Source organism: Coenobita brevimanus, chromosome 18 (genome assembly GCF_032717465.1).
Source record: "Coenobita brevimanus isolate Jiangsu-jjx chromosome 18, ASM3271746v2, whole genome shotgun sequence".
NCBI classification, from domain to species: Eukaryota; Metazoa; Arthropoda; class Malacostraca; order Decapoda; family Coenobitidae; genus Coenobita; species Coenobita brevimanus.
The window spans coordinates 9,470,001-9,600,000 of record NC_136971.1 but is presented as its reverse complement, the minus strand read 5'-3'; the positions used below and the strand labels follow the sequence as shown (position 1 = coordinate 9,600,000).

General features: G+C 42.6%; 1 protein-coding gene across 1 annotated transcript; it reads left to right on the top strand.

Annotated features, from left to right (window-relative positions):
* Positions 1-26,614: 26,614 nt before the first annotated feature.
* On the top strand, positions 26,615-125,463 carry LOC145391360 (CD109 antigen-like). The gene is made up of 36 exons (XM_080265958.1): positions 26,615-26,726; positions 33,916-34,067; positions 46,667-46,728; positions 50,867-51,071; positions 57,143-57,311; positions 61,269-61,339; positions 66,396-66,447; positions 69,808-69,938; positions 71,167-71,349; positions 72,877-73,019; positions 75,056-75,143; positions 78,328-78,444; positions 80,763-80,926; positions 86,576-86,804; positions 87,487-87,687; positions 92,171-92,358; positions 93,324-93,484; positions 95,071-95,184; positions 99,739-99,804; positions 100,317-100,415; positions 102,302-102,483; positions 103,455-103,623; positions 104,467-104,594; positions 105,878-105,973; positions 106,587-106,659; positions 107,345-107,609; positions 110,101-110,290; positions 111,947-112,101; positions 113,645-113,781; positions 115,175-115,413; positions 116,473-116,634; positions 116,810-117,006; positions 118,232-118,415; positions 118,796-118,904; positions 119,300-119,451; positions 125,425-125,463. Exons 1-36 carry the CDS (start codon positions 26,615-26,617, stop codon positions 125,461-125,463), a joined length of 5,184 nt encoding a protein of 1,727 aa, XP_080122084.1.
* Positions 125,464-130,000: the final 4,537 nt, after the last annotated feature.

Sequence of the window (130,000 nt, the reverse complement as noted above, 5' to 3'; positions counted from 1 at the left end):
AAAGAATGAAGAAAGACAAAGTAAAAAGGAAAAAGTCTAAAGTTACATGTTTCTGCTACTAGTACACCTAGAAATTATATTTAAGCTAACACCACACCATTATGTTAACCGAGAGATATCTTAGCAGTGAAAAAGTTTTGAAGACTTTAACACCTCTTTCTTACAAGTTTATCTATGCATCTGGGGTTTAAATAAATCTATACGTTATTTATTGCGTCTATTTTTTTTTAAATTACAAAGAACGTGCAAGAGAGGGATTAGGTGTAGGAAGAAAAATGCATAATTCTAGTCACGTTTATTTTTTCATATATTGTTGTCTATCTATCTATCTATTTCCAGACGCCTTAATCCCGTAAGCGGTGGCCACACACAAATAGCCTCCATTTGTTTCTTTACTATTTTTTCCTTGTCACCAGGTAATTGTAGTCCGCTTTGGAGAGAATTAGCAGATGGATTAAGAGAGAGTTTTCGAGTGGGAGGGATTTTATATATAACCTTCATTAGCACCTGCACTATTAGAGGTCTGTCCTAAGCTGACTATTACCATCTGGAAGTGACAAGAATCTTATTTATATTATTGAAAGTGTGTGTGTGTTTGTCCGCAGTGGAAATTGAGGGGACACTATCTACAGAGCTCCAAAAGGGTCTAACAGGAATAACTAATTACCAGGAAGGTATTAGTGTGGTTTAAAATTGCTAAAGTTGCTCCCCTGGTGGTTCAAATTACAAATGATCAGAACAAATTGTCAACATGGAAGAAGCATAATGGCCAATTACCACGGAGTTTTTAATTTCTACAACCATATCAGTATTAGCTATAGTGGGTCGGTTGGGTTGGCAGAGTATTGGGGATAGGCCGAGGAAGGAGGTGGAGGCAGAGTGGGTGGGGTGGTAGAGTATGGGGGTGGTAGAGTATGGGGGTGGGCCGAGGAACGAGATGGGTAGGCAGAGTGGGTGGGTGGGTGGGTTTGTTGGTAGAGTATGGGGGTGGGCAGAGGAAAGAGGTGGGAAGGCAGAATGAGTGGGGTGGGTGGGTTGGTAGAGTATAGGGGTGGGCAGAGGAACAAGGTGGGAAGGCAGAATGAGTGGGGTGGGTGGGTAGGCAGAGTGGGTGGGGTGGGTGGGTGGGCAGGTAGGTGGGTGTGGTGAGGCAGGGTGGGGCAGCATGAGTGGGAGTGTGGGTGAGGAGGATGTGTACAGTAGGTGGGTAGTGGGCAAATAGGTCCATGGGGACTAGGTCCATGGCAGGAATAGATAAACTGGGAAAATATCCCTAGGTCCACTGGATAAAATGGGGCTCCCAGGGGTTGTCTCCCACAGCGAGATGGTCCCCCAGGGGTTGTCTCCCACAGCGAGATGGTCCCCCAGGGGTTGTCTCCCACAGCGAGATGGCCCCCCAGGGGTTGTCTCCCACAGCGAGATGGCCCCCCAGGGTCCAAGGCAATGTTGGTTGCACGGTCGTATTTTTTATCCGGCCTATGCCGGGTTCCCCCGCCACTAAACCATAGAACTAGGTCACTGAATCGACCAACTAAAATAAGAGTTTAAAACACCGGCCAGCGCCAGAGCACTCTTGTTATTGGACACTGCCGGGGTAGGTTGTTTCCAGTGCGTTGGGGATGCTGTTCAGTTCTTTAAAGGGCTTTGACGTCATTTGGGGCCTTTTTTCCTTGCTATCTCTTCGAAACAGTATTTTTTCGATGGAAAGATTTTTCGAACTTGGGAGGATAGATATTGCCGCGTTACAGCCATTTCTTTACGAGAGGCCTTTCCTAAATTAAATAAAACCGTCTGAAGAGAGTAAGAATGAAATTCAAAAATGTCAGTTTAGTAGAGGCTTCAAGATGCAGCACCGTGGCGTCCTCTTGCAGTTTATTCTTGCCATCTTACGACTATTTTCCTCAGCAATTCGAACTGGAGGGATTCGATACAGGCCTCATTACCTCCTCTACAACCGTAGGGATTTCCTCAAATGTAAAAAAAGAAAAATCGCCTGCTCAACAAGAATTAAAAAAAAAAAAGAGCACCGTACTGCAGAGATCAGTGATCCTCTAGGGTTCTCTCTCTCTCTCTCTCTCTCTCTCTCTCTCTCTCTCTCTCTCTCTCTCTCTCTCTCTCTCTCTCTCTATCTATCTATCTATCTATCTATCTATCTATACAGTATATCTTTGTCGCTAGTCGTATATCAGAAGTGGCACAACACCAATACACCTGCATCATGAAGCATTTTTAACTCTAAACCCACAATTCAAAAATAATAAAAATCTTTGGTGAATATTTTGGTCACATGGAAGCTGCCGACTTTTACTATCCTATTTATTTATTTTTTTTTTTTTCGAGTAGGTATTACAGTATTTGCATTAACAAAATTTAAGGGGCTTGCCTCGTTCTCAGAAATACTTGTTAATATCATCTTTGGATGTGTTCTGCCCTGTCTAGGAGAATTCCATTTGGTGATTATTTTCTGCTTCAGGGTAATAAATTTAACTTTTGATCTCCCTTAATGAAACTGTTATGACACGAATGGGTGGATGTGTATTCGGTGCTTAAAAGAGATGTGGATGTGTTAAGTAGCTTGCACTGGGATGCGCAGGGTTTAACTGGATTTAGTTAGGTTTGGTTTGTTTAGGTCTGGTTGGGTCTGGCTGGTTAGGTTAGGTTAGGCTGGGTCAGGTTAGGCTTGGTTTGGTAGGGGAAGAAGGGCTCGTAAGACGGAATGACATCTGAAGGTAACTTTGCAATGCTGAGGATAACTTTGCCATGATTGGGTTCAGGTACTAATGCATTATCATCGTAAAAGGGAGAGAGAGAGAGAGAGAGAGAGAGAGAGAGAGAGAGATAGGGTGGGGGGAGGGAGGACTAGAACATCATTAAATTGCAATCTGATGCACCCCCTCACCACCACACCAGCTCACACTAGAGTAAGCCGCATTAAGTTGCCAGATTACGGTCATGTTGCTAGTTTGATTCAGCTGGGTGAGAACAGAAAGAATTACTTTTATCTAAGGTCTATCAGAATAAGTTATTTAGTTTCTGTGAGATCAGCTTCACTCAGGTTAGGCAGGGACTGGTTTGAGAGATGTTGGAACCAAGGTTAGAGAGGAATAGGTTTACACTGACTTAGATCGGACTAGGAGAGGTGATGCAGGTTTCAGAAGGGTATTGGTAGATTAGGTTAACTAAAGATAGGCTACGGAGAGTTAGAATTGGTTAAGGTAAACTAGAATAGGTGATGAATTATTAAGACAGGCTACACTGTTCCCAACGTGCTGAGGCAGGTCAAAGTACTCATCTAGTGCTTCATGAGTCCCCGTCGAGGGTTCGAGGCCACAAGGCAGGGGAAAATTTAAATGAGTGTTGGCAGGCTGTCCTTTCATGTGCTGATATTAGTTGACACCCTGTCGGTTCATTTACACACACTGACCAACTCGAGGCCAATACAGTACTTTGATTTTCACATGCATCACTCTTCCTACGGACACCCATTACCCATTCGTACTTCTCCAGCACGGGCAAAGGTAAATTCTGGCTACAGTATTACCCTCCTACCAAGAAGATTCGGTCCTGCAGTTGACTCCATATTGACTGGTACAGCTGCAGACACCATTCATCAGATCTCCTAGTGCTCCACATTTCAACCTGTGACTAACTTTATGTTCCGTGACTTAAGACTTGTGACATGTTATGTAACGTATGACCTATGACTTATGTAAGACTTGTCACCTACAGCCTGCAATTTGACATATATGAAATATAGGACTACATAATAGATAGATAGATAAATAGATAGATAGAGAGACAGATAGAAGCAGGAAGTCAAATGATGAGAAGGTGTTGTGTTTGCGAGAAGCGAGCAGCGCTAAACATGCTTACACGGAGGAAAGCTGACGACAGCGGCCAGTAAGGAGATGATGCAGTTAGCTGTCAGCAGTCCTCTCGTGAGAAAGTTCTGTTGCCATGAGGAACATACGTGACACACACACCCTACTACACCAGATTTTAGGAAAGAGAGTTTAGAAGGAGACAAGCGACCCTAGAGAGAGGTCGAGACGGAGATTAGCCTTAGAACAGAGAGAGAGAGAGAGATAGCGAGACAGGGAGGTAGCTACCCAGGACTTATACTATTATACCTGTTTAATATTTCCAAGACAAATAAAAAATAGTCCCATACTATTCTTTACCTCTCCCGTCACTACATGACATCTGGTGGGGAAACTACTACAAGATATAAAAGCCGCTTGACCACAAGTCTAAAATATACGCCTCTACAAGCAAATACAAAGTCGCTGCTTTATGATACAAAGTCTTTATGACATTTGGTAGCAGCGAACGTATACGAACCTCGTCTACGAATCAACATTAAATTCCTACAAAATATCAAGATTGACAACAACCAACAATATCAGCTCCTGCCCCCTCCGTCTCCCAGATCATTACGCTGATGCAGAGGTCAAGAGATCACTCGCCCTTGCAAGTAGCTTAACGACAAACCAGCAAATCTGCGGACATCGTCTCCGAATTAAAAGCAAATTTCTACAAAAGCAACCGAGACTACAAGGTTAGCTTCAGTTCTACAAAGTCTACAGCCATCTACAATCAACTACAGCCATCTACAATCAACTACAATTAACAACTCTACGTCGTCTGTATAATCTTCTACACGCACCTACAAGTAGCGGCAGTCTTCATCCCACAACGAATAAATCACTAGAGAAAAGGACAGAGAAAACTTCCACATAGAATAAAGGGAACAAACAAACGAAGAGTGAGACACGACTCACAACTCATCTTCACTCAAGTTACTCATCGCTACTCATTCACTCACCACAGCTACCAGTGTGGGAAGCCGACGTCACCATGTGCTGAGATGACATCACAACGCGAGTCTGCCATGCCAAGCAACGTGTGACTGACACCAGGCACTTCTCACCCACTACTCATTACTCATTATTCACATAGCTCCTACTCATATTCACTTATTTTCACAGTTAAGTTGGAAATTCGACGTTCTATGTTGAGGTTTGCCTGGGACAGCCGTTAACCACTACAAATACCAGGCCATGGAGTTTCCTGAGTAATATCGTCCATCAACACACCACTAGAATTATCAAGAGATCTTCAATCAAACCTGTATTTTCTTCCGAGATCGACTTTTGTATCGACACACCTCTACGATCTGTATCAAGTGGGTAAAATTATACTTGCTCATTTCTTCTCAGTGCTAAAATTAGCTATATTCAACTTATTTAATCATCTAGTTTGCTAGGACATAAATAAACAAGAGGCGTATTTCATAACATCATATCTTAATGACAGGAATATTTTCGCAACCACCCACGTTAATACCAGATGACACACAAATTGCCACAACATCAGACTCACAATTAAGAGACAGCCCACCCATTGTACAACCCACACCACACGTTATAGATAAGGAAACAAATACGGAGTTTCGGATGATGAGTGGGAAACCCCTTCAGACGTTGAGAGTATCGACTTCGCAGCTGCCTTAAATACGTATGCCAATATACTTAACAGGGTTCACCGGTCCGGTCATACATATTCTACCATTCCCTCACATAACGATAAACTCGTACAAGTTGAATTAACAGGGCAATCATTAAATATGAATCAAGAAACAAATACTGCTGATCTAAAAACCACACCTCACGTTTTTGTGTAGCACGAGGATAAGACTGCCCCAAAATTCTCTGGCACAGACAAGGATCGCATTGATGTCATTTCATTAATCAGTCAGTGCGAACAAATGTTCATCAAGCGCCACATACTAGATGAACAAGAGAAAATTGCTATTTTTTCATCTTGCATAAGCTATGAAAGATGTCCAGCAAGCAATTTATTGCGTCCGATAAGCTACATCGTGCTAGGACATATGATGAATTTAAAACTGAATTTCTGAAGAAATTTTCTGGAGGTATGAACTTCTTGCCAGGTATAATTCCAGAATTACATAAAATTGTAGATCTTGTAAGGGAGCACACTACAAACCATGTGCTCAGTGAAATAACTGCTGATGTCTCCACAATCAAGAGAACCCTATTAGCTACTCTGGAGAATTCTAAGTGGATAACAGATGATGGAAAGATGTCCCCAGACCTCGTCGTGGACATCATTGGTTATGTAGCTGCCTTGTGTAAATTACCTGATAGAACCCTGAAGATCGCCAAAACAATTGCGACACCCGGGAATGTGCTTACTAGACTTAATGAACGAGGTAGAGATGCAGTGCAGTAAAGCAGGTGTGGTCGACACACATGCACATTCTGGTAGAATCAGGGTACCTGAGACAGTATCAGCTGTGAAAACATCAACACCGACCCCAAACAGAGAACAAAATCGATCGCGACCTGAAATGAGGCAGCCCAAACAAACAAAGACGCCTAGACCTCGTTCCCACACGCCTTCCTACAGGCAGTTTCATAAGTTTTCGCGCAGCCCGAGCAGGTCTCGCGCTATAAACAACACTTTTTATGGGAAATCACCTCGTAGGTCACAGTCAAGGGATAGGTCCATTCTGTGTCATTACTGTGCAAAACCAGGACACACAAGGTATGAATGCTTTATCAAGGCAAAAGAGGATAATCAAAAGACACAAGGGTTTGGTCCTTACTGTAGGCATCATAGATACCAAGGGCACTGGACTAGTGATTGCAAAACAGTAGAAAAAATTGTGTCTATGTTCAAATCGGGGGAAGACCAAGTCATGACAAAAAACGAACAAACGTAAAGAAGAACAAGGTTAAACTTCACATAGGAGGCATGTTGGGAAATGAGTGTATCTTGATACCAGCTGTATGTGAGGATCAAAACGTTTCCTTATTTTTAGATACAGGCTCTCCAGTGAACTTAATAACACATGAAGAACTAAATAGAATTCTTAAAAATAAAAAGAAAGTAACTTTTCTGGATGAAGCTGATTTAGAATTAAACACAGTAGATGGTCAAGAGATTACGATAAAAGGTATGATAAGATTAAATCTCAGTTTCGCAGAAACTACAAGACCATTCTCTGCATTGTTCTATATCGTTGAAAACTTAGCAATTAAAGCTCATATGTTACTGGGCTTAAGATCCATGAGAACTGAGAACATAACTATACTCCCACAAATGAATGGAATAGACTTTGATAATGAATTTATAGAGGAAATACTTTCAGAGCCCTCACCGAATGGTAGAAGAGAGCCAAAAAGAATTGGTAATATTAAAGGCTTTAACAAACATACACAAACAGATGAGTGTATAGATCCACTTACACCAGCAACCCCATCCTCCAGAATTAGTGACCCAGATAACAGTACTGATTTATCAATTTTTCCAGCCCATCTCACTAATGATTTGGTTATACCACCTAATTCATACATGAAGGTTACCATAAAGAGCAAATTACGGAATAGTACTGTTCTTGTCTTAGAAGAATTATGTAAAGTAAAGGGATTGTCAGTAGAAAACGCATTATGTCATACGAACGACGAAGGGCTAACTCAGATATTCATTATTAATCACATGAATGGGGAAGTTCAGTTGAAGAAGGGAACTTGCATAGTTAATATTGAAAAATGTTTAGCCCTGTGAAGGAAATAAATATTGGTGGAGTAACAAGTGAGATAAAATCTACGGATAGAGAAAGAATAAAAGAGAATTTAATTCACTCAGGTGAATTTGACGAAGAAAATGATTTGTTAACCCTGCTGGAAACACACAGGGACACCGTAGCCTTGCCCGGAGAACAATTAGGGTGTACTAACTTGATTAATCACATGATTAATGTGCACCCAGAAACACCACCAATTTTCGTACCAGCTTATCGCATACCACACTCCCAACGTACACTTGCAAATCAGTATGTCGATGAAATGTTAAAGCTTGGAATTATTGAGCCTTCAGTTTTTCCGTGGAGCGCTCCCCTTTTCTTTGTGCCCAAGAGAAATGGAGAAATGCGTGCGGTAGTAGATTACCGTAAACTAAATAATCACACAATCCCTGACAGATTTCCCATGCCATTGCTAAGTGATGTTCTACAGAATATTGGTCCTGAGAATAATATATTCTCGACCATCGATCTCCTAAACGGATACTATCAGATTCCGGTATCTCAGGAGTCACGTAAATACACTGCTTTTTCAACAAACAGAGGCCATTATCAATATACAAGAATGCCAATGGGACTGAGGACAGCCCCCGGTACGTTCCAGCGTCTTATGAATTACGTATTGTCCGGAATTTTAGGACAAGGAATATTTGTTTATCTTGACGATATTATTATCGCAACGAAGAATATTAAGGATCATCTCAGGAAATTAGACTTACTCTTACAAAAGCTTAGTGATGCTGGATTAAAAATTAAACTTTCTAAATGTAAATTTTGCTTTAAGGAAATAAATTTCTTAGGCCACAAATTAAGCTCTGATGGTATTCACACCACTGATGACAAAATACAGGCAGTGAGAGATTTTCCTGAACCCACTACGACTGACGAAGTTAGACAATTTTAGGTCTGGCTGGGTACTATAGGTCCTTCGTACCACAGTTCTCTTCATATAGCCTTCCCTCTATTCCAACTACTCAAAAAGATGCTGTATTCCAATGGGAAGAAGAACAAAAAAGGGCATTTAACAATCTAAAAATTAAACTAACGAATGCACCTTGTTTAGCATATCCAGATTACACGAAATCATTTCTTATTTGTACAGACGCATCAGTTAAAGGATTAGGCTGTACTGATGCAGGAAGATAAAAGAGGAAAGAATCAACCAATTGCATTTGCCAGCAGACAGACAAGAGGTGCGGAGAAAATTATAGCACTACAGACTTAGAGGCACTTGCAGTGATTTTTGCATTACAAAAGTTTCGAGATTTGGTATATGGTTACGAAATCCACTTATTCACCGACCATAAACCACTGGTGGGTATGTTTAAAGAAAAACTCCTTTCTGGGAGGAGAGCCAGATGGAAATGTACAGTTGAAAACTACAATGTACAAATACATTATATACAAGGTAAAATGAATATAGTAGCTGACGCATTATCTAGGAACCCGAACACAATTCAGGTCGCGGCGTTAGATCTCAAAGGAAATATCCCAAACCACGAGGATATCGCAAAGGCACAAAGACTTGACCCAGTATGGTCAAAAGTAACATACAAGTTAGAAAGTGGAGATGACATACAATTACCCAAACTGCATGTCCCACTTGAACAATTCACAATGGTCAATAATACATTATACAAAATTAACTCTAAACAACCAAAACGCCAAAGAAATACTAACCAGTTGGTAGTACCTAATGACATGATACCCCAAGTATTACGAATGATACACGACAGCCCACATGCAGGACACCCCTGGAAAGGATAAGATATTCAACCAAGCCCAGCTATTATATTACTGGCCTTCATTACGAAGAGATATACACAATCATATAGACAGATGCGAATCATGTGCGAAACACAAAGGATACCCAATCACACCTGCACCGATGGGTAATTACCCAGTACCACATCAACCATGGGACGTTGTCGCTGTTGATTTACTCAAGATGCCATTATCATACAATAATAACTCATACTTATTCGTAGCAACGGATCATTTTTCCCGTTATGTCATTTTAGCTCCAATTAAAGATAAGACAGCAGAGACAGTAGCAAAGGCAATAACAGATAATGTAATATGTCGCTTTACTACCCCTAAGGTACTAATAAGTGATAATGGAGGAGAATTTAATTCTGAGATCTTACAAGAAATATGTAAACAATACAACATCAAAAAGGTTAACGTTTTGGCCTATCACCCAGCATCGAATGGGTTGGTAGAGAGACAAAATAAAAAGGTATTAGATGTGCTACGACACATTCTCAGTGAAAATTATGCAAGCTGGGATGATTGGATTCCCAGAGTAGAGGCCTCCATTAATGGGTCTATAAATAAATCCATTGGTGACACACCACATTTCATTATATATGGCACAGATAAAAAATTACCATATGAGCTCCTAGAAGGTGACAGCATGCCTATATACAATTACGATGATTACTCTAAACTCCGTTTACGTGAATTCCAGGACATTCACAAAAGAGTGCAAAAAACAATTAACGATGTCCAAGGAAGAAATGACGGAGGCATTTAACAAAAAGGCAAAAGATTCACCTATCAGCTTAGGAGACATTGTTTACGGAGTCATTCATACGAGAGACAATAAATTATCCCCTAAATTTGAGGGCCCATACAGAGTAATTAACATAAAGGCAAACAAAGTTTTAATTAAGTCACTTTCAAGTGGCGAGGAAAACAAGTTCATATTGACCATTTAAAACGAGTTTCAAGGGAATTATCACATAATTATTCAGCCTCGATACAACCGAACAGGTGAACGTACCTCAAGAAACCAAGCAAGAACACAACAATGATTACAAAAAGAAATTAAGGTCATATACCAAACAATCGAACATAGGTGCAACTATTCCAATGAAATCTACAGTACATCATTTACGAGAATTAAATATCGATTTAAACTCCTTCTATAAATGAAATAACAGCCAACCGTAACGCACATCATCACTATCATCAACCACAGCTTTATAGGAAATTAATAGATTTTTTTTTTCGGTAGGTTACGATGAAGGGACTTATGCTATGGATTCTCCTATACATAGTAAGGGTATATGCGCACCTAGACCCCAAGCATATAGTACGACAAGGATGCCTCATAGCTCCAACGGCCACGACTACAATCGTCAAGGACGTCATGAGTACTGAAATAAGTCTAGATTACTTGTATGACTTACCTACTTATATAGAAAGACTTGCGACGCCGATGCGAACTCTGGACTTCAAGATAGGGAATTATGTTTCACAATCACATATCACCAAGGAAGTGGATGAAATGGTGAAGTTAGCGAAATGGAAACTAGAACAGGCGAAGTCAACTATGCTCGTCATGATCCAAGATCTCCCATCTTATGGAACAGAGGTGCTTGAGCGACAGGAACAACATCACACGTACTCGCCAAAAGCGCGGTTTGTTCGATCTGGGCGGCGCAATTCTTGGGAACATCTTTGGATTGGCTACAGAGGATGACCTTAAAGAAATAAACAAAAAATTTAATAAGATAGCTCAGGTACTAACATACCAAGATAAATTCATCACAGGACAGAACTCGGCAATGAAAACAATTGTGAAAAATCTGAAACAAGCAGAAAACGTAGCTCTGGAGAGTATAGATAAAATAAATGACTTGGAGGGTAACGTTACCCTTTTCCAGCACTTCTCCATCATCACAGAACATATTGACACGATTCTACTACAATTAGAGAACACTAGAGATCATTTCAGGGCACTTATGCAAGGAATTTCGAATGCTGGTGATGGCAAGATCACAAATGACTTACTCCCAGTTCATGAGCTACGTCAGATAGTTAGTCAAGGCATACATAAACATAAATTGAAGCCATTGTTCCGCAGTAGGGAATTTATGCAATATTACCCGTACTTGGAAGCAACACTAACACCAACATCAGTGATAGTTCATGTACCATTCATCACGGAAGACCTGTTCACAGTATACCAAATACACCCCTTCCCCTATAGAAACAACAACACTTTAGTCATCATCAACATCAACACAGACACCGAACTCATCATGGTCTCAAAAGAGACGAGACACTGTCACTTTCGCAAGTGAGTCAACGATTGAGCGAAAGTGCCGCACATCCTTACATGCTGTTCATCTTTGTCCTGCGTACATTTTCACGTTTCAGCCTACTGATACGGTCCCTTGTGAAATGGCTATCATCAGCAATAACAATATTCATCATCATTGCAACTTCACTTTTGCTCCAGATAAACTTGTACACCATCAACGCATTGGACACTCGCAGTTTTTTTATTTCCCTCATAACACATCAGTTTACATAGTCTGTCCAGATATACCACCATCTCATACATCAGCCTCAGGATTATACATAGCACCAGACTACTGTGCGGTATTTACACCATCCATGTCTACTTTTTCCACCATCAATCACTACCCCATTATCAACCATACACACAAACATTTCCACCCACTGCCTGATATGGACTTAAACATGAGCACAAGTATTAAGCTGACTTCACCTAAGTTTGAAACTATGCAGCTGATCAATGAAACAATGAAGCCCTGGGAAGATTTGAGTTTGAGTATGTTCAACCCATATTATGTGTATAGCCAAGCACCTTCTGTCTTTATAATTATCTGCATTGTGGTTGCAGTATTGCTGTTGGCCATGCACAGAATGCATGCAAGAATTGCTAATTTGGAGTCATTGTTTAGTGGGGGAGAGTTAACATCACAGTTAACCACCCTGAATGAAGTGTATATATTTTGTATATAGTATTAATTATATATAAAAAAAAAATAATAATAATAATAATAATAATAATAACACAAAGAAGAATGACCCATATATGGCAGACCAGTACCATTATCTTTAAATGAAATATTAATAACTCTTACAATAATCTTAATTTTAAACTATTTTTATTCTTGCATGTATGCATTTCACTATAATAACTAAGTACATACTGTATTACAGTTAAATAATTTACTTTAATGCATTTATTCCAATATGTATTCAACTTATTTAAAATGTAATATTACTGAATAATCACTATTTACTATGAATAATATATGTATACAATATTCATACAATTATGTTACTTTACAATATTATGTATTTCACTTAATTAGCTTATAAGTTCATTATAATGTGTATGTAGTATGTATTAATATATTATAACTATTAAATGTCGATGGTACGCCATTTTCGCGCGGCTGAGCAAATATAGGACTACATAATAGATAGATAGATAAATAGATAGATAGAGAGACAGATAGAAGCAGGAAGTCAAATGATGAGAAGGTGTTGTGTTTGCGAGAAGCGAGCAGCGCTAAACATGCTTACACGGAGGAAAGCTGACGACAGCGGCCAGTAAGGAGATGATGCAGTTAGCTGTCAGCAGTCCTCTCGTGAGAAAGTTCTGTTGCCATGAGGAACATACGTGACACACACACCCTACTACACCAGATTTTAGGAAAGAGAGTTTAGAAGGAGACAAGCGACCCTAGAGAGAGGTCGAGACGGAGATTAGCCTTAGAACAGAGAGAGAGAGAGAGATAGCGAGACAGGGAGGTAGCTACCCAGGACTTATACTATTATACCTGTTTAATATTTCCAAGACAAATAAAAATAGTCCCATACTATTCTTTACCTCTCCCGTCACTACATGACATCTGGTGGGGAAACTACTACAAGATATAAAAGCCGCTCGACCACAAGTCTAAAATATACTTCTCTACAAGTAACTACAAAGTCTTTATGACAGAAGTGTAACCAGCGACCTGTGACTTATAATGTGTAACTTATGAACTGTGAATGACCTTTGACTTATCTGTGACCCATGGATTATGAGCTGTGACCTATGACTTACGACCTGTGACTTAAGCTCTATGACTTACGATCTGAACCCTAAGCCTTCGACCACCAATATCCTCTTCTTCCCTGGAATGCAATCAATCTCTCTCCCTCCCACAGTCTTGTCTAACTTTGGTCGTTGAGGCTGCAAGATATTCTCTCTCTCTCTCTCTCTCTCTCTCTCTCTCTCTCTCTCTCCATCGCGGACGGCTTGACAAAGCTTTGCCTATGAATATATGAGCGTCACAGGAAAATGCTACAGTTGTTTAGAAGCCTCATGTCCATAGGAGGACACTCATGTTCTTGTCATGAAAGAGAGAGAGAGAGTGCCTGACTATACAAGGTACTAACAATGTTTACTTACGTTCTCTCTTTTCTCTCTCTTTTATGAATGAATTTTACAAGCACAGAAATTTAATACGAGATTGGCCATCCAACTCAGAAAGGTTATTATGTCTGTAAAGAAAGAAACGTAATGACCCAAGAAAAAAGTACTGGTTAGCTGAGGGGAAGGTAACCCAAAAGAAGATGGCATAGCCCTGAAAAAATTAACTTAGTGGGTTAGGTTAGGCAGGCAGACGCGTGACTCCCATGAGACGAGGGAAACTGGATGTCCTGCCTTGAACTTTTTATCCACTACTCCGTGGCCACACACACACACACACTCACACACACACACACACACACACACACACACACACACACACACACACACACACACAGGCAAAAACATTATCCCTCTGCCTTCTAAAAGCGTGCGATGACAACAACAACTACTACTGCTGCTGCTACTATTAATACTACTACATCTAATATTAATATTACTGTTAAAACTACTACTACTACTGCAGCTGCTGCTGCTAATAATAATAATAATTATTATTATTATTATTATTATTATTATTATTATTATACAATAACAATAACGATAATTTATCAAAAAATATAACCAAGACTTCTTTTATCACCATCTTACAGACTACTACCACTACTACCACCATCATCACCATCCTCACCACAGCCAGCCAAGGCCATATCGCAAGTAATGAGCGGTAGGCAAATGTCACCACCATCAACATACACCTGCCCAGATCACCTTACCTGTGTGTGTGTGGGGGGGGGGGACGAAGTGAAGGGGAGTACTAAGCCACATCCTCTACAAGGTCTTCGTATACGAGCCATGTTTCTCATTTGTAATACTGTACCAGAGAGAGAGAGAGAAGGGGGGAGGGATTTCGACTGGATAAAAGAAAAAGTGGGTAAAATATTTTTACTCTCACAGGTAAAAATCTCTCTCTCTCTCTCTCTCTCTCTCTCTCTCTCTCTCTCTCTCTCTCTCTCTCTCTCTCTCTCTAACCTAACTCCTAACTGAACCCAATATATCAGCCTAACTAACAAAACAACCCTGATATTAAGAAAACAAACCTAACCTAACCTACATTTTCCTGGATAACAAAAAATGTTCAAATGGTACACAAGGAAAACTAGAAAACACTCACAAAGCGCATTCCTCCGACAATGCCATTACTATTAAAAGGAATGCGGATCCGCATCTGTGGAGATACTGTGTGGAATACATAGGATCCGGATCCGCCCCAAAATTTAATTCATTGTTCCCATGGCCCACTCGTCCACAATATTTTACTGAAATTCAGTGAGAACTTTTGGAGATATTGTGCGGGATACAAAGGATCCGGATCCGGACCTAGATCCGCCCCAAATTTTAATCAGTTCTTTCTTGGCCCACGGCCCACCCTTTCACAAAATTTCATTGAGATGAAACTTTTGAGACATCGTGTGGACAAACGAAGAGACAAACATAGGTGAATACATAACCTCCTCCAACTTCGTTGGCGGAGGTAATCAGTGACTTGGAGTGGGATATGAATGAAATGAAAACGTTAACAAATAAACACGTGACTGAAAGAAAACGGGAAGGTTGTAAATGAAAGAAAATGAGAAAGCCGTCGAACTGTGAAGGGTGACTAAAATACGGTACAGACGGTGCCACCATGTATTTGCCGGTGAATCTTTCCTTGATATATTATTCTCAGTCTTGTTTGGTCTTCGGTGACAACGTCACCTTGACCACTGGTACTCGCACTATATAGTAAAGATTCTAAAATATGAGTCTGAGAGATTATTGTCACCCCCTCCCCTGATTTCACATCTCTCTTGCACTTATTTTAGCTTTTACTGTCATTTGTACTGTTTTGTGTATTTTTGAGATCGAATTCTCGACCAAGTTTTCGATCAACACCCTACCGTCATTCACAGTTTGATTTATAGGAGGAATTTGAAACGTGTCAAGTTTCTGCCATTTTTTCCTTGTCGTCCATTACAAAAATAACAATAATAATAATAAATAAATAAAGACGGCTTTCCTTCTTGTAACTTAGATTTGTCTTTGCGGAACGAACAAGAGACTCCCCTCGTCCTTCAAAATGTTTTATTCAGCTTGGACAAAGGCCTCTATTCGTGAATCCCACCATTGTGTTTGAGTTTTTATTCTGTTCCGCATTATTCTGTTATTCTGCTCCTATCCCGGTGTGGTCTCCAGAGGCATCGTTCCCGGGGGTGGTGGGCATTGTGTTCATTACTAAATAAGAATTCACAAACAAAGTGCTTAGAAAGTTGGTATGATGAGCTATGGATCACAAATTCGATCCCAAGCTTGGTCAGGAAACAATCTGATAACGTGAATTTCGTTTAAACAGAGTTTGCTGCTCTTCCGCAAGACTTACCAGACAAGTTATAAAACCAGCCCCAGTAATACTGTTACACCAGTCATGAATGAGATTGCCTTGACATATATTTATACGTATGCTGATGTTTAGCACCGAAGTGGAGATATGTGAAGGTGAGTGGCAGATACGAGTGTACTTCTGGCCTGGAATCTGGAGCCGGCCTCCCCCCCAAAAAAGCTTAAGTCTAATTACACATCTGAGACTGATATCTGTCTCGTGGTGGCAAGAATAAAATACTGACAACGTCATCATATTGTACGGGTAATTTACTGAGAGGGGGAAAATGTATGAAAAAAACTTGATATCTGCCAGCAGTTCGTGAAACAAACAGCTACCTTGTATGCCACATTACAGAGCATATTCAACAGAGCAGTACTAAGCCATGCGCGCTTTACTCCCTGCATGGGGTTCAAAATGAGTCTGAAATTGTGGGCTTGTCACCATCGTTAACTTAGCGCTGACTCTATACAGGCGGCATTTACTGCATGTGAGATGTTGCAGGGATGGTATTTAGCTTACCGTTTTTCGCCCATTGGCTTAAGGTTGCGAAGCCATAACTCCAAATTTTAAGGCTCCCTCTTGACTATAGTTTGAACATACCCCCGAGAGAGGTTAAATCGTCCCCTTGGCGCCAAAGAGTTAGGAACAAGACTGCTGATGCATGGATGACATGTTGACGCCTGTCATCTGGTAGTCTTGGATTCGATCCTGATCCCCGGCACAGCACACGTGGATTATAAAGTAGTGGCACCATGACGACCCTCGGCCCCCATACCCTGAGACTTGCCCGACTGACGCTCATGACGACGATGATGATGATGTAAGTGAAGAGGGAGAGAGGGGGTTGAGGAGGGAGATATGATAGGGACGGGAGGAAGGGCTGGAGAGTGGGGATGAGCAGGGGAAGGGGGGAGGAGGGTGTGGGAGGGAGGAAGTGAGGAGAGGGGAGAGAGGAGGAAAACGAGTAACAGCAGGGAGCGGGAGGGGAAAGGAGAGTGTGGGGAGGGGGATAAGGTGCGAGGGGAGAGGAGAGGGGAGTGAGAGCAAGAGGTGGGGTGGAGAGATGGAGGAAAAGCAAGAAGGTAGGGAGGAGAGGGGGTGATGGAAGGGGAGGAGGAAGAGGAGCGAGATGAGCCTGGGCACAGGGGAATGGAAGCGAGAAGAGGGGAAGGGAAGGGGAGGAGAAAAATAAGGCAAGAGATGCAAGGGGTGGGGGAAAGGGGGTGAGATGAAGATAGAAGAGAAGGCAGAGGAGGGGAGGGGTAGGGAGTGGGGACACAAGGTGAGGTCCGGAGGGAGGGGGGGAGAGTCGAGGCTAGGTGAGGGCTGGATGTGGAGGTAAGGGCAGCTGACCAAGGATAGGCTACTCAGTCTCTCAAAGGTCCTCACACACAACACAAGAAACCCAAGTACTGCTTCATTGTGCCGTGTGTTTATTGCACAGCCCGGACGAGAGTGCTGCAAGCTGTGTTCAGTTGCCAAGGTGTATCAGTATTCAAAAATAATTAATAGCAACGAATATATGTTGATTTCTTATGGACTGGATCTGATAATGGTATTTATTCTATGAAAGCAAAGGATGTAAAGAAGAAAGTTCCCCTCTTCCCACCAGTCCCTTCAGTCACGGCCGGCAGGAAAAAGTGAGAAAACCCAAGAAGCTGTACAGTATGATAACATGTTGTCGTGATTTATAACAATGAAGGAGTGGAAAATATTTTCTCAGTATTTCATTTGGAATATTTAATATAGGAGGGAATATTATTATTTTTCTTGCTTAGTGTGTGTGTGTGTGTGTGTGTGTGTGTGTGTGTGTGTGTGTGTGTGTGTGTGTGTGTGTGTGTGTGTGTGTGTGTGTGTGTGTGTGTGTGTGTGAGTGTGTGTATTCCTGAGAGATAAATAAACTATACAAGACCTAAATTCATGGCCAAAAATCAGTAAGTATTGAAGTTATTATTTTAACTTTCAGCGAAACTGAGCAGATTGGACTGCTCACTGAGAATTCGGAGCTAGACATTTGGTCAGGAGAGCCTTCAAAGTCAAAACTTTCTCGCACCTCACAAATTTTAGAGGGAAATGATTACACGGCGCCTCGCTGCGGCGAGGCGCTGTCTGCCGCAGGGGAGCATGGGTTCATCGCACGGATGGCCCTGCGGGGGAGGATGCTTGCTTGTGCTTAACGGGTCTGCTTGGCCAGAGAGACCGGGGTTACTCAGCAACAACAACTACTACTTGACCAGAAAAGAAACCATGCACAAATTCAGACGACTGAATGCGCCTACCTACTTTCGTAGTCATTACCCTCAGAACATGCTAAGCAGATGTCATGCTACTTTGTGCACAGTCTTTGTCTGTTATTACTACTGTGTTAGGTAGTGCTATGTGGTGTATGGAGACATTTTCAATGCATTTATTTTTTTTATGTAGTGGGGGAAGGGGTATCATACTTATAAATAAAAGAATGCAATGGATCTTATGTTGATACAATAAACTGTGTGCCTCTCATATTCAGGAAGTCCTTGATTGGGAGTACAATCGTTTCCTGGTGTGGGTAACTTATATATGTGGTGTTTGTACATTCTGTTAATAGCCTTAGAACCTTATCGTGTGCTTAATGGAGTTTTACCATGTTTGTGTCTGATGTAAGAGGAACACACTTTGAGCTAGTACAATTTTATCACGAGAAGATTAAAGAACTACTTTGAACTGTTGGGCAAAAATGGTGCTTGTAAGTTTCTCCAGTGCATCCAGCTAACCAGTGATCTATTAAATGATGCAGACAAAATCATGGCGTGTTGCGGACAGTATTGTCACGTTGCAAAAAGGCATGTTATTATGTAAACCACTGGTGTGTCGCATACAAAGCTGTTATGTTGCACAAAGGGATGTTATTGATAAGACTGTTTTGGTGTTTTAGAAGCAATAGCCTACTGTTGTATCGTAGACTGTACAGACATGCCAAAAATAATGTTATGTGTTGTAAGCAGCACTGGTCTGTATGTATTAGCCTTCTTGTGGCTGCCACAAATATCACTTGACTCTGCAAGTACAAGTAGTGGTACACACTTCTTGGCAACCTGCCTTGATATACAGTACTAAGAGGAAGCTAGCTCATGCGAGGTGTGTGAGCTGAAGACAGGAAGGTGAGGTGTGAGGAGAGGACAAGCATGTGAGAAGTGAGAATAGAGGACATATGAGTTGTGAGGAAAGAACAGGTCAACTATATGAAGTGTGGATATGTTTAGTGTGAGACAAGGTGTCAGGTGCACCAAGTGAGGTGTTAAGTGTCAGGTGAGGTGTCAGATGGTGTCAGTTGAATTAAGGTGTCATTTGAAGTGTCAACTATTAGCTGAGATTTCAGGTGTAAGTTGGTGTCAGCTGAGATGTCAAGTATCAGTTGAGGTGTCATGTGTTAGATAAAGTGTCATGTAAGGTGTCAGGTGAACTGTCAAGTGAAATGTTCGGTGTCAACTGTGGTGTCATGTGTCAGCTGGGATGTCAGGTGTCAGCTGAGGTGTCAGTATGGTTACAAGTATCATTAGAGGGCTAAGACGTTACGTGATATGTCAGCTTAGGTTTCAGGTGTCTAGTGAGGCGCCAGGTGTCATATTAGGTGTTGGAGTTTTTTTTTTTTTTTTTTTTTTTTATGTGTCCGACTCTGGACAAAGGCTTCAGGGCCTATATCTCGGGGGCAGTAGCCTATCCCAAGGCCCAGTAGTCCTCCTACACCTCCACATGTCACCACTTCGGCGCTAACACCCACCGTCCATATTGAATACAATGCTAGGGCTGTCTCATACAGGACTGGTGTATTGGTATTAGCGGGGGTACTTTTATGACATGTCGGCGGGTCATCTGGTAGATCAGGAAACTGTGCTTTTATGAAATTCAAATCCTTAAACTGTTCCCTGCACCAGCCGGGATTCGAACCTGGGTCCATCAGGACTGCAGGCCGCCTCTCTACCGATTCAGCCACCGCTGAAATATTAATAAACAATATCAGAAATGCAAGGGCACACACACACACACACACACACACACACACACACACACACACACACACACACACACCGCTTGCCAACTGGTGGACGGGAGTTCGCGCCTCGCTCAGGTTGCGAAAAGTTTCACTGATGAAGTGGGTGGTTACTGTCCCCCTTGAGCAAGGGGACGGGTGTGTGTGTGTGAAGGTCACAGCCTTGCCCTTAGATCGGACTATATGAGCTCTCAGCTCCCTTCCGAGAGGGTAAAAAGCTGACGATCACGACCATCAAGTGATCCTGACCGACCCGGTGAATTACACACACACACACACACACACACACACACACATACACACACACAAACAAGACGGCTGCCGAGACTGAAGATAATACGCGTAGAGCCACCATGACTGATAAATATAAGTAAGAAGGAAGGAAAGAAAGAGCTAGACAGTAGGAAAGTTAATAAGAACTAACGTCGTAAAAGCATGAAATAAAGAAGAAATTGAAGAAGGGAAGTAAGAAAGAATTCAACTCACAATACTATCTTCTTAATGCGTGCACACAGCACCCGTTTGTCTACTCGTTCTCACTCCCCCTCCACTGCATGATTTAACCGATACTCTCATTCTCTCATGTACTCAACCGTCTGCCTAATATGATTTTCGGTCTTCCTATGCTCTCCAGTCTTTTAGACTCACTGTGCTCTGGCATCTCACACTGAACAGACCTTGATTCTGGCATTCTTAAAAATATAAAAAATAGAAAAAAACGTATAAAAAGTACAGCTGTGTTTGCAAAAAGGATACCTTTTATATTAACATCCAATTCAGTAATTAGTCTCCAGTGATTTTGATGGTGAGAAATATTATGATGATGATGATGATGATGATGAAACAAGCGGGGAATATGAAACATCAGGATGGACTCTGAACAAGTAAACTTTTTTAATTTCACAACTGAAACCTTCGACCAGGTAAAAAGCCAATTTCCAATCATATAATATTAAGTTCACTCGCTCTACCTGCTCCAGGCAGTGTATTGCTGGGGCTTTTAATAAAGGAGGAATTATATGTGAAGTTGCTGTTGTTTTGTTTATTTGCCGCTTATGCTTAATGGCTGCGGCGCTCTTGTTTGATTTAGGGCGCCGTTGACTTAATGTAATGAGTGCCATGATAAACTATTACCCTTACAGTTCCAGATTTTTACCGTTTTAGTGTGAAATATTCATATTTTTCACTGCTCACATATTACCCTTTCACTGCATAATTTTTCACTGTCTAGACGTTACTGATTCACTATCAGATTATAAATTACCTTTTCATTCCCTTCTCACTGCCACAAAATCACTCTTTCACCGTTATAATATTGCCATATTCACTGTAGCTATGTAACCCTTTTCCTACAAAGATAATTTCTGATAAAATTCAGCGCTTCTATTATAAATTCACGAATCTACAATCTACGATCGCTGAGGGTGTGAACAAGGTCTCTCTCTCTCTCTCTCTCTCTCTCTCTCTCTCTCTCTCTCTCTCTCTCTCTCTCTCTCTCTCTCTCTCTCTCTCTCTCTCTCTCTCTCTCTCTATTTATCTATCTATCTATCTATCTATCACTCTCTCTCTCTCCATCAGTTCTGAAGCATTCTTGGCGATAGAACATTACTGACCTTTGCATGCATCATTGCTGACCACACTGCAATGTGGGATGCAGGTTGACTCCATCTAACAATAAAAGCCAATGCATTTGCCCACGAATGTGAATCACCCTCCATCGCTAAAATACTAGATCAATACTCCTCTGGCAATTGGAGGCATATCACCGCAGCTTCGCGAAAATACAGGTCTTAGGATTTCGTCCGCAGCGTTTCAGTGTCTCTTTGCGTTCCAGTCAAAGAAAAAAATAGATCAATAATCTTCTGGCAATCATCGCAGCCTCGCCAAAATTATTAACCAACAAACTAGATATCCCAGGATACTGCCCACAAAGTTTGGATATAATTTGCCCACTTGATTTTGAAATATTTTGGCAACAGACAGACACATACACACAGATACAGACACGCAGACGCAATCGATATCATCATCACCTCGCTAGGCGGGCGATATTTACGGAGGGCCTATTAATGACCGTAGAAAAAAAAATCATGGGTTTCCTTTCATATCCGAGCACTCATTTTGTTTTCTAATACTGTCCAGTAAGACGACAATATTACTCCCTCGCCATCACAAATTTTACTATTGTCATTTATATGGGAATACCGTGGCGACGAATACAGGGTTGAGTTAGTGTCATTTCCCTCTGAACCCTTTCAGTCCGATGACGTGTATTGTGGTCTGTTATGGCAGTCACCAGACGATTCTCCTCAGCTACGGAGAGATTTTTAGAACTAGAGGAATTAGACATAGCTCTTGTTAAACCCTTCACAATCGCAGCTTTGACCCATGTTGAATAAGATCGCCTCGTGGTTGCAGGAATAAACTATATTAATATGTCATCGAACTGATGTGTACGATGACGCCCATTTTCTTTAGTTCTGACTTGCAAACAAAAAGACGATTTTTGTGCAGCCTGGGGTGAAAAATGATGTCAACGGGTTAATGAAGACTACACGTAACTACTACCCTTAGGTAAGCCTCTCCCAAACTGAAAGAAATTATCTGATGGTGAACTGCACTTTAACTTGACCTAAATCTATCATCTCACCATCTTGAATGTTGAGCTGAAGCAAAAGAACAGCACTAGAACACGGTGCTAGTGACGAGGAAATGCCATGGAAACGATGTGCTGCCGTAACAATCCCTCTATTTTTTCTCTTCTTTTTTTTGTCAATAAGTTACATGAAAGAAGCTGCGAAGGAATGAAAAAATGGGCCTGATTAAACTGGAACAACTACAGAAAAGCCGGTGTCGTAGTGAAGAGGTTTAGAACCAATTCAGACAGGATACACTTTTTCCCCCTAGAGTCAAACAATTTTACATAAGTTCGGTCAAGCGTCCCAGGGCTGTAGTGGTTAAAGTTTGGTAGTTTCATTATCACAATTCTCTGTGTGTTTTACCTCTTCAAGCCGATTGCGTATTCCTTTTGGCTACCTCCACATGCTTTTATTTTCCGAACAGATGGGGACAGACATAAGCCTCACTAACTTCTCTACTAGCGGCTCTCCTAACTTGAATACAATCGTCCGTAGGCAACGAGAATACAATACAAAAATGCGTCATTGTATTGAAGAGGTCAAAGTATCAGTATCAGAATAGCTACCCGGTCCTTTTGCCAGGACATCACCCCTTTAGTCCCAGAAACAAATAAATAAATAAATAAACAGTGTCAGAATACACCAATTGATGGAGAGTGCTACAGTTATGACAGTGACCTACAGCAGTGCCCCAGTATAATACCAGTGAACTACAGTGCCTAAGTGAAGCCCATATGATAGTGCTGCAATGGTAAAACAATACCACAAGGAAGGTATGCAAAGACAACAGTGCCACAGCAAAAGAATATGTTCAAAGAAAGATATATAACAAAAGATCAATGTTATGAGAATGATGCCTAATACGAAAAACAGTGTCACAGTGGTAGAACAGTGCTAGACGAAAGTAGCCTACACAGCGGGGGAAAAGTGCAACAGGAACAACTTGTAACAAGAGAACAGTGTGCCACAGTAACAGAATGGTACTAAAGGTATGTAAGAACAGAAAGTGACAGTGACAGTGCCAGAGAGGAGACTTACACAAGAACAATACCAGAGACAGAACAATGCCAAGGGAAAGATTTAAAACAAGAGAAACAGTACCACAGCTGGAAAAGGGGGGAGTGGCACATGGATAAAGGGAGATGAAAGTGAGCTGAGTGAGTGAGCTGAGTGAGTTTAGTGAGAGGATGAAGTGCAGAAGGAAGTGGCAATGGTTTGCTTGGAGGTCACCGAGTACTCCAAACTGTTTACTGGCGCCGTCACACCTCACTGTCATGGTGAGATGTGTGCAGTGAGTGATAAGGGGTGAGGCGAGGAGTGTGCAGGGTGAGGTGGAGTGGTGTGAGAGATGTAGTGTGAGTGGGGATTGTGAAGTGAGTGAAACATGAAGGATAATATGGCGATAAAAGCCGTGAGTGTCTGTGGTAAGATGATTTGTGAGAATGATTAGTGAGATGGTCTGTGAGCGTGAGTGGTGAGATAATCTGCCAGAGTGAGTGGTGTTTAGATAATTCGTGGGAGTGAATGGTGAGAGGATCTGTGAGTGAGTGCTGAGGTTATCTGTGAGAGCGAAGTGAGGTGAGGCGAGGCGAAGTGAGGTTAGGTGAGATGAGATGAGTTGAGTTGAGGAGAGGTGAGTTGAGGTTAGTCAGAAGCGAGATAAGGAGTTATAAAATAGTGGTGATATGATGTGAAGAATAAAGTGGCATTACATGATATACAGTAAACATTCAGCCACTTCTTGGACACTCTTGATTATTTTCTCCCTTCTGCGGGTCATTTCATAGTGCCTCTTACATAGCAATATATTTGCCATCTTACATCATTCTTAGCTTATTCTTAGATCATTCCTTCTCGTATATGTCATGGATATCTACCTAATATCGACACGGTTTTCATGAGTACAGGAGGATAATTAAGGTGCAGTGTACAAAAATAAATCGCTTAGGGAGATGTGTTAGAAAATATTCGAAGCTAATAGATATGTGGTCCTCGATCCTGTGCGAAACAAATTGCTCACGAACCTGTGCGATATAAATGGATGAGGAAAATGCGTTACGGCATCCCCGAAACGAGCAGGAATAAGACCCTTAAAGCGATCCACCTGAATATACAAAGGAATTATTAAGGTGCAATGTGCAAAATAAATCTGTGATCTAAAAGCGTTAAGAAATCCAAGAAGCAAAGACCCAGGAACCGATGTGCAGGGGGCCTAACCTTCACACCGACTAGCGCCTCAGACCACTTGACCATCACCGTCCTTTAACATTTTCAGTTCTTTTTATTCTCTCCGACAAGGAAAATATGTTTTCACCAATGTTTGTTTGTTTGCTTGTCTGTTTCTTAGCAGGAATACTCAAGAACTAAAAGAGAAATTTAAACCAAATTTGGTGGCTAGATAGCCCATGTCCCAGGGAACAACCAATAAAATTTCGGACAGATGTTTGTTAGTTTATTTCTCTGTTAGCAGGATGACTAAAAAACTTAAAGATAGATTTGGACCAAATTTGGTGGGTAGTTAGCCCATGTCCCAGGAAACAATCGATTAACTTTTGAGACCAATTCGGATCGTATTACAGATTCTGGATCCGGAAAACACTTTTTGCGAAACCCTAATCAGTGATGAGAAAACCTAACCCATTTTGAAGAGTGGTTTGGAAATTATGTTGCTCTTCTCGGAGAGATGCGATCCATTGAGTGCCCCTCTAGTTTTTATTCTAATTATCGCTCTGCAGTTATTATATTAAACTTGGATGAGATATTAAGTGCCATGAATCTTTAAGTGCATTCAGTTGCTTTTATTTCTACTCTGATTATTGTAAAAAAAGATGATGTTTACCTTGGAAAAGATATTAAGTACCACAAGCCTGTGCATTCAGTTATTTTATTATGATTATCTTGGGAAAATTATAAAAAACTTGAGATAGACTTTACCTTCAACGAGCCATTTAATATATAAACTCATTTTTTTTTTTTACTGTTACATTCAACGAGTCTTTTAATATACTAAGTTGTTTTTACCTTTATTAATTATCGTCCAAAAATTATTTTAACCTTGGGTAAGATTTCCACATGCCAAGGGGCATACCATTTCACCACGGTAACTTCTTTTTTAATTCATTTTTGCAACCTTCGGATAATTATTTCATCTCGGGAAAGCCTTTCAAACTGGCTGGATCTGGTGCAAACTGGACGAGTCGGGTTCACTGGACGAGTTATGTGCAGTCTTCATTAATCCCTGCAGCACGAGAAGTCTCTCTGATGTCGAATAAAAGCGTCTGGAGATAGCAGGGGAATATTTTTGGTACTTTAAAAAGTTATAAATGATCTGAAGGACTGAGATAGTTTCCTACCATACCATGAAACTGATCGCATTTGTATATGAATCTCTCCGTCTTGTGTTCATAATGTTAAACTCTCTCTCTCTCTCTCTCTCTCTTTGATCGTACGCAGAGGTGAGGTGCGAAATCAGCTACGGCACAAAATTGACTGCAGTTGTTTATCATTCTCGTCCTTGCCCTACGTTTATAATTTTCAGATACTTTCTCCTCCCCCTTTCTGTCTCTCCCTCGTTTTCCGTCTCTTCCCCCTCCCTTCCCTCTGTGACTGCACGCAGAAGAGAGATAAGAAATCAGTTGCAACATAGAATTCACCGTATTTGTCATGAAGATCTCCCTGACGCCACTCACAATATTCATAATTTTTTCCCTCTGTCTGGGTGTACGCAGAGATGAGGTATGAATCACTACAGGTCCTGCCTGCTGACCTCCTCCTTGACCACTCTCAAAAGGTCATTCGACAAGGCTGGCCCAGAGCGGTCCAACTGCGAGCACTGGGTCAAGGTGGGTCGGAGGGTGTAAGGTGGTTGGCTGCACGCCAGGTGTAGGAGGGTGGATATTTTCATGCAATCATGTACAATATACGCCAGGGTGTCTCGTGGGTTAATGCACTGCAACTGCATGTGGTCCTAAAGGGTTTACGTCTGATGTGTAAAGTTAACGCCTGGTGTCTTAGTGAGTTAAGGCACTCCAACCCCATGCCCGGTAAGAGTTTACGTCTAAAAAAAGGATTTTTTTTTTTGTTCATATGCCTAAACATCGCTCAGGGAGGAACATCACATGCGACATACATATGTACAGCACACACACACACACACACACACACACACACACACACACACACACACACACACACAGCTATTCTCTAAAGGCAGTTACATCTACACAGTAAAGGCCAGTGTACAGTCTCACACGACCCACCTCCAGGAGCCTGGGCCCGAGGGTAGGCTCCTGTAATCCGGAACAATTAAGGATGGGAGTTCGACCTACGCCCCTGGCAGGAATTTGCATGAGAGATAGATAGATAAATAGATAGATAGAGAGAGAGAGAGAAAGAGAGAGTAGAGAGGGTTCATTCTACACCGCGATCGTCAAAACTGGTCCATAATTGTGGTCCTTAAAATGCGAACGAATGAACAGACGGACGGACGAATAAACTGATTTTGCCTCAGCCGCCCTAAAGCCATTGACTTCGCTTACAGAAACAGGAAAAGTAGTACACACACACACACACACACACACACACACACACACACACACACACACACACACACACACACACACACACACACACACACACACACACACACACACAATCTTGGCAAGAATGTGATATTAGTTACTGTACACCCCGGAACCTGTGTTGGCATATTGTTCTACTGTATAAATGTCAACCACCTTATCCCCACCTTCTCTCTCTCTCTCTCTCTCTCTCTCTCTCTCTCTCTCTCTCTCTCTCTCTCTCTCTCTCTCTCTCTCATACACACACACACACACACACACACACACACACACACACACACACACACACCTGTTTACCTTTGGAGGTCGTGTTTACTGGTGTGATTTTCCTGAAGTGTGTGTGTGTGTGTGTGTGTGTGTGTAGGTGCAGAAGGCAGGTTGGCACATATGTCTGAATTTACAGCATTACTTTAAATTTTAAAGTAATGCTGTAATTAAGGCGCCGTCACACCTCGCCGTAATTTTACATGTTTTACATATTTTAAAATTTTAAAATATGTAAGTGAGAGAGAGAGAGAGAGAGAGAGAGAGAGAGAGAAACGTTACCGTACTGTACAATATTTTTATCAAGCCTTGCGTTGAATCTGGAAAAGCCTCACCCGAGCCGAGTAAAATCGTCCGATAGTAGCAAAAATTAATAAGACGTAAAAAGACGACACCGCAATGTAGCGGTTAAATGGTTTATGCTGACGTTTGCATAAAAACTGACTCTGATCATTATGGTGTCGGGCAGAAACGCTAACCCCACAGACACGCTTACCTTATTACGCTTTCTGCCTACGGTTCCCTGGGTTCTGTTTACGGATTCCTGTTTTGTCTAATTAGGAGGTGTCTATGGACTCCTGGATTCTGTTTACGTATTTGTCTACGTATTTCTCTGGCAGATGTGTATTAGTGTCATAAGAGGAGACGTAATCAATCCCTTGCTTCACCCACATGACATTGCCTGACACTCGCAAAATAAACACACGTTCAAACGGACGGTCCATTATTACCCCCCGTCAAGGTACACGCGTCCGAGGCTAGGTGACAAGGTAAAAGTAGTTCTATGCACTTCAAAGTAGGTAACTAGATAAGCCAACTCTCACTGTGGACACCATGAAACAGAACAACCTCCAGTCACCTCTGGCGGATCGAACAGATGCGTACAAGCCAAGGTGATCACTCCGACTTTTTGCTTTCTGACTCCTACATCACCAGACACTCGAGCGACAGAATTGCAAAGGATGATTTTAGTTACCATTATTGTAAGTATTATAATCGGCCCGCTATCAAGAGGTCCCGAGTTCGATTCCCGGTCCTACCATGGGATTTTTAGCAAGGTCTCTTTACCCCAGACCTGTTTGCATCTAGAACTGAAATGGGGAGTTGAAGTCATGTTTACAGTCTTTACTAAGTTTAAACTGTGTGTAAGACTGTTTGCATTGCATGTTTATCTCCTTTTATTCAGTTAACATACACTTTACAGCCAAGCGGGACTGTCTATTCATATGCTTGTCTCTCTCTCATGGAACTACCAGTCATATAACCAAAATTAGAGTGGATATTGAGGCGAAATGTACAGTACGAGATGATATGTAACTGCCATGAAGATTTACCCATCGCCAAGATTCGCTGAAGTCATCTCTAAACACTGTACGATCCTGGCTTGCATATAGGACGGCCTCGTCTTGTAGCACCAGTTGCAGTCTCGGGCTCATCTGAACGTGAACCCAGTGAGCTGCAGGCTAAAGTTGCCCGTCTGCCTCAGTCCACTATCCTCTTTTTGTGGGGATAGGGAGGGGACTGAGGAGCGTTTGTATAAATAGACAGCTCATGCTCGTGCAAAAAAGCAAAGATGTCCCACTTCATTACCATGGCCACGTCTTGCTGTTCTGGGGTATATCTGACCGGTTTTCACTCATCTGCAGGGTAGAATAAAAGGTAGGCATACTATTCCCTGCAAAGGCGAAGAGGCTCGAGTGGGTTGGTGCTCGTTCGACGGCCACGGGTGAATGTGCGTGATAAAAAAAATAAAATAAAATAAATCGAAAGAAAAACCATTAGGCGCTTCTCTGTGATTCGAACCGTCACACCAGGCACATGATCTGCACCTCCACCTCTCCCAGTGGATCCCTCGTCCCACCCATGCTCAGCCACCCAGGGCCTTGCCATTCCCCTTTCCTTCATTCCTTTCATTTTCCTACTTCTTCTTCTTTTTTTTTTTTCAATCCCCTGGCCTTTCCTATCGTGGCCTTTCCTCTCTTTCCTTGATTCTTTTTATCGCTTCTTTCACTCCGTTTTTATTCCTCCTTGCTCTTCTTTCCTCCCCCCCCCCATCCCCTCCTTTCATCCCCTCATTCCATTCACTTTTCCTCTCTCTCTCTCTCTCTCTCTCTCTCTCTCTCTCTCTCTCTCTCTCTCTCTCTCTCTCTCTCTCTCTCTCTCTCTCTCTCTCTCTCTCTCTCTCTCTCTCTCTCTTAAAATCTTTAAATCCGACATCAGTCTTAATAAATCCTCACTCCAATCACCAAAATTTACACAACCAGCCGTGAGGAGAGGCTTTTCAAACACATAATGCAGGACTGGAGATTAAATGACCTGCTTGCTTTCTCTCGGCGTTAATTAATCCACCACTCCGAGGCTTCTGCAGATCTGGTAGTGACTCACCAAGGCTACTCGTCTTTCCTCTGGGCTTTTACAGATCGAGACTCTTCTTTTAATTATTTCATTTTTGTTTTTATTGGGCGACTTTATCCAGGTGTCTTTTCCGGATCTGAATAAAATCTTGTACGTGCTCAAGACGGGTGCTGCTCTTTCGTTTGACGCTACGGCATTAATATCTTTTTATTATTATTATTATTATTATTATTATTATTATTATTATTATTTTATTATTATTATTATTATTATTATTATTATTATTATTACGCCTGCTCTCGTGATGCGAAAGCGGATGTAATGTTTTGACCTGTGCGCGAGCGTGTGCATGAATCTGTCTTCATGTATTTCCGTATGTTCTTCTATCAACATATTAAAAGAATAGCTCAATCAGCTTGCATCCGATTTTAACCAAACTTGGTGGAAGAGCTGAGGGCAAGGCAGATTAACTTATCGTTACTGAGAATAATATATTAAATGTCAATATTAAAGGGCTAGGTCAGGATGTGATTTAGCAAAATAAACTAAAACGGTTTTTATCCTATATAAAACAAACTTAGAACAAGGGATGAGAGTAAGACAAGAATGAAGTGAAAAAATTTTGAGAACAGTCAAAGGGGAGGGTCACAGGCCAAGGACATAAATCGACCCGTGTGTATAATTGTCAAAATAACCCCAACAGTTTTTATCCGAGTTTAGCCAGACTTAGAGGAAAAGTTGAGCGCCAACCGATATATGAATTTATTTTTTTTACAACAATGAGTCAAAGGTCAAGGGCACAGAGTAAGATCAGCTTAAACAGTTTTTATCAGATTTAAATGAGACTTTGCGGAAAAGTTGGGGACAATGCACGAATAAAAGGACTCCATTTTTAAAACAAACATAGGTCAAGGTCACAGGGTAAGATCATTCAGTACTGATCTAATCTGAACCAAACTCGGAAGTGTTACGGGTCAAGCAAGAACAAAGGGACTCAGTTTCAAGTACAGTCGGTCAAATGTCAAGATCAGGGGGCAAGGCGAAATTTTTATCCTTTCTGCTGTCAGAAGAATTTATTGTTTAGGATGGATTATTTGATCGACGGTGGTTAAATGTAACCCCTTCATTGATACAGGTCCTTCCTAAGCAGAATGAATTTGTCGTCTGGAGGCATCAGAGGTCATCGTTATGGAAAGATAAATGTTGCAGATCTCATCATCCTCGTCTTTCCATTTGCCACAATCCTCCTAAAGAGTGCATAAATTACTCTTACATTTGCGAAATCTGTAAACTGGGGTGATACAACAGTTTCAGCCCTCCTTGGACTCTCTTCCTGTATGACATAAGCGCTTATAAACAGTGGGGTGAGTAAGATAAAAAAAAGAAGGGTAATGTAGGGAGGCGGCAGGGAGGTAGGGAGAGCGAAATGAAGCAGGGAATGGGAAGAGGGGTAGAAAGGGGAAAGGGAGGTAGGGAAGACGGAAGGAAAGCAGCAAAAGGGAAGGGAGGGAGGAAGAGAGGGAAGACTAAACCACTCATCGCCTTGGCTTCAGGAACATTCGTCTCAATCGTTCACCTTGTCTCCGGAGTCCTGTTCCACGTCATCTGTCTTTGCATTCACAACATCACTCTCTTCCGCGGAATTAGCTTCTTAGAGGTTGAGTGTTCTGTATATATGATCAGATTAGCCTATGTGGGGTTTGGGTAGTGTAGGGTCAACAGGATTAAAGTAAAACTCATCATGTATGCCGTGATAGCTCCGAGGTATCTAGACTTTCACTTGACTTCCACTTGACTTTGATAATGACCTCCAGTTTACAGGAAAAAGATAAGGCTTGAGGTGTTTTATGTGCGCGTTACTTTGCATTGTCTGTTGATGTTCTTTTGACGCTGTGACTACCAAAAAAAAAAAAAAAAAGAGCAATTCACAATTATTATATCATAGCAAAGATACTACCCGAAACTCAAATGAGCCAAATGAAAGTAAAAATGAACTTGATCTATTAAAACTCCCTTAGAAGCACATCACTACAGATCGATCACCATAACTTGCCGGAGATTTGTCCTTCTCTTGTTTCTCTCACGTCTTTGTCATAACTTACAGCTCTTGATTCTTTCCCCAGCTCTTCTTCGTGACTAGTGCTGAGTTTTAGTTTTAATCACTTGCAACAGACACGCATTCAAGATGAAGAGATGGAAACGTTAAGCGAAAAGGATAGAATGTAGTGGAATATTGGCACAGATGTAAATATAAGTACATGTCAGATTCAAGAGAAATCAAGGGTCCTGACTAAGTATTCACGGCCAGAGTCGAATTACACACACACAAACACACACACACACACACACACACAAACACACACACACACACACACACACACACACACACACACACACACACTCACGCACCCGGAGACCTTGATCAAAAACTGGCTTCGTCCATGTGAGATGTGATAGGTAAATTCCTGGTGTAAATAAAAATGAATTTCAAAAATGATAATTTTTTCAGTTGAGGTGACAGAGAGAGAGAGAGAGAGAAAGAGAGAGAGAGAGAGAGAGAGAGAGAGAGAGAGAGTTTTCATAATACAGGCGTTTTCTCCTTTTTCTTTCTCTGTATCCCCGGCAATTTTTTCATCGTGTCATGGCCTTGTTAAAAAGGTGGCTCATCCAAAGGTCATTAGGTAGAACAAACTCTGACTACCTCATCTCAATTCACTCTAAGCTGTGTGTGTGTGTGTGTGTGTGTGTGTGTGTGTGTGTGTGTGTGTGTGTGTGTGTGTGATTATTTTTGCTTGTTTTAGTGATACTTGTTTACTTATTTAAGGGCTTCCAAGCTCTCTCTCTCTCTCTCTCTCTCTCTCTCTCTCTCTCTCTCTCTCTCTCTCTCTCTCTCTCTCTCTCTCTCTCTCTCTCTCATTTAGGAGATGGAAGATACTATTTATCCTTGTTGTTATTTCTACCCCCTACCGATTCTCATTGCAATTCCTGTCAAATCATGCACTCCTGCCACACTTTAAGTTCCGGCACGTCTCAGGTGTGGACGTAATATTCGTTTGAGTCGTGGCGTCTCATTGCGATTTTATTCATCTCCGTGGGGACTGTCTGAACTGGAGGGCTTATATAGGGCGGTCCATATATAGCGCTCTATGGACACTAGCCAAGTGGTATCCTGTGAGTTGCGAGGAAGGCCCTGTCTGCTGGTGTTGCCGTGGGTGTTGCATTGGGGGTAGGAAACGAATATATAATGCCGACTAGACACTGGTAACATTACGTCGTACCCGCAACACACAAGGAATCTCCCGGCGGGATGGGAGAGGAGTGTTTACATTTGAGTAAGAAAGACCTCTAATTTAAACATTATCGTTTGGTTGTAGCTAGAATTAAAATGATACCATGACTCGAGAGGTTAACCCTTCACTGAGACGACATACTCTATACTTCATTCTTGCTGCCTTCAGACGATTTCCTTCAGATTAGGGAGGAAAATCAGGACATGAAGGGATTGATGGAGGTTGTTTGTAGCACCGTCACTACAGATGGTGTCTCCAGCGGTAATAAAATGGTTTGGAAGTGATCAAATACGTCACTGGAATAGGAATTAAAGCGTTTGGTTAGAGAGAGAGAGAGAGAGAGAGAGAGAGAGAGAGAGAGAGAGAGAGAGAGAGAGAGAGAGAGTCTGATAACCATAGATAGAAAAAGACAGATAACGACAGATAGGTAGACTGAAATGCAGATAGGTAGCTAGAGACAGACAGATGGATAAACCAATACACCTCTCACGGGGCTTCCTGTTGTTTCTGCTAACCCCGTGTCATGCCCCGTGTGCCCTCAGGTAATGGCCATGCAGCGGGGACGGTCATGCAGGTGAGAGGGGTGGTACGGGAAGAGCCTGACACAGCCGCCATGTTCCCAAAACGTAAACATCTCGTCCAGGTATGTGTCTTCGGCCTCTTCTTCAGCTTCCCGGAGGTGTGGCCGCAGGAGGTAGCCAGCGAGGTTTCCATAACACTAGCGACGCCCTTCAAACGTGGCTGGAGGAAGGAAGCGAAGGAGATGGATGGGCCCCAGGCAGCGGAAGGATTGGGTGACAGAGAGAGGGACAGCTGGAGGAGAGTTATGGAAAGACTGAGCATGCACGGCCGTCCCAGTGACTCAACGTAAGTAACTGTTTTTCTGTTTAATTTACATCCGCAGTACTGGTGGGAAATGAGAAAGAGGGGGAGGAGGAGAGGCAGGGAAAGAAAAGTGAGAAAAGGAGAGGAGGGGAGACACGGAGGAAAATGAGAGAGAGAGAGAGAGAGAGAGAGAGAGGAAGGAGGAAGGGGGAGAAGAAGGGTAAAATGGAGAGAAGCAGTGGAGAAGGAATAAATAGGCTTCTAAAGAAAAACGGAAAGAGAAGAGAAAAACAAGGAAGGAAGAGAGAAAGAGAAGAGAAGGAAACGAGGGAAAGGGAGAAAAAGACTAGGAAAAAAGAGAAGGAAAAAGAGGAAAATGGAGATAATGGAGGGAGAAGAAACGAAATCCGGGAAAAACACAGAGAGCAAATGGGAGTGAGAGAAGGGCAAGAAGAGGATGAAATGAGAGTGAACAGAGAGGAGAGAGAAACGGGAGAGTGGAAGACAGAGGAAAAAAAGAGGAAAGAGTAAACGAAGAGTGAAGACTGTGTTACTGGCAGCCCTCTTATGGATCGCAAAGACGTTTGTAAAAGAGGAAGGGAGCTAGGGTAGGAGGGAAGAATAGAGGAAGGGGGAAGGAAAGGAAGGGAAGAAGAGGGGGAAAGAGGAAGGAAGGGGAAACGGAGAAAAAGAGAAGTGCTGGAGAGTGAAGAGACGGAAAGAGGAGAAGACAGGAAAAAATGAAGAGAGAGAGAGAGAGTGAGAAAGAGAGAGAGAGGGAGGGAGAGAGAGAGAGAGAGAGAGAGAGAGTGAGTGTAGATATTGTTATTGGCAACTCCTCTGTGACTCTCAAGAAGGTATATAAATACAAGAGGAGCTCTGGGCAAGGGGTCTGGAGGAGGGTAGGAAGGGGAGCGGAGAGGACAGGGAAAGGGTAGGGAGGAGGGAAGAAAAGGGAAAGGATAGGATGGGGAATGGTTAGGAAGGAGTGAAGGAAACGGAAATGAAAGGAGAGGGAAAGGGTCGGTAGGAACGCGGAATAAAATAGAGGAGAAGAGGAGAGAGAAGAGGAGAGGGAAAGGGAAGAAAGGGGAAGGATGAAAGACAAAGGATGGAGAAGAGAGGAAAATATGAATAGAAGAGAAGGGACAAGGGAAGGAAAAGGAGGAAGAAAGAGGGAAAAAAGTGAAAAGAATGGGATGGAAGAGGAGAGAAAGGAGGGAAAACTCAAGGAAATGAGAAGGAATAGGAGATAAAAGAGGAATAGTTCAAGGAAGGGAAGAAGAAAATGGAAAAGAGGACGAACGAAAAAGAGATAAGGAATAAGGAAGGCAGAGGGAGAAAGAATAAGAGGAACTGAAGGGCAGAAAGTATGAAGACTGTTCCTGGCAGCTCACTTAACGCCGTCAATGAAGTATGTGGACACTGAAAGGGGTGCGTGGATGGGAGGAGACCATGGAGGGGAGGGGAAAAAGAGAGGGAAACGGGAGGAAAGGGCATAAGGAAGGAACAGAGATGGGAAAAACAGTGAGGGGGGAAAGGTAAGGAAAAAAGGGAAATAAGAGGAAAAGGGAGGGAAACAGAAAGGGATGGGAGAGAAAAGGTAAAAGGGAGGAGAAAGGAAAGAAAAAGAGAAGGGAAAAGGGATAGGAAAGAGAATGAAGAGAAAAGGGAATGACAAGAAGAAAGAAAAAGAAAAGAGAATGTAATAAGACAGGAGAAAGAGAAGAAAAAGAGAAGGGGGCATGAATGAGAAAAGAGAAGGAAAAGAGAAGGTAATAAGAGAACCAAAATGGAAGGAAAAGCTAAGGGAACAGAAGAGGCGAAAGAATAGAAAAGAGAAGGGAATAAAGGCGCGAAATGGGAAGAGAAAGGGAAGGGAAGCTGGGAAAAAGGAAGGGAAAGAGAAGGATATAAGAAAAGGAAAGGAAAGTCTAAGAGAAGGGAATCTGAGAGGGAAATAGGGAAGGAAAAGAGGAGAGGATAACTGAGGAAGAGGGAAAGAGGGAAGAGAATAAATAAGAAAAAATTAGGGAAGAGGGAAGAGGGCAAAAAGACAAGAGGATGTCCTGTGTTCTAGAGGATTTATATATGAGTGTTATATAAGTGTGTGGGGATTTGTACCTTCACGAGAGAGAGAGCGAGAGAAGGGGGGGGTGGAAGTAACAAAGAAAGGGAAACGGGAAATGAAATATGGTCATAACGGTAAAGGCTGTTCTACATTTGTCTCAGGAAGGTATATGAACACTTGAGAGACACTGGAGTATGTCAGGAGGAGGCAAGTGACCTGGGGGAGGGAAGGGAGGAGAGGAGAAAGGTAAGAGAAGGGAGGAAGGGGAGTAGAGAGGAATAAGGAAAAATATGAAAGAAAGGAGACAGGGAACGAAGAGAAAAGAGAGTTGAGGGAAGGGGGAGGAAAATTGTCAGAAAGGAGGAAAAAGGAGATAAGAGAGAGGTAAAAATGTGGAGAGAAAAGGGGAATGGAGGAAAAGAGAGAAAACACGGAGGCAAGAGACAGAATAAGGGGGATAAAGGGAGAAGATGCCTGTTGTTATTATTAAACGTCTTGCGAGGATAATGTGACGTGATAGCAGAATCAAGGTAGAGATAATTGGCCTGAGGTGGAGAGGGATGGAGAGATGATGAGAAGAGGAAGGGAGGAAGAGATGGAAAGGGAGGGGAAGAGAAGAGGGAAAGGACAGGGAAGAAGAGAAGGAAAGAAAGGAGAGAAGTGAGAGATAGGAAAAGAAGAGGAGAGGAAAAGAGAAGAGATGGAAAGAAAGGGGAGGTAGAGGAAAAGGGGGGGGAATGGGAGAGAGAAAGAAAGGGGAGAGGGGAGAGAAAGAAAGGGAAGAGAGAGAGACAGAGACAGAGACAGAGACAGAGACAGAGACAGACAGACAGACAGACAGACAGACAGACAGAGACCAAGAGTAACATCAGAAGTAATCACTATGAGGGCGCAGTAGGAAGGAAAGCTCACCCAACAATTTTAAGAACAATATTAAAATTCACCCAGAAATCTCCATGAGCAGGAAAGGTAATTACAGTACGATTAAAGCACAGGCCGAGATATTTATTTATGAACTGTGTAGTGTCCTATGAAGCACCATCCGGATGAGATCGTCAAGGGTTTATAGCCGAGGGAAGCTTATGGTGTAGGGTTCACTTAATACAACTCAGGGAAGAGCGAGGCTGGTCACCTTCGCCTTGAATGTCGGGAATGAGTAGGCTAGCCCCGGGACCCTGAGCTCCTGCTGGGGCAAGCAAGAATACAACGATTGGATGATATAGCATGACCCATTAATACCCACCAAATAATCTCCACAAAAATTATAACATCAAGAAGAAAGGTTAAAAAAAAAAAAAATCGACATAAAAAAAGGTCCCAAAATTATACACATTTGAAAATATATTGAGGAAAATATTAACATCACAAGAAAATGCAGCCGAAAGCAGAGGTCAAGCTATTTATGCTGAAGGCTTATGAAGGAGCCATGAAGCTGTCCCGTGGTGGTCTATAAGCTGCTCGCCTTGAGGGAGTATTTTGCTCGCTTGCTACACTGTCTTCTTAGCTACCAAAATATTATCCTCTACGTATTTTTTTTTCTTACACACACACACACACACACACACACACAAAACCAGTCCACCAAACAGGATGTGTGTCCAGGCAACTTGAAATGAATGGGTGTTGATTCTGTCTCCCTTGTCCTTAACCCGACCTCTTCTCCATCCTTTCCTCACACGCGTTATTATGATATATTTTAGTGTCATTAATTTTACCCCAGCCCATAAACTCCCTATGAACTAACAAGCCTCCTGTCATTTGCACTTCCTGTATCCTCCTATCTCCTCATTACTGCACAGCGTCCTCCAGGAATGACGATATTCAAAATTCTTTAAAGTAAATTTATCTTTTAGCTTCAGTAAGTGTCTCTGAACTGAAAAAAAGTCGTAAGCTCGGATATAATGTAAAGTTCCATATTTCTTTTCACCGAGTTAATTGTGATGGTTTTTGACATTCTTGACGCCTTTGATTTGCCCTCAGCGTAGGGAAATCGTTTGACATTAACCACCAGAAATTTAAGTATATGTAATTCGCAGTCAGAGTTAAGGGTTATACAAAAATCTAAACCTATGAGCTTCACTATTGAGAAACATATTCTTGTCAGGTAAGGAAGCTCCCAAGAGCCTCTTCCTTCGCCGTTTTTTTAAAATATTGCAATACTCCACAGATTTTAAAATATGGCCTTTTTTTTTTTTTTTTTATCTCACCAAGCCTCTCGACAGACCTCTATTCAGATCATCATCTTCATCATTTCCACCACCACCACCACCACCACCATCATCATCATCAACATCATCAAACTACTATGAATCGAACGGACAAAATCCAAACGCAAGGAGTGGAAAAGACACAAGCGGAAAATTAGAAAAAAAGAAAAGAAAAGATAAAAGAACGCTCACCTGTGAGCCGTAGTTTTTGTCCGCCATCCAGTTCTATCCTGGGCCGGGGGGAAGTGGTAGGTGGGGTTTTAGACCTAACAAAGACCTTCTTTACACCGACCAAAGACCTGTTTTGCACCAGACAAAGATCTGTTATAAAGTGCTAAGCCTATTGTGTGAACAAATATATTCATTTTTCTTTCTTTGTTTTATATCCAGAGGATTTCATTCACCTTAGAATAGACTTTCCGAAATGGAGGGACGCGATATTCCCTCCATCAGTCCCTTCAACAAGAAAAACTTTATGAAGGTGAATAAAATCGTTCGGAAACAGCAAGAAGAAACTACAAATATACGCCACTGGATTCCAGGGGATAAGGAGGTAGCTGGAAGCCTTGTTAAACTGCACGACGAACAGTTTGCAATGACGCTGTTACTCCTGCAGTCTAGGGAAGCTTGGAACTGTCACCGCCAGGCCTTTGTTGTTTCATGTTACCTTAGCAACGACAATTCTTTTAGCCTCGTGTAAAGGTAGAGGATGAGGAAAAATTATTGTTAGCGAGAGTACCCTGTGAATATACACTACCCTACATTATTTTACATACATTTGTCATTCAGGCCTTCCAGATTTGTTTCATTCACTCGTATAGTATTACTTTACACGTTTGCTGCTGCGACTTTTCATGAGCTGAACAAAGTCGTCCGTATTTAACCTTGAGATGAGCAGGCTAAGAATTAAACTAGATCCTGGATTTTCCTGAACCAAGTAGAACAGTCTTGGGGATGGTCAGAGTAACACTAAAAAATAAAATCTTATGTGGCAGCGAAAAGGTTAAAACTGCTCAAATTGAGAAGAGTGATGGAGAGGGGCGCCTTCTTGTGATGGCATTCAAACAACTGGACGGTGGAGCTGCCTGGTTATACAAACATCCTCAATCCCTTCCCCATTTTCCCCTGAAAGAAAGGTGGTGGACTGTGGAAGAGGGCGACTTAGGACTGCTACTACCACTACCATACCACCACTACTACCACCACCACCACTACTACCACCACAACCACAACTGCTACTGCTACTACTACCACTACTATGCAACGTAGTGACAGATTCGATCACATGGTCCCGGCTACTGGGGAAGGGGGAAAGCTTAACCCACTGAATCCTGCGACGTAATTTAATCTACTCTTCCTACTCCAGACGATTTTACGAAAGTTAGAACAGACCTTCCGTTTTGAAGGGGTTAACGAACGCTGGAACCAATCCCTCCGTATTCAATTGCCCGTCCTAAACAAAATCGTCCAGATATAGATTGAAAAAAATTTAAATGACACTCTCGGGAGGAAGGGGTTAAATTTCCACTGATATTATAATGCTGGGGGATTTTTTCGGGGTTTATTTCAGACGATTTCCTTCAGTCATGGGAAATCCGGGAATTAAGAAGATTTTGGATGTGAAGTCCACGGACATAAATCTGTTTTATTTTTTTCTTCTTCTCCACCTCCTCCTCATCCTCATCCTCATCCTCGTCCTCCTCATCCTTCTTCTTCTGCTTCTACTTCTTCTTTCTCGCAAATGAACGTACCAAGCCTGAATGAGATAATCCTGACTCAAATATATAGCAGGTTCACAATTTGGGCCCAAGTAATAACCTGAGAGCTGGGGTGCGCCGGAACCAAATGTACGTGAAGAAGCAAAAATATCATCACGGGCAGCACAGCAAAAGAAAATGATCACACACACACACACACACACACACACACACACACACACACACACATGAACGAAGCTTGTATGTATTTACTTCACTCACACGAGAATCTGGTTACCTTAAAAATTATAATGTAAAAAGTTAGTGAGGATGAAGGGTAAAGATCAACAAATTACGTAAACAGAGAGAGAGAGAGAGAGAGAGAGAGAGAGAGAGAGAACTGGGATAGTGAGAGGATTAATAAATCGGTATTGCCCCTGCCCGTACTCTTGCTGGCACAGAAGGTTGCGTAACGCCTCTTCTTTAGGGACTTATTTTCCATCTGATACCGTAATTTTGCATGCTTTTTATACCCATTTACATGAACACAGTTTTCATCAATAGCATACTTGAGGATTATTAAGAATTGACGTGCAGATTAAGTCGCAAACGAAAGGGCTTTAAGAAATCTCAGAAACCAGCACAATACGGGGCCTCATGATCAGAGGGGTTACTAAGGCATGATGTGCAAAATGAGGCGCTGACAAAAAAGTGTTAAGAAATCCCAGAAGCCACGTAAAAACACGCTCCCCTCTGGTATAGAAATCTACTATTTGGGTTCGAATCCTGGGGCCGCTTTCCAGGAATCAAGGGAGCTGAGCCATCTAGGTCAATATGCCACCACAAGACGAGGGGCTGGGTTGGGGGTGGGAGTGTGTGAGAAGGAGGAGGAGGAGGAGGAGGAGGAGGAGAGAAAGAGAGAGAGAGAGAGAGAGAGAGAGAGAGAGAAGGAAAGGCAGGGGATGGCAACGAAGAGAGGGATTTGAAGGAGGGGGGAGAGTATGAAGAAGAGGAAAAGAAGGAGAGTTTGAGAGAGGGAGATGGAAGGGGAGGGGAAGGAAAAGAAGAAAAGAATTTGGAGGGAGAGGTAGAAAAAGAATATAGGAGAGGGATATGGGGAACTGGGTGAGGGATGTGGGAGGGGGATAAGGATAAGTATTAGTAGGGAAGGAGAGAGAAAGTGTGTGAAGGAGGGAAAGGAGGTAGATTGTGAGATGGAAAGGTGAAAGGACAGGAAGGGACGGAGAAAGGGAGGGGAGGAGAGGCAGGAAGGAAAGCTACTGGAAGTGAGAAGAGAAAATGAAGAAGGAGAGAGATAATGATAGAGAAAAGAAGGAGGAGTAGTAAGGATGGGAGCAGAGAGGAAGTGGAGAGAAGAGGAAGGGAACAAAAAGATGGAGGATAAAGATAAGCAAAGAGAAGGGAGTGTGAGGGACTTAGGGGAGCAAAAGATTGTGAGAGGAAAATATAGAGAAAGGGAATGGACTGCGAGTGAGGAGAGAGGAAATGAAAGGTAAAGGGTCGAGGAGGGGAAGAAAGAGACTGAAAGAGGAAAAGGGGAGGAAAGATTATAACAAGGAAAAGTGGGAAGGAAAATGAGAGAGGAAGAAGGAAATATTAGACAAAAAACAGAAAGGAGAATGGAAGTGACGACCAGCATTGAGAAGTATATATATATATAGGTGGATGGCAAAATGGGATGGTTTCCGGAAATTTGTTTGTCTTAAAGCACACTCCAAAGGACCTCTAATAACATTTGCTGTTATGATTTGATGATACACAAGATTGCATTTCAGAACGAAGTACGGACGCGAACTAAGGATTATGAAATTAGACATTATTCGGAGAGAACCAGACAGACAGAATGACAGACAAAGGAAATGGAAGAAAGAGAGTGGGAGAAAAGAAAGAATGGAAAATTAGGAGAGAGAGAGAGAGAGAGAGAGAGAGAAGGGCACTAAAGGAGTGGAGAGAGAATGAAGGAGAATGAAGTGAGTCAGGGACGCACTGAGTGTTTACCGAAGAAACAACCTAAAAAGGAGGGGCTGGGGAGGGAAGGGAAGGGGAGAGAAGGGAACGAATGGGAAGGGGGTGGATGTGGAAAACCCATTTCTTCTAGAGACTCCACTGCGTACCCCACACACGCTCCCTCACTGCTTACTGTCATCTTCTCATAACCTTCGTCTCTGTGTACCCTAATTCGATAGTAAAATAAAATGACTTCTATCCAATTCTTATCCTGAACTAAAAAATTTTCAAATGTTAACTTTTCTCTATTTGTACCAGGGCTGTTTTCTACATGGCATGGAAGGCTTCGCAGCACGGATTCCTCAGCGATTATATATGTATATATATATATATATATATATATATATATATATATATATATATATATATATATATATATATATATATATATATATATATATATTACGCCTTGATACCTCTTAGATGCGGGGGAATCTTTCGGAGTTGTCCCGTCCGTCTGTTTGTCACTACAGATTCTCGGAAACGACATGATTCACTCCCGTAGACTTTATTGAAGCCCCTGCACCTACCTCGTATTTTTGCACTTGTTTTATACACTTCTTACAGCGTCTGAATATGAACTCAGATTACATAATAACAGATAATGCAAAGCAAAGACTTTCCTGATCTACCAGAAGACCCGCCGACATGTAAAAGAACCCCCGCTAATACCAATTCACCAGTCATGTATGAGACAGCACTAGCATGTATTCAATACGGACGGTGGGTGTTAGTGCCGAAGTGGTGAAATGTGGAGGTGCAGGAGGACTACTGGGCCTCGGGATAGGCCACTGCCCCCGAGAAACAGGCCCTGAAGCCTTTGTCCAGAGTCGGATACAAAAAAAAAAAAAAAAAAAAAACAGGTGTTGGAGATTTCGAAATCTCCAAAGCCACTCAGTCCGATTGATGGCGAAATGGAAAAGGGTGTCTCGTGCCAGCTGTGTGTGTGTGTGTGTGTGTGTGTGTGTGTGTGTGTGTGTATGTTGTATTTGCTAAGTTTCTATGTATCAGTCTGTACTATTCCATCGACAGAGCCGCCAGGCCGCTAAAATGCGCACGCGAATAAAAGGCTGTACTACCAGCCATCGCTTTAAATGCCTGCCATGATGGAGTTCGAACCCTAGACTTAGAACTCACAAAGCTCCTTGGCACATTATATTGGTACGGATAGATACTTAAGACCCTTTGCGTCTCCTGCCTCTGTTTTCACCACTGAATTCATTAACGCTTAAATCTGACGTTGTGGACTGAAGTGCAAGTTATTATTTCTGTATCTATAAATTCAGTAATAAGAAACAGGTTAGGCGAAGGGATTTTTGTGTCTGACACTCTCTTCGTATCTTGTTTTGTGTTATTTATATTCTTAATGAGTTATTTAGAATGTGTGTTATTTATATCATTACGTGTTATTTATATTACAGTAATACCGAAACAGGTTGCCCAGTAAAATCCAGGAAGATCATTATAAACTCTGTATAGACGAACCTTTACTGTACGACGTTGCCGGAATGAGTCTTATCAACGCGGGAAAGAGATGATGATGATGACGATGATGACGACGACGACGACGATGATGATGATGAAGCTTATACTGCCCATCCTCTAACACCGACCCTTGCAGTACTAACAGAGCTCTTTTTTTTTTTCTTTCTTTCTTTACATTATTCGTACTAACTTCAGATGATTCAGTTCAGTGGAAACCTCTTGCGGTGGCGGGGATTATAGAGGCCAAATCTACAGTAACCTCTCCAGTTGGGAATATCTCTCGTCAGCTGGGCATTGCGGAGTGGCGGCAGCAAGATTTAAAAAATATAATGTCCTTACAGTGAATGGGTTAACATGGCATTCGTTCGTATATTTATTTACCATTGTCTTTTTATTTTTTACAATGAGGTTTCTTTTTCTTCTCCTCTTGCTACCACCAGACGATTTTATTCAGCTTAGGAGAGACAATTCAAACTGGCGATGCTAGATAATGCCTTCCTTAACCCTTTCAGAACCTTCCTCGGCAAAACAAAATGGTCCTGAGGCAGCCAGTATCGGAAAAAATAAAACAGCGTCCTTGGGCTAAAGAGGTTAGAGGGGTCTCGTATGCCCAAGAATATGCAATCCCCCCCCCCCAAAAAAAAAAAAACTCATATAGATCTTGAGTAGGTAAAGCTTTGATGAAGGCCACATCCAAAAAATTAATTCTTAGGTGAAGAAAATCGTCAGAAAATTGCAAGAACACAGTGGAAAACAGCTCCCAGGTTCAGTGTACTGTATATTCCACCCCATGCACCCTCCCTCCCCTTAGGGTACCCTTCCTTCAGTCGCGGTCGTCCTCGCCTTCTCCCATCCTCTCCGCTGTTGTACACCCTTTGTAAAATTAAATGGAAATCGATCTTGGTAGTGAGAGAGAAAGAGAGAGAGAGAGAGAGAGAGAGGAGGGGGGGAATGAATCGAAGTTGAGGAAAGATGGGGGAAGGTGGGCAGGTGGAAGAGAAGGATGAAAGAAAAGACAGAAGTACGAATACTGACAAAACGGTCTATAACAACCTTTCTTTTGTCCTTTAAAACTGCCTTGTATGTCTAATATTTCATTCCAACTCATATTTAAAACCTAAAACTTTCTAAAGTATGGTTTCTGCGATGAAGTTAAAAGATGAATGAAAGGGAAGAATGAAGGAGAGGAGAAAGGACGCATGTGAGAGAAGGATGGAAGACGGCAAAGAAAGGATGAAGAACAGGAATAAAGAATGGAAACGAAGGAGGATACATAGAAGACGAAGGAGAACATAAAGGAAGAATGGAAAGAGAAGAAAAAGGGAGCACTAGGAAGGAAAAAGGAAAGCAAAAAGGAAAAATGGGAGAACAGAAAGAAGGAAGGATGTCAGGAAAGAAAGAAGAAAGGAGAGAAAGAATGGAAGAAAGGGAGCCTAGGATACGGACTAACCCGGACCCAAAACAACCTGTTATTGAGGAAGTGGAGACGAAAAAGATGAAAGCAGTTCATTGTGATTTCTTCTGCATAGTAATTTAGACCTTTTTGAACAGGTGTGTGGAGGAGTGGTTGGGGAGGTGAGGTTAGTGTGTGTGTGTGGGGATGTATGCTGGTGTATTTGTTTTTCGTTTGTTTGCGTGTGTGTGTGTGTGTGTGTGTGTGTGTGTGTGTGTGTGTGTGTGTGTGTGTGTGTGTGTGTGTGTGTGTGTGTGTGTGTGTGTGTGTGTCCTGGAGTACGTTTTTACTCCACTTGCCTCCCATCTACTACATTCTTTCCTGGTCTTTGAAATGTCACTCTTTTCTCTTCACTGCTTCCTTTACCTGTGATGTTACTCTCCCCCTCTCCTTCACTGCCCCTCATTCTCTCCCCTTCCCTCCCTCTCCCTTCCATTCCTCACTCTCCCTCTCCCACCTCTCAATCTTTCTTATCCTGCCACTCATTCCCTCTTTTTTCTTCTCCATCCCCCTATTCTCTCTTTCAGCATTTCCCCTCTAATGCCCTTCCTCTTTCTGTCTCTTAGCTTTCACCCTCTTCCTTCCCCACCCAACACTGCGTCACCCTCTCACCCTTCCCCCTCCCTCGTCGTACTGCTCCCCCTCCCTCACCCCTTTCCTCCTTCGTCCTCCTCCCCCTTCCTCACCCCTCCCTCTTTCGTCCTCCTCCCCCTCCCTCTCCCTTTCCCTCTGCCATCTTTCCCCATCTCATGTACTCTTTCCCAATCCCTCTTTCTGCCTGACCTCTTTATTTCTCAACCCGCCACCTCGCACTTCTCACCCTAAATCTTCTCGCCCCCTCCCTCCCTCCTTCACCCCTCACAGTAATCCTCTCCCTCATTCCTCCCTCCTTTGTAGCTCCTCTCCAGCTCTTTCTCCCTGTACAGTACAAAACATCAAATCCTACTGACCCTTCGATTTTACACCTCACTAAATTCACCACATGGAGAAATTTTCATATTCTTCACATACACAGCAAAAATCTCTCTCTCTCTCTTTCTCTCTCTCTCTCTCTCTCTCTCTCTCTCTCTCTCTCTCTCTCTCTCTCTCTCTCTCTCTCTCTCTCTCTCTTACTATCGTTGTTTAGAGCTCATACAAAAGATACCATAGTGGAAGCTATATACCAGTACACAGAAATTGTATTTATTGTATCCTTAAAATACACAAAAATTTATTTATTGTATTGTAACCTGAAAGCAACACAGTTTTGTTTATGCTGCATTCCCGAAATAAACACATTTTTATTTACTGTGTTGTATCCTCATTCAGTGCACTTTATAATGTATCTTCAAAATACGGTTACCTTTATTTTTTTTCTTTTCTGTTATATCCTCAAAATCAACCCAGTCTTAGTATGTGAGTGTATAATATTACTCTCCATCTGCGTTACTTCTTGCGTGAGTTCTAAATTCGTGCCTTAGGGGAGGAGGCTTTTCGGACTGAAGAAGTCAAATGGAACCTTCACTAACACATTCATTGCTACTGCAGGTGGCTCTCCCAGACTCAGTAGATTTGTCTGGTGGTCGCAAGAATGAAATAGAGATGTCAACGTACTGAAGGAATCTTATACCACTGTACACTACGATACCAACTGACGGGACAAACTGTTTTTATATTATGCTAAAAAAAAAAAATGTCCCTTACTCAACTGGAAACGTTTAACTCCTTCGCTTCGGTGACGCATTTTTTTTTTTTTTTTTAAGTCCTGAAACCACTATTCTGTATTCAGCTTTGGAGAGACTTTGCAGACTGGAGGTATAAGACATATCCTTTATTTACTCGTACGCTGCAGAACGTTACCCCAGAATATAAGTACGTCATCACTGTGACGCTGCTTACGATATTATTTTAGTTGTTAACCCTATTGGACACTGACTGAACTCTTTCTCTTTTCCCTCTTCCTCCACTCAGTCATCCTCTTTTCGGGTGATAGGGAAGGAGCTGAGGGACTTCTGTATAATCGGGCAGCGAAGTCGCCTGGTTATATCAGTGCCACAGGGTAAAGGTGTCTCCAGCATCAGCGAGAAGAGTGATACCCAGAATTAACATTGCCCCATAATAGCATGGCACATATAAGACAGACAGACAGGCAGACGAGAATCACCAGCTTCCGGTCTGAATGATCACTGAGGTTGGGGCTGGAACATAATACTCGAAGGTCATACAATACGAGATGAGTACACTAACCACAGTGCACCGCTGCTCAGGAGGAAAGGATTTTAAGTGGATTTGTGGATTTCGTAGTGTTTCTTCCTTTGCGGTTTATTCTGTATATTACACCATAAGTATTCTCTTATATGCTAATGATTGAAACTATCACAATATTAAAAGACTATAAGTGACGTACAAAAGGTTAAAATGATATAAACTGATTAGACGAGATTGTTATAAGTGTAATATGCAGTATAAATCGCCAAGGAAGAGGTGCTGCGGAGGGTCCCCTGTCGCCTAGAACACGGGTGAAGGTTTAACGATTAACTCCGATATCCAGCGTGATTCCTGTACCCTGATACGGAGCTCTCTGACGCAGCCTCTTTGATCTCGCACCCGTCACACAGACTACCTTGCCACTCTCTCTCAAAACAGCATCCCCTCCCTCCAGTTCTGACACCAGCACACGTGAGCAACTCGAATTTGATGGAACGATGGCCGGCGGAGGATAACATGGAAAGGTACACACTCGTCAGTTATACGAGAAGTCTGCTAAACTTGGACGAGCGATGGTGCAGACAGGTCCCTGATTTCTGCCTCTCATTTTGTGGAACAGCTTAAGAGGATTAGGCACTGTAAGGGCGGCGCTACACCAAGGCCGGAGCCTTACTTATTTTGACGTAAATTGTCCAGTTATGTACGTTAGTAGAAATGCTGGAGTAACAACACCTGGTTTCACTGGGTTACATTCAGACCAATTTATTCTCACTGTCAAATATGATGTAGATAACAGTGAGAAGCATTACTGTATGGTCAAAATGTGACTCAGTGAAACAAAGTGTTCTTATTCCAACAGTACTCCTAACGTTCAGAATCGGACCATTCGCGTCAGAATAAGTCTGATTCCGGTCTTGGTGTGGCGGTGCCCTTAGACTGCCTGCTGTGATAGAGAGTGTTCATCCCTCTGAATGCACACATAAACGTATACTTTTACCTAAAACACACACACACACACACATATCTTCCCCTGAATGCACACACAAACGTACACTTTTACCTAAAACACACACACACACACACACACACACACGGCAGTTCCTCCGTAAATGCCAAACAGCAGCAACGTTATCCAGTAGGCACAAAAAGGAAGCCAGCCATGCCGTCGCCCGCATTGCCGGACACGGCGTTCGTCCTGCCTTATTCTCCCAAGTTCAGTCCTCCCCAGTCCAGCTCTCCCTAGCAAATCTTTACCCAGCTCAGCCCGCCCTGGCCATGCCGTCCCAGGTCAGTCTGTCCCAGCATAGCCCTCTTCAACCCAGCCCTCCCTGTCCTCCCCATCCCAGCTCTTCCCAACCTAACCTTCCCCATCCCAGCCTTCCCTCGGCCCAGGCCTCTTCAGCCCTGCCTTCCAAAACCTTGCCCAGTCCAGGCCATATTGGCATGACCTTCCTCAGCCTTGCCCTTCCCAGCTAAACCTTCCCCAACCCAGCCCTTCCTAGTCTAGACACTCCCAACCCAACCCCCCCTGTTCTCCTCAGCCCAGCCCTCCCCAGCCCTCTCCTCCCCAACCCAGCCTTCCCTAGCCCTCCCCCTCCAGCCTACCTGCACACATACTTGTACACCTTGACGCTCCCATCCTTGCTTCTCAGACTCTTGTATTATTTTTTGTCAAAGTTCCGTCGACTCTTCTCAAATTTCTCTGGGGGTCTGAGGGAGGGGAGTGAGGGGGTCATTGGCGTTCAGCTGGAAGTGATGGATTGAATGTGAATGAGTAGTTGTTTATCTGTGCATTGTTATCTATTTATTTATCTATCTATTTGCCTGTCTCTGTAACTCTATCTATCTGTAATATGGTCTACCTGTCTATCTACCTATCTATGGGTGTACTTTTGTATCTATGTATCTGTCTTTTATCTGTCAGCTTCCACCTGCCTTTATCTACCTGTTCGTCTGTCTGTCATTCGATCTACCTGTCTCTCGGAGCATTTTTTATCTATATGTCTATCTGTTTATATGTCAGTTTATGCATCTCCCCGTCCTTCTATCTATCTAAGCACCTATCTGTCTAGCTATTATTCAGTCTATATTTCAGTCTATCTCGGCATCTATCAATATTCTTTTCTGTGTATCTAGCTACCCAATCATTTATCCATCCATCCACCCATCTATCCATTTATATATACATAAATTTCTATATCTATATCTATCTATCTATCTACCTATATCTATCTATCTATCTATCTATCTATCTATCTATATATCTATCTATCTATCTATCTATCTATATATATATATATATATATATATATATATATATATATATATATATATATAATATATATATATGTATATATATTACATTATATTATATATAAATACCGTTATACATATAAATAATCACCATCCCAATATATTTTTCCCACAAAAAGACAGGGTGAGGTATTACTTAGAGAGAAAGAAGAAAAGCTGGTAGACGTAGACCTAATCAACATTAATTTCAGTCTGATAGTCCACACTTTCATTCACTCACCATTTAAACCCCAGGGATCTTGACTCCACTTCACGGACATAGCTTCCTACACTTACTCGCTTAGCCATACCAATCAGCTAGAGTCACCCAGACCACTGTTATAGCAAAAGTGCCACTCCCCTGTCATATACTTCATGCAAAATTCTTCCATCCGGCATCAGCCTCCATATCTCGCTTTCTCACAAATTTACCACACCTATCCACCTTCTTGCTTTACCATGAATTCTCCCACCTTCATATATACAGTACTTAGATACACCAGTTTCGCCAATCTACTCACATCCATTCTTTCCACGTATCCATACCACCTAAGCACATCCTCTTCTACTCTGATTTCTACAGACTTCATTAGTCCATATCTTTCAAGAATTATATTAGTTTGTATCCACTCTTCGCACTCTAAATACATTCCTCGAAAACCTCATCTCCACCGCTGTTAATGGAATATTTGTTTTCGTGACACACAAGAGTCTCACACCCACACGTTAATATGGGCACTAAAACACTTCCATGTAACTTTTTCCGGCCGTAACACTCACACCTCTATTTCATACCAAGGCCTTTATTGCACCAGTCACTTTCCTTCCCTGTGTTGTTCTACTTTCCACTTCATTATTATTGCAATGAGCTCCCTAATCAGTTCGAGTCTCTCTCCATTTACGATTACATCATACTGTTGGTCACCTTCTCTCCCAGCAACTATCACCTTGCCCTTGTCTACATTTACTTTCAAAAGACGACGCTAGTAGACATCTTCAAAACTCTGAAATCCATCTTACTGTATCAGGGTGTCCTTGCAATCCTGTTGGCGGTCCTTTTTTCCAGCAATGTGTGTGTGTGTGTGTGTGTGTGTGTGTGTGTGTGTGTGTGTGTGTGTGTGTGTGTGTGTGTGTGTGTGTGTGTGTGTGTGTGTGTGTGTGTGCGCGTGCATCAATTATCCACTGCCCATTTTCACTGCCTTTTTTTCTCCCTGCCCATCTAGCCTAATCCACCTGCCCCTCCCTCAGACGGTACGTGGTACTGACTCCGACGGTGGTACGGCCCGACTCGGTGTACGGGTTGGTGGTGGGCGTGCTGGGGGGCGGCGGTGCGGGTGCAGGAGCAGGTGGGACACTCTCTGTACGAGCCTCCCTCACAACACAAAACGAGGGACAAGTGGCCCAGGCGGAGGAAAGCGTCACACCCGGCACCTTCACTACGCTGTATATGAAGGTAAGCACGGGGTGAGGGTAGACAGGCAGACTGACAGATAGGCTGATGGACGCGTGAAAGATAGGTAGACAGCCAGGCGAACAGGAAAAGACATATTGATGAATGAATAGATACAGACAGATAGACAGACAGACAGAAAAAAAAATACAACTAGGAAATGGACACAAAAAACAGAAAGTATAATGAAGCTAACATAATAATAACGTGTGTTACAGATACTCTTAAATCATGTCCCATTCCAGCAACCTCGGTCACTCTCTGCAGTAAATGCGAAAGTTCCTGTCAGGCATACGACAACGTTACCCCAATTCCTAGTCCACGAAGAATTCTGGTATGAGCCACAGTTCGATTTTCACATCGATCAGACTGGTGGGCACGGTCAGTTCACCCAGCACTATTACAATTAACCTGAATATAAGCTGACTACTGCATGTTTTATTTAGGGCAAGGTAGATCCAAAATAGGGTACATGATGCTGTTAAAGGCGAGAAAATTAACTTCCTAATATTTTGTGAGTTACACCTGAGATGTAAAATATTCATCGTAAATTAATTGAATGAAAGCAAAAGAAGAGAGGTAAAGATGACAAAGGAGGAGTGACAAGCAATGAGGGATAGAAAGGGGTTGGGATGGGTGATGTGAGGATGGGGTGGGATGATGTAGGAGTGGGGAGGGGTGATGTGAGGGTGGGGTGGGGTAAGGTGGCATGGGGGTGGAGTGGGGTGGGGCGATATGGAGGTGGGACGAGGTGATGTGAGGGTGGGATGGGAAGGGTGGGGTGATGTGGGGGTGGGGTGGGGTTGGGTACTGTGGGGGTGGGGTGATGTATGGGTGGGGTAATGTAGACGATAAGGTTTACGTGGGGCTGGAGTAATGATGAAGTGATGTGGAAGAGGGGCTTTGGTGATGCAGAGAGTGATGTAGGGGTGGGATGGGGTGATGAGGGAGTGGGGGATGGGGTAATGTAGGGGATACAGGTAATTGTATTTGGTCTCAACGGGTCATGTCTGATTAAGGTACAAGCTCATTATATCTGTGTTAATCTCAGGCTCAAGGTCTGTGTGTGTGTGTGTGTGTGTGTGTGTGTGTGTGTGTGTGTGTGTGTGTGTGTGTGTGTGTGTGTGTGTGTGTGTGTGTGTGTGTGTGTGTGTGTGTGTGTGTGTGTGTGTGTGTGTGTGTGGACAGAGAGAGAGAGAGAAAGAGAGAGAGACATTACTTTCACCAGCACACGACCTCCATTTAGACCCTACTACTGGAACTCGGAATACCAATCAGGGGAGAGAGAGAGAAAGATAGACAGACAGACAGACAGAATTATTCATACAAGCACAGTATTAATTAAGTGATTTAACCTTGTTGTTAACACGGCCACGGATCCCATTCCCAAAAACATAAAAAAAAAAAATTATCAGAGGGAGAAAATCAATCAGTCTCCCCTATCCTCTCTCTCTCTCTCTCTCTCTCTCTCTCTCTCTCTCTCTCTCTCAGGATCCTGTGATTCATTACCTAGCGTAAAACACTATGCTCTTCTTTTCTCTAAACTGACATAACATTACCATCTCTCCACCTCCAAAGCTCAGTTGTAACAGTGGAATAGCAATGGAATATCCAGCTAGTCACGAAGAATTGCTTTGGAGAAATATACAGAGCCCCAGTATCGTCCTATTCTGCCTCTAAGCTACGGATTATAAGCAGCAAATGGACGAAATTCTATGCCAACTTAAAGTGAGTATAGTATAGAACTGTTCCACTCATAAAAGGTTTAAGGGTGACAGTATTAACACTCTCAGGATCTCATAACTCACGCATAGTTGAGTAAAACCGTCTAACGTTTGCTGGGAATACAATTGTGGAGTTGTTCCGACCATGAGAGGGTTAGCAGAGCTGCAAACATATGAAACAACTGCTACAGATATGGTACAGTGTGGTGAACCTTGATGCAAGTCGTCTGGATAAGCATCAGGCTCCTAATGCCAAAAGCCAAATGGTTAAGGTATATGCTTTCTCATCCCCAACTAAACAAATTCATCCACAGAAGATGCATTTCGGACGTACGTGTGTGTGTGTGTGTGTGTGTGTGTGTGTGTGTGTGTGTGTGTGTGTGTGTTCTCTCGAAGCCACGTCATAGAAAAATATAACTGCACCACAGTATCGCTATCCACCCAGTGTTAACATTATACTGCCTCCCTTACAGGTCATGGTACTGTAGAATGTATTTTCCGCTCATTCAGTCCAACATCCATTCCTATGAAATTCCCATAACAGTTTTTCTATACTGAACAATGATTCACATACTTATCCTGCCGGAGTTGTGCTGGGCGGATCAGTGGGTGGAGAGAGCCTTACTGCATTATTATCCTTATCTTGGCCTCAAAAAATAGGTAACAAAAACATCTCCTGCCTTAAATGACATAGTTCTCGAAAGGAATAATAGGTCTGCTGCTGCGTATTTTTCTTTGTACCCTTGTTTATTTTCTTCATCCCTCACTCCCTCCCTCCATCCTTCGACGCTGCCCCCTTCCCCTCTCCCTTCTATAAGTGACAGGGAGCTGACAGGACTGTATTCAGAACATGCTGACTCACCTCATCAAACAGACCTTTTAGTATTTCACCACTCAATGACGCAGTGCCGAGGGGGTGAATAGGGAGGCAGAGGGAGGAAGTGGAAAGAAGGAAGGGAAGGGGGAGGAAGCGAAGGAGGAGGAAAGGAAGTGGAAGAGAGGAAGGGAAGCAAAGAAGAAGTGGAAGGAAGAGGAGGGAAATTAGAAGGGTGGGGAAGGTGAGGCACAGTGTTGGGAGCTGAGTAGGAGAGAGGAAGTGTGAAGCGGGGACGTAGAAGAAACAAAAATAAAAACGAAGTGGAAAGGGAAGGCAAGGGATGGAAGTTGGCGTGAAGGGGGAAGGGCGAGGGAAATGAGCTAATGTGCGGTACTAGAACTGAAAGAGAGCAGGTAAAGAGCAATATTATGTCTTTACTCCCAAGACGTTATTTTTATTCCTTACTAAATCAGGAGGTGCTGGAGAGGAATGACTACACGTGGTGGTACTGATGTAGCTGAGCGACCCCTCTGCCCGGTTATACTAATGTCCCTTAACTCTTTCCTTGTTTCCCAAATGGAGGATGGTGAACTGCAGGACGAGGGAAACATTAGCCTGCAGTCAAAATGCTTAAGTGTTAGCTGAGCTTGAGGCTACTATTACTACTACTTCCACTACTACTATTACTACTACCACTATTACTACTACTACTACTACTACTATGACTACTACTACTATGACTACTACTACTACTAATTTCAAAAGCTTGTTTTCGGCTTGAGAGAGACTTATCGAACCGGCGGGACATAATATCGTCTTCATTAACCCATCCACTCCTCGGGTACTCCCGTCATCTGAGTAAAATCGTCTGGTTGTAGCAAGAACAAAGCATAAAATATGTCCTGGAGCTGAAAGGAACAAGTGGAAAGGAGGAATGAAAGAAAAAAGAAGGAGGGAGGGGAAGATACAGTACATCAAGAACATTATAAGAGAGAGAGAGAGAGAAAGAGTGTACAAGTAACAACTACAGCCAGTACAACTCCCCATTCAGAACGTAAGGGGCCTGAAGCTTCCATTTACTCTTTTTTTTTTTTTTCCTTCTTGTGTTGAGTAATTAGTTTTCTTCAAAGTTTTGTTGTTACTTTTTTCTTAGGTATATTTTTTTTAGTTCTCTCTCTCTCTCTCTCTCTCTCTCTCTCTCTCTCTCTCTCTCTCTCTCTTTGGTCTTAGAAGAGTGACCTTCGTCCGTGGCAGCATTTTTCCAGCGTACAAAAATCTCGAGTCACTGCTTGGAATAAAAATGCTGCGTATAAGACACGGCCCTCCCTCCCCTGCTGAGTTCTCTACCATCTCAGAGGTTGGGAGAGACAGACAGACAGAAAGACAGAGACAGAGACAGACAGACAGACAGAGACAGACAGACAGACAGACAGACAGACAGAGACAGACAGACAGACAGACAGACAGACAGAGACAGAGAGAAAGACAGACAGACAGACAGACAAACAGACGGACAGAAAGAAAACAGACACGGGAACAGTCTAGAAACAGTTTGAAACCATAAAGAAAGGAAACAATAAAAAAAGAATAAAAACACAAAAAACAAAGGTAAGAAAAGAGTAATAACAAAAGGAAAACATTACACAAGAAGAAGAAAAACAACGAACGCAATGAAAATACGAACACCGGACACTGAGAGAGAAGGAAAACCAACCCTAAACATCCCGGGATAGAGGTGAATAATGCCAGTTTTAGCCCTCTCAGTGCGATGTCTTTTCCATTTCTTTTCGGTCATCTCCAGACAGTTTCGTTCAATACAGGAGAAGGTTTTCAAATTTCAGAGTTTACACGTAGCGCTCATTAACCCCTTCACTACTAGAGTGCGCTTCTATGATGAGGAAAATCGTCTGGCAGTAGCAAGAATAAATCGAAGCTGGTGTCCTCGCGAGGCTGACGGGGTTAAACCTACCTAATGAATAAATAATAAATATATAATGCAATGCACGGAATAATTTCAAAAATGGAACAACACATGCAACCAAAAAGCAACAACAACAACAACTATGACTACGACTACTACCACTACTGCTACTACAACTACTACCACCACCACCATCACCACCATCACCAGCTATAACAACGACAGTAACAACAACTACTGCTACTACTGTTACTACTACTTCTACTATTACTACTATTATTGCCACAGCAACAACTACTACTACCACCCCCATCACCACCCCCATCACATCAATCCATAGTTCATCAACGAGAACGTCAACAACACAGAAGCCACGAGAAGCAATCACAAGAGACACCTGAGCAATAATACAGCGAAGAGATTGCAGTTGGAAAAACTATAAGAACAGAGATTGCAGTGTGTCTGGAGCTGAGGGTCTGAAGCCAAGACGCAGTATATGACTGGGGAAGTGGGTGGCGTGAAGAAATGAGAGAGATAGACAGACAGACAGGCAGACAGAAAGGCAAAGAGATAGAGAGATATTGACAATTATCTCAACACGTTACTTTGCCACTGACTGACTGTGCAAATTTTCTTCCGATTTCAGTTAAACTTGATGATAGGGTTGTGGGTTAGCCAAGGGACTGACCTATTGATTTTGGGATACTTAAGTCAAAGATCATGGACACGAATCAAGGTTAACTTAAACAGTTCTGATCGGATTTAGATAAAACTTTGTGGAAGGGTTGAGGATACAGCAAGAATGAAGGGAATCGATTTTAAGAGGAGTCAAAGGTCACAGTTCGACCAGTGTATGTCTGCGTGAACAAAATAACTAAAGGAGTTTTGATCTGATTTGGACCAAACTCGGTGGAAGTGTTGAAGGTCATCCAACGCGTTTAACTATTCTTTTAGGACAATAGGTTAGAAGTCAAGGTTACATATCAAAGTCAACTTTTGAAGATTTTATAGGATTAAGACCAGACTCAATGGAGGGGTTCAGGGTAAGTCAAGGATGAAGTGACGATTCAGAGGTCAACCAGTCAAAAATATAGGTCACAGGGTAAGGTCAAGTTGTCGAATAGCGTGTTATAATGTTCTAGTATTTATATTTGTCAGCATTTATCGTACTCAGACTTTCACTCACTTATGTTGCAACCTTCATAGCCCCACCTATCAAACAATTTAGCCCCACTCTGACCCGCCCGCCAATCCACTGATCCATTCTGACCAACCCATCAACCCATTCTGCCCCACTCATCAACCCGTTTTTTTCCTCCCATCCACCCACCCATTCTGACCGACAAATTACGTCATATCCGTACTATATTTCAGCCCAATTTTCGTCAGATATCGGCACACTTATTTTATCCGACTCTCCCGCCTTTTTTATATCCCACCCAGTCATCTATTTTACCCACGCATTCACCCATTTTACCCACCCATTCACCCGTTTCACCCCACCCAATCACCCATTTTACCTCACTCATTAACCCATTTTGCCCACTCATTCACCCATTTTGCCGCACTCATAAACCCATTCTAACCCCTCCACCCACGCCCACTCCGTCAGATCCCTGGTGATGTGAGCGGCAGTTCAGAGATGGGAGGGCAGGTTCGCGTGGAGGGTCGGCGCGGGACTCAGCTGGTGTTTGCCAATAGTACCTGGGTGGCCATCAGTCCTCGCTTCCTCACCATCCTCGTGCAGATGTCCAGGCCCATCTACACCGGCTCACAGACAGGTGGGTGCGTGGCGGTGAGGTGTGTGTGTGTGGTCTCGTAGCAGTAGGTGGCTCACATCTCCACCGACTCACAAACAGGTGGGGGACAGAGGTGATAATAACTAAGACATACATCTACGGACAATAAACCCGATCCACCTGATTTATTTGTCCAAAACTGTACAATTGCTAGAGAATGTCCTGTCTCCCTCCCCTCCTCCTTTTCTCACCATGCACTTTCGCAGTTAATTTTCGAGGGTCCGCAGCACCTGACATTAAAAATTCTATTTGGCGGCAGATTAGGCTAATTTTCACAGTCCATGGAGAGAAAACCAGGGGAGACATGACTTTTATTGCCGTTAGTAAAATCAGGGGTCAGACACTACATACCGATCCATTAATAACAACATATAACGAGACTGAGAGCATTAACTTTGGGAAGCCAGTAATGCGATGTTAGGACTTTAACAGAATTTTAAGAATATTTTATAAGAGCTTTTCATATTTCTTTGCTAAAAAGTCAAGCAACATCAGTGTCAGCAAATGTACTCTCGTGGCTTTGGAAGACTCCCGGTTACACGAGGCAAAGTCAGCTATGTCGTATTACTTGTTGGCTTAGGAGGTTCACGGTTACACGACTCAGAGCCAGGTAAGACGTACAATATTGCACGTGTACTAAGGGGAGTGCCACTTACACACACACACACACACACACACACACACACCAGAAACCTAGGACCAGTCAAACACCCAAAACACGATAAGGTAAAAAGAAAATAAGAAAATGAACCATATTCATTTGGCACAAATAAAAACACGAAGATGACAAGTTAATAGTAATAATAATGATAATAATAATAATAATAATAATATTAATATTAATATTAATATTAATAATAATATAATGCAAAACGAAGATAGAAAAAATCTCAACGAAGCAACAATTGCGTAATACAAAATCTCTATTCTGTACTCACTCAGCGTTCCTCCCTGTCTCCGCCTTTTGAACACGTACCTGCAAAATAAAAAAAAATAAAAAAAGTCAGTTATCAACCCATTTATCATTTATCAAGTGGTGCACAATGTTTTTTATGTCCGCCTTCAACCATAGACTATTTTTTTGTACGATTCCAAGTTAGTTCTCGTGGCTTACAGATCCTCCTATGCTCAACAGATCACGTCAGGCCCCCTCGCACATCACTGACTCAGCGCTAATACCCACCGACCAACTCTCTACCTCCTGTAATAAATGATAGTTCAGAACATTGATCATTCCTTTTTTCCTACCTATCACCACGTTTCTTTAATTCAGCTTCGAGACACCTCTCCTGGTGATAGGGTAGTGCATAAACATCAACCCCTTCCAACCGATAACTTGTTTCTATTTTTTATCAGATTACCACCAAACGTTTTTCTACAACTCTGAAACAGGACCAAGTAGTGACTCTCTCTCTCTCTCTCTCTCTCTCTCTCTCTCTCTCTCTCTCTCTCTCGCTCTCGCTCTCGCTCTCTTTCTCTCTCTAATCTGATCTTTTAGAAAGAAATTTAAAAACACCTAAAATTCTTACATTGCACGACTGACCGCAACCCAATTAAAACATATACTTCCTTCATCTCCCCACAATCTCACAAAAAGGGGGATAGTGCACTGCAGGAGAAAAGCTAATTAACCTTGTATTCACCTGGGTTTGCGTCCACTTGAACCTGCGACAACAGTAATAACAGCAATAATTCCGAATAGGTTTTTAAAGTTAGGTGATGACAGAGTGTGGGGGAAGGAGGGGATATGTGGACAAGGGCAATGGGGAAGCGCGACCTGAAGAGAGATGAGAAAAACTGATCTAAATGGAGGAAAAACTGTTTAGGCTGATTTTTCTAGGCCAGAGTTTGGTCTAACCCCGTGGCCTAGTTCTCAAAAACAAAAAGATTTCCTCCCTGACTGCACCTCAACATTTTCACAAAGTTTGTCTAAAACTGGGTAAAGCTGTTTGAGTCACTTTGTTCACACACACACACACAGACACACACACACACACACAGACACACACACACACACACACACACACACACACACACACACACACACACACACACACACACACACACCTGTTTAAAATATTGTGCCATACTGGATTAAAGAAAAAAATAGTACTTCTTTTCTGCTCTTTTTTTTTTTTTTTACCCTTTTTAAGTTTTCTTTTTCTTTACCTATTTTAAGGCAGAGTGTTTACTTTGGTACGAGTAGTGATCTAAAAGCTTTATATTTTATATCGTGGCTGGCTATTGGCGTCCGGAAAAATAGCTGATCAAAGTATTCCCACGAGGTAAACAGGACTTAAATTTAAAATCCTTGGTCTGAATTATTTTTGTAGACCTTGAGGAGCATATTAGCAATCATTATCATTATCATCATCATCATCATCATCATCATCATCATCATCGCAACTCAAACCCTCACGGAGAAATGGAGTGAGTAAGAATTATTAACATTAAAAAATCCTCGTAGTTGTTCAGATATAAGTCCATATTCCAATGCTGAAATCCTTCCTTATCAGTCCTCCTCTTTCTTACTTGGCACATCAGCACCATCACAACAAGGATTACTGACTTACCGACTGCACGAGGAGTCAAAAAGGGATGGGGGCTTTAAAAATAATCGTCTACATGGATCCAGTTTGCAACCATTCTTAAGTGACGATTATTAATGACCACAGACTGCAGGTTAATTAAGTGTGAGACTAATTTATCAGTAATTATAGCTCCGAAACGGGTGAGAACTGCGCCTGTTTTGATGCTGTATTTCTTACCTAAAGTCAGCCACCCACCAGCACAAAAATAAAATACTCGTAATCTATTCTACCTCATTTTTCCTTGAACACTCGACGGCTGCTTTGAACCGGGGTGTTGAAATGACTGAGAATGCAGAGAATGGCTTAACTTCTATTCTTGTTATTGCCAGGTCGCCATTAGGCAACGCGGAAGTAACTGCAGGCTAGGAACTCACACAATAAGCTTCGTGGAAATCATTGTGTGACGGCAGATTTTGAGAGGTCATCAAAGAAAATGGGGCGTAGTTGTTCCTCCCTACTCTCTCTCTCTCTCTCTCTCTCTCTCTCTCTCTGCAATTTAAAAGAAATCCTCCACACCAGGCCAACCATGCGCTTCCTATTATCATTGTCAGTCTGTTTCAAACTTGGCTGAGAGTTTCGATACAATTTCCCTCTCTAAACTCCTTCACTACGATGACGCATTTTACATCTTACTCTTGATACCATCAGACGATATCATTCAGCTCAGGAGAAACTTTACCGAAATGGAAGAAATAGATACAGCCTTTATTAACCCCCTCCAAAACAGATATTCCTTAAGCTGAATATAATCGTCTCTAGTGGTGGGTGGATTAAAATGACAGTAAATAACTGGACTGAAGGGGCTCAGAGGGGAAAACAAGTAAATTTATTGCTGCTTACGGTTTACACAAGCCCAGCTGCTTTTGCGGAATTATTCTGTAGCGAGCTTCAAACACCTGAACCAGACGTTTGTGTGTGTGTGTGTGTGTGTGTGTGTGTGTGTGTGTGTGTGTGTGTGTGTGTGTGTGTGTGTGTGTGTGTGTGTGTGTGTGTGTGTGTTTTGTAGAAGAATACTTTCTCGCAGTGACACCAACATAACCCGACGGTGGAGTTGCCCGGTTTTACAAACGTCTCCCCAACTTCCTCCCTGTCCCACGAAAGCAAGACGGTGTACTGCAGGAAAAAGGCAGTTTCAGTCTTCAGTCCACTGGGTTCACATCCATATTAGCCCATACTGGATTGTGTTTACTCCCGCTATGTAAACTCAGTCCAGTGTTAATCCTAGCCTGTTATTCCTCTTTCGTGTTATTCCTAGCCTGTATTAATCCTAGCTCGTGTTAATCCTAGCCGGCGTTAATCCCAGCCCGTGTTAAGGCATCTGAATTAACCAAATTTTTATTTTCTACAGTTGAGTTCCGGGTGGTGCTGCTGAGGACCGACCTGCGACCATACCAAGGCCCCGTCCACGTCTACATCCTGGTGAGTTCAGTTCAGTTCAGTTCACTCCATATCAGTTCAGATCTCTTCAGCTCAGTTCAGTTCAGCTCAGGTTCTTTTTGGTTTAATTCAGATGTCTTCACTTCTTTTGATCTCTGCGTGTCTGTCTTTCTGTGTCTAGGCATTTGTGTGTTTTGGTTATGCAGCAGGTTCAGGGCTCAGTAAAGAAGGCTGAAGTCCTGTTTTTTAAAGTCTTATTTTCGTGGGCTTATCCGGCTCCCTCGCATCTCTTCTACCATAACGATCTACTTGGCGTATTACACTTATTTGTCCTTTTTAGTACGGCTTATCAAACATCCTCTAATACGACGATGGTTCACAACATTTTCTCCCATATCTTGTTCCGATTTACAGTCTGTTCTACCACCTTCCATCCTCTTCACTCATTTTTGCAGCCTGTTCACTCATCTTTCCAGCCTTTTCACTCATCTTTCCAACCTGTTCACTTATTTTCCTAGCCTGTTTACTCACCTTTCCAGCCTGTTCACTCATCTTTCCAGCCAGCTTACTCATCTTTCCAGTCTGTTCACTCATCTCTCCAGCCAGTTCACTCATTTTTCCAGTTTGTTCACTCGTCTTCCAGCTAGTTCATTCATTTTTTCAGCCTGTTCATCCATTGTTTCACACTGATCCAAAATATTTTCATTCTGTTCTACTTTGTTCTCTCATCTCCCGAGTCAATTCTTCCACTGATCATTCTGGTTCTTGCCTTGTGTTCAGCTGTACGTTCGTTAGAGTACTTGTTCTGATTCTTTGTCTACGTTCGTGTTCTTTATTTCCTCTTCCATGCTCTCTCTCTCTCTCTCTCTCTCTCTCTCTCTCTCTCTCTCTCTCTCTCTCTCTCTCTCTCTCTCTCTCTCTCTCTCTCTCTCTCTCTCTCTCTCTCTCTCTCTCAGGTTTCTTAATAGAGCACCGGTACCAAGGGAATCCATTCACTGAGGTAATTGAGAAGCCAACGTAACGCCAAATAAAAGATAATTCCGCTCTCTAAATGCCCTATTTCCTCAAGAGATGAAAGGCGGAAAGATGTTCAGTGAAAGAGGGTCTGGATAGATGTTTCAGAGGATTACAGCCAAGCATCCAGAAATAAAAAGGAGAGAGGGAAAAAAGAATAAGAAAAAAGCAAGTGGATAAGATACTATGAAGTTAAATAGTAAATCAAGATAAAGGAAATGAGATAAAGTTTCAGTGCTCATAAGGGACCTCAGCATTTTTTACGATAAAGGTGTGCACATCATTTATTATTTTTTTTCCTCTCTTTCTAAGTATGCTTGGTTGTAAAGAGTTTGGTTGCTATATGGTTAAAAACAGAACTCAGACCGAACAATACTTTACATCTAAACTTTTAGGATGGAGAGATGGTTGTTACAGGCCTAGTTAAAGAGAACAGAATGCAGTTAAAATTTGCTTGTGAACTATATGGTGGCTGTAAGAATAAAACATAAGTATCAGCAAACAATCTTATGCACAACTTAAATGCCTGGGAAAGTTTCTGAATAAAGCCCCCTAGTGCTGACGTTAGGGGACGAGCAGGGTAAGGTTTCAAGGCGACACGCTCTTTGATTGATTTACGGGAGGTCAGAGAAATCGTTGACCAGTAAAGGGAGGCATTCACACACTTCACACTGCCACACTCCACTCTGCCATACTTCATACTGTCACACTTCAAGCTGCCACATTCCACATTGCCACGCTTCACATCGCCACACTTCATACTGCAACATTTTACATCCCAACACTTCACATCCCAATATTTCACATCCCAACACTTCACACTACCACCTTCACATCGCTACACTTCATCATTTCTCTCATTAACACACTCCACACTAACACATCTCTCACTGTCATTCTTCACACTGCCACATTTCACACTGGTGCATCACACACGCGCGCGCGCGCGCGCACACAAACACACACACACACACACACACACACACACACACACACACACACACACACACACACACACACACACACACACACACACACACACACACACCAAATCGCCTGAAGATAACAAAGATTGAAAGGTAAGCCATCGGATTCAAGAGTCTACTCGTAAAAGCAAGCACTAAGACAGATTAGACACTGGAGGCAATCTGTATGTAATCTTAACAATGAAGTACTAGCCTGAACTCACACATAATATCACCTTCAGGAATTTTACGCACAGTCCACCTGAAAGTGCAGAGGGACAGAGCAGATCACAATACGCAGCACATATCGAAGTAAACATAGTAAACACACTATCACAGTAAACACAGTTAGAAGAAATGCCTGTAAACACTATCACAGTAAGCACAATAGCACAGTAAGCACAATATCACGGTAAACACATTATCAAAGCAGACACAATATCACAGCAAACGCAATATCAAAGTAAACACCGCATCGCAATAGACACGATATCACAGTAAACGCAATCGCAGAGTACACACATAACCGTAAACACACTATCATGGTAAACACAATATCGCAGTAAACACAATAACACAGTAAACACAATTTCGCAGTAAACACACTATCACACCAAACACATTGTCGCAGTAAACAATATGACAACAAGCAAAATATCACATCAACAGCAGATTTATCGACAGTGCACCCTCAACATTCGCAAAAAGGCAGTGTAAAATATATATAAATTTTGCACAATATGTCGTCGCCCTTGTAGATAAATTGAAACTCGCCTATTCGCACCAAACGCAATGGTGCCGTACAATCCATACAACTTTATTCGCACTGTTTTGAAATAAAGGCGTTAGATATAGCCTTTAACACCCGCTTTATTGAAATCTCTCTCCTATGCGAAATAAAGTCATCTAGAAGCAAAATAAAAAGCAAGAAAATACGCCATCGGAGTGAAGAGTTCAATAAAATGTCTAAGGTTTACGCTGAGATTATATAAATTTGACTTTTTTTATATTTTTATTTATCTTGGTAGAGAGAAACACAGACAGATGGATAATTGGGTTGGTTTCTCTACATAACGACCATAAATTTTGTAACCAATTAGGAGTATTCAAAGAAGTTGTAGTAGGAGAGACAGAGAGAGAAAGAGAGAGAGAGAGAGAGATTAGTATTATTAGCTGATGCGTATGTACGTGTGTTCCTATGACGTACGTAGCGTTATATAAGATTTGTGTGTGTGTGTGTGTGTGTGTGTGTGTGTGTGTGTGTGTGTGTGAATACCAGTATGTATGTAGCGTTATATAACGTGTGTGTGTGTGTGTGTGTGTGTGTGTGTGTGTGTGTGTCTTTGTGATCAGTGAAGAATTGAAACAAGAATTCATTAGGAACAGGATAGTGTTAACTAATGCTAAGATTACAAACTGATTATCCTCCATTAAATTATTAATGACAAGATGGACCCTCTGAGAAGCGGGTGGAATCATCGGTGTATGAATGGATAAAGCTAGATGAAAAGTTTGGATAATTGGTGACTAGAAGGAAGGGTGCCTTGTGAGAGGACGGAACCCTGAGGGGCACTACTACTGATATTTTTAGAAGAAAAACACAGGCCATATACAAAAGCCCGCATAGAACGATTGAAGAAAAAGATTGAGAGGAAGACACAGATAGAGGGACAGAATCCGTAGGAAGGAATATGATATCAAAAATTTGTTTCAGACTCTGTCAAAGGCCGTTAAGATGTTTCGCGCAAGAGCCAATATTTCACAGAAATCCGGAAAGGAGAATGACTTAAAAAAAAAAAAAAAAAAAAAAAGGAATGTAAGGAAATCCATAATAGATGCCTCAGACGGAATTCAAACTCGTGGTCAAGAAGAACGCTACTCGTATTAGTAGAAGGGGGCTTCAGAGTAGAGTTTTCCTGTTGGGAACAGACTGTTAAACAAGAAGACGTTAAGGCAACTTAAAATTAGTGAAAGGGTCTGGTTTGGTCACTCGTTTTCGGGTCAGCCTGAGAGAGCAAACTTTCAACAAGAAGGAAAAGCGCAAGCTGACAGGCAGGCGCAAGAGTTGGCCTAGGCAGGATGTCACCCCTGAGGCACAATTCTTGAAAACAACATCAACGACTCAACAGGAACTTACGCGTCATCAGTACTGCAGCCAGGGGGCAGAAAATACACATGCTTAAGGCGGTGATAAAACTCAATATTCTCTAAAATGGAGATTTCATAGAAAAGACAATTGTAAAGTGTATCTTTTCCACTTTAGAAATGTGATAGCCAAAACATTTCCGACAGTGAGGAATATTCATATGTTGTCTGAGACTGTCAGGACATCCGAAGCCTCACCAGGGAAAATTAAGGAGATTCCGCTACGAAAATTCGAGAACTGGATAATGTGTAGCGGACATGGGGAAAAAAATAACATTGAATAAGAGCTGATATTAATGTTCAGAGCCAGCTGACTTTCAGTGAGGAGAGGGCTGAGGTGTAGGGAAAAGATGGTATTCAAGATACAGTAGTTATAAGAATGACAACAAGTGTTGCAAAATTTGATGGAAAGTGAGTCAAACAATGGGCCAGGACTCCTCAAGTGGTTATTTTCAGGAGGGGGGCCTAAGGCGGGGATGTACAATACATGTTGTCTCCTACCCGCTGGGAGTCCGATTTTGGTATTGTAATGTGTATTGATATCGTAGAGCAAAGGAATATAAAACACTCTGGTATTATAAATCAAATTGGTATTATAAAGGACACTAATATTATAAATCAAGCTGGAAAATCAGAAAAACTGATATTATAAAGTAAACCTATAAATCAAACTGGTACCGCAAAGAAAATTTATTTTAAGAAAACCAGTCTTAGGAAAAATTTATGTTTTAAGGAAAGCTGGTATTATGGCCTATTTTATTAGGAAGTAAACTGGTACTGAAAGTAAGGTGGTACTGTAAGTCCAGCTGGTATTATTAAAAAAAGAAAACAGTATTATAAAGAAACCAGGTATTATGAAGCAAAAAGGAAATATAAAAAAAGCTGGTATCAGAAATCAACCTGGTATTATAAAGCAAGGTATCATTATAAAGCCTTCTAGTACCCAAACATGACTATTTTTCTTTCTTTCCCAGGACAGTGACGGCTACGTGCTCAAGAGGTGGTTGTCCCAGTTCCCCAGTACAGGTATGCTCACACCTGGAGTTAAACACATAGAACTTATAAGATTACGGCAAGCTAACCTGACGAAATGCTGGGGTGGTATTCTCAAACCTATTTACCATCTATTCTCCGTCGTACCTTTGATATGTTTTTTACAAGAATAATAAGAGACATGGTAAGATGCAGCATCCTCCTTTCCTTGCCCGTCATACTAAATTAAATCCATCCATCCATCATCCAGTTCTTTACTGTTTTTACCTCATCAGGAGCAGGCCAGGCCAGGCTACTCAGTCCCGACATAAAAGCCGAGGGCGATCAGCCTCAATGGACTCTGAGTGGCATTATGTGAGCAATATACTTCAACTTCCCTTCGGATATAAACCTTTATGAGCTCAGTTCGGACTGAGCATCTTAACGCACTAAACCTCCTGGTGTCATTTGGTTATATGGTTACTACCCAACGCAGTAAATGGTTTTATTGTTTTGCAGAGAACCACAGGGCTTGTCACTCAGTGCAGGGTCATCCAAAGGCAGCACTACATCGAGTGAGTGGATGGTGGGCACCCACACCTACCACAAATCAAATAACTTACGGTATTTATTTCTCGCATAACTAAGATCCGGCAAGGAACTGATTGTATATTTGTTAGTGAATCCCTGCAAAGATTGTTCACTGTATCCTATCACGCCAGCCCTGAGACATCAATACATAGCTCTATGGATATTATAATTTTTTTTTTTTTTTTTTTATGTGTCCGACTCTGGGCAAAGGCTCAGGGCCTATTTCTTGGGGGCAGTTGCCTATCCCAAGGCCCAGTAGTCCTCCTACACCTCCACACATAACCAACAGCATGAACATAAATAACATCTATTATACCTCAAGGAGTTGGTCTACAGTATATGAGCTACGGTACTTCACTTTTTACAATACCTTGACTCACTTTTTTTTTCATTTACCATCATAAGGTGTGGTGAAACATTTTCCGACACCCTGTATATTTAATATTCTTGTGTGTACTGCATATTTTGTATTATATGTATGCATGCAGCTATACTGAATATATACAGGGTATACGTGCAACTACATTTACAGAAAGGCCTATGTACGTCTAGGGAAAAAGTAGCTTGGTAACAAGAAATACTGCAGTGGCGAGGTGGGGTTAGAGGCCCGCATACCACAGCTGTTCAACCGGTCCGACGGCATATTCACTAAAAAAAATTTATATCATATAAAAAAAAAAATTATCAGTGACCGGGAGGAGTAGAAGCGATTTTGTATGAAGTCCAGGTGCTCATAGGTTGCTAAATGAACAGGTTGGTATAAACCTTTTTGACACGACTGGAGTGTCTCTGTGGCAGGTCCAGATGCTGGCAGGTCGTTGGCATATGTATGAGTATCGACTTTACTTTTTGCTGTTATGGTAGATGGGGACACTCACCAGCTACTAACTTAATGTAGGCGACCTTCAGGTGACATTGCACTGAATGAAAAGTCAAATGTTAACACAGGAAACCATTTATTGCGTTAGATGGTAAGCATATAATCAGATGTTACCTAGTGATTTAGTGGGCTAAAGCGCTCCAATTGGAAACCAGTAAGGGTTAACAGTACATCCAATGGTGTATTGCTTACAGAACGGCACTGAAGGAAGAATGATTGGTCACTCTTGCCATAAAAGTTGGGGCTGAGTAGTCTATCCACGGCCACTTACGCTCCTAGTGAGACAACAAAAATTAGTGAGTGGTAATAATGATGATGGTGATGACAGATTTATACAAGTTTAACACTGCTGGGTACGTAGGTCTGATGTAATTTTAGAATATGAGAATTGCTGGTATACATTTTAACATCATTCTCCAGCTTGATCTGCCTTCGACAAAATCAACGCCAATCCGAGATCATCTGGCTGGCTATGAGCATGTTTCATAGTTTTCTAAATAATGCTTATCTAGGCTAACACTTTATATTACTAATTACAAGATACGTCGCGTCAGGCTACACATACAGTGACATGGTCTAGTAAGCCATGTACTGTAGAGGTGTCATTTCAAACTACAATTTTATCATTTTTTATCTGTGTTCAGTATCAGTGTCGATCGGGCTATCTATCCCACTTCTCGTCTTTGTTTTGCCTTCCACTGTGACTACTTATCTATCAGGTTCTCTCAGTATACCTGTATACAGTAATCCATCGTGTATTAGCTTCCTATCTTTGTTTTGCCATCCATTGTCACAATAAAACTGTCGGGCTACCACTCTGTACTATCCCACCCAGCCCTTCTCATTTCTACAACAGCACTCAGTTTATCTTTCTGAAAGCCACTCTCTTAATATTAACAGCTTTCTCTTTACATCTCTTTCCTCTGTCTGTTAGTCCACTGGCTTACGACGACGACAACGGTGATGATGATGATGAGGAGGAGGAGGAGAAAGAGAAAAGGAATTATTCAGTATGCAATGAGTAGTAAATTCTTAGCACGCTTTCTAGTTGGGATAATAATGACGATGATGATGATAATGATGATTACAATACGTACACCACCCAAGCAGTGGATATACTTCGCTTTTACGCTGTCCAACTTTACTACTTCATCATTTCCCGTCTACGAGTAACGACAGCTTAGTCTTCAAGTTCCCTTTGAATCTTATAAAATAATCAGAAAAAAAACAAGCACAGTACTGCATACTATAGACGGTTCGTTTTCATCTGACGGAACCAGGCTAATCTCACCAGCTGGATCCTAAGTCGGGGTTGCATGACATTCGGCAAGCTGTTGTTGTGAGATAAGAATGAGTCTCCTTGGTTACTTATCAGATCTCGCCCTCCAACCTGAGTACACTTCGCCGTCAGTGAACTCAGCGGGGTTAGGGACCTTTATCAGATTAAAACAAATCCTGTGGTAAAAAAAAAAAAAAAAAAAAAAAAAAAAAAAAAAATTGGTGGTTTAGTCTAAGGTTTTTTCATACCCAGGTTCAATATCCTTTAGGTGGAGGATGAGAGACAGACAGACAGACAGACAGAGAGAAGGGGGGGAGAAGAAGATGAATAGAAAGCAATAGAACAGGAACCAAAATATAAGAAGAAATAAAAAGAGGCGAAGAAGAGGAATAATGATAAGAGGAAAGATTACAGGAGAGAATGAAGGTTATATTACAAAATAACAGAGGCAAAAGTCCAAGTTTCGTGTGTGTGTGTGTGTGTGTGTGTGTGTGTGTGTGTGTGTGTGTGATCGTACGTTCGAATCCACCAATATTCACCAACAAATTCATCTGTACCTTGGTGTGTTCAGACGGACTATGTGAAATAAACCGCAAAAGAAACGAAAAATCTGGGCCAAGCTAGAGTGAAAAGAGTAGTTGATCTATGTCGTGGTGTGTTGCAGGCGTGATTGAGCTGAGCCTGGGGACGCCTGGCCTGCCCAAGCCGGGGTGGTGGAGGGTCAAGGTGAGAGCGGGGGCCCAGGTTCACTACCAGCCATTCTTCATTACCAAGTACTTCCCTCCCAGGTTTGAGGTTAGTATGCTTTAAATCCATCTTCAAGTACTTTCCTCTTAGGTTGGCAGTTAATTTACATTAGTATTATCTTCCTCAGAAGTACTTCCCACACGAGGTCAGTCTCCTTTACCTTCGTCACAAAGAACTTCCCATATAGATTTTTAGTCAGTCTATCCATATTTTCATTACCAAGTACTTCCCACACACGTTTGAGGTCAGTCTTGCTATTACGTGACAGATCTTTTTATCTTTACATTCAAAGGCTCTTTTAACAGCATTATGACCATATGTTTTGTCCTTTCAGCTAGAGGTTGTCTTCCCTTCTCTTTTTATACATCCAAACAATTTTCTTCACCTCACGAAAGGCCTCTTGTAGTGAAGGCTTTAGAAATAAGCTCCACTTTTTCATTACAAGGATTATGATAGAAACGATGATGATGACAATGATGATTATGTATACTGTGATGATGATGATGATGATGATGATAATGATAAAAATAAAAATAATAATAATGAAATAATAATGAAATAATAATAATAATAATAATAATAATAATAATAATAATAATAATAACAATAATAATAATAGTAATAATAATAATAATAATAATAATAATAATAACTAATACATTCGCCCACGAATGTTTATCGACCGCCATCATTAAAAAACTAGATCAGTGATCCTCTGGCAATCAGAGGCACATCATCGCAGCTTCGCCAAAATTTAAAAACGTCTGAGGATTTCACACGCCGCGTTTCAGTGTCTGTTTGCGTTCCTGTCTAGAAACTAACTAAATCTGTAATCCTCTGGCAATCGGAGAAAATTTATCATCGCAGCTTCGCCAAAATTTTTAAGCAACAAGCCAGATATTCCGGGATACTGCCCACAAAGTTTGGATACAATTTCCCCACTTGATTTTAAGATATTTTGACAACACACACACACACACACACACACACACACACACACACACACACACACACACAGACGCAGGCGATTACATTATCGTCTCACTAGGAGGACGATGATACAGTAGTAAGAATGAGAATAAGAATGATGATAAAGATGATGATAAACACACACACACACACACACACACACACACACACATAGACGCAGACGATTACATTATCGTCTCACTAGGCTGACGATGATACAGTAATAAGAGTAAGAATAAGAATGATGATGTTGATGATGATAATGAGCTCTATCCTCAAAGCCACCTGCCAACCCTCCCTCTTTCAGGTGCTGGTGGAGGTACCCTATTCCACCGTGGCTGGGTCAGGAGGGTTGAGTGGGAGGTTCGGGGCGTTCTACCTCACCTACAGCCCCCTACCCACCAAAGCCAACATCACCGTCTACCTCAAGAGCCACTGGAACCTGCCCAACTCCGCCTTCAAGCCAGTGTTCACCGATTATGTGCCCCTTGTGAGTATAAGCTCCATGGAAGTATTATAACCCACTGAAAGCCAGACACCTTTATCCCAAAGGAGGTGGCCATAAACTGACTTCCACCATTAGGCTGTCCAACCTCCAGCTCCGACCATTCCCATTTATATAGCTCTCCACCCCACATCTGGAAAAATTGTACCAAATTTTCTCAATAAACAACTCCAAATGCGAGTACAACGCTTTCATTAGGCATTGTGATGTCACAACAGTTTTATCTCGATTTGTGGATGAGGGAGTATTTATCGGAATAAGCTTGTCCGTCAGTCACTTGCTAAGGATTTTCGGAAATGAGGTGTTCCATTCAAGCAAACTTTAGCAAACTTCCATATCAGGACCTTGTGCTTCCGCATCTACAGTGTCTAGTGTTTTTGTTCATTTTACACGTACCTGCCCGGCCAACGAAAAATCTCTGATCGTTTTTATTTTTTTATCCTTTTTAAAAAGCCCATCCATTCAGTCCTTGAATCCTGAGGCCACTCTATTACCTACTCCCAAGTCTTTTTCAGTTTACCTCTTGCAACTCCACCCCGAATGTTCACATCTCTCCTCCTAACACACCCAGTTGTTAGTGACAACATTAACATTCTGATGTTTTCATTCTTACTCTCAGCTGAACAAAATCGTTTGGCACTGGGTTAAATAGATTGGCAGAGTTGTTCACACCATGATAGGATTAATGCAAACAGTGCACCTTAGTTTCGTATACGACCCACTCTCAACTGATTAATATTGCTTGGTGTTGCCCGAAATAAAATACCGAAGTTGTCCCGAACACAAAAAAAATGAGTTAATGAATTGAATAATGAATTATTTTAACAGGTTGAAACGACTGCCACTTGAGCCATTAATTACACGCTGCTATACACCACGCCTCTATAATCTGTCAGAGGCGTCACCACTACATTCAACACGAACACCGCTGCTGAATTCACTGCAAAGATTGTCGTATTGCATTATTTAATACCCATATTTACCTATGTATTGGTTTATCTGTCAGTCTATCTGTCTTTCTATCTCTCTGTCTGTCTGTCTAGCTGGCTGGCTGGCTGGCTTATCTTCCTAGACCTCCTCCTATGTAAATTAGTATTTCATCGAAAGTCACTGAGAACTTTTGGAGATATCGTGTGGACAAACAAACAAACATAGGTGAATACATAACCTCCTCCAACCTCGTTGGCGGAGGTAATCAGTCAGTCAATCTATCTGTCTCTGTAAATGTATATCTATCTACCTGTTCGTCTACTTATATATCTTTCTGTCTATCTTCCTGTCTGTCTGCTTCTGTCTTTCTATGTATCTATCCTGTATCTATCTATTTATATATCTATACATGATTTTCCCCTTCTATCTGTCTATTTATCTGTTTATCTATGAATATATCCATATCTGTCCACTAACACGTAGTATACATACATATATACATACATACAGGTAGACAGATAGAATTTATATATTCGCCATAAAAATAAAAAATATATACTAATTCTCTTATTCTCTTTGCAGGCTGAGGGTTGGCAGGGCTTCCAGTACCCCCTGGAACGCGTCGCAGTCAACCGAACCTTGGATGACCTAGTAAACGCCGAGGTCAAGGTCGAGGTCACGATGCGCCACACCTTCCTGGGTGACCTCCACAAGGGTCATGCTAGGTGAGACCACTGGGGTATTAACTCTTGCTCCTCTTAATCGGTCTCTTCATTGTGTAATTTTCTGTCTATCTGTCAGTCTGTCCCTTTTCTCTCTTTCATTTTTGCATTTCTGTCTAAGTCCTTTTCTCTTCTCTGTATTTTTTGATGATCTTTGTTTATTTATTTGCTTTTCTGTTTACCTTTACCGGTGGGTTATTAATTATTTCTTTCATTTCTCTGCCTGTTCATTTCGCTTTACTTATTTTTACCTGTCAGTCTGTCTCAATGTATTTTTTTTATGCCCTCCATGTGTTTATTTGTCACTCCTGTTTATCTGTCAGTCTGTCTCTTTCTCTGTATTTTTAGAAACTCCCTATTCATTTGCTTTTCCTGATTTCCTGTACGTATGTCTCTCTTTCCCTAGTTTTAGATGCTCTCCTTCTATAAATACTGCCTTTTTTCTGTTTATTTGTCAACCTGTCTCTTTCCTCTGTGTTTTTAGACGTTCTCTATATGTGTGCCTTTCCTGTTTACCTATTATTATGTCTCTTCTGTATTTTTAGAAGCTCTCTCCAGCTATTTATTTCCTTTGTCCGTTTATCTGTCTGTCTGTTTCTCTGCACTTTCAGGCTATCTCCGTCTATTCATTTTCTTTGATTGCCTATTGGCCTGTCTTTTTCCACCTATATTCTTAAATGTTTTCTATTTATCCACTTGCTTTTCAGTTTATCAATAACTTTGCATTTTCTCTCCATTCATATTCACTTTCAGTATATCTGCCAGCCTCTTTTTTTTTTCTTTTTTAAATAAGCTTTTCCTGTTTATCTGTCATTCTGTATCTTTCTGTCTTTTCAAATGCTGGAGCACCTGTAAGAGCCGCCCTGTCCGTCTGTCCCTCACTAACTTTTTTCGGAAATTAGGTGATTCATTCCCATAGACTTTAGCAACCTCTCATACCTAGCAATTTTGTGCCTGTTTATACTCAGATACTAAGATGATTTATGAATACTTCCTCGAGTCATCGACATCTCATTTCCTTGCTTCATTTCACTGTTCATTTCTTTGCTGTCTCTTTACATGTCAGTCTGTCTCTTGTGTTTTGATGTGTCCAGTGTGTGTGTGTGTGTGTGTGTGTGTGTGTGTGTGTGTGTGTGTGTGTGTGTGTGTGTGTGTGTGCTCTCTCTCTCTCTCTCTCTCTCTCTCTCTCTCTCTCTCTCTCTCTCTCTCTCTCTCTCACACACACACACACACACACACACACATGCACTCAGTCACAACATAAGCACACCATAAATACCCCAGTCGGTCTGTTTTGGTCTGACCTCTTTCTCAGCCACTTTTACTTTCCTCTTCCTGCTCCTCCTATTATCCCGCACTCCCCTTTGTTCTTCCTTATTTCTCTCTCACTCTTCCACAACTCTCCTTCACTCTTCAGTTCTTCTTCACTCTTCTTCCACACTCCATCGCTTTTCCTCTACTCTTATTCACACCTCCTTCACTCTTTCTCCACTCTACTTCATTTTTCTTCCACTCTCCTTCACTCCTCCTCAACTCTGCCTTACACTTCCTTCACTTTGCCTCACCCTTTCTTTCCCATTCTGCCTCACTTTCTCTACTTATCCTCACTTTTCCTCCACCCTCCTTTGCTCTTCCACTCTCCTCATTCTCCTCACTCTTCTCCACTATCCTCCTTCACTTTGTCCATTCTCCTCGACCCTCCATATTCTAACTCTTACTTTTTGTCAGTCTTCCTACACATTTTCTTACTCCTAACTCGTCCTTAAACTCGTCAAATCTTACCCTAACGCTGTCTCCACTCGTCACCAATCACCTTATCTTCCACCTACTTGTTCCCATCACCTAATACTCCACTTACCCTTCCCCATCTACCTTATACTCCCATTGTTCGTCCCCATTCGCCTCATACTTCCCTTACTCCTTTACCCACCTCCCTACTCCCCCTACGTCCCCCTCCACTCGTCCTCCGCCCCCCCCTACTCGTTCCCCTGCCCCCTACTCTCCCTAAGACCCCCTACTCATCTCCCCTTCCCCCCCAGGACTCGAATCGTGGCCCCCAAGGTGAAGGTGGGCTTCGTGGGGTCGGCGCCGCTCATTTTCAAGCCTGGCATGTCTCTCACAGCGGCTGTGAGTACCAACGCTTACCATGCATTAACTTTACCATTTAGCTCTTTCGTCATGAGCTTTACTACCTGTTCTTTAGCATTATTATCATTATTATTATTTTTTTTATTATTATTATTATTATTATTATTATTAAGTTACTCATTTTTGCCATCACTCATTTAATTTGTCATTGCTATTACCATTTACTATTACCTTTATTTTTCATTAAGTATTTCATTTAACACCGCAAATCATCGTGGCTTCATTTCAGTCAGAGCTATGGTGACTCGGTGGCTAATTTGCTTATGATGCGTCAGCCCCGAGTCCAGGGGTATGTTGGCACCCTGTTGGCTCTGTTATTGCCATTACAGACTCTGATACTCACAGACACAGCTAATACATCACTTCGACTTACAAGTGTATCACTTCCTACAGATGCTCCGTCCCCATCCGTACTTCATCAGCATGTGGAAGGATTAATTCTATCATTCTTCCTGAAGAGCTAATTCTATCCTATATTGAACCTAATGTGGACTGATGCAGGCTAATCCTAAAGGCAGGGAAGACTCCATCAACCAACCACCAGTCTAGCAAAGCCATCTCCTGAAGCCGCGAGTGGCCAGGTCCATAACACAACCTGTCATCATATTCAGGATCATCATCATCATCCAGTCATCACCATCAGCATAGTTCTCGTCCTCCTCATCGCCATCAGCATAGTTCTCGTCCTACTCATTGCCATCATTATAGTTCTCGTCCTCTTCATCGTCATCATCATAGTTCTCGTCCTCCTCATCGTCATCACCATAGCTCTTGTCCACCTTATTATCGTCATTCACCTTGGCCTGTTCCCTGGCATCATCTATGTTGTCTCGCTCGTCTTAACGGTCTGTTTCAATCACTGTGTTTTGGTCTATAATCAATGCTGTCTCTCAGAAATGGGGACACCTACGGGAAGGCTAATCATGGGGTGCCATTTTCAAGATGATTACAGACTGGAGAGACTGAGGAGGTTTACTTTAAGTGTCTGTAAATAATGCAAATGATACTAACAGAACGTCCCATTCTGATCTTATTTCTTTTCTTTCTTTCTTTCTTTCTTTCTCTGTCTTTCTTTCTCTGTCTTTCTTTCTTTCTTTTTAGCCCTCCAGTCCTGCAGGTTTTAAGGCCATTGTGTGTTATTTTCCTCGTCAGATCTTACCTATGCACCCTTGAAGTTCTTGATAAGCCTTCGTTGCCCTTCACGTCTTTCAGAATTTCCTTCCCCTTCAAGTACCCTCTCTCAAAATATTATCCTCAGGAGCTCAGTCTCACATGACAACCGTTTATGAGTTCAAACCTGCACCTAGGAGCCAGTCACTAATCCGAATTCCAGTAATATAGTTCATCCACTTTACCTAAGCAGAGATTTTAGTTTTATTGAACCCTTAGCTCAATGACAGAAAAATACAATACTACGACTATACATCCTATCCACAGCACTCCCCCGATATACTAGCATTCATCTCTTGTTTCAGTTTTCTATTCAAGATGGAGAGATGGCAATTTTACACCCAGATAACGTAAATAGAGAATAATTAATTACATATCTGACACGCTCCTTTGTGAACCCGAAGTAGGTGTTCAGTATGTACTGTTAATATCCCATAATGTAATTAAAATACAGTTAAGCCTCCGTCCTTCAGCCTCAGTAAACACCAAAGGCCTGGTATTTCTAGTGTCCTTATCATTATTGTTCTTATTATTGTTAGTAGTAGTAGTAGTAGTAGTAGTATGCCTTTTCGTTTAAACAGCACTGTTGTCATACTCATTATCATTACCATCTTTTCTACCATAAACCATTTTGTTAATCGTATTACATTACCAACATTATGTAACAACTGTCTTTGTTTTTCCTGTCATTGCTGTTGTTACTGAACGTGATAGTGATTTAAATTAACTTATGCTGACTCAGGTTTGGTTAGTTGAGCTTGTTCTCTCTCTCTCTCTCTCTCTCTCTCTCTCTCTCTCTCTCTCTCTCTCTCTCTCTCTCTCTCTCTCTCTCTCTCTCTCTCTCTCTCTCTCTCTCTCTCTCTCTCTTTAATATTCACGACTTAATGCGTATAAGGTCCCTGGGTCCCGTACTTAAGGATCAAAAGCTCTTACCAGGCCACTCCTACAGGTCCTGGAAGATCAGAGAGCCATTACGGTTCTTATTATGGGGTTGTTTGAGAGAGAGAGAGAGAGAGAGAGAGAGAGAGAGAGAGAGAGAGAGTGAGAGAGAGAGAGAGAGAGTATAATCAAGTGGGATAGAAGCAGGTTGATATGTAATTCGAAAGGAGTACAGAAGAAAGTAAGAGAGAGGTGAGCAAGAATAACATGTAGCCAGAAGTGAGGTAGGTAGACAGGTAGAAAAAGGCAAGGTAGGTATTAAGGTGCTCAAAAGTAAGGTAGGCAGAGGTAGGCAGAGGTTAGACAGGCAGGTTGGAAGGTGGGTGAGGTAGAAAAGTGAGGCATGTAAGAATGTGAGTCATACAGACAAGATAGTGAGGTAGGTAGGAAATTAAGGAAAAAATGAGGTAGGTAGGAAAGTGAGGGAAAAATGAGACAGGTACAAAAATGGGGCAGGTACGAAACTGAGGCAGGTAAGACAGTGAGGCAAAAGTGAGGTAATTAGAAGAGCGAGGCAGAAAGAAAGGTGAGGCAGGAACAAAACAGAGGCAGGAAGGAAAGTGAGGCAGAAAGGAAAGTGAGGTAGGTAGAAGTGTATGGCAGGTAGGTAACAAGGTAGATAGGAAACGGGTCAGTCTAATTTAAGTGACTTACTCTCATTTGCACTCCATCACCGCTCTCTCTCTCTCTCTCTCTCTCTCTCTCTCTCTCTCTCTCTCTCTCTCTCTCTCTCTCTCTCTCTCACACACACACACACACACACACACACACACACACACACATTCTTCAATAAATTCACCATTATTGTTTATTATCTCTTCACGTGACGCTAAATTCTAATGAAGGTGTTTTGTTTTTCCGTGTGTGTGTGTGTGTGTGTGTGTGTGTGTGTGTGTGTGTGTGTGTGTGTGTGTGTGTGTGTGTGTGTGTGTGTGTGTGTGTGTGTGTGTGTGTGTGTGTGTGTGTGTGTGTGTGTGTGTGTGTGTGTGTGTGTGTGTGTGTGTGTGTGTGTGTGTGTGTGTGTGTGTGTGTGTGTGTGTGTGTGTGTGTACAGGTTGGTGTAAGCTACGAGGATGGTGAGCCCCTGACCCCCCGGCAGCTGAGACAGTCCACCCTCACCCTCACCCCCACCCTTAAGCGAGCCACGGGGGGTACCACCACGCTGCCTCAGGTATGTTATCGCCTCACCCTGCCTCACCCTCACTCTGCCTCGATTGCACCCTGCCTTACCCTCGCCCTACCTCACCCTCACTCTGCCCCGATCTCACCCTGCCTCGATCTCACCCTGCCTCACCATCATCCCCCTACCGTTATTTTGTTCTACTCTGCCTCACCCTTATTTTCTCCCTCACCCTAACGCCAGATAGAAGCCACCTCACTGCCTTAGGTATGTCACTCCCTCACCCTCACCCATTCTCATCCAGCCTTTCCTTGTCTCACCCTCTTCCTGCCTCATCTTAGCCCTGCCTCACTCTGCCTTGCGCTCGCCCTTCCTCACCTTCATCCTGCCTCATCCTCACTCCCTCATTCACCCGGGCAGCGGGGGGGCCAGGGGAAAGGGGGCAGGGGAAAAGGGGGGCAGGGGGAATGAGGGGGAGAGGGGAATTGTTTCAGACATGTCATCAATATGACTCACTCTTCTGCACTCCCTCCAGGCCAATCTCCTCGAAGTGGCCTGTGTATCTATGTAACTCTCTCTCTCTCTCTCTCTCTCTCTCTCTCTCTCTCTCTCTCTCTCTCTCTCTCTCTCTCTCTCTCTCTCTCTCTCTCTCTAATCTTTTCTTCGCACTTAATATCCTCCTGTCTTTCTTCCTCCCTACTTACATCCAGTTTTCTCCTTTTTCTTTCCTCCCTTTCCTCCACTCCTGTTTCAAAAGTCTCCTATTTTTTCTTACCTCCCTCCCTCCTTCTCTCTACTTCCTCCCTTTACTTTTCTCTCACTTCTCTCTCTCTCTTGTCTCTTCTTCTTTTCCTTTTCTTTTTTTTATTTTAACTCTTACCTCCTATCCATTTTCATCTCCCAGCCATTTCTATACTCCCCTCCTTTCCATTTCTTTCTCAACTCCCTCCATTGTCTTCTGTCATCTCTCCCTCTCTCATTTCCTCTCTACCTCCATTTCCTCTCCACCTCCATTTCCTCCCTCCTTTTCTCCGTAATCCCTTCACCTGTCTTACTTAATATTCTGTCACATCCCTACCTCTTAGTCTCTTTTTTTTTTTTCTCTTTCTCTCTCCATCTCTCTTTTCTCATCGTACTCCACCTCTCCATTTCCTCTTGATCTCCTATCTCTCTCCCTCCTACTTCCTTCCCACTTTCTCTTGCCTTCCTCCAGATTCGTACCTAAAGGGGGTGAGGGGGAAGAGGTAGGAGATTTCACGTCCTCACCGAACGCCATTAAGTATAGTACAGTATAACAAAGCCTTCTCAGGGCAAACTATCCATTATATATACCGGATTTAGGTCTGGTACTGTCTCTGGTTCCGTAGAAAATGGTAGTGTATTGCACCAAGAAAAGACTGGCCTCATACTGTCACAGAGAGAGAGAGAGAGAGAGAGTGTGTGTGTGTGTGTGTGTGTGTGTGTGTGTGTGTGTGTGTGTGTGTGTGTTGTGCATTTTCAGGTGCTATGTAATGCAATCTCGAGTTTCAAAAATTTTGGCATATTTCCGGCATATCTTTATTATACTTCTGCTAAACTTTTGAACCCTTTTTTTTTTTTTTTTTTTTTTTTTTACAATAGCTTGGCCTTAAATTGCTATATCCGCATCTTGAGTGCTGACTTGTAGTAACTAATTAGCAGTTACTGTATGGTGCTAGTCTCAATGAAGCACTATGGGATGTAGTACCGTAGCACTGTCTGCTTCTGTCACCGAGCTACGCGAAATAACCTACAAAAGGAAGAGACGAGCATTACAATGATCACCATGAAGAGGTGCCATGTCAATGATGTAGAGGCGTAGCACACTGTCTGCCTCAGAGGTACGTGAAATAAGCCGCAAAAGGACCAAGAATCTAGGCCAAGTTAAGGTGAACGCATTATACCATACTTCCACGATTGCATACTCGAGATCAAAAAGAAGGAAAATTGATACTAACTGCACGTGCACTCAGATCACATTTTCCCTCTTGAAGGAAAACAAGGAGCATGTCTTACCACCTCGCTCACTTTCTCTTTCAACTTCTTTCGTCCTTAATCTTCGTTTTCTTTATCTGTCTTCCTCCCAATTCTCTCCTTTTTCTCTTTCATATCCTTTCTGCCTTTATCCTCTCTTTTTTTTCTGCATCCCCCTTCTAAGACTTTCGTTTTACCTCTCTCCTTTTGTCATTTATCCTCTCTCTCTCTCTCTCTCTCTCTCTCTCTCTCTCTCTCTCACACACACACACACACACACACACACACACACACACACACACACACACACACTCTCTCTATAAAATTGCATCCCAGGTACGTCTTCCATCTCCCATTACTCTCTTTGATCCTTTCAGCTCGTGGTCCTCCCCCGCATCCGCACCCACCCTCCCCTGACGGATGTGTGGGCGCGGGGTAACATGAGCAGCACGCCCACGGAAACCTCGTGGGCGGGGAAAAGTGACCTCAACCTCGCCCACCACCAAGCCTTCCTCAGATTTCAAAAAGACGGAATATTGCAGTAAGTAAGGAAGAGGTTGATTTGTTTCTGTTGTGGCCCCAGGTTCATCTGAAACGTGAACCCAGTGGACTGCAGGCTGAAGATGCTCTGCTCCTCCCAGTGTTCACCAATTTTCATTTAGCGGATAGGGAAGTAATCGAGGGATGTTTGTATAACCAAGCAATTGAGCCGCCCGGTTATCGTACATCGGGGTCACCACATGAAAGAATTCCACTTTAATACCATGAAGTTGAATAAGATGGGATATTAACGATAGGGTAAGGGGGATGAGAGGAATGGGGTGGTAAGGAGGGATGGGGGAGGTAAATCGGATCAGGAAGACAGCAGGGGTGAAAGAGAGATGAAGGATAGGGAGAGAGTAAGTAGATGTAAGCAACCAACACCGAAACACAGTCTACTATCACCATCATCCCTCTCACCGTCTGTACCTCGCATCTCTCCTACCCTCTAACACCATACCACTGTAAATGGGTTCCGCATTATAGTGCAGACCTACTGTATTTGCTTAGTTTCTTCTTCTTTTCCTGTCTTTCTTTAAAACACTTTTCAATTAGGCGCCATCCCTTCATTTGTACGTACACCAGTTCTTTTCAAACTCGGTACAATTGTTCGTTGGTCAAATACACCGAAATTTTGTTTTTCATTTTTGTAGTTCGGCCTTTTAATGAGATTTATAAGGTCAAAGGTAAAGCCATACAAACTCAAACTTTGAGATCCTATGTTCTTGTATGTTTACCATTCATCATGGCATTCTGAACAACAGTATGCCGGTGTACTGTAGCTGTGTGGAGACCATCGTGCATTCCCTTGTGAGTGATAGCAATCTTTAATTACCCCTGTCTTCTCTCTCAGCGTCTATGCCTTCTATCTGTCCTACCCTTCTGCACCATACCACTGTTTTCTGATACTACCCACCATCCTCACCGTCTGCCTTATATCTGTCCTATCCTCCTTTTGAACTTCTTTTGGCGATATCCTTTCAGGTGGACGATAGATGGAATGGAGGCTGAGATAAGAAGGAGGGAATGTGAAAGGAAAGAGGGAGAGGTTCGCGGCTAAGATAAGAGGGAGGGAATGTGAGAGGCAAGAGGAATGAGAGGCTGGAGGAGGAAGGGGGGAAGGGGGAGGGGAGTGATTTGATAGAGAGAAGAGGAGAGGATTTCATACTAGTCTTGACACTTTTTTTAGGTCATCGTGTTATTTATCACTTACAAATACAAACTACAGTAAATGTAAAACAATGAACTTATCAATTGCATACGGAAATAAACTCATTATTTACTAGCTCTCAAAAGCCTCCACCTTTACAGATACTCACTACAATACATAGCGTCATAAAGAGCGGCATAAAAGCATAGTCTGCAATTGTTTTTATATTTGCATATTAATTTTGAAGAAAATGTGTAGCCTACATATCTATGCAGTAACGCAATAACAAGGCAGAGTATATTTTGGTAAGGTATTGAAACCATAGCAACATTATTTTTTACTCTGACCTCTCTCTGAATATTGAAATTAAAAATATATAAACCAAAGCCTTTTTTAAGACTCGATTTGTATTTCCACTTCCGTGACTGGGCTCAAAATTTTCACCACCCTCAAATAGTGTAGAATTTCAGTTCCATCGATTTTTCCTGGCCTGCCGGATATTTTTTCCACTCCAATATAAGCAAAATAAAACAGTGCTCTTAAAATTACACAGTACAAATCACAGAGCTTATCTATATATTTTTCACTGACTATGCATATTCCCGCGACTCTCGACGAAGTCTATGAAAAAAAAAAAAAATCCAGATTCATTGACCCCTTCACCCCAGATAGTTTTTTTTTTTTTTTTCTTGTTCTCACTTGACGATTTTTTCTCGCTTAGGAATGGATGTCTTGTAGTGAAAATATTAGAAAAAACAAACTTCATTCCCCCCTTTTTGCTAGAAAGAGGTGAGGTAGGAAAAGAGGGAGGGGAAAAGGGAGGGTAGAATTGGAGGAAGGGGGAGGGAAAGGTTTGGAAAGGAAGCAGGGAGGAGGGAAAGGTTTGGAAAGGAAGCAGGGGGGAGGGACTCGGTAGGACAGGAGTGGGGATGGGTAAGGTAGGAGGGAGGGGAGGGAATAGGATTGGAGGTAGGGAAGGGAAAGGGAAGAACAGGCTGAAGGTTATAGGGGAAAGAGAGGAGGAAAGGGAAGGTAGATTGAACAGGAGTGAGGGAGGGAAGGAGGGAGGACGGGAAGGGTAAGGCAGGAGAGAAGAGGAGGGGAAGAGTAGGACTGGAAGGAGGAGGAAGGGAGGGGTAGGGCAGGGATGTCGGGGGAGGGAGGGGAGGGGAGGGGAGAGACAGGAGAAAGGAGGAGGGAAAAGGTATATATAAATTACAGAATAGCCTAAACAATTTATTATTGTTGTTTTTATTACTATTATTATTATTATTATTATTATTATTATTATTATTAATACAACGTGTTTTATATAACCTAGAAATGCAGACCATAGTAAAGAAAAAATACTGAACTCGTAAACTGCTTACGGAATTACACCCCGTTCAAAAACTGAGTGCTTTACTGCACTAACGACATAAAAAAGAAGAAAAAATAGTTCGGTGCCCAGTCTTATCAGTTTTCAGAATAACAAAAATTAATTCTGAAATAAAATATGCTTAGAACAAAGACTGTGATACAAGAACGGCGAGTCTAGAATACATACGTTCCAGTAAGTCAGACGCTACGCCTTTTCTCTCTTTCTCTCTTTCTTCCTTTCTTTCACCATTTCTTTCTTTCTCTCTTCCGTTCTTTCTTCATCTTTTTTTACTGTGACCTCTCTTTCAGTAGAATACTGACACATACCAGGATTAACGAAGCATTTTAAATTCTCGATCAACACTTGAGAAACATGAAATGACACCTCAAAGTTCTGTAGTCTACTGGGTAATGCTTTACGTTACTGTTGCAGTGTACAGGACAGAACGTAAAATGCCTCTCATCTGGCGGCATCTTGTGTGTTGCGACGAGGGCTGAGTATGCTGGTGTGGGCATGGGTGTGGCAGTGGGAGTAGGAAATGAATAGATGATGAAGAATAGACACTGATAATTCTGAGCCGTACCCGCAGCACACGAGAAGTTGCCTGGCAGAGTGGAAAAGGGACGTTACATATGAACCACCCTGTACACCACTGATATATACACACAGACTTAAATTGCAAAGAGTACATCTACAATCGGTATCAAAAGTACTGTCGTCACCTCCAGCTTTTCTGTCTATGGGTTTAAAAAATAACAGCAACAGCGACAACAACAACAACAATAACAACAACAGCAACAACAACAACGACAACAATAACAACATGATGCTACGATACCCACAACTATCGTAACCTCGACTCGCTTTGCTACACTATTACGCGAAGGAATATCAACAAGCCACATGCATACACATACTAGTAAAGAAGAAGTGCTAAGGACCCTCCGGAAGCGACGAGAAAACGACCTTGCATTCTTCCATCTATCTGTCTCTGTATCTATCAGCCCCCTCAAGTTCCATGTATTCTTCTCTTTATCTATCCGCCTCCACAGTTTCTATGTATGTCTTTATCTGTACCCTCAGTCCTTATCTATCTATCTATCTATATATTTGTCCCCGCATTCTCGATCTATCTATTGGTCTGCCTCTACATCTATCTCCCTTCGTCTCTATTTCTCTCCTCTTATCTATCTGCCCCCACAGCCTTCTTTCCCCCTCTCACAGACGAGACCGCAACTCTACGTCCATTCATTGCCCTCTTTCTCTGTCTGTCTGCCTTCCAGTTGGTCTCTGTCTATCTGCCCATCACTGTGTCTGTCTATATGCCCACTGATCCATTTATTTACCTATCTCAATGTATATTGGTTTATCTGTCCACTGGCCTCATTATCTACCTGTTTGTCTGTCCTTTGATGTTTTTATCTGCCCACTCCGATAGTTAACTTCCCTCCCTACACACACACACACACACACACACACACACACACACACACACACACACACACACACACACACACACACACACACACACACACACACACACACACACACACACACACACACACACACACACACACACCTTCCACTGTAATCTCTCTAAAAGCCTTCTAACAATAGGGTGCTGAAAGAATACTACTACAAGAGGCGAGGTCAACTCAGACTGCAATCTCCCACTAGTATTATGAGCTGTATATGTCCGCCCAGCCCACGACACATCTCTCTCTCTCTCTCTCTCTCTCTCTCTCTCTCTCTCTCTCTCTCTCTCTCTCTCTCTCTCACACACACACACACACACACACACACACACACACACACACACACACAAACTGCCTGCGATCTAGACGGTGAGAATTTGTATTTTTCTAAACACATCAAATTTCAGCTAAGATTATTTATATATTATACTTCAGTTTATTCGCCAAAGAAGAATTTTTTCCCCTTAAAATTCGATCCTTCTTTGCTTAATTCTTGATACATTAATCCACCTGTCGTAGTGAAGGCATCAGTGATGTATCTCCATTAATCCCCTTAGCACAATGTTGCGTTTGTATTCTGTTCTTATTACCACCAGACAGTTTTATTCAGTTCAGCGAAGACCTTCCCACAGCGCAAGAGTTTAAAAGCATCTCTAGTAGGGTGGCAACTTTTAAAAATATATTTCTTGCCATCTTCAGACGATTTTATTCAGTTCTATACGGACCTCTCGTCCTGATATGTGAATCCGTATGACGCCATCTGTTGAGCATAATGGGAGTGTTGGACCTACGGAAAGGACTGTGTAGCCTATGCTCAGAATCTGATTCATAAACAAATCTAGAAAGCTCTCAGAACCCATACTTCCGCCAACGCCAATACAATTTAAGATTTACTGCAGTAATTCGCCTTTCATATCAGACGAATACTTCAACGGTTTCACGTAGTCAGTTAATTTTACGTCTTAGTCTGCCCTGTTACACAATTTCAGGAGAGCTTACCTCCGGTAACGCCATTAAGATTTGTGATTTCGTGCATCCAGATACGAATCCATCTCGAAATCTAATCTTCTCTTCCTTGACCCACAACCCACCAATCCACTAAATTGTGTTGAAATCTGATAACAACTTTTAAAAATATCTTATACTGTACATAAAAAAAAAAAAAAAAAAAAAACGCGGTTGAATACATAACCCTCTCCAACTTCGTTAGCGGAGATAATAAAATCCATCTATCCCCCCCCCCCTGTTTTCTCCACTGTAATTAAACATTCTCATCGTCTAATCCTTCCTCTGTTCACCTCTTTCCTTCCAGCTTGACGGTAAACCCCATAATTTCTCGCAGTGCATGGAATCTGAAACAATTTCCATTTAGTATGACGACAACTTTTGCAATTCATTCTTACCATCCTCAGACGATTTTATTCAGCTGTATGAAGACCTCTTCTTGTGTAGGAGCTAAGTAATCCATCCACACAGATATACACTAGCGATTTTAGCAGCAGCATGGAAACCTCTAACAGTGGAAGAGCTAATCCACCTATCCCTACATTCTCACTTCGGCTTTTTTTTTCTCTGGCTGTATGGAGACCACTCACTATGAAGGAAGCTAATCCATCCATCCCTCCAGGTTCATCAGACGATTTTCTAATCTAACCTTCCCTACAGATTCACCCTAGACATTCCCAAGGACGCGACGGGACTGGAAATGACTGCCAGCTATCAAGACGGATCCAGTGGCATAGTGACCTCAGCCAGGGTGAGCGGGCAGCCGGTGCACTCCCCCAAGGGCTGTTTCCTACACATCACCACCAGCGCCGAGGCAGACATTGCAGTCGGGGAGTTTGCGGTGTTCCACGTCCGCGCCAACTTCCCCATGGAGTGGTATAGGTATCTGGTGAGTGGGTGGCTCGGGGGGTGAAGGGTCGTGCTTAGGAGAATTCACTTGTGTTTAAGGGCACTCAGTTGCGTTTACGGTATTTACTGGCCTTCATAATTATCCAGTCTCTCGGGGGGGGGGGGTTGTGCTTCAGGATACCATACCTGATAATGTTAGAAAGATAGTAGGTAAGGACATATACGGTACATTATACAGATAGACTGAATAATTGATTGATATAAATATAGATGAAGGTCTATAATGTGTGTAGTTATTCATAAACATCCCTTCTTGTACAGCTCAGTTAATATATATTCAGCCAATTAAATATTTGTCATTATAATATTGTACCGTATACTGAGACAGTCTGACTCTCTCTTGTGACTGTGATGATCCTCGTAAGCCTTCGGAGGAGTTTGATGACAGACAAACGATCGACACGCCGAGTCTACCACAACGAATGACAACACTCTTCACACTTCCTTGAAAAGCTGATAAAATCGCTTGAAGGCAGCAAACTCAAGTAAAACAGACGTCGTCGCAATTAAGAGGACAGCGAAAATTATTCTTAGCATCCTCGTTACCGGAAAATGAATACAACTGTGGCAAGACAGATAATGAAATATAAATAACGCCATCATCGTGAAAAGATAGCGCCGTGCGGGTTTATTACAGTCTCTAATCCACCCCGCCTCCACAGGTGATGGCCAAAGGACTGCTAATCCACTCGGGCACGGAGAGGGTGGAGTGGATGGGTAGTGAGGTGGTGTCCACTTTGAGCCTTGCTGTGGCACGGGAGATGTCCCCACGCTTCACCCTGGCCGTACTGCACGTGACGTCATCGGGGGACGTGCTGGTCGACACTATACACGTCGCTGTTACCCTACCCACCTCAGACAAGGCACGTGAGAGAGATAGAGAGAGAGAGAGAGAGGGGACGTGTGTATGCGTGCGTGCGTGCGTACGATCGTGAGAACATGCGCGCGCGCGCGCGCGCGTGTGTGTGTGTGTGTGTGTGTGTGTGTGTGTGTGTGTGTGTGTGTGTAAATAACATACATATGTAAACTGGATGCATAAACTAAGCTAAAACTACGCATATTTTTAACGTTATACAGTACATGAACGTACGGAAATGTACAGCCATGAACTTATGAAGTAGTATCAGATGATTATTATATATTTTCTCGGTCTGTCGTAATATTAGAGTGAATTTAGGGTAAACATATCCAATTACCATTAAATTATTTCACCACCTGTAATTACCAGTAACCTGGATATACTACCGGCATCGTCTATCCGGTTGACATCATGGTCTGCTGGGCTGACCTCATTACTTGAATATGGATGAGGGCGGAGAAAAGGATTACGAAACACCATTAGCATAACAAGATTCCTCCCGAGACAGCACTCTCCCCAGGCATAGACATAAGCTCCTCAGTACCCATTTTTTACTGGTTTATGTTTGTGTGTGGCATGTCAACATAATCTTGGTAGTTATTAATGCGATCTACTGTATAGTGGTTTTGAAAAGACATATGTAACAAACAGGAGAATAATAGAGTGAAATATGACGCAAAACAATTCACCATGAACAAAATGCCGGAAGCTTACTAAGCTCATGAGAATACGATGCTATATTGCTTTTACTCTACCTTGGCCTAAAACTGCCGTCTCTTCTTCTGGAATGTTGAGCTGTAAGGGTATATTAACATCCGAATATGATGCTTGTGGCGAAGAAGTACCGTAGTGAATTGTCTTTTTCTACCACTGAGCTACTTGAAATAAGCCGCAAAAGAGAAGATCTGGGCCTAGTTATACTGAAAGAACTATCGATTTTAACACATTTCTCAGACAGTGCAAAAGCAAAATTATATCCGTTGACGTTAATGTGTCGAAATCTCCAAGTCTGACTATCAGAGAAAAGGATTTATAAAAAGGAATAAAAGTTCAAACAAATAAGAAGAGACAGAAATAGAAAGATAGAAACAGACAGCCAGAAGAAGGTGCACAGTGAATAAGACACAGCATTATAAGAAAAAGAATTTTAAAAAACTCAATAGTCACCTCGCATTACTGTGTGAGAGATAAAAACTGAGAGTCATAACCAGGAAGAGGAGATGGCAATAGCTAGCCAGGAGGAGGTGCGCAGAGTATAAGACGCAGCACTAATAGAGAAAAAAATATCAGTGTCTCCTCGCTTTGCTGTGTGCGAGATAAAAATGGACAGTGGAATGGAAGACGTGTTATATGCAAGAAAAACTCTGTACAAGGAGATTCAGTGGCTGCCTCGCTTCCCCACATATTCTCTCTGATCCCGGATAAGGCGTTGCGCGGAATGGCTTTGTGGTGATGGTGAATAAATGCTTGGAATTGAGTGTTATAGCGCTCCCTTTCAAGACGCTCAGCAATTGTGGCCTTTGTGTGTGTGTGTGGGGGGGGGGGATATATCCTACTCAGAGCACCAACCTGATACTCCATTCTTTGAAGTCCAGCCGTCCCTCTACGCGCAAAAGATGCCACATTGCCTCACCATGAAGCATTCTCTGGTGACTGTCTGCACTATGAAATAACGTGCCTGTGTATTTAAACAATCTGGTTCTGAAAGTTTTCTGTTCACATGATATACAGTCATTAAGAATAAAGAACGCTAATTTATCAACCAGAAACCTAAATATAAAAGCCAATAGGAATGCAGCGCGTTGTTGAAAACCCTCTCCAGTTGTAATCAGTGGACTTAAGAGCCAATTCCAGTAATATGGGTTGAAAACGATCACTTCCAGCAACTTTCCTCTACGTGCTACATGTCGCTTAATCTCCTTCCAGATACTTCGTCTAAACTGCCCTCGAATGCTAACCAAAGTGACCTTCCACAGCACTCGACACCATATCATTGCTCGTATATTCTACCCCTTTTTTAAGACTAGAGTTTCTGTACAATTAGTCGTTTCTCATTTTTTTTTTTCGTTGTTCATGTTTTCTGCCTCATTTAAGACAAGAGTTTCTGTATAATTTGCCGTCTCTCTCTCTCTCTCTCTCTCTCTCTCTCTTTCTCTCTCTCTCCAGTTCAAATTTTCTCCCGCACTTTAAGACTATAGTTTCCGTAAAATTTGCAGTTAATTCCTAGTTAAAATATTTGTAATAAAATACTGGTATACCTCGTCCTTACAACTCGATGTATGATTCTAAAATTAAATGCAAAACCAGGAATCAAACAAGCATCAACAAAATCCTCGAGAGTTCCAGGAAAAGAAAACATCACTCTGAATCCTCGTCAGCTTGGGAGGCTTGCTAGCACCTTTTTCATAGCGATTTATGCTGACTATTACGCCTCAGTTATTTATTCCATGCTCTTTGTATCCTTTCACTGACACAGACAAATAAACTGATCAGGAAGAGATGTTGCGGAGACTGCACAGAGGACGAGAAAAAAGGAGTCATAACTTTTCATTGCTCTTAAGGTATTTACTTCCAGGAGATGACTGAGATGCGTTTTGCCAGTGAACCTCCCTTGTACCTGGATAATCCTGCTTCAAAGGCCACTATCCTTCCTGTTGCCCTGTCCTGTGTCATCCGAACTCTAATAAGACTGATGTATTTGTAGACTGAAAAATTGCTCTTTCACTCACATTTGGTTATTGCTTTTACGATTATCACTGCACTGGAAACACAGACACAAATACACACACACACACACACACACACACACACACACAGATTCCACAATTACTTTCATTTCTTTCTGCGGTACTGGAACAAAGCTAATAAAGACACAGCGAATGGTGAATGAAAGACTAAAGTGAAGAGAGTAACAGAACGGGGTGGCTGGAAGGAGGGGAATACTGAGAACGAGGTGGTGAGATGAAGTGGGCAATGACGTAAGGCAGGGGTCGGCAACCTCCGGCCCGCGGGCCAGATCCGGCCCGCAGAGTCCGAACTCATGGTCCGTCACCCTACTTGATATTTATATAACAATCCGGCCGGCAACAGCCTAGCCAACTAAATGAGTAAGTCGGCGCCTCGCAACGTGTCAGGCCACTGGCTCCGGGCTTCAAGCTGTTCACCTTCCCCTTTGACTTCTATGTGGACGAAGCCCCTGCACCCCTGCAGATGGAGTTGGTGGAGCTTCAGTGTAATGACGAACTGAAGGCAAAGTACCGTACCACTTCTCCATTGTCCTTCTTCCGTGACCTCGTCCTCCCTTCTGACAAATTTCCAAATTACATTGAGCATGTAAAACGCATCGTTGCTATGTTTGGCAGCACTTACTGTTGTGAGCAACTCTTTTCAAAAATGAAATATACAAAGTCTCGCATTCGCTCCCAGCTAAGTGACCGCCACCTCAATGACATTCTGCTCTTGTCTACCTCATCAATCGATCCCGACATTGAATCACTTCTCCATGGCAAACAGCACCAACCATCCCACTAATTTGCATGTCTCTTGATAAAACTGTTTTCTGCAGTCATTGATTTGCATGTTTTTCAATAAATTTCTTGTAATCTTGTCACTGGTTTGCCTGCTTTTCTATCACAAACTGTTTTCGGCAGTCAATGATTTGCATGTTTTTCAATAAATTTCTTGTAATCTAGTCACTGGTTTGCCTGCTTTTCTATAAAATTTTTGTATATTGTCACAAACTGTTTTCTGCAGTCACTGATTTGCATGTATTTCAATATAATTTCTTGTAATCTAGTCTCTGGTTTGCCTGCTTTTCTATAAAATTTTTGTACACTGTCACTTTTGGGTTCTCTTTGGCACTCCGGCCCGCAGGCTACTCCTAGAAGCTTTCTCTGGCCCTCGCACTGAAAAGGTTGCCGACCCCTGACGTAAGGGAAGAGGGCGTGTAGTGGGAATAGAGGATATTACTAATGGACACAATTGCCGGAAGGTCCTTTTCTTTTTCTTTTTCGTCAAGCTCCTCCCTTCACAGGATATTGCACTGGGAAATATACGTATGTATGTATGTATGTATGTATGTATGTGTCTTCTAACTCTATAATCGTAATTCTAATCGTTCCTTGATCCTCCAGTGATGTTAACAGGTATTATGATATTCTAACATCCCCAGTCCCTTAATTACAACACAGCAGCCCGTAATTCTAACACAGCCTTGATCTTAAAGTACTGGTATCATTGTCCCCCTTACTTCTGATCCCCCACCCAATAAGCTACGGTATTATTGAGGTTTCCGACACTCACGCTCCCTGAGCTAGGTTAAAAGATTAGGTTGTTTATGTTATGTCAGTTAGGTTAGTTAGGCAAGGTTGGATAGGTTAGGTCAGCTGGGTTAAGTTAGTTACGCCAGCTTAGGTTAAGTTAGATTAGTTATCAAATCCGTGACTGTCTTAAACCGCCATTTCATCAAAGCTTCTCCTCCCGGGTAGGTGAACGTAGTGCTCAACCAGGACAAGGACCATAGCAAGAGGACGGTGGAGGCCTCAATGCACGCCTCCCCTGGCACCCACCTGGCCCTCTCCTGCACCCGATGGCCCTCGTGGACGGCACACCACTCGTCCCGCATCACACCCGCAGCACTGGTCACCGAGGCACTCACCATGGAGCCACACCCAAGGTACTCACTCACACGGTTTGGTAAGCTCTGGCGCAACTGGATGATCTACTAAGCTTTTTTTTTTTCTCACACACACACACACACACACCCTCACACGCCACTTTGTTAAACTCTGTTGCAATACAATAGGATCCTCCACTAAGTGTGTGTGTGTGTGTGTGTGTGTGTGTGTGTGTGTGTGTGTGTAAACTGGCTACTCGCATGTTAATAGGCCATCATCCTAACCTTTTTCTTATCTTGAAAGGAAATTAACTCCCTCAATCCGGTGGCATATTTCTTACCTGCATTTTACTCTTCATTACCTAGAGGCTGCCTTTACTGCGAAGAGGTAAATAATATCTAACCTCTCCCAGTGCTATGTCTAACCTCTCCAGTTTAAAATGCCTCTCTAAAGCCATATAATATAGTATGGCACAAATGGAATAAATCTAACGTTACCCATCTTCTTCAGGATTTTAGATGCCTTCCTAAACATGAGTCAGAGGAGGAAATCTCAGTTAAAACTCTCGTGCTATGTGAGACACGAGCCTGCTTGCACACAAAGGCGAGAGAGGGAGGGTAATCTATGCTGAGAGAAGGCGGTTCGGTTTATTTCTCTGCCTACCGTATATTCAGCTGTCTCACATTCCACAGTCTGCTATCTCACGGTGTCAAAAGTTTGGCAACGGTTTCCAATGCAAATTTATTTTTCTAATTAATACCTTACATTCCCAGTGTCTTATTTGGTTACTTATATACACTTATATAAAAAGAATCATATAAAACACTAATTAAATTCGCTTGTCATTTACATTAATGTTTATTATAGCGATTATACTTGATTGTGCCTAAAGCTGTCCAGGTTACAGAAATTACAAGAAGTCCACGTAAGATTTAACACTAAGCATTAAACTCGAGAGCCGAATCTGATATTACCCCTCTCCCGTCTACTATCTAACTTTAGCCCTATCTGGTGCACACTACAGGCCTGTGCACACGGTGAGGCAGGTGTCGCGGCGTGGGGAGTGGACTGAACGAGTGGCGTCCCTTACCACGGAGAGCACTGCTGGATGGCCATTAGCGGCATTACACCTGGCTGGCCTTACCTGTCTCACGGATGCTGCACTGCCATCACCACCACACGCAGGTATCCCACAATGGCCACAACACATACAACATCTCCTCTCAGTCTTCTCCCCTTTCTTACACACACACACACACACACACACACACACACACACACACACACAATTTCTCAGGTAAACCCTCTTTCCTCCCGTCCTCCATACACACTCATAGCTATCCTGTCACGGTTTACCCTTCTCATACAAGTACTCTCGTCTTCTGTATCTCCCTCCCTGACCAGTGAAGTTATATAGCTTCCTAGGAACTGATGAGTACACCGTGGAAAAGTCAACTCACTCCAGACGCATTAAGTCCAGCTAAAACTTTGATTAGGTTTTGATAGTTAAAAAAAAGACGACTAGGAAACTAGTTGACTATCTGACTGTATTCATTTTTCCTTCTGCCTCGCCTAGCCCCCTCCCTTCCCCCGATCCTCAAGTACTTCCGCTATCAGTCTCAGCATCCCCCCACACAGGCAACTTTCCCTCCTCCACCTCCTGCTCGTACCTACTCACACTTTTAAAAACTTACTCACGTTGCCTAACTAGCTACCCTCCCTTAACCTTCACCTACACTTCACCTCCTCACATGGGAACCTTTTAACACTCACCTATCCTGCCTCACTCCCCATCCCCACCCTCTTCCCTGCCTTACATCCACACACAGATATCCTCCGCTACCTCCCACACAACTTTCCTTCCTCATATGGGCATCCTTTCATTTTTTCCCTCGCATCCTTCCTCTTTCACCACACTCCCATTCTCCTACGTACCTCACACGCACATACAAAAATACCCGTACCTGCCTCTTATCCCCCCTCCACGTTTCCCTATTCATGTCTATGTACAACTGATTCTGTGAGTGGTGGTGCTGTGATGACTGGTATCTATGGTATCTAACGACTCTGGTGACTGTAATACTGTGCAATGACTGTTCGCGTACTAGCCTGGCGATCGATGAATGTAATTTCATGGAGACGTGTACATGTGAAGGCTTTCGATATGTTAAGCCAGACTGATCAGTGACTTGTTTCCTGACTTTAATATTGTAATTGCTGGAATAATATAGAAACTTTAATAATATGGTGACTAATAAAGTACACTAGAATATTTTATTACAGAGACTTTGCACTGATGGTGATTTGTGATATCCTGTGTGATGGTTAGTGACTTGCGTAGTGGATGTTATGTTACAGTGATTATTATACTATACAAACTACGAATTGATAAAGCTTGCCGTTATGTAGTGTGGTGGTCAGTAGTGTAATGACTGAAATATTATTAAACGAAACTCTACTAGTAATGACAGTTGTTGTGTTATACTGTGGTAATCAGTGAATATGTGGCGCTGGTAAGTACGGCCATCTTAACTGTGGTGTCTGAAATGCCAGTGGGGATGGTGATTCAGAGTACTGTGGTGAATGTGGCAGTAACAAAGTGAGTAGTATTAACGCGGTGGTGAATATGGTAATTATGCCGTACCTAGTGACTGGTGAATGCAATGATAAAGCGATGAATGAGGTGATCGTAGAATTAATGTGGTGACTGACAATGTGGTGAATGTGGTGTTACTCTCTTACATGAGAGAAATGTGGTGAATGTGTTACAGGTTCATGTGACCATCAGCTGGGGTTCCTGGAGTGTGGTGACGGCAGCTGTTACCGCCAGAGTGAGGTGTGTGACGGCCATACACACTGCCACAACGCTGCTGATGAGCTTCACTGTGAGTACAACACCCCACCTGCCTCCCTTCACACCACTTCATTAACCCCTTGAATCCCGATGGCGTCCTTTTTACCTTATTGTTGCTGCCACCAGACGATTTTATTCATCGTGAGGTCCCCACCTACTGTCGCTCATATCCTCTCTTTTTTTACATACTATTTTTTTGCTACCTCCATATCTCATGCAACCATGGAAAGGCCTCTCTTTCTGAAGGGGTCAAAGAGAACATTATTTTGGGGTCAAATTATTATGTATCTAATCAGTTCGAAAAGATTTTCCTAAGCTAAATATAAACGTCTGACAGGAACCGTCTTCGGGTTGAAGGTTAGAACATATTATGATGACCCTACACCGGCGAGTGAAATGTGTTCCGTTTTTAGTCTTTCAGGGAAAGACACTTTCCTTATTGTAAATGATCAACCTCAGTCTCAGCAGACAAAAATCACAGTCAGTGCAATTTTCCTATTCAGCGTGGAACAAAACTTCAAAGTAAACTTGCTATGCAGTATTTGTTAACTACCTGAGTATATTCCTTAAAATAGAAAAGAAATCCCCACTCAGTTACAGCAACACAAAGTTCCAAACAGGAATACATATAGGACAACCATCTCAACCAGGAACCAAACCTCTACACTAATTCCCGCACCTCGCCACAGCAAGGCGCTGTCTGCCGAAAAGGAATGGCAGTTCACTGCACGGCACTGCCCTGCAGGGGTGACTGCTTGCCGACCAGGCTGACTGGGAATACACAAAAACAACATCTTGTTCCCTTTGCAAAATACACTCATTGTAATTCTCTAAGTTTAGAATATTCTCATGAAAACCGAAATGATTGTGATCTAACAATGATCCCCCCGTTACATGCTCTATTCTTCTTCATAACCACCGACTTTACACAGTTAAAACAGAACACGCTAACGCTGAATGAAATTATCTAGCTGTAGGAAAATTTTTAGTAATAATGTGGAAGGTGTTAATGGATTTGACTTTTTTTCTCATCCCTTTATTTATTTTTTTCTCACCCCTTTATTATAAGAGATCAACTCCAACTCCCTGAACCCGATGACAACATTTTCCTTGACTCGGGCTCCCTGCGGACGATTTTACACACCCTGGGCTGAATTTGTAGCAGTAATGGAGTCAAGGTTCTATCTACACCCAGTGTTTTAAAAATTCCTCGTAAACTTAGCAAAATCGCCTGTAGAAAGCATGAATGAAGAATATATATACGTTAACGGACTGAAGGGATAAAGTTTAATCAAAATTGCCTCGTTGATCCAAGAATAAAATGTGAACAAAGGCCGATGACTTGCTCGATGGATTTATTTTTACACTAGACGAATTGATTCAGTTTTGGAGAGACCTTATGTAGTGGAGGGTTATATGAAGGCTTTGTCTAACCCTCCAAGTTACAAAAGTCTCTCGTAAACTGAATACCTTTGTCTGGGAATAGCAAGAGTAACATCGAAACAAACGTAATGGGTTTGGAGAAGTTGATGGAAATTTTGTTCCCCTTAACCCTTAAGAGGAAGAAAAATTGGAAAGTAGTAGCAAGAACAAATGGTCATCGTGGTGAAAGAGTTAACACGAGCAATATTTGTATGCTGAAGAAAAAAAAAATTGCCTCGAGGTAGCAAGAATAAGATAAAAATTTGCATCATAAAATTGGGTAAGAGTTAACAAGAACTAGATTCCATAATTTTAATGGAAAAAACTTGCCTGAATTATATATATATATATATATATATATATATATATATATATATATATATATATATATATATATATATGTATATACACACACAAACACACACACACACAAATTACCTACAGACATTGCTTTTTATACTTTTTCTCACGACACCAACCCTACGACCAACATTTCTATACAGTATCTCGTATTTCTTCACCTGCAAGTTTGGCTCACACTTGAAATCTTCTCGTACAAGCTACAACCCATTAAACCTATACTTATCAAACCGTCTCCATCACTGAAACATAATTTTAGACGGTAATGCATGCGGTCTTTTGTTCTTAATCTCCTTAGTGTTGTGACGTGGATTTGTGTGTTATTCTTTACTACCTACAGACGAGTTGTGTAAATCTCTCTCTCTCTCTCTCTCTCTCTCTCTCTCTCTCTCTCTCTCTCTCTCTCTCTCTCTCTCTCTCTCTCTGTGTGTGTGTGTGTGTGTGTGTGTGTGTGTGTGTGTGTGTGTGTGTGTGTGTGTGTGTGTGTGTGTGTGTGTGTGTGTGTGTGTGTGTGTGTGTGTGTGTGTGTGAGCAAGCGTGCGTGCGTGCAGGAGTAAACCAGGTCAACATGTCATGCCATTGACAGGATTAAGCGCAAAGTATGACATCGACGCAAGGGCAGGATGAACCCCTTGATTCCGGGTGACTTCCTCTTTAGTTTATTTAAGCTGTTACCAGACGATTTTTTTCTTATATATAAAACAGCCGCGTTGTTTGATTGTTTGTGTGTCCCTCAATCACGCCCAAACCAAGGGCCAGAGACCCCCAGACCCATAATTATATTTTCTGAATCAGGGTGACCCAAGAATGGTTTTAGGCGGGCCAAAATTCAGATCTGGGTCATTTGAGGTCACCGGTAGAGTGTTCGCCTTTTTGGCCCGGGCAACGCCGGGTACCCTAGCAGCCCAACTTTTGGCATGGAGACTCACATGACCTCCAGCTCGGACATAGGGTATGTGAGGTTGACCGAGGTTATATTAGGTCACCGATCGGAGGTCATTTGAGATGACTGGTAATAGAGGCTTGAACGACTGGACCAAGCAGCCCAATTTTTGGACCTCCATTTCGGACATAGGCTATGTGCGGTTGACCTCCGAGGTCATTTGTGATCACTGATCAGAGGTCATTTGAGGTCACCAGTGTTACGGAACAGAGAAAGATAATGTACACTTTAAGTGAGAATACTAAAAATCACTACTGTCCCGTAAAGTTCCAGGTTCAAAACAAAAGAGTTAGGTAAAATTACAAGTTAAAGTTTAATGCTCAAACTAACAACAAAACATTCAGGACTCATAAGGATAATGTAATGGCAAAAAACAGGTTAAATATATGGTTAACTGCAATAGCCTCTATTAACACGAAATTAGCAAGAGTAAATTTATCTAAGTCAGCCCTGTTAAAATGAAAATACACTGGGTAATGCTCAGTTAATGCAAGAGAAATTATTACAGATACAAAATAATATTAAAACTGGCTGACAAAATGAATCCTACATAAATTACAAAAAAACCTCACTAGGCCTACAAATCAACACCTTATGCTATACAGTACAAGGAAAAAATGCAATAACAGTTATACTCAAATTACACAGCTGCTAGATGGTTGGAGACTTCCGGAGCACTCACAACAATAACTGTACAGGGGAGGACAGAGATGTGAACAAAATGAGGAGTAGATCTAAGTGGCCATGATGCAGAGACTGAGCTCATTATATAGGGGCCGGCAGAGCTTGATACAACTTGTAAGAAGGACGCGCAAATGAAGCCATGGGGACAAAGAGTTGACAATCCCGCTCTGAACAACAGAAAGGACGACTTACTCTACTATAACGGTAGAAGGGGGGGACTGAGGCAGAACACGCTCGTGATCAAACAGGCAGCACACTGTACGTTAGAATTACACAAAGGATGATGAAATCATAGGCTATGTAACACCAGTAATAGTAAACAAGTGCGCACAAGTACTGTGAGTTGGTCTGCGAAAGCAGAAATAGTAAGTTCTTGGACCTCTTATAATTCCTCTTCAAAAGCATAAGAGGTTAAAGAGGTACATGGTCATTCTGGAGCAGAAAGAAAGACTGAACTAAAACAAATAGGATTTGAGTGTTCGTCTTTTTGGCCCAGCAACGCCGAGTACCCCTGCTCGTCAGTTACATATCTAACCCCTTGCAGGCTGGAAAACCTATCCTAACCTGAATAAAATCGCTAGGAGATGACAAGAAAAAAATGAAAAATAAAAATTCCTCGAGCCCAGCTTATCTTTGAACTCCCATATATACCTACAAATCTCATTTTTCACCCGGCATCAGAAAACAGTTAATTATAAAATGTGTAATACTTTTTTAAGAGTGGAAATAAAAATTTTTCTGGAGCGATGAATTCTTTTGATTTGAATAATGGAAGATAGGATCAAGAAAAAAAAAAATCAACATACACATATTTCTTTTTTTTACAAGTCCATCTATAGATGGGAAAAGACTAGAGATTGGATGATAATGATGATGATGATGATGATGATGATGATGATGATGATGATGGGGGGGGAGGAGATGAGGAGGAAGAGGAGAAGGAGGAGGAGAAGGAGGAGGAGGAGGAGGAGGATAATGATGATTACAATTGTTGCACAGTATAAACAATGGACATATGCCTTCTCCATTCCCCACTTTCCCTCTCATTTCTCCCCCTTTCCCACTAGCCTTACCCTCTCTCCCTTTTTCTCTCTTCTTCCCTCCCTAGCCTTCCTTTCTTCCTCTTTCTCCCTCACTTCTCCCTTCCTCCCACCTAACCTTCCCCTCTCCCTGCAGGCTTGTCAGTAATCAAGGACTTCCAGCCGAGTGAGACAGTGGAGAGCAAACTCCAGAAGACGCCAGGTAATATACATTCGAAGACATTTTTAGTCATTTTAAGCCTGAGAAGAGCAGCTTTAAGCAATGTCAAACCTTATAAAGTCACTTAATGCCAGGGTTAAGACGTTTCAAACGTTTTTAAGCCATTTAAAGCGAAGACTGAACCATTTCAAACTTCAAACAGTTTAAAGCTTTTTAAAGACAGAGCCCTTTCAATACGTTTAAAACCATTTAAAGCCAAAGCAGTGCCATTTCAAACCTTTTAAAGCCAGAGCAGAGCCCTTTGAAGTAAGAATTAAGCCATTTCAAGACAAACCATAGCAAATTCGAATCTCACTGTAGCCAGTCATTAATTTATCATCATCTCTGTAATTATCTGTAGACACATTTTTGTATGTTTTTTAAGTTACGGAGGAACCTGCTCATTTATTTCTATAATCTAGGGTTATATCTCTTTAATCCCGTCATCTAAGCCTCTTCGCCATTTATCTGCTTGCTTATTAATCCCTCTTGTTACTCCTGCCTCTGTGTGCCAGCGGTGGAGGAGGCGGAGTTCCGAGTGACCCACAGGAGCTGGTGGAGAGACCTCTTCGACCAGACAGAGGGCAGCTGGTGTCGCACGCACACCTACTTCGGTCAGTCGCTCAGTTTTAGACCCATTTCCTTTAGTATAGATATTGCTAGAGCATGGCCTATTTGTTGCAGTTTTTCTGCCATTCCCATTATTGTACGTGTTGTCAGAGCTTAGGTCCAGATGTAGTCAGAGCTTGAACTGCTTTTTACAGTTTTCCTGCCATTTCCATTATTACCTCCACCGTGGAGGTTATGTTTTAGCCGGTGCTGGTTTGTTTGTCTGTTTGTTTGTTAGCTTGATTACACAAAAAGTTTAAACGGATTTTGCTGATATATTTTTGGAAGAGTAGGGTATGGCCTGAGGAACATTCTATTAGATTTTGGTGGTGATCCGGATCATCATCCAGATCCAGGAATTTTTGAAAGGACTCTTTACCACTGCAAGATTGTTGCAATTTCAACATTTTTGCTTCTAACTCTATAAATAATGCCTTGGAGGAGGTTTGCAATCTCGGATTGCGCTTGTTATATATGTTGTCAGAGCTTAGGTCCAGATGTTGCCAGAGTTTAGGTTCAGATGTTGTCAGAGCTTGGCCAACTTGTCACTGTTCTACATTTCCTATTATTATGGATGATGCCAGAGCTGCGACCTACTTGTAACAGTTTTCCACCCATATCCATTATTATAGATGTTTTCAGAGCTGAAGCCTACTTCTTAGTTTTCTTACCATTTCCGTTACATACATAGTATCAGCTTAGGTTTACTTGTTGCATTTTTACGCACCTTTTATTATAGATTGTATCAGGGCATACAGAGGGCCTTCATGCTTTCTGTTAAGCGACACTATACTCTTTTCACTCAAACTTGATCCAGATTTCGTCGAATTTCAGCGTCTTCCAAATACAGTACCTCAACAGCAGAAAAAGATAATGCTGTGGCTACACATCCTTTCCACAGCACTTCTTTGTGACTCACATCATATTGTAATGTTAATCTGTTTTTACAACTCAGCATTCTACAGTAGATGAAGAGATGGCAGTCTGAGGCCAAGCTAATGCGAAGAGAATAAAGTTGCCGGCATATGCACTCTCAGTCTTAACCACTGAATTTTTATGACACGTTTTCTTGGCTTAAAATTTGGCAGGCTACCTCTCAAAGATTTTATTTATCTTTGGGGAGACTTTGTTTAAGGATGAGGTAAATAAAAAAAAATTCCGTATAGAAAACCAACCCAGTCTCAAGTCTCATGTCTCGCCGAAGCAAAAAAAAAAAAAAAAAAAAAAAAAAAAAAAAGTCTAGAAACAGTACGAATAAAATTAAAAATACACCATAAGACTGGAGGGATTCACGGGCTGGCTGACTGTATACACCGGAATCAGTCATACTTAACCTTACTAACTGAACCTAACCATACCCAACCATGCCTAATCTAACCTAACCTAACCCAGCCTGATTTAGCCATTCTTAATTTAATTGGATCTTAGCTAACCAAATCCAAACTAATCTAATCTAATCTAATCCAACCAAACAAAATTCAAATCACTCTAACTCAACCTAACGTACCTAAATCCAAATTAATCTGATCTAATCTATTATAACCTAACTGAGTCCAAGCTAAACCTCTCTAACTAACGAAACCAACTTCAGTTAACTTAACGTTACCTAATATAACCAAATCCAAAATAATCTAACTAAACCAAACCAAACTGAGCATGCAAAACTAACCCAATCCAAACTCTTCTAACCAGAGAAAGAAAGAGAGAGAGAGAGAGAGAGAGAGAGAGAATATCTATACTAAGTGAACACCAAATTTCAAATATCTAACCTAACCAAACTCAACCTAAGGCAAACTAAGTAAACACCAATCCAAATAAATTTTAGTAAGTTAACGTAATCAAGTTCTAACCTAACCTAACCTAACCTCACCTCACCTACTCCACCCACCAGGCCACAAAGGGTACGAGAGAGTGGACCTTGAAGTACCTAACTCCCCTGGGTTGTGGGTGGTGGAGGGGTTCGCCGTCCATCCCCACCACGGCCTGCACATCCTCCCCGAACAGCTGTATGACGCCACCCCGCCGCTGCTCATGAGGATAGAGGGACCCCCAGTGTGCAGGAGGGGAGAGCAGGTGAGAGAGAGAGAGAGAGAGAGAGAGAGAGAGAGACTAACTGTATTCTCGGAAAGATTTCAGTAATTATCATTATTCAGTTGATTTGATGCAACATTCAGGTGACTTTGCACTGAGTAACAAGTCTAACAAGCCACACTATCTCCTGTAATCCAGAACATCATTTACTGTGTAAGGTGGTAACCATATAACCAAATGAACGCCTAGTGGTCTGGTGAGTTAAGGTACTCCAGTCGGATGAGACCCATAAGAATTTCTATCAAATGGATGGTAGGGCCTCAGTGCTCACATAGTTACACTCAGGGGATAGCGAGGCTGGTCACCCGTGCCATAAATTTCGGGATTAAGTAGCCTAATGTCTCTATGCTCCTGATGAAGCAAAGAAGGATTGGATATTATGAAAAATAAATTACAGTGGAAGATTTGGATGTCAGAATTAGCTAATATTGTTAATGTTTTCGTTTGTCTTTAACACTCCTCCCCTCCCTCATTCCCTCTCTAAACCGTCTCTGTTGTCGACACACCCAGTTAACTCCCCCTCGCCCCTCCCGTCCTTCCCTCCTTCCTTCCTCCTTCGCATCTCCTTCCTTCCTCCCTCACTCCTCCCTGCCTCCAAGCCACCAAGCCGTAACCCTTCTCCCGTTCTCCCCACCTCATTCCTGAAAAAACACAAACTTGAACCCATCCCTAACACTCTCCTCATCATAACTTTCTGAACCAGTTTACGTAATCCACACTTCAGCCTTCCCTTCCTCCTCCCTTTTCCTTTCTTCCTCCTTCGCTTCTTTTCGTTTCATTATTATCTCTTCCTTCTATCTTCCTTACTTTACAACTTCTCCACTACCTTTTTCTTCCTCCTTCCTTCGTTTTCTCTCTCTCTCTCTCTCTCTCTCTCTCTCTCTCTCTCTCTCTCTCTCTCTCTCTCTCTCTCTCGCACACTCTCACACCTTCCATTTCTCTCCCTCCCCTAGATCTCCCTCCGCGTCCACCTGCACAACGCCCTCAACCACACAGCGATGGTGATGGTGGAGATGGGAGGCAGCGAGGACTACCGCTTCGTGCACGTGGAGGGGGACGCCTCTGTATCCCACTACTGGCCCAGACTCTCAAAGGGCGACCACCAGCACCTCGTTACAGTCAGTTCACGGTTTGGGTTTCAGATTTTTTGAGGGACGGCTTTCGAATTTTTGAGGGACGAGTTTTAGAATTTTGAGGGACGGCTTTCGAATTTTTGAGAGACGGGTTTCGGATTTTTTTTTGTAGTTTCGGTTTTATATTTTGATCCCCCTAGTTTTCATTGACGGCCTGTGTTTGTTTGTTTTTTGTTATTTAGATGGTACGTTAGATTATCACCTTCTATTTTGACAGTTCGGTTTAAGTTCAGATTTCATGATTGCTTAGGAGTTTTTGATGGCCCCAGTTTTTATTCCGATGGCAACTATATATAATTTGCCACCCTGTGTTTTTGTTGATTGGTGTCATTTTACTTTTGGAGGTTTTATGGCAACAGCCTGGGTTATTATTTTCAGTGCTTGATTTACTGTTACATGTTCCACTAGTGATAACACCAACCCTCGCTCCATCACCCTTCTCCCATCCTTAATTTTCAACCTTTTACCCCTGCTCATCTCAAAACCTGACCCATTTCCAAACCTTCTCCCCCCCCCTCCACCCTAGTTCTTCCCCCTCCCTTCCCACACCTCGCACATAACCCCTCCCTCTCCAGCACTTCATCTCCTCACCTCAGTTTCAGCCTCCTCAAAAAGAACAACCTCCTACCTCCATCCTTACCTTGGTCACATCTTTCCCCTGTCCACGTCACACCTTCCCCCTGCTCACGTCACAACTTGTCCCTGCCCACGTCACACCTTCCCCTTTCCCTACTTCTCAATTCCCCCCTTGCCAACATTATACCTTTCCCCTTACCCGCGTCACGCCTTGCTTCTTGCCCACGTATCAGCTTGCCCCCTTGCCCCCAGATAGGAAGTGGCGAATGGAGTGAGGTGATGTTGCCCTTGGCCGTGATCCGACAGAGAGGAAAACTCAAGATAGTGGTGAAGGCCATATCGCAGCTCCACACACGCACTGCGGTACACAGGGTCAACGTTAAGGTGAGTGACAGACAGACAGACAGACAGACTGACAGACAGAATGACAGAGAGACAGACAGGCAGGCAGGAATAGAGAATCACATCTAGACTGGAAAAATCAACTGGGTCAAAGTAAAAGAAGACAAACAAACAGACAGGTAAATACAGAATGACTAAAGACAGACAGACAGACAGGTTGATACAGAAAGACTAAGCTAGACAGACAAATAAACAGATGGACAGACAGAGGGGAAAAGAGAGATGCGTACAAACGGATAAATTCTGCACTGTGATAAGGGCCAGATCACAGAGTCAACGTCAAGAGAGAGGCAGAAGATAGAAAGTGTGTGTGTGTGTGTGTGTGTGTGTGTGTGTGTGTGTGTGTGTGTGTGTGTGTGTGTGTGTGTGTGTGTGTGTGTGTGTGTGTGTGTGTGTGTGTGTGTGTGTGTGTGTGTGTGTGTGTGTGTGTGTGTGTGTGTGTGTGTGTGTGTGTGTGTGATGCTAATCCTCTCCCACACACTGAAAAGCAAACTGCTCTCACTTGCTCCCCCAGCTCCTCTCACTGCCCCACTGAAGCCAGTTATATCTACCTGCTCACATTGCAGTCCATCTTCTACGAGTCTCACTGTCATACATACACACTCCTGCAAATACCACTACACCCGTCCTGCATGAGACAGCCTCTGCATGTATTAAGTATGGACAGAGGGTATTAGCGCCCAGGTGGTGATAGATGGAGGTGTAGGAGACATACATTGCTCACAGGACTGATGGGTTTCCGAGAAGGATTGTGTAGCCTACGTCCAGAATTTAACACGTGTAAAATCCATCCTTAAGACGTCCCCTCTGTCTGTCTTCCTGTCTGTCCTCCATTTCTATCTTCCTATCCATCTGTCTTCTCCAATCCTCCTTATCTTTCTTGCTATCAGTTTTCCTATTCATCTTCCTTATCTTTCTTTAAACTAATCTTCCTTCGATATTCCTACGTTACTTCCTATCCATTCTTCTTATCTAACTTTTACCAACCTTTCTATCCTTCCTCCTTATCTAACGTCCTACCAATCTTCTCATCCTTCCTCCTTATCTATCTTCCACAGATCTATCTACCATCAGGCTGCCAGTCATCCTATCCATCTTCCTATCAATCTTTATGGCTGTTTTTCTACATCTCCCTACCTGTTTTCCCATCTGCCTTCCTATAATTTTCTATACCAATACTATCCAGTCTTTCTTGCTACCCATCTTCCTTCCCATCCTGCTATCCACCTTCCTCACCCACGTCCCTATCCACCTCTCCCACACAGCCTGAAGGAGCCGTGGTAGCCAAACACACCTCAGTACTGCTGGACCTGAAGAACCGGGCCATGGTCTACGAGTACCTGGACCTGCCACAAGACCAGGTAAGGTACAGTCGTGGTAAAAAATCCCTTTACATTCTCTCCAAATTTTAACCTCTTTCAACCCGATGGCATAAACTGCACTTCATTCTTGCTTAGACGGTTTTAGTTAGTTTCAGGAGAGAGGATTTCGAAACTGAGAGGTTAGGTACAGCTGTCATTAACCCCTTTGTTTCCAGAAGTCTTTCCTAAAATAAAAATTAAAAAAAATGTATAGAGGCAGCATAAATAAACCGCCGGAATGAGTCACCGGATTCATGGGGTTAAGAGGTCTTGCCAACTGACTCGATAATATTCAAATGCGATGTGTACAGGAAGTATTGTCCGGAACTGTACTTAACTCAGAAACTTTATTCACCATATACTCGTGTAAAAGATTGTTGGTTTATACTTCACTCCCAAACAAGAGTTAATATTCTTGAGCTAACTGTGTATAAGATCTGTTAATTACACTTTTATTTTCACTCTTACCACCAAACACTTCACCACGAAATCAGAGTGAATATGGAAGTGATAAGATACGACTAAATTATATCAGTCACAGAAAATAACTAATTGTTAGGGAGACGTTATGGTAGAAAAATTGACTTAGGATCTTCTATAAATCCATTTTCAGAGCCCCATCATCACCAACAGCATCCTGAGGAGGTTCATCTACGGTTCACCCCAGGCCACCGTCACACTCTCAGGTTAGTTGGGTCAAGAATTGGGGTTCAAGGTAAGAATTAGGGCTAGGCAAGAACTGCGGCTCAGGGAAAGAACTGGGGCTCAGGAACCGTACGCTTGAACTTAAAATGACAAAAAGAAATGCAAGTCCTCGATATTTGACGCTCATTTCTGGATCGCCTGCAGAAATGTATTAGGAAAATTTATATGGGCTATCGCTACACACTTTTTACTGTAACATGGCCAAAAACTACCATCTCTTCATCATGAATACTAAACTGTAACAAGAGATTAACACTAAAATATGATGCCGGTGCCATGGAAAGGATGTAAAGCCAATGTTTGTTCTTATTCTACTATTGAGCCAGATGGAATGATCCTCAAAAAAAAATAAATAAATAAATCTGGATCGATTTATGGTAAAACGACTATAGTAATCCTTGCACTGTTATGGATGGACATACTGTAGGTACGCCCAGGGCACCAAAGGACGACTGTGTTCTGCTGTGAGGCATACTAGCAGTCACAGGGTTATAAACCATCTCTATTCATGTCATCTCTCTCCACCCGGCTACGTCTTCTCTCCTTTAAAGATATAATAGAGAGACAGACAGACAGAGAATTTAAAAAAATGAATAGATAAGGAGTCATTGAAAGTTCACGTCGTAAGTTCGCCGGACAGAAATTGATATGAACTTTCCCCGCCAGGTGACGTGTTCGGGCCGGTGCAGAAGGGCGGCATCGTCAGTTTCGGCAAAGCGTTCCGTGGCCGCATCCTGAAGAGCAGCGACGGTCTGGCCTTCAACTTTGGCACGACCCTGTGGACCCTGCACTACCTCCGCCTCACCCGCCAGCTCACCACACGCACCACCAAACAGGCCTTCAAGTTCCTCAATGTGCAGCTGGCGGGTTTACTGACGAGGTTCAAGGCGGGTGGATTCAAGATGTGGCATTTCTCCAAGCCTTCTGTGTGGTAAGGAAGTGAATAGATGTTTCTTTGCAGTTCCTGATGAATATTCTGTTTTTGTTTCGACGTACACAGCCAGATTCTGCTGTTGCTGTGGTTGTGTGTGTGTGTGTGTGTGTGTGTGTGTGTGTGTGTGTTGGCTAAATTGTTATATTTAATTTTTATAACTTATACAGCTCGTGTTGCTTCGATACGCTTGTCCAATTACATCTATTTTGTTCATAATAAGAAGTATTTTTATAGGCCTACCGTCTGTTAGGGGATGTGCTACTGCTGTGAGATACAATCCCAACAATATTACCTTTACACTCTCACAAAACTGTCAGTGTCTACAAAGACCTCGCTTCATGAGACTGGAACCTCAGATGTGTATAAGAAATTCTGACCGCAACCATACGATCGCAGAAAATAATGACGTGCCACTTGTTAGCCGCTTAATTATGAAACTTTTACGTATTACGCTGGAAAGTTTGTTGGCTTTCGAAGATCGGCTCTGTGTTTTTCGAAAGTCATTTCTTACTGTCTCGCCTTTTATCAGTCTGGAGCTGATCAGTGTCAATGGCCGAAACCGTACACTTTCGACCATTATGGCTGTTTAAATTTACTTGCTGCTGCATCATTAACCCCTTCACTCCGATGACGTACTTTTCTGTATCTTCTTGCTACCGTCAGGCGATTTTATTCAGGCTAGGAGAGAGTTTCCGAACTACTGTAACGTGGTTCAGTACAACCTTCATCAACCCCTTACCTACAAAATGTTTCCCTTAAGCTTGATAAAATCGTCATTTAGTGGCCTAATTGAAATAAAAATAAAGACCCCTGGGCTGAAGAGATTTAGTTAGTCCAGTTACATCTATAGTAAATTAGTCTAAATGCAGGTATTCCTCTAAGCCTCTTGTCTGGCATATATGTCTTGATTTTTTTTTTTTTTTTTTTACTGTATTCTTGACAAGTCTGTGACCTTTTACTTTCATGGCCTTATGCTTGTAATATACTGTAAATGACGAAGAGATAGGCAAGTCCCTGATCTTTGACGGACACGTTTGAAACGCCTATGGCAAGTTCATTTGATCATCCTACATCCCACCTTATAGAGTGAAACCAAAAGATGATACAAACAGGCAAGACACGTTCTATCTCTGTTACGTTTTCCAGAAATTATCGAAAAAAAATATATCGCATTAGCACGTTCTATCTTTTTCATGTTCTTCAGAAATTATCGTCAAAATCCTAGGGTTTAACATTCCCTGCCCCCTAGGATGGATGATCGATGTCCCACTTCTTTCATTCTCTCTCCCCGCTCCCTCACTCTCTAATCACCTCTCACCCTACCGTCTCGCTCTTCGCCACTTCTAATAATTTTTAATAGGGTTGTTAGTGGGAAAATCCAGGTCTCTTCACCCAGTGGTACTACGCAGATGTGGTGACGTCACGGTGTGGAGGACTGTCTCCTCCCAGCCTCTGCTGGGGGGTGGGGGGGGCTGCTCTTGTGACAGCTATGGGAGAGAGGTAGAGGTAGACATACCGTGACTCCAAGTATTTTTTTTTTTTTTATCTGTTCAGTATTGTGCCGGCTCTTATTATTTTGTTGTAGTTATCATCATGTGAATTTACCCAGATTAGAAAGAGACTGTGGAGTGAAAGAGGTAGCGGAGTTCGCTAAAGTATGAGAATGATGTAATGGTGATGAGTTAATGTAACTCTTTATAATGCTCTCATCATACTTTCATCTCCCTTCAGTTCCTTGAACAGTCATGTATTCCATGTTTTACTATAATTAACTGGAGCATGGAAGCTGAAGTTAGGGTATATAATTTGCCTCATTAAACAGAGACCTGAGAGAATGGGGGAGAGACGGGAGAGAAAGGGTGTAGAGGAAGGAAAAGTGGGGGGATAGTTGCCAAACATTTCCAGAATACTGAACACCCCAAATCAATTTAATCCTACTGTATGCAAATACCTATTGAAATGCACGTCAGGTCGAACAGTAAAGATGATTGCTAAGCTTATCATTTAAAACTGCCTTGACATGGGAGGGAAATGAAACAATTATTTTTGTGGAAAAATACGAACATTAAAACTCACTTGACCAGTTACTCTTTCTTTGTCAAATTTTGCTAAATGAATGCATGATTGAGTGATTATTCATTATATGTAAATGTTATACTCCACAAAGATATACATGCACAGCAATGCATAATAATGCAATCACAGAACAGAAGATGAAACAATTTATCACTGTTTATCACTGTCTGGCAACCTCTTCTAAGGTGTGTCCACACCGTGACGGTGTGCGCGAGCTGGACACAAATTTGGCCTTGTATGACATGACCTGGTAGTCTTATTGGTCTTGGTCAAAAAAAGATACGATAGGTGAAAAAGTAAATAGCGAGAGTTTAGCTGAATGGTGCACATTGCCACGTCTTTCTCACTCCCTCTCTTACCCTTCCCTCTGACCCCCTCCCTCTGACCCCCTCACCTCTGCTTCAACGCGCAGGGTAACAACCTGGGTGCTCAACGTGCTGCTGGGCGCTCAACTGGAAGACTGGGAGAACCTGGTGTACATAGAGCCCCGCATGGTGAGCTCGTGCGTAGCCTTCCTACTGCGACACCAGGACGAGCACGGCAGCTTCCACGAGACAGTACACCACCTCAACGAAACACTCACCTACACTATGTCGTTCAAGGTGAGTAGGGAAAGGAATAGTGGGGATGGGAAGAGTAGTGCAGGATAGGAAAGGGAAGGGTATGGAAGGGAAAGGAAGGGAAGGATAGGGAAGGGAAGGGAAGGAATCAGATGGGAAGGGAAGGCCAGGCCAGGATATGGAAGGGATGCGAAAAGAAAAGTACGTCAGGACAGGGAAGGGATGGGAAAGGAAGGGCAGGATAGGAGGGTAGGCCGTACATCACCATGGCGTTCAAGGTGGACTGGGCAGGACAGGGAAAGGTAGGGTAAGGAAAGGAAATGATAAGAAAGCGATGGCGTTCATTGTGGGTATGGAAGGCAAGGGAAGGGAAAGGAAAGAAAGGAAAGGGAAAGGAAGGGAGAGGGAAAGGAAGGAAGGGTATGGTAGATCGTACACTCCCACAACGAAACACACATACATCATGACGTAGGCAGGACAACATGCATTGGTGAGGAGGTATGAGTAGAGGATGTAATGATACCTTACTGAAGAGAAGGGGAGAAGAGCACAGTAGTAGAGTGCAGTACAGCAGAAGGAAGTAAGGAAAAAATTAGTGTCATGATAAAATGTAGTGTGGAAGGGTAGGGTAGGGCAGGGCAAGGCAGAGCAGGGCAGAGCAAGGAAGGGAAGGAAGGGATTGTGAAGGAAAGGGAAGATAGGAAAGAGTATCATGGTATTCACCGCACCGTCTCCCGCTACCCTTGCGGGACAGGGAAGGGCAGGCCATGATAATTACATAGCAAGTCGGTGAAGGGCAAAGTAAAGTGATTTGGGGTAGGGTAGAGCAAGGTAAAGTGATTTGGGGTGGGGTACGGCAAGGTAGAGTGATTAGCTAAAGGTAAGGCAAGGTAAAGTGGGTAAGGCAGGGTAAGGCAAGGTAGAGTGAGTTAGGGTAGGGCAAGGTAAAATAGAGTGGGTTAGAGCAGGAGGGAAAGGCAAAGCAGGACAGAGCAAGGTAGGTCATGACAACTCCAATTTCCTGTTCTGTTTGCTGCGTCATTAAAAACCGGGAAACAATATGGATTTTTTCCTCGTGCGATTCAATATCTCATTTCCTGCGTGTCTTCCCCATTTCCTCCGGCTGTTCTTATATTTCTCTCATCTCCTGGCTTCTATCTGATTAACGCTATTTTTTATTCAGCTCCTCAGTTCACCTTCAACCCATCCACAATTCTTTCAATCCTCAGTTCCACTATTTCTTCCTCAGTTCCTTCTAAGATTCCTCATTTCCTCAATTCTTCCTCATCTTTTTAAAGTTCCTTCAGGTCTCTCGATTCCTTCAGCTCTTCCTCCATTCCTTCAACACTACCTCACTTGCTTAGTCTTTGTATCATCTTTTCAGTTCCGTCGTCTGTTCCTCAGCTCCTCTAACTATTCCTCAGCGCTTCTCTAACTCTTCCTCAATTCCTTCACCCTTGTACAGTACCTTAAGGGCAGAATATAAACTAACTTTTACATAAGTCCTGCACTTCTTGCTCACAGATTCTTACCTATTTCTCCAACTTTTACTCAAGAACTCTTATCTATTTTTCCACTTCGTGTTCACAGACTCTTAGCTATTTCTCCACCTCTTGCCCACAAACTCTTACCTAGTTACTCCACCTCTTGCTCACAGACTCTTACCTAATTACTCAGTCTCTTGTCCACCGCCTGTAGGGTTGGTCTGCAGACAGTCCTGGCAATGGCGGGGATGATGGACAGCCACTGGTTGCCCTGACAGCGCTAATAGTGACCGTCCTGCACGAGGCCCTGCCAACGCTGACGGGCAAAGTCCACGCAGACGCCATCAACGCAAAGTTTAAAGCTATCGCGTGAGTAAATATGGCTTCCTTCAATTCTTCCTTGATTCCACCAACCGTTCCTCATTTCCTTCACATTTTCCTCACTTCCTTTAACTCTTTAATTCAACCAGCACTTCCCCAATCCTTTAATTTTTCTCAGTACCGTCAATTCCTCGTCAGTTTCTCCACATTTTCCTCAGTTCGTTTAACTGTTCAATGCCTTCACCTCTTCCTCAGTTCTTTCAATTCTTCCTCAGGTCCTTCAGATCTATACTTTAACCCTTACAGATTTAGGACGTCTTTACATTTCTCAAAGGGAAAATTTTTTTCTTTCCTTTTTCTTCTTGGTGCTGGTGTTGGTGGTATAAGCAATCGTTGCCAAGCCCTCACGACTTTGTTTCTGGGCCTGAAACTTACTATGCACGTATATTGCCTGGACCTGGTACCTTGAGACACCTTTATCAGAGTTCAGATTTCAGCCATTAAAATTCTATAGCTAAGAAAATTTTAAAAGACGGGCGCGGAATCACCAGATGCCAAATCAACCATTGCAGTTTAGGCACGCGCTCTGCTCAGTTTCACAAGCTGTTAAGGCGAAGGGTGAGCTCGATTCAAATGTGCCCTCTAGGCTGTTATATAAGAAAGCGAAAAAATAGATCTTGTGTTCAACGTACAAGGGAGTACTGTACCCAGATTAAACTTAGGTAAATGTTATGCATTTGTTCGCATATCTATGTTCCCACTCTGGTATTGTATTATTTCTTGCTGGTATTCGACAATTTTACTCAAATTTAGGTAGGGACGCTCGAACTGAAGGGGTTCATAAAGGCTATATCACGTGGCCCCTGCAGTTTGAAAAATCTGATATACAAGTCACAGAACGCAGCAAAAGACGTACAACAGAAAATACGTCACTGATCAAAGGAGTCAAAGAACCGATATCAAACAAACCTTGCCATTTATTCCAACAGCTGTTATTGTTTCCTCTTCCCAAGTTTCCCTGTTAATGCTTCTTGGAACGCCGACACATTTTGTTGCCAACTCTATCCATTCCAACCCTACCAAGTTTTTTGTGTTTATTTAATCAGAGACCAGAAGAAATCTTAGAACTCCGCAGTGCCATAATCTTAAAACTCCTCAGTGTCTGTTTTTATTATTCTCTTCTTTGAAATCGACACACACACACACACACACACACACACACACACACACACACACTACCGCGAGGCAGGTCATTACCGAAGACCCTGAAACTTTTCCATACGGGTTCTCATTTCCAAGAGCATTATTTACTTAGACGAACTATTATACTTTGATTGCAACCCACTCAAGAACTTTTTTTTTTTTTTTTTCAAAATTCCATTCTCTCTCTCTCTCTCTCTCTCTCTCTCTCTCTCTCTCTCTCTCTCACACACACACACACACACACACACACACACACACACACACACACACACACACACACACACCACGCTCATTTACTCCGATAACTACTGTTCCCTTTCCCCACCAACGCTCCTACACATCACTCGTTACTATTTATTTACCTTAAGCATTTCGTCCTCCCCATCAGGCTACTGGAACGACTACTGGAGCAGCTGTGGGATCCCTACGAGGTTGCCATCACCACCTACGCCCTCACACTGGTTGACAGCCCAGAGAAAGATGCTGCCTTCCACAAGTTGGTGCAGATGGCAATAGCGACTCCAGGTGTGTGTGTGTGTGTGTGTGTGTGTGTGTGTAAGAGAGAGAGAGAGATTCAGACTAACGCTTGATTATGAAGTTTTTGTTACTTTCGTCAATATGTTTCATCCAGCACATACGCCCATCCTTTTTCCATCGACTTCTCGCTACGAAGCCTCTCAAGACAGAAGTAATAAGAACGATCCTGGAAACCATAAATGGCACAGGGAACCCAAATCCAATTTTACCCCTGACATCAAAACCCTGCGTAACTATCTTGCCCTGCTCTACCCTGCCTTGCTCACCCTTGCCCTGTCTTCCTCTGTCCAATTTACTGTACTTACCCGGCCCTCCCATGTCCTAAACTACCATACCCCACTTAATTAATTCATCCTATCCTACCCTACCCGCTCTACAGATGGCAAAATCCACTGCCGTCTGAAAACTCGACCCTACCTAATCAACCTGTTCATCCCTGCGAAACACTCTCATCCAGTCCACTACCCTGCATTACTCTTCCCAACCTACCTAAATTTCTCCTCTTCCCCACAGTTCAGCAAATTTCACTGATCTCCGAGCCTATCCAACCTTCTCTAACTTACGTAATGAATGTACCTTACCCTCCCCTTCCTCCCAACCATAATCTACCTTACGTAAACATCCCACCCTACCTGGTCCCCCTACCCTACTCTACATATCATTATTACTTAATCCCGCCTCCGCACCCTTCCTTACATAATCATTCTTATCTAACCGTATCTCCCTTTCGTATTCAGCTCTACCGCATCTCGCTACCCTGCCCTTCCCTACCTCATCTCCAAGCCCTGTCCTATCGTAGTACATCTCCCTACTCTGCCTTATGTAATCAGTGTACTCAACCTTATCTCCTTACCCAGATTTTATCCTACCCTGAACATCCACACTGTGCACTGTGCAATTTCCACGCTGTGTCCGCACACACCCCGTTAACACAACGTACCCATACATGCTGTTATGCATTATTTATTTATTCGATTATTCATTTTACTTTACTATTTTCTCTTCAAGGTTATTCATACTGGTAGCTTATAGATAATGTATCATAGAATGTAACTTCTTCCTTTTCAGTCTTTCCTATGAAATTTCCATCTCAGTTTTTCCATGCTGCATGGTGGTTTATCTCACTTTTTCTTACCAGTTTCAACTGGAGGGTTTGGAGGTGGGGGGAGCCTTTTTGCTTTATCGTCCTTATCCTTCAGCATGTAGAGTTAGATCTCGTAGTCATAGTCTACTCGGTAACAAACAGCCTCGAAAGGCCCAAATGTTATGTTACTGTTTGTTTTCCTTTGTACTCCTTTGTACTCCTTTGTACCCTACCCTACCCCATTATCCAAACCTACCCTGTCTCCCTGTCCATCTAACCCCGTCCCCTACCCCACAGACGGCAAGCTCCACTGGTCGAGGGAGCCCATACACAGCAACGTCCGCATGAGCCAAGACAACCAGCGCAACTTTATCTCAATCAAGAAGGACCAGGCGTGGGACTCGTACGCAGTGGAGTCCAGCGTGTACGGCCTCCTGACGGTGCTGCTGCGGGAGGGACTAGCGGATAGGGCGGAGAGGATCATGAAGTGGCTCAACTCCGTCAGGAATTGGAATTTCGCCTTTGTTGGTACTGTGGTGAGTGTGTGATTCGATATTGTTTTACTGGTGTACTGTGGTTTATTGGAACTGTTGTGAGTGCGTAGGTGAGTGATGTTTGGTCCTATAGGTTAGTTTTATTGGTACTTCGGTGAATAGGTGAGTGGGTGGGTGGGCGGATGAATGGGTGAGTGAGTGAGTGTGTGAATGAGTGACGGAGTGAGAGAGTTTTGTTCTGGTGGTGTACCGTAGTTTATTGCTCTGTGAATGGCTGGGTCTTAATCGTCTTAATCTGGTGCTGTAGTTCCGTGTTCTGTCCTGTTCACTCCTGTCCTTGACCAGCTTTAATCTGCCCTTCTGTATCTTGTCCTGCCTTCCTTCCCTTCTTATATCTGTGCCTGCCCTCCCCGTCCTCTCTGTCTGCCTCCCATTCATCCATACACCCCTGTTTTTTGTATCCCATCTTAACTTCTCTGTCTCCACCCTTACTTTCCTTTCCTCTTTCTTTAAGCTAAATTCTTTCATTCTTTCGCCTTGCCTGATCCCTCCTTCGTCTTCCTTTCCTCTATCCCTAAACCCCTGAGTTACCTTCAAGCCTGCACGCCTTCCTGACCGTACTGCCTGTCTCCCCTCCATAACTACTCCATTTATATTCATACCTTACATCTCTACGTGCTTTCCACATTTCTTCCAGCTTCCCACCCTGCTAACCATCCCTGCCTCTCTCTCTCTTCCACACACCCTTCTCTCCCTTTGCCTACACACTCCTTGCTTACACACATCTGTCTCCCTCTGCCTAACACCATAGCTACATCCCCCTGCCTCTTCCTTTCTTAGCTTAACCCCTTCATCTCCCCCAAGACACACAGCTGCCTCGCTCTATACCTGCCTCTCTCCTTGCCTAACCCCTGTCTCTCCCTCAGCATACACAGCTGCCTCGCTTGTTTCCTGCTTAACACCGCACCTAAAGCTCCTGCCTCCATCTCTTCCATCCTAACTCGTGCCTACATGCAGTTGTCTCCCTCTAATCCTGCCTAACACCGTACCTACATCCTCCTGCCTCTCTCTGTCCCTGCCTGAACCCTGCCTTTCCCCCAGGACACAGTGCTGGCGATGCGTGCCCTGGCGGAGTACAGCTACCGAGCCAGGCTGCAGGACGTGACCCGCATGCAGGTGAGGGTGGAGTCCTCGGCGACACCTGATGTGGTTCACTCCATCGCCATCACCAACAGAAGCATCGCAACAGTACACTCCTTCACGGTCAGTCAGTCAGTCAGTCAGTCAGTCTCTCTCTCTCTCTCTCTCTCTCTCTCTCTCTCTCTCTCTCTCTCTCTCTGTCATGCCCTAGTCAGACCCAGAAATAATCCTACAAAAAAAAAAAAAAAATGTCTGTCAGAATTCCTATATCTAACCCCTCTCCCACCGTCTCTCCCAGGTAGCGCGACCCTGGGGCCACGTGTCCCTGAAGGCCAAGGGGTCAGGTCAGGCCCTTGCCCAGATGGACATGACCTGGGGGGTGGACCTGGACCGGTACCTGGAGAAGCCGCCCAGGAAGTACTTTGACCTCACCGTGAAAGAGACGTTCCCATCCCTCAGAAACAAGTCCATCATCGCTACCAGGGTGTGTGTGCGGTGAGTGGTGAGTGGTTGAAGGAGTGGGGGTGTAGTTTTGGTCATTCTCTATACTCTGTTCACTTTACCTTGGCCTACGAGTATTATTGCCATTTCTCAATCCTGAATGCTGAGTTTTAGCAAGAGATTAACCTTAAAAATAATGAGTCACAGAAGTGCTACAGAAAGGATGCAGAAGCGTTGTATTATCTTCTGCTACCGAGCTCCGGGAAAGAAGTTACAAAAGGATGAAAATCTTAGCCAAGTAAAGATGGACGAACTACAGACGGCAAAGGAGGCTTCACAGCGCCCCTTCCTTTAAACTTATTTCTCTCTCCCGTCTTGTACATTCCTGAAGCAACTTAAGAACTAGAAGGATAAAGATAACATAAATAGAGAGTATCAGGGTGTAATGTGTAATATAAATCGCTAAGAATAATGTGCTAGGAAGGCTCTGTGCAATCCATATCACTGTTCTGAAATATATAACTGGGGTGCAGACTGTGTGAACAGTTAGAGTGTGTATGCTTGTGTGTGGTTAATAGTTAGGGGTGTGTTGAGGGGTCTGGTTAATGTGTGTGTCGTTTTATACAGGTTGAAAGCCTGTAAGAGGCTGTCCTTTTCGGATAACACTGAATTAAATCCAGAAACCCTCTAGGAAATGCAGCAACCACTTTTCTCTGTTCGTGTACGGATGAACCGATGATGCAACAGCCATTTTTCTCTCCTTGTATGCCGGTGAACTGCTGTTGACCTCTTCTCTCCCTATATATAGATGGATCGGTATTGACCTTTTCCCTCCTTGAATCCAACTGAATTGTTGTTGACCTTTTCTCTCGCCTTATACAGATAGACCACTCTTGATTTTTCCTCTCCCTGCAATCAAATGGACGGTTGCTGAACTTTTTTTCCTCCGCACACAGATGGACCCCCACTGACCTTCCCCCCTCTCCCCGTATACTGATGGACCACTGGTGACCCCCTTTCTCCCAGTAAACAGATGGACCTTTGTTGGCTTTTTACTCCCCATATTCAGATGGACCTCCGCTGACCTTTTCTCTCCCCTACACTGATGGACCGCTGCAAACTCTCTCTCTCTCTCTCTCTCTCTCTCTCTCTCTCTCTCTCTCTCTCTCTCTCTCTCTCTCTCTCTCTCTTTGTATATACCGTAGACGGACCTTCTGTAACCTTTTCCCTCCCCATATACAGATGGACTGTGGTTGATCTTTCCTCTCCCCGTTCACAGATGGATCGCTACTGACTTTGCCCCTACTAGCCACGCGGCCTTCCTGACGGTGGACGTGGCGACTGGGTACTTCCTGTCGCAGCCCGAGTCCAACAGGGTGGTGAGGAAGGCCCAGGCGAAGGACTTGCCAATGCTCATAGACGTCAAGGCCACACCCGTCGCTATGTACTGGCAGTTCACGCATGTACGTCCCTGTACAGTTTTTTTTTTTTTTTTTCAGGAGGTCCTTCTGTTGTTTCAGTACCGGCAGGTATTTCTGTTATTTTTTAGTCTGCCTTTTTGTCGATTCACCAGGTTTTCTTTCTTACCACGGCGGTAGGGCCTTTTATGATTCCAGTAGGCTTTTAAAGTTGTTCATGTGTTTTTGCTGTTTCAGCACGTCATCTTTTTACTTCAACGGCCTTTTTTTCCCTTCAACCGGCCATGTTATTAAACCCTACCCAACCCAACCCATCCCAACCCAACCTAACCTAACCTAAAATACTCATCAAATACCTACCGCTATAACCAAGGTCTAAAGAATACAACTTAGACCTTGGCTATAACGTCACCTGACTACCACAGGTGCCGAGCGACAGGTTGAGGTGCTTCAACTACGAGATGCGACGCCAGCACCCCGCAGCCAACCTCACCGCTGTCAGAGAGGCCACCATATATGAACTATTCGCCCCAGGTCAGCCATTACCTCGCAATGTATGGTCTTGTTTAGGTGGCATAGTATTTATTTATTTATTATTGATTTTTAGCATTAATATAGACTGTGTATCGGTGTACAGTAACTGCAAATAATCATGCTTGTTGCACATGAACTCTAAATATGATGAAACCCAAAATAGACCGTTTGCTTTCACTTGACGGAAATTAGGTCACTACCGCAACTTCAGTACGTAGTCGTGATGGCTCGAAATTCCATTAATCTTAGGAACACTTCCAAACAATATAGGCTGCCCCCCTCCGACACCCCCTCCCACCCTAACCAGTTCTACGCACCCCTACAGAGCTCTTCCAAACAGTGTACCCCCCTACGCCATCCCAGCCCACTTTAACTCCCTCCATCCACCCCCACAGAACACTTCCAAACCGTGGTGATCAACGCTTCCACCCTCGCCGTGCTGGACATCTGCGAGGTGTGTGGCTCTTACCAGTGTCCCTACTGCCCGAGTTACAGTGGACGCTCCTCATACTTACTCCCTCATCCTCCACTCATCATACTACTCCTCGTATTGATCCTCCTCGTATATCTACAGATTCTATCAAGCTCCACTATACTTTATCGTACTCCACTCCTCATACTATTCCTCGTCCTCCTCGTATATCCTCAAATCCTACTCAGCTCCACTGTTCTCTTCCTGAATCCTCATCTCCTTCTTATACTTATCCCTGTAATGTATTCCTTGACCCTTCGAAACTCAGGTAATTCCTTCATAAATCCCCAATTCCTTCTCTTGCTTTTCCCTCTGATTCATCCTTGAGTCCTTCCTGACTCTGCTAATTTCATTCTCACTCCTGAACCTCTGCTCCTTCTCATTCTTCTGATATATTCTTCACTCTTTCCCAACCCAGGAACATCCCTCCTTGATTCTCAGTTCCTTGTTTTACCCCAATTTGTGCCCTTGATGTCTCCTTCGGTCCTATCTAACCCACCTTTTCCCTCCTTCATGCTGCATAGTTTTATCCTATTTTTATCCCTCCTTTCATTTCCGGCATCTTCAGTCCTACCATCAACCCTAGCTTCTAGATTTCTAACTCGTCCTCTTCTCATTCCTTCATTCCTCGTACTCCTCCTTCTCCTCTTCCTCACTTGAACATTTTCCTACGTCCTGCAGGGTACTTCAAAACCTCTTTCTTACCTCTTCCTCTGCCTCCATCCACTCCTCATCCTCATCCCTCTCACGAGACCCCAAATCCTTAACCTCATCCTACTCCCCTCTCTCCTTCTCCTCTCATCCTGCTCATCGTCAAAGTACAAAGGCAAACAAAAGACGAACTGCGGGAAGAAATGCAAGAGATGAAGACTAGACAAAAACAGCAAAAATGAACCATAATTAAAAACAACTTTGATATCATTAACACTGAACATAAAAGATCCTTGACGTTGTACATTAATATAGCTTTTAATTTTGTTATCTATTTGTTGTATTCTCTAATCATTGTTGATGTGTGTATGTTATTACTACTAAAATTGTGTTAGAAATTCGAGTCTCATTTCAACCTGCGTCACCAGCTGAGGATGGGGCAAAACTAGGGAATTATTATAGGGGCCTAAATGGAAACTAAGGGAAGCTGGAGGGCTCTAGGACTCTGAGGAAAATTGGAGAGTGTGGGTGTTAAATGAAGGATGCAGAGAATAAATGGAAAATGTAGGGGGAAACTAAAGGGTGTGGGGGTAAATGGAGGGTGTAGGGGATAACTGGAGGGTGTAGATGATAACTGGAGGGTGTAGGGGATAACTGGAGGGTGTAGTGGATAACTGGAGGGTGCAGGGCAAAACTAGTGGGTGCAGGGGGAAGCTGGAGTGTTTAGGAGGGAACATTGGAGGTGCAGGAGAAACTGGAGGTGTGGAGAAAAACTGTTCAATGTTAGGGAAAGGCAGAGGATGGATGAAAACTGCAGGACTCAGGAAGCAATAAGAGAGGCTGAGAGGAACTACTAGGGGACGAGGAGAAACCCATAATCTAGTGGAAATCGGAGGGATGCATTATCAAGATCTAATGTTCGCCGACAATCCCCTGCCTGCTGTGGTGATGGAAAGTGTTATATAAAATTTATGTGATAACTTGATGACGCACACACACACAAGAAAAAAACATTTGAGAAAGAAGGATACTCTCTGACGTTCGGGGGTAATGATGTACAGTATATGGAAGGCAGGACTCAATTCTGGATGGGAAGTGTCGGCAAACTTTATCTCATTATAGTATTTGGGATGCTAAATGCCGCAGGAAAATAACATGGATCCTTGTGGGGGGAGGGGGGGAAGGGGATGGTGCACTCTCAGATATACAGTAGACCTGCTTCACAACCATACCCCGTCAATTATTCTTCATTCCAACCACTTACACCCTCTTACACATATTCCCAAATCTTATCCTAGCTAAACTTCATTACATCATTCCATTTCACTTCAGTTTTTTGCATAGTTATACACCCTTACCTTATCCCGGTTCAGTTGTAATCTTCATTCACTCCCACTCCAATCTCCTACATAACTACACTCCCTAACCTTATCCTGGTCTAACTGCAGTCCTCCATGCCATCCCACTTCACTTTCCTGTTTATAACCGGCTCATCAACCTTGCTATGATCGATTCTAAGATTGTTACACTCCCTTCCATCTCATTCCACCCTCCTGCACATACATCCACCCCTGTTCCTTCATCTCACTTCCGGCTTTCATCATCATCATCATCATCTACCGTCATTATATTAATCATAGTCACCATATTCATCATCACTGCCATTGTCATCGTCACCCACTTACGCAACAAAATAGAATACTGTTGCTTCGCTACCTGCCAGCCTGTAAGCCTACTCACCTACCTCTCTACATTCCTATCTACCTAGCTTTGTTGTGTCCTGGGGATTAACAATTAGCCCTAACCCTGCCTCTTGACTTATTAACTCACACACAGAACCGGGTATGATACGTAACATAATTACATACAGAAATTACATTAATAGATGTTGGGAGTGAGGGGTTGATACTGTAAGGTGAACTAGTTGTCTGTATACAATTTAGCACTGATTGCAGACTCAGTGAGTACACTTCAGCAATTTGTGTCTGAGTCTGGAAGAGTATGTGAAAGGAAGAAACTGGGAGCGAATTAAAAAGAAAAAAAAAAGCAAGGCGGTGACGTATAACAGATGGACTGAGCAGAACGACATGAAAATTAATCTCAGGGAGGAGTATTTGGAGGAAGTGGAGAAGGGAGAAAAAGTGAGCAGATGGAGAGAACACTTTAAGGAATTGTTGAACGTGGAGGATGGAAGTAATGCGAGTATAAGTGGCTGGGGAATGGCTGGGAGAAGGAGGGAGGTGAGAAAACAGGAAGAAATCAGTAGGATAGAAGTTGTGGAAGCAATGAAGAAAGTTAAATCAGGGAAAGCCCCAGGAATTGATGGAGTGTGTGGTGAAATGCTGAAGCATGGGGGAGAGATAGTAGTAGAATGGATGTGGAAGATGTGCAGATTGGCCTGGGAGGAAGGTAGAGTCACGGAGGATTGGAAGTCAGGTATAATTATTCCCTTGTACAAAGGAAAAGGGGAAAAAGAAGTGTGTGGTAATCATAGGGGCATTTGTCTTCTTAGTATAATAGGAAAAGTGTATGGTAGGATACTTATTGACAGAGTTAGAGAAAGAACAGAGAAATTAGTTGGAGAAGAACAGGGAGGCTTTAGGAAGGGAAGAGGTTGTGTAGATCAGATATTCATTCTTAGATCTTTAGTGGAAAAGTTTCTAGAGAAGGGAAAGAAGTTGTATGCGGCTTTCATGGATTTGGAGAAAGCATATGACAGGGTGGATAGACTAGGATTGTGGAAAGTGTTAAGAATATATGGAGTAGATGGGAAGTTGTTGAATGCTGTGAAGAGTATGTACGATGGTGCGAAGGCTGCAGTGCGTGTGGATGGTGAACTAAGTGAATTTTTCTCTTTGAAAGTTGGGTTGAAATAGGGATGTGTAATGTCTCCATGGTTGTTCAATCTGTACATGGATGGGGTAATAAGAGAGGTACAAGGTAGGGTAGTGGATGTTGGAGTGGCCCTGGTGATTGAGGATAGTGTTTGGAAACTCCCTGTACTGTTGTTTGCAGATGATACTGTGTTGTTGAGTGAAGACGAAGGGGAGCTGCAAGGCTTGGTGGATGAGTTTGAGAGAGTGTGTAAGAAACGGAATCTAAAGGTGAATGTAGGGAAGAGTAAAGTGATGGTCTTTGAGAGAGGTGAAGTCAGTGAATGTACAGCGAGGCTGGATGGTGAGGAATTGGAAAATGTGAGTACGTTTAAGTACTTGGGTAGTGTGATGAGTAAGGATGGAGGTTTGGAGGGTGAAGTGCTTGAAAGGGTACAGCAGGGAAGAAAGGTTGCTGGTTCTTTGAAAGCAGTGATAAGAAACAGGGAAGTGAGCATGGAAGTGAAAAAGTTACTACATGACAGTATTGTAATACCAACTCTAACGTACGGAAGTGAAGCTTGGACGTTGTTGGAAGGACACAAGTCAAGAGTGAGAGCCGTGGAAATGAGTTATTTAAGAGGAGCCTGTGGAGTCACATGGAGAGACAGGCTGACGAATGAGGATATAAAGGAGCGTTGTGGTGTTGATGTGGATGTGATAGGAAGCGTTATGAGGAACACACTGAGGTGGTTTGGCCATGTGGAGAGGATGGAGGGTGAAAGACTGACGAAGAGAGTGTATGTGAGTGAGGTAGAGGGGGAAAGAGGGAGGGGGAGGCCGAGGATGAGATGGAGAGATGGGGTGGAGAGGTATATGAGAGAGGGGGGTGTGAGTTGGGAGCAGGGGAGTGAAATGGCGGGGGACAGGGCGACTTGGAGGCGATTTGTTTGTGGCCACCCCAAACGGGATTGAGGTGTCTGGCAATAGATAGATAGATATATAGAAATGGTATTGATACCTGGGGATGGACATAACAGCAGATGGAACTCGAGAATGCGAAATAAGTCAAAGGATACGAGAGCAGAGCAAAAAATACTAGGGACGTTGAGAAGTGTACAGGATGAAGTCAGTGTTTGTGTAAGCGAGGATGGGTATATACGAAGGAACAGTGATTTCAGTAGTGATATATGGCGTCAGGTCATGAAACTGAAAATGGTTGGAAGTGCTGAAGGTGAGGTGACTGAGATCTCTATGTGGGGTGAAATGGATTGATGAAGAGAGAAATGACACTGTGAGAAAAAGGCGTGGAAAAAGACGTAGAATAATGAAAAGGGGGAGATATGTTAAAGTGTCATGGCCGTATGGAGAGAATGGGAGAAGAGAGACTGATAAAGAAAATGTCCATATCGGAAGTGGAGGAAGTGTGAGGAAGGAGGAAACATGGAGGGAGACGGAAGGATAGTCTGAAAGTGATTTTTTAATTACATATGTCTGAGCATCAAGGAGGAAGAGATGGATGTATGAAGTGCAGTAAAATGGAATGAAATGCTTTGTGGGGAAAAGACTCGCGGTCAGTGATCTATAACAGGCAAGAAGGGAAGCAACTGGGGTAAACCGCTCGTAAATCGCTTAAAACTGTTTTCTGTAGACCATTACATTCGACAGCTGATTGACAGTGTGAGTGACTGGGATTGCTTTCTTCCGTTTTCCAGGGCTACCCGATGGAGAGGGCAACAGTGAGCACGTCAGTCACCTTTCTATCCGCTCTTCTATACATCCAACCAATTAACCACCAATCAACCCATCCATCAGTCAGTCTGCTCATCCATTTGTCTTGTCATTCATCTAAACAACTATCCTTTCTTCCACGAATCAGTTAACTCAGCTATGCATTCATCCATTTATTCATAATCTACTTATCCATCCATCCATCCACGCGCCAATATATCCATTCATATATCTATCATTCAGTTTACTCATCCATCTGTCAGTCCACCCATGCATCCATCAGTCAGGCTACTCATTCATCCGTTCAGCCACTCATCTATCTATTCATCCATCACTCCATCCACTCACCCATCCGTCCATCCACTAGTTTACACATCCATCCATTCATCCGTCAGTCAATATGCTCATCCACCCAGCAATCCCTCTAAAAGCAAAGCAACGTCGGGAATTACACGGCAATAACTCTCCCCTCATCACCGCTACCTCTTCTGGGAAACCTGACCGAGAGAAGAGCGAAATTAAGTAATACCACTCTCACATTTATCGCTTGGAGGTTGGAGAGACGGACGAACAGAGGCGCACAGGAAAGCAAACACCATCAGACTGACTATAGTTCGTTCACCTTAACTTGGCGCAGATTTTCTTGTCACTTTGTAGCCAATTTCCAGCAGAATAAAGGCAGAATGAGACAATATTGTTCCTCCATCTTAACTTGTAGCAGATTTTTTTTCGTTCTGTAGGTCATTCTCAATAGCTTAATGGCAGAATAAGGCCGTACAATGACTCTACATCCTTTTCATTACACTCTTTCGTGACTAGCACACCATATTTTAATGTGTAACCCTTGTTGCAGCTCAGCCTTCAATATGGTGGGATGGCAAATTTCAGATGACGTCGAAAGATTTTTTTTTTTTTCTTTTTTCATTTTTGCTACCTCCACAGGATTTTATTACACTTAGAGAAGCCTTTGACAATGGGAGGGTTAATGAAGGCTGAGAATTAACCCCTTCACTTCAGTCCTCTGCATAATCTCTACATAAATCGTCTGGACTAACCTATTCACTTCAGTCTCTTGCATAACCTTCGCAAAAATCGTCTGGAAAAAGGAGTGGAAAAAAGGGCAACATCACTGTACTGAAAGGGTGTATACTTGAACGCCTGAATGATGATGGAATCGTGAAATGAAGAAAAGGAAACGAAAGAAAACAGGAACTGATTTAACAGCAATTAACTTAACTGAAAAGGATCCAAGATGGACTGAGACTTTTGTGGGCTTTTTCCCCAACAATCAACTTTTTCAAATGTGGTAAGAATTCTTCCAAATTTACTATGGCCTTTCGAGGCTCTTTTTTTTTTTTTTCACTCTTTCAGCCCTTGGACGTCATTTCTGTTACATTGTTGCTATTGTCAGACGATTTTATTAAGCTTGGGAGAGTCTATATTACCACCAGAGGGATTTAGTAGGTAAATAAATCGTCTAAGGGTTGTAAATTTACATTAGAAAAATAGTCGTAGTGAATATGCTAGGTCTAATGGGGGGTGATATGGCTACGATATCTGTTCTATGAGCTTATTATTCTTCCTACTGATATGGGATTCTACCCAGCTTAAAAGAGCACACTCCACGTCAATAAAGGCTACATCCAACCCAACAATTCTCAAAAGCCTCTCCCAAGCTGAATAAAATCGTCTGTAGCAAGAATAAAGACATCATAATATTGTAACAGTTTATGATAACAGTAAAGCACCATACCTCCCTCCCCCCACCCACTAATCCCCGATGTCTATGTTGGCAGGAAAAAAAGGAGCAGGACCACCGTCTAGTGTAGACAACCATAAATGTCCGGGAAATTTCAAAGGAGAGACTGAATGAAGGTAAATTATAATGACAGAGACACCAAGGGTACGTGTGTGTGTGTGTGTGTGTGTGTGTGTGTGTGTGTGTGTGTGTGTGTGTGTGTGTGTGTGTGTGTGTGTGTGTGTGTGTGTGTGTGTGTGTGTGTGTGTAACTAAATCTGTGTGCACATGTACTGCTACGTGTGTGTGTGTGTGTATAGATGAAAATATGACTGTGTGCTGGAGGGCGATGTACGAGTATATACAGTATGTGGGTAGCATAAGATCATCATTATATTCTTACACATCACGACCCACGTTCCCTCTCTTTCTGTAGGCACTTTGCATGAACTCCCACACAGCAGTTTCAATCCAGCATTTAGGCATAAATACATCCCAGCAAACCTCTCTATCTATCTCTCTATCTACGTACTTAACTCTATATACATACATACATACATACATGCATACATACATACATACATTTATACACACATTCCATCTTGCATACAAGATGTTGAGCAAGCCCTGTGTCCGTTTAGTGAAAGGTTTACCTAACTTTTACAAAGTCATATTTAACTGGGGAGATTACAGTAATCATGCTTAAAGTGTATAATGTAGGCTACATAATATCTTGTTTTAATATAATTCAAAATTATTTATATTCAAATCAGAGAGACAACTAGGCGTATGTGCCTCTAATTATATTTTAACATAATGATTAATTCACAAATATCAACCTTATTCACGAATATGTAAAAATTATTTGCACAGCTTTTCCATGAGATAAATTTGATTGTCTATCTCTTTATTTATCTTTCCATTAGTCTATTTATTCAACTGTTTATCTATTCCACTCTAGCTTCTGCTATCCAGCTGTCCATCCATCAATCAATCAGTCTATATCTGTCTACCTACAGGATCTGTCTACTTGACTATTTATCTGTCCAGTTGGCTACCTATCTACAGGCTAAACCTATTAGTCTGCTATCACAGCATAAGCCAGCCTTCCCCCACACACCCAGGTGCGTTACTGAGCAACCCATCTTCAAGGTTTGGGGTTGTGGTGGTGAGTGTTCCTGGGGGTTTGTGGCTGTGCTGTAGTCTTATTGCTGTTGCGGGGTTGTAGCTGTGGAGGTTAGTAGTTGTTCTGTTGTTAAAGATGTTGTTGTGGGACTGTGGTTGTGAGGCAGTGGTAGTTCTGTAGTTACTTTTGTTGCTGCTGTGGAATTGTAGGTAAGGGAGTTTAGTAGCTGTGTTGTGGTTAATTGTGTAGTTGTGGGATTGTGGCTGTGTGGGTTAGTAGTTGTTCTATCAGGACTCCATATTATAATTGCAAATCATAATAGATAGATAGATAAATAGATAAACAGAGAGACAGATAGAAGCAGGGAGTCAGATGATGAGAAGGTATTGTGTCTGCGAGAATCGAGCAATGCTAAACATGCTTACACACTCTTAACTCAAGGAATGCTTTATAGGCACACGACAGCGCCTAGTGACCATACACACACATACACACATACTCACACACAGGCTTCTAGAACTTTCCACTCACAAGGAACACACGTGACACACCCCTGCTACACCAGAATTTAGGAAAGAGAGCTCAGAGGGAGGTTAGCCACAGAACAGGCAGGAGGAGAAGGAGACAAGCCATACAAGAGGCAGGTCGCAGGGAGAAGGGCTTGGCAACTTGAGAGAGAGACAGAGAGAGCGAGACAGATAGCTAGCTAGCGGGACTGGACTCTATACTTCGCTCTGTGTGAGAGACTTGTTAATATTTCCAAGACAAATAAAAATAGTCCCATACTATTCTTTACCTCTCCTGTCACTACATGACAAATGGGAAAGAAGATTATCTACTACAAGCTACTCCAAGATATAAAAACCGCTCGTCCACAAGTCTAATATATATATAACTCAACCACAAAGGAGTTACAAAGTCTTTTATGACATTTATTTCTTCTCAGTGCTAAAATTAGCTATATTCAACTTATTTACTCATCTATTTTGCTAGGACATAAATAAACAAGAGGCGTATTTCATAACACCATATCTTAATGACAGGAATATTTTCGCCACCCCCCACGTTAATACCAGATGACATCACAACGCGAGTCTGCCATGCCAAGCACGCATGATGACCTCAATTTCTTTTTGTAATCATTGTTGTGTTCTTGCTTGGTTTCTTGAGGTACGTTCACCTGTTCGGTTGTATCCGAGGCTGAATAATTATGTGATAATTCCCTTGAAACTCGTTTTAAATGGTCAATATGAACTTGTTTCTCCTCGCCACTTGAAAGTGACTTAATTAAAACTTTGTTTGCTTTTATGTTAATTACTCTGTATGGGCCCTCAAATTTTGGGGATAATTTATTGTCTCTCGTATGAATGACATCGTAAACAATGTCTCCTAAGCTGATAGGTGAAGCCTTCTTGTTAAATGCCTCCGTCATTTCTTCCTTGGACATCGTTAATTGTTTTTTGACTCTTTTGTGAATGTCCTGGAATTCACGTAAACGGAGTTTAGAGTAATCATCGTAATTGTATATAGGCATGCTGTCACCTTCTAGGAGCTCATATGGTAATTTTTTATCTGTGCCATATATAATGAAATGTGGTGTGTCACCGATGGATTTATTTATAGACCCATTAATTGAGGCCTCTACTCTGGGAATCCAATCATCCCAGCTTGCATAATTTTCACTGAGAATGTGTCGTAGCACATCTAATACCTTTTTATTTTGTCTCTCTACCAACCCATTCGATGCTGGGTGATAGGCCAAAACGTTAACCTTTTTGATGTTGTATTGTTTACATATTTCTTGTAAGATCTCAGAATTAAATTCTCCTTCATTATCACTTATTAATATCTTTGGGGTAGTAAAGCGACATATTACATTATCTGCTATTGCCTTTGCTACTGTCTCTGCTGTCTTATCTTTAATTGGAGCTAAAATGACATAACGGGAAAAATGATCCGTTGCAACGAATAAGTATAGGTTATTATTGTATGATAATGGCATCTTGAGTAAATCAACAGCGACAACGTCCCATGGTTGATGTGGTACAAGGTAATTACCCATCGGTGCAGGTGTGATTGGGTATCCTTTGTGTTTCGCACATGATTCGCATCTGTCTATATGATTGTTTATATCTTTTCGTAATGAAGGCCAGTAATATAATAGCAGGGCTTGGTTGAATGTCTTATCCTTTCCAGGATGTCCTGCATGTGGGCTGTCGTGAATCAATCGTAATACTTGGGGTATCATGTCATTAGGTACTACCAACTGGTTAGTATTTCTTTGGCGTTTTGGTTGTTTAGAGTTAATTTTGTATAATGTATTATTGACCATTGTGAATTGTTCAAGTGGGACATGCAGTTTGGGTAATTGTATGTCATCTCCACTTTCTAACTTGTATATTACTTTAGACCATATTGGGTCAAGTCTTTGTGCCTTTGCGATATCCTCGTGGTTTGGGATATTTCCTTTGAGATCTAACGCCGCGACCTGAATTGTGTTCGGGTTCCTAGATAAAGCGTCAGCTACTATGTTCATTTTACCTTGTATATAATGAATTCGTACATT

Coding starts and splice junctions, on each gene's coding strand:
- LOC145391360 (XM_080265958.1), top strand. CDS start 26,615: ATGAGGTATGAATCACTACAGGTCCTGCCTGCTGACCTCCTCCTTGAC. Junction 106,660..107,344: donor GGCCACCGTCACACTCTCAG/GTTAGTTGGGTC, acceptor TTTCCCCGCCAG/GTGACGTGTTCGGGCCGGTG. Junction 119,452..125,424: donor CACTCATCATACTACTCCTC/GTATTGATCCTC, acceptor CCCTTGTTGCAG/CTCAGCCTTCAATATGGTGG.